At 43.9% G+C, this 135,807-nt stretch overlaps 2 protein-coding genes and 1 long non-coding RNA gene across 3 annotated transcripts; 2 read left to right on the top strand and 1 right to left on the bottom strand.

The window, feature by feature from the left end:
• Positions 1-14,155: 14,155 nt before the first annotated feature.
• SNX3 (sorting nexin 3) lies at positions 14,156-56,380 on the top strand. The gene is made up of 4 exons (XM_001503983.6): positions 14,156-14,918; positions 47,033-47,128; positions 53,898-54,022; positions 55,645-56,380. The coding sequence occupies exons 1-4, from the start codon at positions 14,757-14,759 to the stop codon at positions 55,748-55,750; spliced, it is 489 nt and encodes a 162-aa protein (XP_001504033.1). The 5' UTR covers positions 14,156-14,756; the 3' UTR covers positions 55,751-56,380.
• Positions 56,381-73,958: 17,578 nt separating this feature from the next.
• Positions 73,959-94,541, bottom strand: NR2E1 (nuclear receptor subfamily 2 group E member 1). Its single transcript, XM_070223627.1, has 9 exons — positions 93,761-94,541; positions 88,977-89,122; positions 85,648-85,735; positions 83,897-84,132; positions 82,426-82,572; positions 80,199-80,295; positions 79,662-79,811; positions 79,295-79,400; positions 73,959-75,438 (listed from the first exon to the last, which is right to left on the bottom strand). Exons 1-9 carry the CDS (start codon positions 93,783-93,785, stop codon positions 75,276-75,278), a joined length of 1,158 nt encoding a protein of 385 aa, XP_070079728.1. The 5' UTR covers positions 93,786-94,541; the 3' UTR covers positions 73,959-75,275.
• A 110-nt stretch (positions 94,542-94,651) lies between these two features.
• LOC138915816 (uncharacterized) lies at positions 94,652-130,981 on the top strand. The gene is made up of 5 exons (XR_011422129.1): positions 94,652-94,749; positions 94,860-94,986; positions 126,334-126,416; positions 127,081-127,191; positions 129,802-130,981. It is a non-coding gene; the product is annotated as an uncharacterized lncRNA (long non-coding RNA).
• Positions 130,982-135,807: the final 4,826 nt, after the last annotated feature.

The following is a 135,807-nucleotide window of genomic DNA, read 5'->3' as shown; positions in this document are numbered from 1 at the left end:
AAATCAAGGCTTTGAAACATTCTGTCGACAGATTTAAGCTCAGGTTTCTGGTCAAGAAGATCATCAAACTTTCCACTATTAGATTCATCTAGATACAACATTCTTTCAATATCTTCTGCTCACAAATCTAGCCACATACCACCAGTCACCCCTAATCATGCTGTTCAAGGCCTTATCCTATGATTTGCCATTCACATTTTTTCTTTTCTTTTTTCTTTTTTCTTTTTTTTTTTTTTTTGAGGAACATTAGCCCTGAGCTAACTACGGCCAATCCTCCTCTTTTTGCTGAGGAAGACTGGCCCTGAGCTAACATCCTTGCCCATCTTCCTCTACTTTATATGTGGGACGCCTACCACAGCATGGCTTGCCAAGCAGTGCCATGTCCGCACCCAGGATCCGAACTGGCGAGCCCTGGGCCGCCAAAGTGGAATGTGTGTGCTTAACCACTGCAATACCGGGCCCGCCCCACATTTTTTCTTTCTAGATAAACCCATTTCCTTATTCACTCCTACACAGATTCTGGGTATTTCAGGGTTCACCACGTGGTGCCACTGTTCTAAATGCTTTATATTAACTCTATCGATGCTCATAACCACCTGTGTGGTAGGTACGATTATTGTCCCCATTTTATTAAGAAAGGGAAGAACAGGCAGGTAAAGTAACTTTTCTAGGGTTATGCAGTTATTAAGGATTTTGCCCATCTCCTCTACCAAGCCCTGATTAAATAGAATTGATTTGCTTGTAGTATTGTCTTCAAGTCAGATACATTTATATAAAATAGAAAATTCTAGCCAGGAGATATTTATAACATAAAAACATTATCAGAATGGTAACATGTCAATCATGCTAGTATTAGGCATAATGGATAGGAGAGATTAGAGAAAGCAAGGCAGTATGGAGATCGCTGCATTAACTAAAACTAAGATATAGCAGGGGGTGAAGGACAGATGAGAAAGAAGAGAAAAAAGATGACTCATGGTTATAAGTCCAAGTGATTAGAAAAATAATGATAGTATTTACAGCAAAATGGATGTAAATATTCGGGGTATTGCTCTAAGGTAAATGGGATCAGACTGATATTAGACAAGATGAATTTGATGCAGTCAATGGGACAATAAACAGAAATAACATATGGGTATTTGTGAGAGTGTGTGGTGTGATGGGGAGCAAACATTGTAGTGACATGCTCATACTCCAAGTTGAGGTAATTATAGATTTGAGAGCATTAAACAGCTTAGTGGATCAAGCCTTGGTCCAGCAGGCCCAGTCAAGCTCTCTACCAAACCCAATCCACGGGTTCTACACAAATACACCTCCTTTGAGGATGTGTTCCCAAATGAATAGTTAAAAGAACTTACTTCTTTGCAAATAAAATTAGGAATCGAACCAGGTATGCCAGGGAGTGTATGTCCTGGTGGCTAAGGCTTTTCACTAGAACACTAACACCAATCCACAGTGCTTTGCCAGGCCCTCCACCTCCCAACAGGAGTTGTGGTGCTGTTTGCGTCCTGACATTCTCCTCCCACCTAGCATTTCACAGACTTCTGGTCTGAGCAGTCCCCCCAGGCTCTGTGCTGTACCTTCTTTAGGTCAAACCAGAGAGACAGGGGCAAATATTTCTCAAGTCCATTCACTTCTCTACATTTGTACCGCTATTATCTTAGTTCTGCCAGAGTGATCTTTCTAAACTAAAACTCAAATCCAACCACTCCCATTCAGTGGTTTCTTTTAGAATGTCTTCAGATAATGTCCAGAGCCATAAATCTAGACTGGAATGCCCTTCATGGCCTTGTCCCTCTGGCCTTAGTCCTTGTCATAGTTCCCTTTCATTCCAGGAGTACTGAACTACGTGTCGTTCCCCAGCCGTGCCACGCTCTTTCTTTCCTCTGGGCTTCTGCTTACTTTTATGCCTGTCTCTGAAATGCACCTCCCACACAGACACAACCAAATCACAGGCACTTTGCCTGTCAGACACCAACTTCATGTCTCAGTTTTGTTGTTGCTTCCTTCTGGAATTCTTCCCCCCCTACCCTGAAGACTGGGCTTTGTGGTTCTCATCACGTTCTACTGATATGGCTTGTTTGTTTTTATGTCCCTACGACCAGACTGAAAGATCTTGGAAGCAAAAGCTTTATCCAGTTTACCACTCTTCTTCTTCTCTGTGCTCCCTCCTCCCCCAGTACCCAGCACAGTGCAGGTTTATTGTAGATGCTCAGTGCATATTTGTCATATGATTGGCCAAAAGGCTCTAAGAGTCCTAAGGGGAATGTATCTGTTCAGCTAAAGGGACCACACGATGCCATTGGTTCTAAAATGGGACCCTCTCTTTACCCCACCAACTAATCAATATATCTGGTATACTTGAAATTCTCTAGACCCTTGCTACTCAGTGAGGTCTGGGGACCAGCAACTTTGGCATTACCTGGAACTTGTTTGAAATGCAAAATCTCAGGCCACATCCTAGCACTCCTGGATCAGAATCCACATTTTTACAAGGTCCCTAGGTGACTTGTATGCATATTAATATTTGAGAAACACTGCTCTAGATAACCTTAGTGGTTCTTTACTCAGAAAGTTGGTAATCCATTTTCTTGAGAGAAGAAATGCAAATGCCTGCTTCCCAATGTTCCCACAGCTGAGGACTTGTTTATTTTTACCCTGATCCAGGTTTACAGTAACGTTGCCTGGCCTTACATGTTTGAAATCAGTCACTCTGTGTGGTAGGGGCCCTTCTATCTCAAAATAAATCCTATGCCTATTTTTTTTTCAGAAGTCAGCCATTCGACTAGAAACAGGAATTGCTCCCTGTCGTGGCTGCTTGTGACTCTTCCAGACGTTGGATCCAATGTCATCTATTAGAGGAGTCCCTCCTCTCCCAGGAATTGTTACCTTAAGTTTGGTCTCTGATCCTGATGCCAATCCAAATAATAAGAACAGGGTCTTGGGTGAAAAGGAAAGGCTTGACTTTGCCAGGCATAGGGAGCAAAGCAAGGGCTAGTGCCTCAAAAGTTGCTAGCTTCCCGTTAAGAAATAGGTAGGGGCTTTTATTTGGGGTTTTAGGTAGGGGAGGGGGGCCATGGCCTTCTTGGTCAGCATTTTCCCATTGGCCTGTGTCTGGGGCTGCTTCCAGTGGAGGAGACAAAGGATTTCTCAGATGAGTGTCCTTGGCTGTTTATCAGCATGGTGGAAGGTAGACTCTGATGTCAGGAAGCTGAGGAGTGGGACCTGGGAAGCTTCAGTTTCTTGATATTCTCTGGACATTAGTTTCTCTCTAAAAGAACTTGAAGCTCCTGTGATTGGCCACAACTTTAGTAGGAGCCCAGCTTGAGACCATCTGGGCTTTAACAATTTGTTACTTCTATTTGGTTGTAAAGCTCAGGGAGTCAGACTTTAGAGAAACAAACATTTACATATGACAGTAACTAAATAACCAGGGAATGGGGAATATTGCTTTCAGTTTTAACCCCATACACACTGGGTTCACTGCAGGGGAGCGGATATCACGGCTGATATTAACTAACAGCCAATAACAGAATGGGCTTTATATCCCTAACGTCTGAGCAATCCTCAGCCAATGGCTGGGAGCAGCCCATGGGAAATGTGGCCTCAGAGCAAATGCAGTAATGAATTTCAGAGCACAGCAGCTGAGGTCACAGGTTAATTATGTTTCCTGAGGCTGGAGATCTGAGAGGCACATTCTTATGGCTACCACAAAAAGTAAGGAGAAAATATAGGAAAAAAGGAATAATTGGTGGAGAACTTGAAAAAGCAAGAGAAAGTGGTTCTGATGGTGATACAACCAGCTAGGCACTGCCTGATTTACCAAGATAGAAGAGGCACTAAATCCTAAAAAAATACAACAAATTGTAGAATTGTGTGTGCTTTGGGAGAAATACTTTGCAAAGGATCTCAGGATGGGGAGTAATCTCCCTTAAAGGGCATGCTTAAAACACAACAGATGGTCATTAACCTGCCTACTGTGAGAGAGTCAAGCTACCAGCAGGCTTACTTTGCTGAGTGGGTCATGCAAGCAGGGCCTGGCTTGCTCCAGCTCTAGCTTCCAAGAACACAGCCTCTTCTCTAAATAAAACTGTGGACAAATATACGATGTGTGTGTGTGAAGATGTGTTCAGCTAAAGTATAAACCTCCCAGAGACTCCTAACTCTTCGACTGTGCAGGGAGCGACCATGTGCTGACCTCTCTCTGACTGTGGAAGCATACAAATTAACCCTTGAGACGAGAGAGACTATCTGATATGCTACTAGAGCAGATTAACATCATCTCCAAAGCCTCTGATTCTTCAACACCAACTGGGTGTCCAGTAATTCAATTCAATTTTGACACTAACCACCTGGAATTAGCACAGACCCCATAGGTTAAGGACTCAGTCCCACAAGACTGCCCCCACATCAGACATTAGCCACAAACGGGTGCCTAAGCTATGCACTTCTGCCCGGCAGCTACAAATTTGGGGGATTCTCATGATCCTCTCCCCCTCAGGTTTGATCATTTGACTCACAGAACTCAGAAAAACAGTTTACTTTTGTTTACTAGTTTATTATAAATGATACAGCTCAGGAACAGCCAAATGGAAGAGATGTATAGGGCAAGGAATGGGGAAGGGGTGCGGGGAGCTTCCACCCTCTCCTGCCTGAAACCTTCCTGGAGGTCGGGGCTGAAACTTCCCACCCTCTCTTCACATGTTTGGGCTTTCTGGTGGCCAGCTCCCATCCTGAAGCTATCTAGGGGCCCTACCCTCAGTCACCTCATTAGCATAAACTCAGGTGTGTAGAAGGGGCTCCTTAGGAATAAGAGAAGACACTCCTATTACTCAGAAAATTCCAAGGGTTTTAGGAGCTTGGTGCCAGGATCCTCAGACAAAAACCAATATATTTTTTATTAAACCACATACGGTCACAGGAATATACAGGACTAAATGAGAAATACATTTCAAATGGAATTTCAAGTAGAATAATACAACCATCTCAAGTTGGTGAGTAAAACATAATTTTTTAAAAAATAGATTGTTTCATAAATGGTGTTAGACCAACTAGTTAGTCAAATGGGGGAAAGTTTTAGATCCTTACTTCTCTTATGCCAAAATAAATTCCAGATGTATCAAATATTTTTTTAAACCCTATAAATATCTTAGAAAAAAGTAGATTTTTAAAATAAGAGGTGGAAGGGCTTTCTAAGCATGCCTGGAAACTCAGAAACCACAAAAGAGACATGGCACCGCTTGGGATGCCATGCTGTGATAGGCATCCCACATATAAAGTAGAGGAAGATGGGCATGGATGTTAGCTCAGGGCCAGTCTTCCTCAGCAAAAAGAGGAGGATTGGCAACAGTTAGCTCACGGCTGATCTTCCTCAAAAAAAAAAAAAAAAGCAACCACAAAAGAAAAGACTGATAAATTAAACCACATAAACTACAAAATATGTGGTAAAAATCATCAATGGCAAAGTCAAAAGTTAAACTGAGGAAAATATGGGCAATTTATACCACACAAAGACTTATTCTTTAATATTTAATAAGCTCCAACACATCAAGAAAAAGAGCAACCATCAATAGAAAAATGGGCAAAGGATTTGAACAAATAGGTCACAAAAAAAAGGAAATGTAAATGGCTTGTAAACATATGAAAAGATGCTCAACTGCGCTCATAATAAGGAAAGATTATGGAAATAACTAGGAAAGACTAAAAAGTTTGATAACCCTCGGTGGTGGTGAAGCTATGGACAAACAGGCATTTCTATACATTGCTGAACAGGATGGAAACTGGTAAAACCTATACAGAAGGAGATTTTCCAAAATCTCTTTTAAATGCATGTATCCTTTGGCCCGGTGATTCTATTTACAGGAACTTACCCTACAAATATAATCCCACATGTGTGTGATGATGGCATATTCAAGGTTATATTTTGCAGCATTATAATAGTGAAAGATTGAGATCACCATATATATCTTTGTCAGTAGGAGACAAGTTAAATAAATCATTGCATATCATGTAATGGAATACTCTGCTGCTGTACAAATGTGGAGCAATTTTTAAGATATATTGTTAAGTGAAATAAGGTACAAAAGTGTGTGTATCCTGATGAATAAATGAAAAGCAATAAGATATATTGGAGTATATGAGGAAACCATTTAGTTTGAAACTAATTCAGCCTGACCTTGTTTTTCCAAAAGGGCCTGATGTGGCCTGTTGAGTATGTATTGTACACCTGCTTTAAACATTTATTATGTCCCAAAGACAAGAATGATGCCCTTGAAAATAGGGATGTAACTTCCCCTCATATCGGCATTTCTTTAAGGATAAGCATCTCTTCCTGGAAACTAAGGATTAATTACCGACCTGCTGTGCCAGCTACGAATCTTGTGACACTAGTAAAAGAGATATTCCTATCATGTGTAATGTGTGCTCTTTGTTGCAAGATGGTATATAACCACGCTGTACACCCCACTTCTTTGGTGCCCTTCCTTCCTTGGGGAAGGAAAGCCGTGGACTATAGTCCTCAGACTTGGCTCATAAAAAACTCACTCCAATTTTTTGTGTGTGTGAGGAAGATTATTGCTGAACTAACTTCTGTGCCAATCTTCCTTCATCTTATGTGGGATGCTGCCATAGCATGGCTTGATGGGCTGTGCTAGGTCTGCACCTGCGATCTGGACCTGCAAATCCTGGGCTGCCAAAGTGGAACACATGAACTTAACCACTATGCCACTGGGCCGGCCCCCCCCCCCCCATATTGATTTATAGATTGGTTATGGATTATTTGCATTGACAATCCTATGATGCCATTTCCATATATATATATGTATACACATATACACACACACACAAGCACATACACAGTTTTAGGTTTTAGATGCTAGAATATTTCTGGAAGAATACAAAGATATACAAAAAACTGGTAACAGTGGCTGTCAACAGAAAGGGGAACTAGATGGCTGGAGATAGGGATTGGAGGCAGATTTTTCAATGAACACTCTTCAGTACATTTTGACTTCTGAATCATGTAAATGCTTTATTTAAAATTCACAAATAAACCACATTTATAAATAATTCTCTCAATGCCAATATCAAAAATGCCCACATCCTCCAAAGCTGGAATTGGCCTGGATCTGCCTCATGCTCTGAGAAGCTCTGAGGATGGCTCATGCAGTAAGTAGCCTTCTAGCGGAGGAGATACTGAGCTTCATGGATTTTACTTTGCTTGGTTCTACATGAAGCAGGGTTACCTGCTGAGAGTAAGGAAGAGGGGTGCGAAATGTAAGAAAGGGATATAATAAAGGATTGCTGAGGCGTGTTGGAGAGTCAACTGAAATTGGAAACCATAAATTTGCAAAGGTGCCAGTCGGTCCAGAGTTTTCTTCGGGAATACTCAGCAGCCTGGGAGGAGAGGTTTAAGAGGTGTGTCAGAGCGTGAGAACTGAAATGCTTTGAACTGGAAAAATGATCTAAAAGAGGCCAGGCTGGCCCTTGAAAAGCTTACAGGACTTCATGATGTTTTCCCCAATTCCAGAGTCTGACTTTTTGGCCATCCAGCTACTTGGTTTTGTTATTTCCTTCAGAGGTAATCAGGCTTGGAGGAGGGATGCATTAATCAAGCTCACAAGAGACTAGTTGATAAATCAGAACCTTTATTTACAAATTTAAAGTGAATATATGAACTAACTGCTCCCACAAGGCAGTACCTCCTTTTGCCAGTAAGAAAATCTTCATAGGAAATCAAATTACTATCAGCTGACTGTTTAGTGATCTCTGAATAAAGAGGAATGGATAATCTTAACGACCAGAGCCATTGACGCTGTGATAATCATACACTACTCAAAGGACACAACTCTCACGGTCCCACAGGAACACAGACACCCAGACAAATTATTTTTCTAGAATTAGGCCATTTAGGAAAACATAAAATTGACTACAGATTTCTAATATCTTAACCTGTCCCTAGAGTGTGCTCATGTCTTCCGGACCCTCGTGCCACTGCAATTGCCAATCTCTCGAGAGTTACCAGCATTAACAGCCTGGTTATATATCTTTCCATTCTTTTCCCCATCCACATATAAACGTATATATATACACACTAACAGGGTTTTATTTGTTTACTCGAATGCGATCATACTGGACAGACTATTCCGTGATCCTCACTTACCTACTCGTCATGGATACGCCTCTTCTAGTTCTAATAACTAAAAGATAGGTATATTCTAATATGCTGAGACATCAAAATAGAACTATTTCATTTGCTCTAATTATTATATAATTTCCCACAGTCTGAATACACAGTAATTCAAGCATTTTCTCACTGGCAGGCTTTCAGCCTGTTTCCAGGTTTTGCCACTACAAACAAAGTTGCAATAACATCCCCGGCACTTAGGTCCTTACGTACTGTGGTCTCTTGCAGCAAAAGTTGGATTTGGGGATCAAAGTGTCCTGGATATTTTTAATTTTAATAACATGATCAAATTACTTTTCTCAAAGGTTGTAACAGTTCAGACTCATGTCATCAAAGGTTGAGTGCCTGTTTCCCTATATTCTTCCTAACACTGCATGTTTCTTTTCTTTTCTTTTCTTTTCTTTTCTTTATTTTTGAGGAAGACTGGCCCTGAGCTAACATCCATGTCCATCTTCCTTTACTTTATATGTGGGATGCCTAGTACAGCATGGTTTGATAAGTGGTGTGTAGGTCCGTGCCCAGGATCCAAAGCGGCAAATCGTGGGCCGCTGAAGTGGAGCATGCAAACTTAACCGCTGTGCCACCCGGCCTTCCGCTGTTTCTGTTCTTTTTTATTTTTACCAATCTGATAGACAGAAAACATTATGTATTTCATGTTTGCTTTAATGTTCATTTATTTGATCAGTGAGGCTGAGCATATTTTATAAGCTTATTGTCCATTTGAATTTCTTTTCCTAAGAGGCAGCATGAAATAGTGGGTAAGTATATAAATTCAAGAGCTAGTTTTGCTATTTGGTACTAAATGATCTTCAAGTTATTTAGCCTCTGTGTCTCAGTTTCCCAGTTTGTAAAATGGGAATAATAATGGTACTCAACCATAGGGTTGTTATGAGAATTTGACAAGTTAATTATCTGAAAAAGACACATAACAATACCTAGTCATATTCTTTGCCTATTTTTCTATGGGTTTGTCTTTTTCTTATCAATTTATGTCAGTTCTTTTTATGTTAGGAATATTAGCCTTATACTATCCTACATATATACTTACTTACCTCAATTTCTTTTTATTATAATGCCTTTTGTTATATAACTTTTATTTAAAAATGTATGTACTGGGGCCGGCCTGGTGGCACAGCAGTTAAGTTCGCACGTTATGCTTCGGCATCCCAGGGATCACTGGTTCGGATCCCAGGTGCAGACATGGCACGGCTCGGCAAGCCATGCTGTGGTAGGCGTCCCACATATAAAGTGGAGGAAGATGGGCATGGATGTTAGCTCAGGGCCAGTCTTCCTCAGCAAAAAGAGGAGGATTGGCAGCAGTTAGCTCAGGGCTAATGTTCCTCAAAAAAAAAAAAAAAAAAAAAGTATGTACTTAGGGGCTGGCCCCATGACCTAGTGGTTAAGCTCAGTACACTCTGCTTCAGTGGCCCAGGTTGAGTTCCTGGGCACAGACCTACACCACTCATTAGCAGCCATGCTGTGGTGGCCACCCACACACAAAATAGAGGAAGATTGGCACAGATGTTAGCTCAAGGCAAACCCTCCTCATCAAAAAAAAAAGTATGTACTCAAATGACTACTTTTTCTTTATAGCTGGTTTCCCCTATTGCTTAGGAAGCATTACAACTTTTCTCCTAAATTTCCTCTAAATACATTTGTTTTATTTTTTATATTTAAGTCTATCTTGAATTTTTTCATAAATGGTATAATGCAGGGGACTGGCTCTGGTACTCCTAGTCCCCGGACAACCAACTGTGTCAGCACCAGTCCCCAATGAAATGAAATGCTCCTCTTATTATATATCACGTTTTTTATTAGGATCTATTTCTTTCTTTTTATTTTTAAGATTGGCACCTGAGGTAACATCTGTTGCCAATTTTCTTTTTTTTTTTCCTTCTTCTTCTCCCCAAAGCCCCCCAGTACATAGTTGTATATTCTAGTTGTAGGTCCCTCTGGCTGTGCTGTGTGGGACACTGCCTCAACATGGCCTGATGAGCAGTGCCATGTCCTTGCCCAGGATCCAAACTGGTGAAACCCTGGGCTGCTGAAGTGGAGTGCACGAACTTAACCACTCAGCCATGGGACTGGCTCCTGGGATCTATTTCTATATTCTATTTTATATAGAGCCAAAACCATACTCTCGTTTGTTTTTTTTTTTTTTAAAGATTTTTTTTTGATCATACTCTTGTTTATAGTGGCTTCATAGTGAGTTTTAACATTTGGTGAAGCAAATCCCACTTTAATTTTTTTTTTTCCTGAGAAAGATTTGCCCCAAGCTAACATCTGTGTCAATCTTCCTCTATTTCATTTGTGGGTCACCACTACAACATGGCTGATGAGAAGTGTAGGTCTGTGCCTGGGATCTAAACCCGTGAACCTGGGCTGTCAAAGTGGAGCATGCCAAACTTAACCACTATGCCATGGGACCGGCCCCTAATTTTTTTTCACTTTCATAATCTTCTGGGTTATTCTCCAACAAAAGAATTTTTTAAAAATCGTGTCCAGTACAACTCACCCACCCAAGGCAGGAGGGACAGTGAAATCAATCACATTGGAATTCTGATTATAATTGCATTAAATTATTAATTTTGGAAGAAATGACATTTTTCTGATATTAAGTCCTCCTGTTCAGGAACATGGACTCTTGTTTATTCAGGTTTTGGCTTATGTCTGATAAACAAATGACAAGCAATAGGATAGATTGGATTATACCAGGAAGCCATTTGGTGTAAAACTAATTCAGCCTGACCTTGTTTTTCCAAAGGGCCTGATGTGGCCTGTTGAGTATGCATTGTACATCTGCTTTAAACATTTACTATGTCCCAAACATAAGAATGATACCGTTAAAGTTCGGGATGTAACTTCCCCTCATCTTGGCATTTCTTTAAGGAGAAGCATCTCTTCTTGGAAACTAAGGCTTAATTACCAACTTGCCGTGCTCACATTGTGACCACTGACCTGCTGACCACTGACCTGCTGTGCCAGCTAAACATCTCGTGACAGTAGTACAAGAGATATTCCTGTCACATGTGATGTATGCTCTTTCTTCCAAGACAGTATATAACCACTCTGTACACCCCACTTCTTTAGTGCTCTTTCTTCCTTGGGGAAGGAAGGCCCTGGGCTATCATCTTCAAACTTGGCTTATAATAAACTCACCTCAGTTTTCATTTATAGATTGATTATGGATTATTTGCATCAACATGTCCTTTGATGAAACTTCATAATTTTGTTTGTATAAATCCTGTGCCTTCCTTCGTAGGTTTTTTTTTTTTTTACTTTTGGTCACTATTGTGAATAGGATATTTTTCCTATCCCTGTTCTTTTTTGTGTGTGTGTGAGGAAGATTGGCCCTGAGCTAACATCTGTGCCAATCTTCCTCTGTTTTATGTGGGATGCCACCACAGCATGGCTTGATGAGCAGTGGCAGGTCCGCGCCTGGGATCCAAACCTGCAAACCCCAGGCCACTGAAGAGGAGTGTGCAAACTTAACCACTGTGCTACCGGGCTGGCCCTCCATCTCCATTCTAACTAGACATTGCCTAGAGAGGGAAAAGCTATAAATGAGGTTCTTTACTTTCATTCAGCTACTAAATTTTATTGTTAATTCTAGTAGCTTATTCTTTTTAGATTTTTCTAGGAATACAATCATATCTCCTGAAAACTAAAGATCGTTTTTTTCCTGATGTTTATATTGGGAAGCTCTTCTTTAGCTACATGACTGTGCTATGCTGCGGGCTGCTTGCTGGAGCTGTTCCCCACTGCAGGCAATTGTTGCTGCGGCCCAAGGCTGCTCTGAGTGGCCTCCAAGGAAGGAGACAGAAGCTTTCTATGTGAACATCCCATCACTGCTTTGTTCGGGTGTCATGGATGACAACATAATACAGTGGTTCCTGGTCTCTTAGCTCTCATAAACTCTAACTCAAAGAGTCATCTATATTCATTTCTTGAACTTACTGCCGTGATCATAACTGTCAAGTTCGCATTTAGTTTCTTGCAACAGGAGACAGGCCCATCAGGGAGCCCTCTATGGGCATACTTATTGTGACATTACCCTTACTCTTTTTTTCAGATTAGCCCTGAGCTAACATCTGCCGCCAATTCTCCTCTTTTTGCTGAGGAAGACTGGCCCTGGGCTAACATCCATGCTCACCTTCCTCTACTTTATATGTGGGATGCCTACCACAGCATGGCTTCCCAAGCAGTGCCATGTCCGCACCCGGGATCTGAACTGGCGAACCCCGGGCCGCTGAAGCAGAATGTGTGCACTTAACCACTGCGCCACCAGTCTGGCCCCTACCTTTACTCTTTGAAAGAGAGTTATACTCAGAGAGGACTTCTCTGACCACTCTAATGAGCTTGTCTTAGTCATCCTCTCTCACATTATCCAGTTTTATTTTCTTCATAGCACCAATCATATATTTTTTCTTGGTTTATTATGTCTCCCTAAGATAGAATATATACTAGACTATAAAGTTAATAAGATCAGAGGAATTTCCATGTCTCATTTACCCTTATCTCTCTCGTATCTAGAGTTGAAAACAATAAATATTTGTCAAATCAATGAATGTTGAGTTTTCTGGAAAATAATCTACAATCACGTTGAAGTAATTTCTTTATTCTAACTGTTCTTAGTGTTATTAGGAATCGTTGCTAATGATCTGGACAATTTTTCAGCTTAAGGGACTTTAAACTCTAAAGTGAGTGGGGTTTCTGAAACTCAACATATAAAAAAATGCAGTGATAGTTGTGGGACTACAACATCAAGGAAGATAACTCTCCAGCTAGGGATAGAAAATTATCTTTCTACCTCAATATTCAAAATCTGCATTTGTAGATCTATGATCTACTTAATTGACTTGTCTTTTTTTCAATTCTTATAAAGGCTTACCTGAGTTTCATTTCAAATGCTGTAGAGGTAGGTTTCTCACCTTTTTGCTGTTTAAAACCCAACCGCGGGGGCCACGAGTGGTTAAGTTCGCGTGCTCCGCATCAGCAGCCCAGCCTGGGGGCACACATGGCACCCCTCATTAGGCCATGTTGAGGCCGCGTCCCACATGCCATAACTTGAAGGACCCACAACTAAAATATACAACTATGTACTGGGGGGATTTGGGGAGAAAGAAGCAGGGGGGAAAAAAAAAGATTGGCAACAGATGTTAGCTGAGGTGCCGATCTTTAAAAAGAAAGAAACGAAAAATAAAACCTAACCGGACTTTGTGAGAAATGAAACAAAAAAGTTGCAGGTGAAGGGGAGCAGAATACCCCGCCTAAAAACGGGCCACTTTGGCAAGTGGATTGTTTTGAACTGAAGGCAATCAAGACCCAGCAGATTCAAGAAAAACTTTCACCTCTCCCTTAACTCCCTAAAAGAATTTAAATAGAGGGCCTGGGCCAGGAAGAGAGCTATTCCAGAGATAACTTTTTATCTGAAACACCTATCTGCAAGGCAGGGCAAGCATCTAATTACCAAACATCTGCTCTTCTCACAACTTGTGAATTACTCTCCTCCCCTTAGAAGCCACAGGCCCCTATCCCATTCCTTAGCTCAAGAAGGCACATAAGCCTCAAATGCAGGACTTGCCCTTGAGTCCCATAATCTTTGTGGGGCTCCCATACATGGAATCAAATTTGTTTTTCTCCTGTTAATCTGCCCTATGTCAATTTGATTATTAGACCAGCCAAAGAACCTAGAAAGAGAAAAAGGAAAATTTTCCCTCCTCTACGTGGGTCACTCTAACATAGGGCATTCAAGGCAGGTTTCGGCCTATCCATTATCTGTTGTTCTCTTTTCTAGGACCGACCAGTCTCCAAAACCGGTTTGACCTTAGTACTATGATCTCGCGAGGTTTTTTATTCCACTCTCCTACTTATCAGTTTATCAATCCACACACGTGTATGGTGAAACTCTCCAGATGTCACAATCATCATTTAAAGCATTTGTTAATGGTTATTTAGAAAGGCATTTTCAGCGGTTCACGCTGAGACGGTAGATAGGTTGGCACAGGGATAGCGGAGTCAGTTTTGTTTCGATTGCGGGAAGATCTCGCCGTTTAATTTTCGGCCCCGCAGTTCCCAAAGCAGCGAAGACCGTTTCCGGCGTTCTTCCCACCGCTCCAGACGCAGGCAAACGCAGAAAGACAGGAAGCGACCGCCCCCGGACCCCTGGGTCCTCTCAACACCTCGGCAGGAGTCCGGCGGCGGCGCGCTCGCCCGGTGCATTGTGGGCGCTGTAGTCCGGCCGGAACCTGTTAGCGACTACAAGTCCCGTGAGCTCGCTTCTACTCCGCCGCCTCGCAGACCGCAGTTTCCCTTCACCGCCTCAGCCGGGCCGCCCCGGGGCGCGGCGTTCTGGCGAGTCAGCTGTTTGTCTCTAGGGCACAAGAGGCGGAAGCCGGAGGGGCGCGGGGAGGAGCTTCGCGCACGGGGTGAACGCCGCCCTACGTGCTCGTTCGCCCCGCGACCGCTGCGCGCGAGCCCGGTGTCCCCGCGGCGGGCAGCGGCGGCGGCGGCGGCGGCACGCGGAGGGGGCGGAAGGAGCGGAGGGAGCCCGCGGCGGCTGCAGAGCGAAATGGCGGAGACCGTGGCGGACACCCGGCGGCTGATCACCAAGCCGCAGAACCTGAATGACGCCTACGGGCCGCCCAGCAACTTCCTCGAGATCGATGTGAGCAACCCGCAGACAGTGGGGGTCGGCCGGGGCCGCTTCACCACTTACGAAATCAGGGTCAAGGTGAGGCCGTCTTTCCCCTGTAGAGAGACCCCCTCCCGCCGTCTCTCGTCGCCCCCAGCCCACTCAGGAGCGGAGCCCCTCAGGTGGCCCCAGACGCCCAGGCCAGAAGTCCCCGGCCGACTCGGTCGGGCAGCCCTGTCCACCCACGGGTGGGGTCGTGGGCAGGGCACCCCCTCTTCGTGTAGGGCTTGGATGGGGGCTGCGGGAGTGAGCCGAGCCCCAGCGCTGGCGCTTGGAGAAGGTGCTCGAACAAGAGGGCGTGGGTTGAGCGCCGCTTGCCCCTCAAGCAGCTGATCTGGGAAATGACATTTGAGTTGGGAAGGAGTGGATCTTTCGAGAACACAGCCCTTCCTCCTGGGGAAGGGAGCCAGGTGGGACTGAGAAAGGGGGGTTTGTGCACAAAGTTGAAGGCTTCCCACTTTTCTTTCGCTGGAGACTTTTCCCAGAGGTGGCCGAGCCAAGCCGGTTGCTCCAGGCCCTTCTCCAGCTTTCGAGCTAATCTAGGTTGTCCCCTCTTTTTGAACGGAATCAGGTGGGAGTTCACAAAAGCCGGACACATTGGGGAGGGCCGAGCCGGGCGGGAACCGTGATTGGAAATGACCGACCGTGGCGATCTCGGCCTCCGTCGGGCTCGCGGCTGGGAGGTCGAGTGTCGCCTGCCTCCCAGTCCACAACTACAACTGCTTTCAGAGAAGCCTGTTCGTTGAGGCATCTTGCGCTCTTAATTTCGAGATTTGCACTTCACTGAATGAAGGAATCAGCTGAAGTAGAAACACGCGCCTAATTTCATAACTCGTATTTGTTAGCAATGAGTAATTCACTTGATTTGAAAGATGCTAACTGAGAAATAGTGCTTCACTTTCACTCTGTAGTTCGGGATTAAAAAGCTTGCTCGTGTGCGGAAGTATCTTTAGAAGTTAGTTACGTAAAACGAATCCAGCTGTTAAAGACATAACTACTTTATTAAAAATTAAGCGTAAGAACTTAGCTTTAGAGTAATCAAAATTTACATAACGAGTGACTGGTAACATTTAAGTGGTGTAATTTCTCAATAACTTAGGCTCTTTTTTGTGTGGGGGGTAAAACACAAAAAATTTACCATATTAACTATTTTTAAGTGTACAGTTCAGTAGTGGAAGAACAGTCACATTGTTGTGAAACTTTGGCACTTTTAAAAAATGATTTACTTATCGTGTAGTTAATGTTGCCAAAAAAGTTTAATGATCATCAAACTTGAAGATATGAAACTAGCAGTTAAATGTTACAAGCCACCCTCCTCTGCCTACGGATCTGTAAAACGTGAGCCATAAGCTGTCTTGTTATACTGAAACTACAAAATCCAGGCTCCAGTATACCTAGGGAAGTACATTATCACGTAAACCTAGTGAAAAAGTGAAGCTTTTTGTTTTTTTTTTTAACTTTTGGAATGATTTTGGATTGTCTTAAATATATGGCAGATCGTTCTCTAAAAAGAACTTCCACTTTTACCCTTATTCACCAGCATATTTTCCTTTATTTCTTGTGCTGAAACAAAACTTGGTATTCCTGTTTCTAAACGTCCATAGCTAGTACTTCCTGTCACACAGCTGAAGCAGAATCTCCTGCCTACACTTCCTCTATTTAGTAACTTTGTGTTTACCTTGCTGAGTGCAGATTATTAAATGGACTCTAGCATGATGATTTAGGTGTTTGTTTTTTTTTTTTGATGAGGTTAGCCCTGAGCTAACATCCGTTGCCAATCTTCCTCTTTTTGCTAGAGGAAGATTGCGGCTGAGCTGACATCCATGCCAGTCTTCCTCTGCTTTGTATGTGGGACTCTGCCACAGTGTGGCTTGATGAGCTGTGTGTAGGTCCACGCCCAAGATCGGAACTGCAAACCCCAGGCCGCTGAAGTGGAGTGCATGAACTTAACCACTACATGGACCAGGCTGGCCCCAATTTAACTGTTTTAAAAATACTTTTGATACCTTATTACCAAATAGCTGATGTGACACATAAAAATAGTGTTTATGGTATGATCATTTGCATTTTAAAGAAAATAATCCTTTTTATGAGTAATTGATGACTTAAGGAATTAAAGAAGTCTACACCTACACTGGGTTTGTATTATACAAACCAGTTCATTGTGTGTTAATGACTGTCATAGTCATAAATGAAGGTTCCCTCTAAGAAAATGTGAGTTTTTAATGCTTATGAAATGCCATTGGGGTTTTTCTTAATATGTAATGTGTTAATTTAAAACTCAGGACACCATGTAAGATATTAGGTGTTAAGCAGCATATGATTTTCGAGAGTAATTACTGTCTTGTATTAAGGTAGAATGGCCAGTGAGATGATTAGGTAAACCATTTTGTAATTTTATTTATTGCTACTTTTCTATACTGATGCTGCTCTCCCTAGCCCCTACTGCCTGCCCTTTGCTATTGAACTCACCATGTGGCACACCATTTTATGTTCCAGAGTTTGGGCCCTTAAACTATCTTATAGTTACTCTCTAATTCTGGTCTTGAGAAAAATGTTCAATTTTACAAGATCTGATTGAAATTACTCTAATTCACAGCGTAATTTTATCTGGATGGTGGCACTTTAGAATGTAGGTTTCCCTGCCTCCATTTATCTTTTGATTTGAGGGTAGTGTTTAAGACTGTTAGGATCACTTGATTAGTATCTCTGGGCTTTTGAAAATAATTGGTACACTGTTAATGTTTTTTAAAATTGTTCTAATGGGTAGGTAGGTACAGGAGAGAGCACCATAAATGATTAAAGGTTTAGGAAAGCTCAGGGTCTAGAATTATTTTCGCATATTAAAGAGAAGGCTAAAAGGGAAATTCAGTCACTGTTTATGAAGTTTGTGCTATAATGTAACTTTAATTTTCTGGAGTTCTGAATTAATTAAAATCTGTTGTGCCTAGAGACAACTATTTAAACAGGGGTGAAGTTAAGGATCTTTCTTGAGCTCTGAGTTCAAAGAATAGATTTTATAATTTATTAGCAGAGTCAGGTATAAAATCTAAGCTCCACTTGCCGTCTGTAAAATTGGTATGCTGATAATAATACCTACCGCAGAGAACTAAATGAGATAATGCACATAGATCTCTTTAGCACAGTGACTGGGGCATAATAAGCCCTCAAAAGTTACCTCTTTCTAAATCCAGATATCTTTTAAATTAAAAGTTAGTGATCAACTAACTACATTTTCTGAGTTAATATATAGTTGAGTTGCTAAAATTGTTAGGTTTTTTATCAAGAAACCACTTGCCATGGAGGTGTACTTTCATGGAGACAAATGTGGTATAAAAAGAAGCCATCTTGTTTAGTACTTAACTAAGTAGGCTTTTTTTTTTAATGTTTTAAATTTTTATTTTGTCTGATTTCATGTGGGAAGTTGTTATGGCATTCAGAACATGGTAAATTTCACATTTAAGACGAAAAGTATTGAACAGAATACTCCATATTTTGAGTTAGTCTGTTTCCTTTGTACTAGTATTTTTTCCAGTTTTATTGAGATATAATTGACATATAGTGTTGTATTTGTTTAAGGTGTGTGACATAATGATTTGCTATATGAAATGATTACTACAATAAGTTTAGTCATCACCCATTACCTCACAGAGTTACAAAAGTAGCCTTTTGAAATTGAGGCATATTAAAACATAAAGCTGAGTAGTAAAGTTTGCTAATAGACATTTTGACAAGAAAGATCGTCAGTAAAACTAGCATCTTACAGTGTTAGCAATTCAAAATCTGTATTGGTGGTGGTTCTCTGGGTGAGTCCTCTCATTTTAAATTAGGAGTCAATATCCAGATTGGAAGCTGAGAAATAAATTAATTCTTAGACTTGTTTTTAAGATTTATAACAATGTATTATTAAAGGGCCAAAATAATATTTTAAAGAATCAAAGCATTTTGGTGCCAGAGGACATCTGCAGAGTGTATGTAGCTTTATCAATTGGCCATGAGATATTATCTGATACACATCTTTGCTGCCAGCTACAGCTGACTTCAGAGTCTCCATCAAGGAAAGGCATGTTGCTTGCTTTGAAGATTCTGTTCTTATCTGTCCCACCCCTTAAGATAGGGGAGGAGGGCAGTGGCAATTAAAAAGTAGCCCTGTTATATTGGGTTATTAGGGACTCTGTTCTATATTGTTCATTTTAACAGATATGGGAACCAAGGCACAGAAGGTTGTCTCTCACCCAAAGTAAATGATCTAGCTAGTGTCAGAGCCAGGGATAGATTTGAAGTATTCTGGTCCTGGGTCCGAATTGCTTCACAGCTGCAGTTCATTTAATTTAAAACAATACATTAAAACCTTTGTTATCTACAGCCTAGTGTTGGGGCACCCTCAAGTGTCTGAACCTTTTGAAGGAAATCCCAATCTTGGCACCCTTGAGACCTGGGAATTGACTCTTCAGTAATCTACAGTAGGTAAGATGCACCCAGAAAGAATAAACAGCTGAAAAGAGCGTACTGTTAAATTTTGTGCTGTGATGAGATGACCTGAGAAAAAAAGAGTGTGTGGATTGGCAGTGATGCTTTTAAAAGGCGAGCTTCCTTCTGTGTGTGTTAAAGCTGAAAAGTGAGGGGATTTATCACTTGAGTACCTATTATGTTCAAGGCACTGTGCTATATATATATTTTGATCTTTGAGGTAACTAAGCAGAGTACATAATATCCCTGTTTTGCAGATGTAGGAGCTGAGGTCGCTGTTGATCTCCATTTCGTGTTCTTCCCTCATTCTTATTTTGTGCTCCAGTCCTACTAAACTACTTGTATCTCCCAAATGGGCTGAGTTCTCGTGTATCCAGCCTTTGCACACACTTCCTCCACTGTTAAAAACAGACTTCCTTTAGCAGCCTTGTCTGGCCACCATTGCTTGTCCAGTAGGACTCAGCGTTGCTATCACCTTTTTAGAGATTGTGCTGATCCCTGGAATCTGGACTGGATTTCCTTCTTGTCTGCCCTTGTAGCCTTATTAGGATTAAGATTGTGTGCTGGTCTGCGGCCTCCTTTAGTTTCTGTATCTTCCATTATAAGCTTCTGGAGGACAGGGACGGTCATCATCACCTTTACTCAGTACCTGGCACGGTGCTTGGCACATGGTAGACGCTTGTGAATAAATGAAGTTCAGGAACGTTAAGCAACTTGCCCAAAGTCACAGCTATTAAAATGGAAAAACTGGGATTTGAATCTAGATTACCTGACCTTCAGAGCCCATGCTTTTTCCTCCACCCTTACTGAACATTCAGATCACCTGGAGAGCTTTTGAAACTGTCTGGATTCTCTCTTTATTGGGTTGGAGTGGGATCTGGAAAGTGGTAGTTTAAAAAGCGCCCCAGCAAGGGCACTTTCCTGATACGCAGCAAGGATTATTTCTGGTTGCACCATGCTTTGTCTCCGAGAAATGACTGGCAGCAGAGAAGTATCTGAAAAATGTATGGAGCCACAGTGGTTGGTAGCCTTGATAGGATCAAAAAATGGGCAAATTCTACAATAAATAAAATTTTAAAATATCATATCTTGACAGTAGAGGGGAAAACCAATGACATTTGCCAAAGATTGGAAACTGCTTTAGGACGGGAGGGAATTTAGATACTAGCTGAAAGCAAGCCGACCTATACAGCCAAGCTTTGGGGGAAGAAGAGGAGGCATGGACTATATTCAGCGAAGCCTGGTCTTTTTGCCCCCTCTCTTGCATCATCCATGTCTATATCCCTGTGTAATAATCATGGCAGTAAGTCATAAGAAAAGACAAAATATATATCCATTTAAGAAAGCAGTCTTTGTATCAATATTTCCACTCTACATCTTTAAAGTGTTAATTCTAAAAGTGCTTAACTTTTAGCTATCTTGATGATTCCTTGTAATAGAGATTTCCCCTCCTCACCTTCATAATCATGCTTGCCAAAAAAAGAACAAGTACTGAATTGTTATTTTTAGATACTTTGATGTTTTGTACCATATTATGCTGCTTCTATCTATGTAAGCAGAGCCAGCAATTTTTTTTCTTTTTTTTCTTTCTTTTTTGCTGAGGATGATTTGCTCTGAGCTAACATCTATTGCCAATCTTCCTCTTTTTGTTTGTGAGCTGCTGTGACAGCATGGCCACTGACAGACCAGTGGTGTAGGTCTGCACCTGGAGTCAAACCCAGGCCACCGAAACAGAGCATGCCGAACTTAACCACTAGGCCCCTGGGGCTGGCCCAAGCCAGCATTTTTTGAACATCAGATAAGAAAGTTGATGTCTAAGAAAAGCAATACTATAATCTCGGTACTGCTGTTTACTGATTGCTTAATTAAATAACTTAAAGCTTTCAACCAAAGTCCTACTTATTTAAAGAAATATTTAACTTAGAACCTAGGAATTTGGACATGGTAGTAAAATGTGACATTTGCTTGCCAGAAAAGTTGTATCAATTAGAGTACAGTTTGGGCTGTTCTCACAGAGACATCAAAACTAGAGAGTTTGTGTTTTTTTCATGTGAAGAAGTCTCAAGGGCAGTGTAGGGCTGGTCTTGTGGCTTGACTACCAGCTCCCAACATCACATCCACATTCTAGCAAAGGGGAAGGCATATTCCTGCCCCATTGCCTCATACAGCAACAGAGAAAGCTGGGAAATTTAGTCTAGCTGGGCAGCTGTGAGGAAAGAAAGACCAGACACTGTGCTTTGCTTTGCTGCAGCTGCAAATCAGTGATTGGGGTTGGCCCTTTTAAGTTGTGGTTTTAACAACATTCTGATCATCTCTTAATTGAGTCATTTTTCTTTTGCTGGGAAGAAAGATTTGTTCTGAGCTAACATTTGTTGCCAGTCTGTTCTCTCTCTTCTTTTTCCTCCCCAAAGCCCCAGTACATACTTGTATATTTTAGTTGTGAGTCCTTCTGGTTTTTCTGTGTGAGCCACTGCCACAGCATGGCTGTTGACAGACGAGGGTTGTAGTTCTGCTCCTGGGAAGTGAACCTGGGCTGCTGGAGAGTGCACCAAACTTTAACAATTAGGCCGTCAGGGCTGGCTCAGTTCTTTCCCTTTTTTGCTAATGCCTGAAATTTCAGAGTTTAGAGAAAGTTCGTTTGATTTGTAAGACATAAAATTGGGCTCCTGTTAGTTTTGATAATCTTAAAAGCGAATGAGCTTCATTCCTTCTGAGAATTAATTTTGATGTGTAGAGAAGAGAGGCAGGCATGAAGACATGGCATATCTGATAGGGGTATGCCATGGGATTGAGGTTGGGTTAGAGGTACTGTAAACAGATGCTTAACTTTTTTTTTTTTTTTGCCTTCAATAGCTATTTAAAACTATGTAGGCAGTTTTACTTAGGACCAGCATTTTAGTTGATGACATGGAATGATGGAGTATATAATTTGAGCCACCAAAATAAGTGTGATCAGTCTCTTTTACCATAGAATCATAGGAAGACTCAAAATAATTTTTATAAAATTACTTTGTGTGTAATAATATTAGAATAGTCACTTTCTAATTCCTTGCTCTCTAGATGTTGATTTATCACTGATGTAGCATCTCTGTTTGCTTGACTTTCCTAAAATTATTTCTACATCTGCCACCATAGCTTGTTTGCTTTCTGCTGTTTTACGTTCCTGCCTTTGTGGGATGAGCTTCTCTGTTCTGTAGTAAGTTTGGGAATTTTAATCCATATGGAGGAACAAAGGAGTCTCAGAGCTCCTCTCCCTGTGTCTGCTTCTCGGTATCTCACTCCTCTTTTGCCTTGACATTATTGGTTATCTTCAGGTGGAAACAAAAGTAAATAAAATCTGATTGGCTGGGCATACATCTCTGTGTCATCAGGTCTTGTTTAAATTTACATCCAGAGATTGCCCCATAATATATAACTGAGCACATTCTTAAGACACTAATAGATCTGGAACAGGGATCAGCAAGCTGTGGGCTTCCTTGTTTTTGTAAAGTCTTATTGGAACACAGTACCTCTGTTTGTTTACTTATTATTTATGAACACTTTTGCACTAAAAGAGCAGAGTTGAGTTGTTGGAATAGCCTAAAATATTTACTGTTTTGCCCTTTGAGAAAAAGTGCCAATTTCTGGTCTAGAGCTTATGTAGCATTGAAATAATGGAAACCCAAAGCACTTGGGGAATCTGCATTTCAAAACATGGGACTATGAAAAAAATATTTGACTTAGGATGCCAGTAGTAAATGATTGAGGAAATGATAGTCAAATGTAACATTGCTAGTTAGGTTTTTTTCCCTTACACATTCATCAAATAGCAGTAGGATCTTAAAGCATAGTCCTGTTGCTGGGTGTTGAATGAAATATTAGATGCCTTTTTTTTCCTTCTAAAGGGTCAGTTTTTACAAAGACAAAAATATAACTTTGTGAGTTATTAAATTATATCTACTGTTCGTGTTAAGGCCAACCACAAGGATTTTCAATTTATAAAGCTTATTTTTTCACTTGAAGCCTTTTACAAACTTCTTTGAATGAAAGAAAGTTGGTTGGTGCTGATAAAACTAATAGGCAGCTGTTCCATGGTGGTTTAGGGTCAGTCAGTAAACCAGTGGCAAAACTGATGATGCCTGACAAAACTAACCATAGTCAGTTCTAGCCAGGATCATGGTTTAGATATTTTCCAGCCCCGAAATACTTTCTTGTACCATATCACCATTTAATGTTTTGTGTTCTTACATGTTAACCCTCTATATGGTATGGCAGTATTCCATTATTAAATGATTTTTAATATTTAAATTGGTATTGGTTGAATTATTGACATGGGTAAGTTTAATGTCCAGGTTAAGGGGTTAAGTTGAAAATTGAGAAACTGTGATATTAGCTTTCAAAATGGGACAATATAGTAAATTGATAGAATTCTTATCTTAGTTTAAGAGGGTAGATGATGTTGATGTACTTACGTTGAAATAAATTATAATTGTAGATCTTTTCGCTTAGACATTAGGATATGATTCTTAGCTGTAATCTATGTATTTTCCCGGTTTTGTTCTCTCAAGATTTCTAATCAATTTTTTCCTAACTAAATTTCTTTCTTTCTTTTTATTGCTGAGGAAGATTCACTCTGAGGTAACATCTGTTGCCAGTCTTCCTCTTTTTTATGTGTGGATCACCACCACAGCATGGCCGGTGAGTGGTGTAGGTCTGTGCCCGGGATCCAAACCTGTGAACCCATGCTGTTGAAGTGGAGTGTGCTGAACTTAACCACTACACCACAGGGCCAGCCCCTAAATTTCTTTTTAGGTTTGTTACTTAGCATTTGAGTAGCTCCTGTGGGCCAGTGGCTTTACTGAGTTCTTGGAATGCTAAGTTTAATAAGACATGGTTGCTGTATTCAGCAAGTTCACACCAGCCTTGAAACAGGGCTAGACATTTTTGTTGATCATTTTTCCCAAAAACTGTCCAATAAATGGACATTTATGAACTGCCTACTATACACCAGACATTGTGCTAGATGCTTGGCTGAGAAATGAATAACGTATGCCTTCCCCTTAGAAGCTTACAGACGAGGCGGGGAGAGAGGTAAATTCAATTTAATTTAGTGGTACTTGGTAAAAATATTTATAATGTACAGTAGGAACTCAAGCCTGCCATGAGGGACCAGGAGTGTAAGGGCAGAATGGGCTACTAGTGTTCTAGGCAGTGGGAGCAGCTGTCTTTTCTCTCCTTACACTGCCAGCATCTAATGTTATCAGTGACTTGCTGACGTCACACAATATTAATGCTGGATTCTGACCACTTTATCCCCTGGGACCCCTTGACTCTCTAGGTCAAACATCTTTCTTTTCCTCTTTACTCTATTTATAGTTGGTTTTGTTTTAAGCATGTCTTGGGCAACTGCTGCGTTTCAGGCAGTATGGTAGACTCTTTCTCCTGTGTTTTCTTTGATATGGTTTTAGTTATCTGACTGCCTTTTTTAGAAACTGTAGTGGCTCTTATTTCTAGATCATAAATGTAGACCAGTTGATCATTCTTACTAACAGTAGTCATTTCCTGTTTCAACCTGATCGTGCTTTGTGATACAACCAAGAAAGTTTACCTGCTGTTCTCCTCCCTAACTTAACGCTAATGACCTTCCTTTATTCCTCTTGCCAAAAGTTCATCCCAATATGTGTGCATAGTATAGGCTAGTCTTTCCACTTCCCGGTGTCAGTTAGCTATGCATGACAAACCCTCCCAAAATTGAATGACTTAAATCAGTGATTTGTTTCCCACCATTATGTGGGTTGGCTGGACAGCTTCTTTGCTGGTTTTCGCCTGTGCTCATTTATGTAGCTGTTTTTAGCTGGAGAGTTGGCATGTCTGGCATTTGATAACATGTCTGGCTTCTAGGATGCCTCATTCTCTTCCACATGGCCTCTCATTCTCCAGTAGGCTAGAGTGGCTTCCTTATGTGGCAGTCTTAGAATAGCATTCCAAGAGGATGAAGGTAGAAATTGCAAGACCTCTTGAGTTTTAGGCTCTGAAACTTGCTTGTCACTTCTACCGCGTTCTGTTGGTCAAAGCAATTCCAAATTCAAGGGGTGGGGAAACAGACTCCACCTTTTGGATGGAAGGAGCTTCAAAGAATTTGGCAACATTTATCTACCATGCATTACTCATTAGTTAGGAATCTCCAAGTGCTATAGTTCATGGTGGCATCTTTGACTTGGGTGATTGTGATAGGCAGACTAATGACTCCCCAAAGATAACCACTTTCCAATACCTAGAACCTGTGAATGTTACCTTACATGGCAAGTGTGACTTTACAGGTGTGATTAAGTTAAGGATCCTGAGATGGGAAGATTGTCCTGGATTGTCTGGGTGAGCCTAACATAGCTACAAGGGTCCTTATAAATGAAACACGCAGGAGAGTCAGTCATGGAAGGAGATGTGACAATGGAAGCAGAGATCAGAGTGATGCACTTGCTGACTTTGAAGATGGAAGAAGGGACTACGAGCCAAAGAATGCAGACAGCCTCTAGAACCTAGAAAAGACAGGAAATGAATTGTCCCCTAGATCCTCTAGAACGTATGCAGTCCTGATGACACCTTGATTCAGCCCAGTAAGGCCCATTTAGGACTTCTGATCTCCAAAACTGTAAGGTAATAAATTTGTGGTGGTGTAAGCTACTAAGTTTGTGGTAATTTGTTACAGCAGCAATAGGAAACTAATAAGAATGACCATGCCCTTGTCCTGAAGATGATTTCCAACAGAAGGAGACGCTAGTCTAGACTCACTCCAAGAGAATGAGAATCAGTAGGGAGTGGGGCTCAGCTTGACTCTGAGCCTTGGTCGTAGGCCACAGCCTTATCTTTCTTCTTCCCCATCAGAATCTAGCACCATTGGCTCTCATTATGCCTCTCTTTCTAGTCCGCCAAGATGTTTTACCAAGGGTGTAGAAAAATATTTTCTCTGAAAAAGTTGAATATCTTAAGTTAATAGGCTGTTTGGATTATTTTTCCAAACTAGAGAGAAAATTACTAAAAGACCAAGTCACTTTGTCTATCCAAGTATAGGTCAGTATTAACTATGCTAAATGACCAGTGCACTTTTTAAAAAGACTGAGTATAAGAGAATCACATAATCTCTGGTATGGTTCTTTATCCTTGCTGTTGTGATCTGGCGTCCTTGTATGAGAGAGAGCTGACTTCTGAGACTAGACAAATGTAAAATTATGAGTACTAGGTGGTGAATATTTTAGGTTATTGGCTCTTGATTAAAATTTAACTTAAAAAAGGTTTCATACTTTATTGTGAGACCTTTGACCCTCCATAATACCAAGCAAGTCTTAGAAACAATAGTATCTTCCATTCACTGCACACATTAGGAGAAAAGTGTACTTTGACTTTTACAATTTGTGAGTCTAGGTCTCAGACTCTAAAATATATTTAAGTATTTCAGGCAATAAATGTATAACTGCACAGTTTCTTCTCATGTCACGTGATTTTGTTTGTTTCTATTTTGAGCAGAAACCTGCGCCTTAACTTCAGGTGATCATTTAAACCGAGCAAGAACAATCTGTTTTTTTAAAACATCCACATCCGTTTGTGACAGGATAGATTTTAAAAATCCAACTTAAGAAAGGATTATGAAGTATATAAAAATATGTATCAAATATGTAAGGCCCCAGAGCTTCTGTATTAACAAAGTTCAAGAATGTCAAAGCTAAAGGAGCATTGTAGAAGAATGATTGTAATTATGTAGAATCTGAGAAGACATTCATAAAATTCAGAGAAGCTTTATAGGTTGAAGTAGGCCATCAGTTATGAATATAGTTCAGTGGATTATTTAGAAGGAATATGTTCTTTGATCTGCTTTCTTTTTTTTTTTATGAGGAGGATTGGCCCTGAGCTAACATCTGTTGCCAATCTTCCTCTTTTTCTTTTCTCCCTAAAGCCCCAGTACATAGTTGTATATCCTAGTTGTAAGTCACCCTAGTTCTTCTGTGTGGGGTGTCACCACAGCATGGCTTGATGAGCGGTGTGTAAGTCTGTGCCCAGGATCTGAACTGGCGAACCCTGGGCCGCTGAAGCAGAGCACGTGAACTTAACCACTCAGCCATGGGGCCAGCCCCCGATCTACTTTTATTTGCAACTTTTGATCTGCCTTTCTCTAAAACCACTCTAATACAGTATCCGTTAGCCATATGGGACTAAAGTATTAAGAGTCAAACTACCAGATGTCTTTTTGTCCAGTTTCCTTGAAATTGAAGTGGACTTGTTTGTCTTGTCTTTAGTTGCTTGTAAGTGATACTGGCCTCGAATATACAGGATGGCTCATATATGAAGGCATCTGTGTATACAGGGCTTTTTCTCCTGAGTTTCTTTGACGTTTTGTCTCCATCTCATTGTGTTGCTGGTCAGTGGTCACTCACAGTCTGGTCACTGTTACCCTCGTGCCAAACTCCAGGTGTGCACTGACTTCACCCTCACCCCATTCTCAACTGATGAAGATAGAGAAAATTTCTTGATCCCAACAAACAAAGGTTAGAGACTTATTTTCTTGATAGGATCTTTTAATTACATTAGGAAATTGAGCATAAGTTTATAAACTGTAGTTTACTTAGACTATAGCTTAACTAAAAGTGAGATGATAGGAAATGATGCCTTTCAGAGTGCATAGTATCTTATTCTTTTTTTCTTCAGTCTTGTCCAGGTTAGATGTAAAATCTGTGTGGTCCCAGACCAGATTTCAGTTATATCTGCTTTCCGGTCTGTTGAGAGCCCTGTGCCTTCCCAAAATACTTAGCTCAGGGCCCTTGAAGTAATTTCCTGTTCTGCAGTGGATTTGGATCTATTATAGGTCTTGCTGTGGCCAGTGGAAGAGGAAGTGCTTCCTAAATTCCCTTCCTGCAACGCTTCCTCAAGAGTTCTTTGTAAAGGCCTCAGAAAAAGTCTGTTAGATTAAAACGTTGAAGTCCTATGACTTAAGTTCTCGTGTAGGCAAACTAAGACAACTCACCAGTGGATATTAAATTTAGATTTTAAAGCATACATTAATATATTCTTTTCATAAACACCACAAGCTGGTGAGGAGTCAGGATTGGTCATCTTGAACAAGCTGCAAAGCAAAAACAGCTTCAGCTGTAGCTTCATTGAAATGCCCTAGAGAACTTCCGTTTTTATAACTTCCTAATTTAAATTTTTGGTTGTTGAACAAGTCACCTTGTTACAAAGATTGTTTGAATTGTTGCAACACTTTCTTTGGCAGCTTTTTATGGCTTGCAGTTCTGATTAGAGTTTGTCCTGGTTTCACCTGACTATTGGAAGAGCACAATTTCTTAGCAGTGTCATGTGGTTTCAGAGACATCTTGGCAGGTTTTTTTGGTATCAGTATTGCTAGAAATTCTATATTCTGTGCCAGAATCTGCAGAGGAATTTTGTTCTTTTAATTCATAGTTGCTATTATTTATTACTATTAATTTCTACACTTGTGCTCACATTGCATTTTCTCTCACTCTCCATCAGTCCATATATAGGACTCCCTATTTCTATCCCACCAACAGAATACCTGACCCATATCTCATTTTTTTAAAAACCTGATTTTTGTGTTGTTTTTTTGTGTTGTTTTTGTTTTTTGCATCTTTTTGAGGAAGATTAGCCCTGAGCCAACATCTGCCGCCAATCCTCCTCTTTTTGCTGAGGAAGATTAGCCCTGAGCTAACTTCTCTGCCCATCCTGCTCTACTTTACATGTGGGGACGCCTGCCACAGCATGACTTGACAGGTGGTGGGTAGGTCCACTCCCAAGTTCTGAACCAGCGAACCCTGGACCCCCGAAGCGGAGCACATGAACTTAACCTCCACACCGGTCCGACCCCATGTTTATCATATTGTTCAAATTTCCTTTTCAAGGAAGCTAGACTTCTCTCCCAATTGATCTAAGCATCCAGGACCATCTTTTCTCTTACCCAGTGATGGTAGAAAAGAACTGGAGGTAGAGTTGAGTATTATGTGCGTGTGAGGGAAGGGGAGGTTGTGGCAGAGGAGCAAAACTATTATTATTTGTGTGACATGGACTTCTGTTCTTTTAGAATCTCCACCAAGTATTTGGGAGATAGTGTTTAACATAGTCTAAGAACACTTAAATTATGATGTGAATGCATATCCCAGTTTTGCCCCATCTACTAATTGAGTGCCCATGGGTAGATAACTCGTCTGAAGCTGTTGTCCACCCTAAAGATGAGAGTGTTAGTATCTTCCTCAGACTTACATGAGAATTAAATGATTTGTGTTATGGACTTTAAATACTATCTCATTTATTTAATAGTAGCTGCTGCTGCTATTATCTGAGAGTTGGCTCTAGCTGTTTATTGCACTATCAAAAGAGAGAAGAAAGTGCTGATTTCAGTAAGTGATTAGTTTTCTGACTCATATTACCAGATCTGCATTTCTTCCCCCAAGCTCTCTGATTTATCACTGGAATGTGCTTAAGGAAAGGTCAGAACTCTTCAGTTTCTTACTTATATTCTTATAAAATATATTATTTTAAACATGGAAGTTCTAGTGATGGATGGTAGTGATTGTTGCACAGCAGTGCGAATGTACTTAATGCCACGAAAGCAATGTACACTTAAACGTAGACACACTGTACTCTTAAAAAGGTAACTTTTGTATTATGTATGTTTTACCACAATAGAAAAACATGGAAACAGCAATAATGGGGGAGAAGCAGTTGTTTAAGTTTATGTAATCTTTCCTTTCAAGTTACCAGAGCAGGGGAGGAAAGTAGTTCTTCATGATCTTTTGCCAAGAATCGCAGTCCTTACTTTTTTTATCTTGTCTTAAAGCTTTATTTTATCTGATCTTAATACAGCCGCTCCAGCTTTCTTATGGTTATTTGTAGGCTATATTATTTTCCATCCTTTCACTTTTAACCTATTTTTGGTTTTGAATTTTAAGTGTGTGTTTTGTAGACAAGATATAATGGGATCTTGTTTTTAATCCAGTTTAATCTCTGCCTGTTGATTGGAGTGTTTAATCCATTTATGTTTGATGAAATTATTGGTATAATGGGTTTATTTATGCCATTTTTATTTTCTATATGTCTCGTTTTTGTTTCTCTGTTCCTCTGTTACTGCTTTTTCTGTTAGATAATTTTTAGTGTACCATTTTAATTCCTGAGACCTTTTATACTTCTTTTTAAAAATTAGGGGCCAGCTCTGTGGCCGAGTGGTTAAGTTCACTTGCTCCGCTGCGGTAGCCCAGGGTTCAGATCCTGGGCGCAGACATGGCACCGCTCGTCAGGCCATGTTGAGATGGTGTCCCACATCCCACAACTAGAAGGACATGCAACTAAGGTATACAACTGCGTACAGGGTGGGTTTGGGGAGATAAAGCAGAAAAAAAAAAAAAGGAAGATTGGCAACAGTTGTTGTTAGCCCAGGTGCCAGTGTTTAAGAAAAAAAAAAATTATTATTAGTGTTTGATCTAGGAATGACAATATGCCTCAACTTTTCACAATGTACTTCAGATTAATACTAATTTAATTCTAGTAAAATATAGAAACTTTGTTCCTGTATACCTCCATTTCTTCCCCCTTCCTTTGTGCTATTATTCTCATGTGTGTTACGTCTTTATATGTTACAAGGGCAACAATACTCTTGGTTTTTTTTTCTTCTTCTTCTTCTCCTCAGAGCCCCCCAGTAGATAGTTGTATATTCTAGTTTTAGGTCCTTCTGGCTGTGCTGTGTGGGACACCGCCTCAGCATGGCTTGATGAGCAGTCCCATGTCCGCACCCAGGATGTGAACTGACGAAACCCTGGGCCGTCAAAGCAGAGTGTGTGAACCCAACCACTTGGCCATGGGGCTGGCCCAACAATACAGTTTATAATTGTTTTATACCATTGTCTTTTTAATCAGCTGAGAGAAGCAGAGAGAAAGATATACAGTCTTATATATTGACCTATGTAATTACTTTTACTGCTGCTCTTTCTTTGTTCATATGGATCTCAGTTACTATCCAATGTCATTTCTTTTCAGCCTGAAAGACTTTATTTAATATTTCCTGTATGGAAGATCTGCTTACTCTGAATTCTTGGAGAAGTTGTTCATCCAAGAATATCTTATTTAGTGATTTTTTAGGGATAATTTTGCTGGATATAATAGTTTTCTATTGCTGCATTAAAAGTTATCATAGGGGTCGGCCCCATGGCTGAGTGGTTAAGTTCGCACGCTCTGCTTCGGCGGCCCAGGGTTTCGCCATTCGAATCCTGGGCACGGCCATGGCACCACTCATCAAGCCATGTTGAGGCAACATCCCACATGCCACAACTAGAAGGACCCACAACCAAAAATACACAACTATGTGTTGAGGGGCTTTGGGAGAAAAAGCGAAAAATAAAATCTTTAAAATAAAAAAGTTAGGGGCTGGCCCCATGGCCGAGTGGTTAAGTTTGTGCGCTCTGCTGCAGGCGGCCCAGTGTTTCGTTGGTTCGAATCCTGGGCGCGGACATGGCACTGCTCATCAAACCACGCTGAGGCAGTATCCCACATGCCACAACTAGAAGGACCCACAATGAAGAATATACAGCTGTGTACTGGGGGGCTTTGGGGAGAAAGAGGGAAAAAATAAAAAATCTTTATTAAAAAAAAGTTATCATAAATGTGATACCTTAAAATATTACCTCACCAGTTTTTATAAGCCAGAAGTCTGGGTATGGCTTAGCTGGGCCCTTTGCTGAGGTCTCACAAGGCCTACAGTCAAAGAAGTTGGCCAGGGTTGTAGTCTTTTCTGAGGCTTGGGATTCTTTCCAGGCTCACTTGGTTGCTGGCAGAGTTCATTTTCTTCCTTCCTCTTCAAGGCCAGTGGAGAAAGCTCTTTAATCTCAGGAGGACTAAAGTCCTGTTAGAGGCTCACCTGATTTAAGTCAGGCCTACCCAAAAAAATTCTCCCATTTGATGGACTCAAAGCCAAACTAATTAGGGACTTCCATCTGCAAAACTTCACCTTTGCCATATAACGTAACCTAATCATGGAAGTGATATCCATCATATTCATAGGCCTCACTCACATTCAGGGATGTGTGTAAACCAAGGGGTGGGAATTTCTCTTGCTACTTTCAAGATTTTCTGCTTGTCTTTGGCTTTCAGCAGTTTGACCATGGTCTGTGTAGGTGTGGATCTCTTTGTGTCTCCTACGTGGAATTCATTGAGCTTCTTGGATGTGTAGATTAAAGATTTTAGTTAAATTTGGGAAGTCATCAGCCATTGTTTATTCTTTCTTTCTCTCATTGTGAGATTTCCATTACATGTGTGTTGGTAGACTTGATGGAGTCTCACTGGTCTCTGAGGCTCTGTTCTTTTTCTCTTTCTGTTCTTCAGAACTGATGATTTCTGTTGGTCTGTCTTCAAGTTTGCTGATTTTTTTGTCTGCAGGTCACATCTGCTGTTGAGCCCCTCCAGTGAATTTTTCATTTTAGTTATTGTACTTTTCAACTCCAGAATTCCAATTTGGTTCTTCTCTTTGTTGAGATTCTCTATTCATTGAGTCATTGTCGTCATACTTTCTTTGAATTCTTTAAGCATGGTTTCCTTTAGTTCTTTGGACATATTTATGATAGCTGCTTTGAAATCCTTGTCAGCTAAGTCCAGCAACTGAACTTCCTCAGAGACAGTTTCTGTTGAGTGTTTTTCCCCATATATGGATTATACTTTTTGTTCTTTGCATGTTTCATAATTTTTTATTAAACTGAACATTTTAGATAATACAGTTTAGAGACTCTTGAGTTAGATCACCTCTCACCCCTCCCCCAAGGGGGTCTTGTTGCTATATCTCTATTTTTTTGAGGACTACCTCTGATCACTTTTTTTTCAGTTTTTGTTTTCTTTTCTTTTTTTTGGTGAGGAAGATTGGCTCTTGAACTAACATCCATTGCCAGTCATCCTCTTTTTGCTTGAGGAAGATTGTTGCCAAGCTAACATCTGTGCCAATCTTCCTCTATTTCGTATGTGGGATACCACCCAGCATGGCTTGATAAGCTGTGTGTAGATCTGCACCCAGGATCTGAACCCGTGAACTCTGGACTGCAGAAGCAGAGTTTGTGAACTTAACCACTATGCCACCAGCTGGCACTCCCTCCCTTTTTTTTTGTGGTGAGGAAGATTTGCTCTGAGGTAATATCCATTACCAGTCTTCCTCTTTTTTCACCTGAGGAAGATTAGCCCTGAGCTAACATTTGTGCCAGTGTGCCTCTATTTTGTATGTGGGTCAGTGCCACAGCATGGCTTGATGAGTAGTCTTGGTCTGCATCCAGGATCTGAACCTGTGAACCTAGGCTGCCAAAGCAGAGTGTGCTGGACTTAACCACTATGCCACAGGGCTGGCCCCCTTGTGATTGCTTGCTTGTTCAATCACTGAGCAAACCAGTGATTGCTCAGAGGATGTGCATAAACACCTTGAGTCAGTAAGGCTTCTGCCCTTTGCCAGTGGATTGGTATGTAGGTTGGGGAATGAATTCACAGTATAGTTATGCGTCACTTAACAGTGGGGATACGTTCTGAGAAATGCATCATTGGGCAAGTTTGTCCTTGTGCAAACGTTATAAACTGTACTTACACAAAGCTAGATGGTATAGCCTACTACACACCTAGGCTATATGATACTAAGCTTATGGGACCACCATCACATATGCAGTCTGTTGTTGACTGAAACGTTAGGCAAAGCATGACTATATAGGCAGTTTACAAGTTTGTTTCAGTTTTTACTTTGTGCTAAGTCGTCTCGTGTTCGTGGCTCTTCTGTATCTGTGAAAGACCTCACATTCAGCCAGGTATGCATAGATAACTGGGGTCCTCGCCAGTCTTTCCTGAACTTGCATGCAGCTTTCTGCAAGCACACAGCCTTTCAGACCACCAGGGATAAGTAGGAGCTTGTCAAGGCCCATCATGGCTGTGCCATTCTCAGGATATCCATGCTAAACTTCTGGCAAGTTTATTGTTTTGTTTTTTTGCCCCAATCCGTATTGCAGCCTTGGCTGCTGCAGTATTGTCCTTCCCCAGTTGTTTGCCACGAGATCACTATTGTTCTCAGCAATACCCCTGCATATTGAACTTTTGTGCATTCTACTCTTAATCAGTGATCCCCTCTACCTGCGATGGTACCTGTTTTCACAGCTTGCCCTACACTGGTAAAACTACCGTTGATGGAGCTGATGGGAGATGACTAAAACATTGCAGACTTCTACTGTTTCCTACCTGACATTCAGTAGCTTTTCTTGAATAAATGCTTTTCAGTTTGTTATATGTTTTTGGCCAATTTCCGGAGTCTTCATATGGTTGTTTTTGACAGGTTTGTCTGGTTTTATCATTGGCTTTTTGAGAGCGACTTTTCCAAGCTCCTCATTCCACTGGTCCAGCAGCTTCACCCTTACCTTTTTACATTATACCTTTCTTTTAGGTTCCGTATTTTGAAGAGAAAACGTCTCACTCATGCTTTTAATGTTAACTTATCGGTGCTCAGAAGCACGTTTAATGCAATGGGTAAATGTTTTTAAAAGCCTCTTAGCCAACTGTTACTTAACTCCTTGCACATAGTAGTTGTTGAGACATTTATTAAATGCTTAGTAGAGTTTTATGCTTTATTTTTAATATCTGCTTTGGGTCAGGTACTGTAACCATAGTGTGCCTTAAAAGCATGAACTCTGAACTCAAACATGGGTAAGAATTCTCTCTCTGTCTCTTAGTAGACATGTGACTAACCCTGAGTAGGTTTCCTAACTCCTCTTTTTGAGTTTCCTCAACCTAAAATGAAATTTCAGAGGATTAAATGTGACATGTGGCATAGTATTTGCCCTACACTAAGTATCCAATAAGTGATAATATGTGTAAAGTAATAATAGTTCCTATTTAATTATTGAGGTGAGTGGCAATATCTTCGTTTTAAAGATGATGCAACTCAGATTTAGAGAATGAAAGTAAATTGACATGGTCACACTGTTAATGAGTTCCAGAGGAGGACTTGAACTCCCGGGTCTGCTTGACTAATTTATCTGTTCCCTGCTGTTTCTAGGAATCAGAAATAGTGTCACAAATTTGTGATTAGCTCCTATTATGCTAAATCTACAATCATACGAAGGAAGTAGTGAATGAATATATGTATTCATATATATTTACTTGCATTATTTCCCCAACAATGTAACATGTCAGGAACTTCCACCACTAAAAGTGACATAATTTTTGAACCTTAAGTGTCTCTCTGAGATGCAACCTTAATGACTAAAACGTTGAATATCTTAGGGGAACCGAGGAAAGGAGGACTTTAAACTCTTCATCCAGAAAGTTGAACATCTAAACTTGAAAATTTTTGATATGTAATGGTGTAAGCAGCCAGAAAAGTATACTTAGAAAAATTTTCTATTAGCTTTGAAGCCTCTAAGCTTAAAAGGTTGTACATACATGTCTTTATCGTAATATTGTACTCCCCAGATTGGGTACTGTCATACAGAAACTTCCCGCCATGGTATTCCAGCATCCTTAATTTCTCTCTCCTTACTCTGACCTATCCTGGTCTGTATAATGTCTGCTGAATCAGGGACCACGCCCATATACTTAGTGTTCCTGGTAGATCTCAATTAATGCTTTTTATGCTGTATACTTATTAATATTCTAAGTAACATCAGTTTAATGTGTTATGAGACTTCATAATTAATATTTCTAAGTGTCATGACTGAAAATGTCTTATTTACCATACTTGCAGGTAGGGTTTGGGGGCCAGAGGTGAAGGATCTGGAATGATTTCCTTGTGTTACAAACTTCACAACAAAGAGGAGAGGGCAAGGAAGGGGAAGTATGAGGAGAAAAGAGGCTAGACAGAGTATTCAGGAAGAACTTAAATTATGAGGTAAAGAACCAGAAAACTCTGCTATCCAGCCCCACCTCACACACTGATTTCACCCAACAATTAAGAAGGATATGCTGACCAGAAATTTTTTTTTAATTATGCTGACCTAATTAGTAATGTATTGAAACATTTGATGACAAGTTGCAGCTCCTCTTGTGACCTGTGCTGTTAGCCATGGTTTATTATGAGCAGTCTTAGACAACAGAGAGTTGCTTACTCTTTCTAATAAAAAGATTTTGTGTTAGTGATTTGACTGCTTTCAGGTTATTAGAACAATAGTCACTTTTTGTGGGGCTTTATGAAATGAATTAAGTGTAATGGCACTGTCAATCTAAATTTAAAGCATGCATGCATATAGTGTTTAATATCATTGTCTGGTTGCTCTTATTATAGCTAATCACTCTGACTAGAAGAGAAAGGAATCTATTAATAGAGGTATCACGCATGTCTTAGAGATTTAAGACTCACACTAAACACCCTTTTCCTTGTTTTTTTCCCCTTGTTTTTTATAGTTTTCCAGATAATATTTCATTCTTCTAAAAAACACCTCAGCTTCATTCTTTTATAATATAGGTGGCAAACTGTTTCATACTATCTATTCTTAGAGGTTTATCAAGTTATTACAGGGAAAGCAGCTCAGTTTTAAATCACAATTTTTATTTTAGAAGCTTACCTTCGTTTAGAGTAGAAGAACTTCAGTTCAGCTCATTTTATCAGCCTTTAAGTTATGGAGGAGCACTTCCTTTGCTGAGTAATCCAGAAGCAGTTAACCATTTTGGATGTTCTGGGAACCTCACCTACTTAAAACATAATCAGAAGCTGATAAGGAAGCAAAAAAGTAAACAGCAAAGAGATACAAATTTTAAAAAGTCCATGCGCATTTCAGATACCATGTTTTTATATGTGAAATACTATCCTGTCAATCTGTTTCTTGTTCAGCATAATTCTACCGATGTCAAATTACTTACTCTGTTACCTATTGCTGTGTAACAAGCACCCCCAAAAGTTGGTGCCTTAAAACAGCAACAGTTAATATTCATTTTATCACAGTTCTTCAGTTTGGTCAGGTCTTAGAGGGGACAGGGCACAGTTTATCTCAGTTCTCCTTGATAACTGCTGGAAGCAGCTTGACTGGGGCTGGAGGATTTATTTCCAAGATGACTCAATTATATGGCTGGCTGGCAAGTTGGTGATGGTTACCATCTGGGAGCTCAGCTGGGGCTGTTGATCAGGTCCTGAGTTTTCCTCCATGTGGATAGCTAGAATTCTAACAGAGTGATGGTGGCTGGGTTCCAAGAGAGAATGTCTTTGTGAATAAATGTTCCAAGAGGACAAGCCCCAGTTCACAATATTTGCTAATATAGTATTGATCAACGGCAGTCACATGGCCGGACAACATGGGAAAGGAGACAGAAAGATACTGAGAAGCATGGTCTGTTGTAGGCCACCAAAGTCATAGCCTTCTCCAGTTATGTACCTCCTCAATAGATGGTGGAGTAGCTCCTCTGGAGGACATTTTGAATCCTTAACGTTTATAGCCTTTGGCCCAGTAATTTCACTTTTAGGGGTTTGTCCTAAGGCAAATGTATTCCCTGGATCTATATCAAGTCTTCCTCTAGCTCTCATCCATAGCATTTTGCCCAGGGTCAGATAGCTGGTTAATGTAGGAATTCAGATTAAAACCAGATTGTCTGGTTCCAGAGCTGTGTGCTTAACCATTGTAATACACCACCTCTCACAGAGATGATGTCTGTATACAATCATGTTAACAATATTAAGTGAGAAGCTAATAATATAAGTATATTTAATAAAAATAAAGTTTGTATATATAAAAAAGCCTGAAAGAATACATATCAAAATGAAATATCGACAGATGAACGTATACTATTCTGTTTTTTAATTGTAAGGATACTTTTTTATAAGTCTGCCATGCAGACTTAACCTAATATATTTATATCTATATGTTTTGGATCTATTTTATTTCTACCCTGATTTCTCTAGTACAGGTTTCCACCCTTATCTAAGCAGTAAAGGTCTATGATGAATTATGGTTGTAACTGCTACCTGTAATAAATCTTGGAAGACTTCTTTGCTTCCCCCTTCCTCACTCCCCAGCCCCCCACCCTGATTTCCTGCTGTAAATCTCTCTTTAGGAGGATGTCTTTTTTAGATCCCTGTAGTCCATATGTGCCTGATACTGCATATTTAGAAGTTCAGAATACACTTACTGAATTAGAACTTCTTAACTAATTCTTTTATTGGGTTTCCACATCATAGTTTTAATAATGACTTTCTGTCCCATTTCCAGTCCAATATTTTCACAGTGTTAGTTCCGAAACACTGTTCTTGAGAAGGTAAGGTATTATTTCCCATATCTGTGCCATCTAAACTGGAATCGCTTGGTGATCATACAGATTCCTGAGCTTCCCTATTCTGTTCCACCTTTAGCAGGTCTAGGGCAGTGGTTCTCAACTCTGGCTGCACCTTAGAATCACCTAAAAATACTGATGTTCGGATTCCACCCCAGACTAATTCTGAGATTGTCTAGGTGGTGGCACTTGGGGTGTGTGGGAGTGGCTGTATGTTTAAAACTATTGAGACGATTCTTATGATTAGGCAAGGTGGGAAGATAGCGAAAATAGTTTTGCACTTTTAAAATTGTTCAGAAAAGGTCTTACACTATTAATAGGCAGTTTTCTTTCAGCAGAACCCTGTAGGATTACGTAAATGTTCTGTTACTGCACAGTTCCATTAAAGGTTGCTCATTGAGAACTTGGCGTGAGCTTGCAAGTGAGTCTTGTTGCCAGTTCACAAATGAAGAATATGGATAAAGTAGGAAAAGTGTATGGAATGACTTGGTATATGCATTAAACAAGTCTAGATAATTTCTTCTCTACTGTTTTGGAAATTATACCATAAAGGATACTTCTTTTAAAATAATGAGAAATTGTATCACTGGAAGGCCATGTCCTTACTTTTTTTTAAAAAATAAAGAAACTAAACTAAATACCTTGGCTTAGTGACAATCTACATTTCAAAGGTTCTCCAGACTGAAAGCTTATTCTTCACTTTAGTGACTTCTTCCCAGCCATATTTAGAGTTCATCTAGGTTATAAACCATATCTCCAGTTATTCATGCTGTTCCAGATTGGGTAAAACAAGTATCAAAAGTACTGAAGGGCGAGGTAATAGCTTAAGCACTTCTCAGCTTATCCTTTATCTCTAGATGTAGATATTTGGAGAAATGCAGCCGTTTAATGAGAACTGTAGTGGGGCATCCATTTACATCTCTTAGGATTGGTTGAATAGAGTATGGTCTATTGAGTATACTTTTGATGTCGTTGCCAGTCTCTTTTTTCAAATGTACATGTGACACTATCTGAAGAAATACTAGAAACACCTAGTAAACATTTTTCTAATATCTATTGTTAAGCTACTTTCAGGTGATCACATTTTGAGGCTTGGTTTTCTGCTTGGCTATCAGTGATAATCAGGTTACTTGTAGAGTATCTGTGAGCTGCTGCTGACTTTAATAGGTCAGCCTATGTAAGTGTGTAAGACCCAGCTTTTTGGAGACCAATAATGTGGCGGTTTCCTCTGCTTAAACGTGAAGGGAGCACTTGTTTTAGAGCTCTCTACCATGGTTTCAAAAGTCTCTTCTTTAGTATATAGTGTCCGTTTGGATTCCTGATGATTTTACCCTATGTGATTAGTAAATCCTTGTGGGAAATGACTGGTTTGTCTTTTATGTAAATAGCAGTTTAAGAGTCTCAGGCATACAGACATCTCTTATAACATTTCAGCCCTTTGGAGTTTTGTTTCTGGTATATTATTAGAACAAATAAGCAGCAACCAAATAATTTGAACAGTTCTCTTCAGGTTTTTAGTCTTGTTCTTTTCTAGTTTTCTGAATATCTGTCCCAGGTGTCTTATGTTATTAGTCCATCACCTTTTCATGAGCTACCCAGAGTACTCTCCTCTTGGAAAAGAAAAGGCAAGATGCACAGGAGCTTGAGAATTGCCCTGAATTTCTCCTAGGGCAGGTACAAATATCCATGGCTTCATTCTAGCAAGGAGAATATAAATCTTCTTCTTAATCTGTTTACCAAATCAGCAAATTGTGAACGTAATGTGCTTATACATCTGCATGTTCACACTGTATTTAGCAGAGAGTAGTAGGGCTTTCCTGCAATAAGCCAGTCTCTCTCCTAATGGTTAAAGTCAGGCAGATCATTGCACCTAAAAATTCTGCAAGAAGCAGAATTCATTATGTGCTCTGACAGTTCTGTAAGTTTTAAGTTTGAGTAAATTCCAACCAGCGCTACATTTTATTATGAAGGGCAAGTGCAAGAATAAGAAAAAACTTACTATAAAAAGGAAAAAGGTAACTTGACGTTGGAGAAATCTGGCTAACCTCACCTTAACCAAGTGATCCAGTAACAGGGCAGACTGACGTCATGTGCCTTCTGATGTGATGCACTGAGAAGGCTTCATCATTTTTGCCATTAGGAACATTCCTGCCAAAAATGCATGACATGAAACTGGTCATGAGGAAACAGACAAACTCAAGTGTGTAGTGTATCTCAGATACCTGGCCTTCACGCTTTAAAATTATCAACATCTTGAATGGCAAAAAGGCAGGAGGACTGTTCTAGATTGAAGGAGCCTAAAGAGAAAACGAGGCAGTGTTTGAGTGTTAATTGGATTCTGGTTTTTAAAAAGTTATAAACAATACTATTGGGACAGCTGGTAAAATTTGAATATGGACTGTATTATCAGTGTTAAATGTCCTGTATTTGCTCCTTGTTCCATGGTTATATAAGAGAACGTCCTTCTTAGGAAGTGCACACTGAATTACTTAGGAGTAAGGGTTATGGTGTCTGCAATTTACTCTCAAATGATTCAGCAAAAATAACTGTGTGTAAAAGATTTACAAAGCAAATGTAACAGTAATAACAATTGGTTAAAGGTATAGGAGAGTATTGTAGCCAGCCTTCGTGGTCTAGTGGTTAAGGTTCATTGCTCTCATTGCCATGGCCCGGGTTCATTTCCCCGGTCAGGGAACCACACCTACCAACAGGTTACCCATGGTGGACAGGTTTCAGTGGAGCTTCCAGCTGAGAGAGCCTAGGAAGAAGGACCTGGCCCACCCACTTCGAAAAAATTGGCCATGAAAACCCTGTGAATAGCAGCAGAGCATTGTCTGATATGACGCCAGAAGGTGAGAGGATGGTGTAAAAAGACGGGGTAGGGTTCTGCTCCGTACGGGGTTGCTTGGAGTTGCAGTTAACTCAGCGGCACTAACAACAAATAAGAGAGTATTATAATATTAGAAGTTTTTGCTAAGTTTAAAAAAGACATGGGGTAGTGGAAGAAAAAGAAATAACTTAGACTTACTGTACAATTATTGTGTGCTAAGTACAGCTCTAAGCATGTTTATATGTGTTACCTCATTTAATCACTACACCAACTGTATGAGATGGGATTACAAGAACATGGCCTTCCAGCTTTACAAATCTAATTTATTTCAAAGTAATTATCCTTTGTCTGATTTCACAAGTATTAGAAAAGGAATCATCTAGGTTAGTTTAACTTCTAAACCATGTGTTTCAATATACTTTCACACTATTATCCCAAGTTTATAGATGATCAAATTGAGAAACAGATTAACTTGCCCGAGTCACATAGCTAAGTCGCATTGCTGGAATTTGAACCTAGACAGAGACTGAGCTGTTAACTACGTTGTAATATAGAACACTAGAGAATGCGTACTTTTATATGGAATGAATCTCTGAGATTGGAAGGGGGAAAATATAAATGTCAGGATGAGAGAATACTAAATCCTGTTTAAGTTTCAAAAGTTTTAGTCATCTTAAAGTAAGTTAACCATATTTGGTCTGATTTACATTTAATTTCAGAATTCAGCACTTTATTTCTCTCTGGACAATTCTAAAGCATTTTAAATGAGATCCAAAGTAAAACCTTTAAGGAATTTTTCCTATAATTTGCCTCCATAGTGTGACTCTTGTCCGTATTCTTCAAGCAGAACGAGCCAGAGCCAACTGTTTTTAGTTTTTGGGGTATGATTGACAAGCAACATTGTATTAGTTTCAGGTGTACAGCATAATGATTCGATATTTGTACACATTGCAAGATGATCACCACAATAAGTCTAGTTAACATCCATCACCATACATAGTTAGAAAAAAAATTTTTTTCTTGTGATGAGAATAAAACCAACTGTTCTTAGTGCTGCCCCATACATATACATGTAGCTAATCTGTCATAATCTGTAGCTTCTACTTCTGTGGTAACTTCTCTGTTCCATTTTCTGTTTCAAAGATATTTTCCTGTTGAGATGTTATTAACTCCTGGTGCTCACAGGTAGATACCTTAGCCAGATGTTTAGGGCATGGTTTAACCTTTTCACTTCTATTTCCAGTCATCTCCTATGTTCTAGAATGTACATGAATTACTTCCTAAATATACGTGTTACTTTTTTGTGTGTGGTTCACACTATTTTCACCATTCTCAACTGTTTTCCTCTAGAATGGCTGACTCCATTTGTTAAAGGAATACTGGCCAAATCAATTGTCAATTTCTTTATTCTTTTTTAAATCATATAAATGGTTCATACTTTATATACTGTTCTGAAACTTATTGTATTTAACACATCTCAGTTTGGCTTCTTTACCGGTCTATGGCCAAGTTATATGTTGTAAAAGCTGTGTAATATTTCGTTTTATGTTTGTTGTTGTTGTTTGCTATTCCATAAACAAGGCTAAAGTAAAGTTCTATGCCACAATATCTTTTTGTATGTATGGAAATATTTGTAGGATTAATTCCTAGTGGAATCGTTGGCTCAAAAGATAAATGCGTTTAAAAGAGTGATAGATGTCACCAAAATGCCTTCCCTAAAGCTTGTACCAGTTTTCACTCCCGTCACTGGAGTTTTTAGCACCCCTCTCTCTCTCCCCTCACTCACTGGGTTTTAAAATTTAATACCTGCTGGTGTTGTAAATGAAAATTGAGGCGGGGCCAGCCCTGTGGCCGAGTGGTTAAGTTCTCGAGCTCCGCTTTGGCGGCCCAGGGTTTTGCTGGTTTGGATCCTGGGTGCAGACATGACACTGCTCATTAAGCCATGCTGAGGCGGCGTCCCACATAGCAGAGCTAGAATATACTACTATGTCCTGGGGGGTTTTGGGGAAAAGAAGAACGAGAAAAAAAAAAAAAAGAAGATTGGCAACAGATGTTAGCTCAGGTGCCAGTCTTTAAAAAAAAGAAAATGGGATCTTACTGTTTTAACTAGCATTTCTTGTGTGAGTGAAGTTGAACATTATTGGCCACTAGTTTTTCTGTGTTTTGCCTATTTTATTTGTCAGGTTATTCATCTTTATCTTTCATTGGTTTTTAATTCTTTACATTTTAATAAGGTTATCCTTTTGTTTTATGTTGCAAATATTTGTCTACAGTTTATTCTTGGTCTTTCAGCTTTGTTTTTGTTTACAGTGTTTTTTTGGTTTTGGTTTTGTTTTTTGTTGAGGAAGATTGGCCCTGAGCTAACATCTGTTGCCAGTATTCCTCTTTTTGCTTGAGGAAAATTGTTGGCTGAGCTAACATCTGTGCCAGTCTTCTTCTACTTTGCATGTGGGATGCCACCACAGCATGGCTTGATGAGCAGTGTGTAGGTCCATGCCTGGGATCTGAACGTGTGAACCCAAGGCCACCAAAGTGCAATGCTCAAACTTAACCACTACGCCACTGGTCCGGCCCCCATAGTACGATATTTTTAACCACGTAAATTTAACTTTTTATACGCTTATCTTCTAACCTCCGTAATGTATTATCAGCTTCATAAGGGTCAGGATTACATCTTATTCATCATCATATTCCCCTCCTTATCCAGCTCTATGCCCTTTTATAGATGCTCCCAAACTGTCATTATAGTTGAATCCTCCCAAAACTCTAAGAAAAAAATAATCCTTACTCTTCTATCTTTAGAAAACTGAAATAGAACATTTTTTAAGGGTTAAATAAGTTGAAAGTGACCAGTCATAAGAGTTTGTAGTCAACAGTGATAGTTCAGTGGCTTAAACAAAAAAACCTTGGCGTTTTTCATTTGTATTTTGATCAAGTTGAGTTTAAACTCCTTGTGATGACCAGGAAGAAGTTAACAGGCAAACTTACCACTCTCTAAATGTAGTGGGCAGATAATATTAAGAATTACTTGACGTGACTTATCAGAACTCTAAAGCAGTCCTCATATGGAGAAATCATAGCTAGCTGAGAAAACTGAATAAAAGAATTTTCTTAAACTAACCATGCCTTTTTTGCTAATCTATCAAACTGTTAGCTAATCACAGAAAAGAATGGACTTTTTCTCCCTCCCACTCCCCTTCTATTAAAGTGAATCAGATATAATCACGATTGTGTCAAAAGTTCAAAAGGGAAAATGGAAGGTAAGTTGAGCTGAATTGGCACTCTTCCCTCAACATTGTACCTGTAAGCTTGATATGTTGTTTCAGAGATTAACTTTAGAGACTTCCGTGCCCAGAAGTATGAAAATTCTTAGGGAACTCTTTTCACAGGCTTGATCTTAACATATTGAATAAAGAGAGCAGCTAATCCCTTTTGTAAAGTAATTTGAGAGGAGGGAATTCGAAATGTAAAATCTCACCTGCAGAAAACACTCAATTCTGTAAAGGCCTTTCTATCTTTAGACACTTACAAAGACTTAATATTTTAATGCGGAAGGGTGAACTTGGTTAAGAAGCCAATGGATGAAATTAGAGAGAAATAATCCAGTGCTTTCTTTCTGGGAATTATCATCCTGCTCTCCAGGGGACTTGATTGTATTCCCTGTGGGGAATGAGAATACCCCTCTGTACAGCAAGCCGGCGTCTCTCAATATAAGCTTGACTTTTAGTATAATAAGAGTCTTGTTAGGTGCAATTCTGCTTTTAGTCATTAATACAATGAACAAATGTTGTGGTTACCTGGGAAAGAAAATTCAAGTGCTTTTAAACCTCTTGTGAGATTTGGTTTCATGCTTGAAATGTATACAGTGTTATGCCCAATAGTGTTTGTAGAAGATTCGAAGCTGTAAGGTATACACATAGAGAAGTTAATACACTTTGGAAAAAATTGAGACCACTACAAAATGGATTAAAAGTCCTGAATAAAAAGCTTTTCTTTTGCGGAATGACAATTACTTACCAGTGCCATTAAGTTTAAATGATTGGAATTTTCTTAGGAGTGAATTTTACATGATGATGATGATGATGTCCCTGTATACAAAGTAAGAAGCCAGTTTTTCCTTCTGGTGCCACTTAACTTTTTTCTTTTCAGCTGAAAACAGTTTGCAGTTCTAAGAGTACAAGGACTGAATTAAGGACAAAATATAATCTAAGAGTATATAGTGTTAAATAGCATTTCAGTATGGTATGGCATTAATTGTGTTAGATCATTTCTGTCCCCTGTAAACCTTATGACATTAGATGCATTTTAAAATCTTCTAAAACATTTTTTTTAATTCGTTTTTTTTTTTTGTGAATGTGGGATGCCACCACAGCATCATTTGATGAGCAGTGTGTATGTCTGCGCCCAAGATCCGAACCCTGTGCTGGCAAAACAGAGTGTGCAAACGTAACCAATATGCCACCGGGCTGGCCCCTAAAATCTGTTCTTGATGATAAAATCATGGAGGTATACAGCTTTGGCTAATAGTCCTTAGTCATAAACCATTTTAAATTGGATTTGGTGGTATAATTTCTCATTTTATAGGGATCAGTAAAAGATAACAGAAATCTTTCCTGCTACTTTAAGTTTAGAAGTTGACAGAAGTAGTCTTCACAGTCTGGTAATAAACAGTCTTCCATTCCAGTGTCACCTCAAAGCGCTGGGCATATGTTTTCAGTTCTTTTTTTTTTTTTTTGAGGAAGATTAGCACTGAGCTAACATCTGCTGCCAATCCTCCTCTTTTTGCCGAGGAAGACTGGCCCTGAGCTAACATCTGTGCCCATCTTCCTCTACTTTATAAATGGGACGCCTACCACAGCATGGCTTGCCAAGTGGTGCAGTGTCTGCACCTGGGATCAGAACCAGCGAACCCTGGGCCGCCAAAGCAGAACGTGCAAACTTAACCGCTGTGCCACCGGCCTGGCCTCCATGTTTTCAGTTCTTAAACTGCCCCCAGCCTGTAACGCTTTGGATCTATGAACCTGATCTAATGTGCATGACTCCTGGTTTCCTACAACTTGTAAGAATGCAACATTGCACTCCTTCACTCCTCTTTTCTGGCATTTTTTAAAAGACCATGAAGACTAACCCTTTATTCATTTCTTTAGTTGTGAAACATCTGATCTAGTCGTAATAAAATATTTTGTATTTCGTTTCAAAGTAGTGAGATCTCTTCCCCCGTGAGCATTGCATACTAAGTACTTTTTAAATGGGATAGCAATCAGAGCTAGTTTTATCTCACCCCTTTTCTATAGGACATTTTTATTACTCGCTGAAATAGAAAAAAAATGACCTGTATTTGTGTAACTAGCCTCCTTCAGAATGACATCCAAAAGCACGTGTGCATTTTAAAAGTTGCTCTCTAGTGTAAATATCATACTTTTTAACAGTTAGCCAAGTTGTATTTTGTTAGAGGTAAAATTTCATATTAATAACTCTATGATTTTCTTATCTTAAGGTAACTGGGCTTGCCGTGCTAGCACTTTGACGAACAGATCCTCCCCCACCCCCCCCGCCCTGTTTTGGAATCCCTGTAACATGCTTCAACTTAGGAAGGATTTTGTTGTTGTTTCAGACAAATCTGCCTATTTTCAAGCTGAAAGAATCTACTGTTAGAAGAAGATACAGTGACTTTGAATGGCTGCGAAGTGAATTAGAAAGAGAGAGCAAGGTAAGAATTATTTGTAAGGCGACTTTAAAGCAAAACATTCCAAATTTTAATATTTAAGACCTCTCAGGAAACTTACCTTGAATAAAGTGGGTAAAAGCAAACTTCTTTTTTTCAAATAGTTTAATTTCACCTTATTTCATAGGAGATGGGGGAAGTCTGTAGCTTTTCCTAGAACTCTCTTCCTTCTCTTGTCTACGTTAATGGCCCAATTGAGACCTTTGCTGACTCATACTGGATAACACTTCTTAGAACTTTCTTGCTATTCCTTCCTTTTCCTCATCTTTCTATTCTACATTGCCCACTCTGCACGCTTTGCCAAGTTTCTCTTCCTCAGTACATCTCATATGTCAGTGTATTTCAAGTTTTTTTACTGACTTATCATAAATACATTTTTTCATCATCACACATGTGCATATAAAAAGTTTCATAAAGGAGTACTTACTGTGTGATATGTGCTGATATTCTTCAGCTTTTTTGATACTGATTGGTTGCTACCTACAATTTTTAAACAGTGTTATATACCTTGGTGTAAGAATTGTTTTCTCTTGGAAGAAAATTTGGTGGCTTTAGCTACAAAGCAAATTAGAGCAAGGTTTCATCCTAGTGTTCCCTATTTCAGCGCTACGTCAGAATGACATCAGAGGTGTGGAGTCATGAAAGGGCATGGTATGCTTAGAATGATGGAAATTTATTTTTTGACTAGAGTGTAGTAGAAAAGAAGTGGGTATGGTAGGAGCCCTGAAGTAGGGTAAGACTAGCTTGTGCTCGTTTCTGAAGCATTATAAGCTAGAAATGGAAGAAGAAGTTTCTTAACCTGATAAATGTGGCTGGATACAAGAGCAACATAAGCGAATCATAGCATTCCATCAAAAATGTAAAGGAAAAACAGTTTTACTCAAAAGAAGATCTTGTACATAGAACTAGAAATCTAAAAACCATGTAAAGAAAACTTTAAAACTTCACTGAAAGACAAAGACCTTAATAATTAGAAATACTACATTCCTGGTTTGGAATATTCACTTTTGAAGATTCATTTACTCTATGAACATTTGAGAGCTCATTCTATGTCTTCTATGAGTTACAGTTAGAGCTGTGAACAAATTAAGGTCCCTACTTTTAGGGTGCTTACATTCTATTGGGTAAGTTGGGGAGTGGTGGAGGGAAAGCAGAAAATATAGTAAGATATATAGTATTTCAGATGGTGATATGCTGTAAGAAAAAGAAAATTAAACTAAGGGAAATAGGGAGTGTCAGGAGAGCTACTCCTAATAGGATGGTCAAGGGAAGGCCTTACTCAGGTGACATTTTAGCAGTAGACCTGAAGGAAGTAAGGCAATGTCTCTTATTTGTAAGCTCATAACATTCTGGTAGAAATCTTAGTGGGGTTCGTTATAAACTTGCAGATTTATATATGAGCTTTAGAATCAGAGAAAGCTTAAGAATAGCCAAAAAATCTTTTCAACATGTGTTGAGCACCTGCACACATCAGAGTGTATCTTAAAGCTATAGCAATTAAAACAACGTGGTATTGCTTTAGGGGTGGGCAAATAGGTTAGCGTAATGTAATAGAATTTAGAAGCTGACCCATGTGTTTATTGGAAATTTAGTTCATAACAAAAATACTATTGTCAGTCAGCAGGGAAAGGAATTTATATTCAGTAAATGGGGTTGAAGCATTTGGCTATTATTATTTGGGAGTAAAGGTTTATAACTCACTGTATATAAATTCCAGATGGTTTGTAGATGTAAATATACAAAACAGGGGCCAGCTTCATGGCCAAGTGGTTAAGTACATGACCTCCACTTCAGCAGCCCAGCATTTCTCCAGTTCGGATCCTGGGTGCAGACATCGCACCGCTCATCAAGCCATGCTGAGATGGCATCCTACATAGCACAACTAGAAGGACCTACAGCTAGAATATACAACTATGTACTGGGGGGCTTTGGGGAGAAGAAGATATAAATAAACAAACAAACAAAACAAGTTAGGAAAGTTTTGAGGAACAAAGAAGAAACTTTTTATGGCCATAGGGAAGATATAATTGACAAATAACATAGTGTAAGTTTAAGGTGTACATCATGATGATTTGATGTATGTATTGTAAAATGATTACCCCAGTAAGGTTAGTTAATACATCTGTCATCTCAGTTCCCTTTTTTTTTTGGTGTTGAGAACATTTCAGATCTCTCTTATCAACTTTTAAGTATACAATATAGGGTTAACTGTAGTTCCCCAGAACTTACTCATCTTATAACTGGAAGTTTGTACCAAACATCTCCCATTTCCGCCAAGCCTCAGCCCCTGGCAACCACTGCTTTACTACTCTCTGTTTCTGTGAGTTCAACTTTTTTTTATTATTATTGATTTATTTGTTTATTGATTGATTGATTCATTCATTCATCTAGTTATCCATTCATTCATTCATTCATTGATTTTGCTGAGGAAGATTCACCCTGAGCTAACACCTGCTGCCAATCTTCCTCTTTTTCTATGTGAGCTGCCGCCACAGCTTGGCTACTGACAGAGGAATGGTGTAGGTCGGTGCCTGGGACCAAACCTGGGCTGCTGACGTGGAGCGCTAGCCCACTGGGGCTGGCCCGAGTTCAACTTTTTTAGATTGTACATATAAATGAGATCATACACTATTTGTCTTTCTCTGTCTGACTTACAGGAAGAAGTGTCTTGCTAGGATTTAGGCTTTGCTTAACATAGCACAGGTACACTGGAGTGTTTAATAAACATTTGATGAATGTATATATCACTTTTTTTAATAACAGCTTTATTGACGTACAATTCACCCATTTAAAGTGTACCATTCACTGATTCTTAGTATATTCACAAAGTTGTGCAACCATTACTACAGTCAATTTTAGAACTTTTAAATCACTCCATAAAAGAAACCCCATATCCATTAGTAGTCACTCCCAGTTTCTCCCCAACTCTCCTCACCCAGCCCTAGACAACCACTAATTTCCTTTCTCTGTGTATTTGCCTATTTTGGGACATTTTATATAAATAGAAACATAGAATATATAGTCTTTTGTGTCTGGCTTCCTCCACTGAGTGTATTTTCAAGGTTCATCCTGCTGTAACATTAATTACCACTTCATTTCTTTTTATTGCCAAATAATATTCTGTGGTATGGGTATACCACATTTTATTTATCCATTCATCAGTTAGTGTACATTTGGGTTGTTTCTGCTTTTTTTTTTTAAGATTTTATTTTTCCTTTTTCTCCCCAAAGCCCCCCAGTACATAGTTGTGTATTTTTAGTTGTAGGTTCTTCTAGTTGTGGCATGTGGGACGCCACCTCAGCATGGCCTAATGAGCGGTGCCATGTCCACACCCGGAATCTGAACTGGTGAAACCCTGGGCCGCCAAAGAGGAGCACGCGAACTTAACTACTTGGCCATGGGGCTTGGCCTCACTATTTTTTGACTATTGTGAATAATGCTGCTGTGAATGTTCATGTACAGGTTTTTGTCTGGACATGTTTTCCGTTCTCTTTGGTATATACCTAGGAGTGGATTTACTGGGTCATGTAATAACTCTGTTTAACCTTTTCAGGAACTCCCAGACTGTTTTCCAAAGCAGCTGTACCATGTCTGCATTCCCACCAACACTGTATGAGGGTTTCACTTTTCTCCACATCCTCATCAACATTTACTATTATCTGTCATCTTTGTTGTAGCCATCCTAGAGTATGTGTGAAGTGGCATCTCAATATGGTTTTGATTTTCATTTCCTTAATGACTAATGATGTTGATGATCTTTTCATGTATTTATCGGCCATTTATATATCTTTTGTGGAGACATATTTTTCAGATCCTTTGCCCATTTAATTGAGTTTTTTGTCTTTATTATTGAGTTGTAACTAGAATATAGAAAAAAACTCTTACAAGTCCTTTCTCAGATATATGATTTGCAAGAATTTTCTCCCATTCTGTGGATTGTTTTTCACTTGATGGTGTCCTTTGAAGCACAGTACTTCACTTTTAACATTAGACCAGTTAAATATCTTGGGGGTTTATGTGAAAGTTGTACTTATATTACAGTATTGCTAAAAACAATCGGTTATTATTTATATATTAGTGCTTTTAACTAAGATCAATTATGGTAGGCTAGGAAGTAGGTGACACTTATTGTGTTTACTGGTCATTATGGTTAAATCTTTTGGCTTTTATTTCAGTATGCTTTCACTAGATTATCCAGACCAAACAGCCTCCTGTCTACTTCTCTCCCTGCAGGCACACTCACATATCTGACTTTTAAATTGGTGTGAGAAGTCTAACTAGATTTTTTCAGACTGCTGAAGCAAAAATAATTTGATGTTGAAGAGGATGTTTGGAATCTTAGCTGGACAGGCCACTCATGGCTTTTGTAGATTGTTAATCCTATTGCCTACAACCTCACCATCCGTTTCAATGACTGTTTTTGTTTTTGTTTTTGTTTGTTTGAGGAAGATTAGCCCTGACCTAACATCTGCTGCCAATCCTCCTCTTTTTGTTGAGGAAGACTGGCCCTGAGCTAACATCTGTGCCCATCTTCCTCTGCTTTATATGTGGGAGGCCTTCCACAGCATGGCGTGCCAAGTGGTGCCATGTCCGCACCTGGATCCAAACTGGCGAACCCCGGGCCGCCGAGGCGGAACGTGCAAACCTAACTGCTAAGCGCCACCCAGCCGGCCCCTCAATGACTATTTTGAATGTTATGTTAGGAAGAATGTATCTCTACAGATGATAATAATAGTAATCTTTAAATCTTCAATTTCATGCTAAATTCTGCCCTGAATTAATGGTGGTCATTTATTTAATGCACTCGTTCTAGATTCCTTTTTTTATAATAGCTTTATAGATACAGATATTTTTACCTACCCATCAGATAGCCATTCTACTGGAGCTCAGTTGGTGGTCCTGATCCCTGATCTCAGTTGTAAGGTCCCTATAGGTTTTAACTCTCAACTTGACAAATGCTAAACAGGAGAGAGAATCAAGAATGCTAAAGCAGACTTCTGGAGATAAATCTGTAGGTCTTCATCATTAGTCATCTGGGGAGAGTAGATCTAGGAAAGAATTATAAAGTTTTGGTTGGGCATTTGGTTTCGTGTCTCTTTTTTGCCCTTTGTTTTTTCCTAATCTGTATGAAGTCGTGTTGATCTCTCTCTTTTTTACCCTGTTTGGGAGAGAAACTCTGTACTGAGAGTTTGAAGTTTTACTTCTTTTAGAATGTGTATAGTTTGTATTACTGGTGTTTACTGTTTATCTTTCTCCTGTGTGAATTGTTTGCTTACACCTTTCCTCTGTTTTAGTGTAAGATAAAGATTCAGCTAAGTGGTTAGTTGTTTCACAGATATTTGAGCTTCGGTATATGCTCACCTTTTCTTAAAATAACCATAAGAAGCCTGAGACAGGGTCCTTGATTTGAAGGCATTAATGGGATAGATTGGTGGTTTTCCACCAGGGGCGTTTTGTCCCCCATGAGACATTGGACAATGTCTAGAGAAGGTTTTCATTGTCACAACCAGGGGTGCTACTGGCAGCGTCTGGTGGGTAGAGGCCTGGGATGCTGTTAAGTATTCTACAGTGCACAAGAAACCCTCCTCACCCCATAAAAAGAATTATCTGGTTCAAAATGTTAACAGCACCGTGTTGAGAAACCCTAAGATAGAGAAACCAAACTACCTTGTGAAATAAGTAGCTAGGTGCTATTTAATTCAAACAAATATTTGAGCTCCAAGTAATTTCTGGAGAGAGATCAGTATAAGTTGACCCTAGAGGATGGGTTAGGCTTTGAAGGAGAATATTTGGGGTGTTCCTTTAGCTTGGGAAGAAAGGAATGACAGGTCTTTGGGGAAAGATAGGATAGCAGATGTGGGAGAAAGTTGACATGCTTCTTAGCCTATGAGATGGAAGAGTGGCAACAAGTAGAGTTATCGATTATTTTGTCATCACCTCAAACAAGTAGGAAAGACTATATGCAGATGGTATGAGATGGAAAAAACTGACCACAGAATTCGTAGCTGCCTGTGCCAGAAAGAACATTGTTACTATTTTATTTCTTCACTTAATCGAGTTGATTTTGATCTCTGCAGTTACAATAAAGCATTGTCTTCCCCAGATGGCATCAAAACTGAAGGGCATGGTAACCTTTATTTCAGTATTGCTTGAGTATTCTTTTTGTATACTTGTGCTTTGGTAAATCCAGGAAAAATGAAAATTAAGCTATGGACTCCACCACTGTGGAGCTTTGGTCTGATGGGCTGTTCTGCATTTGGTTATCATGCCTTCAAAACATTGAATCTTTTTTCAGTGTGTTCTTACTGATTCCCTTTTATATATATATATATACACACACACACACACATATATATATTATTATTGTTATTAATTTTAAATTTTTTTTGAGGAAGATTAGCCCTGAGCTAACTGCTGCCAATCCTCCTCTTTTTGCTGAAGAAGACTGGCCCTGAGCTAACATCTGTGCCCATCTTCCTCTACTTTATCTGTGGGACGCCTACCACAGTGTGGCATGTCAAGTGGTGCCATGTCCGCACCCGGGATCCAAACCAGAGAACCCCTAGGCTGCCAAAGTAGAACGTGTGAACTTAACCGCTTCACCACCAGGCTGGCCCCAATTCCCTTTTCATGTTTGACGTAATTTAAGAGTGTGGTGCTCTCATAAGTGAAGATATACTTTGTCTTCATGTCGTGCTTGTAATTTTCACAGCCCAGTCAGCATGTTCAAGAACTTTCTTTCCTTATATTTCAGGTTGTAGTTCCCCCACTCCCTGGGAAAGCATTTTTGCGTCAACTTCCTTTTAGAGGAGATGATGGAATATTTGATGACAATTTTATTGAAGAAAGGAAGCAAGGGCTGGAGCAGTTTATAAACAAGTAAGTGCTTTCTGTTCCTCGAGGTGTAAGAGTAAATAGTGTTCTGAGACGACTTTAGGTGACTACTAGTAATTTAGATATTAAGCTAAACCATAATATAGCTTTTCCTCTTGGCCATTTGCTAACTGACTTTTATATCATTTAAACAAAGTAAAAGTATCTAAGAAGTTGAACATCATGTGATAAATATTAACACACTTGAATGATTGAAATGAGTATCTTTGTGTTGACCTAAGTTTTGTATTTGTTTTTCTTCGTTAATTTATGCAAATTACACTTAAAATTACAGCATTTAAAAAACACAGTTGTACTTATGATTCTTTCTGATTTAAGATATGTTCTAGCATAAACAATAAAACTTACAATGCACTCGCAGTCATTTTGTTTGATTGCAGATGGAGGTGTTATCAGCATGTCTTGTGTAAAGGTGTTCATGGCAAAATGTATTCCTTTGAAAATGTGAGAACACTTGGGATCATTTATCTTTTGCTTTAGAAACTCTTAATAAACTCAACCCAAAACTTCTAGCTTTTAATTTTATTCCTATGTGAAATAGAACCATTTTTTTAAAAGCCAAAGTAATAAGAGTTATGCCAGGAGGGAGCTCACTGTAATTGTGCATTGGCCTGAATTTAACCAAATAAAGTCAAATCCTAATGAAATAGTTATGTGAACTTACTTATTAGCAACACTTTAATTTTATCTAGTAATTTGAAGATCCGTGACTGGTAAACACAAGGGAAAGTTGTACAAAGCCTTTAACTTTTACTTATCTACTGTAGCACACAACCTTTGTTGTCTTTTTATGAACATACTATCCTTTTGGAGAAGGCAGTGCTGGCTTAGATGTTTTTCAATTCTGAGAAGTCTGGTTGCCCAGTCTGATCTTGTGTTCAGTCTGTGATGGAAACCTTTAAAAGCAACCAAAGAAAACAAAAACAAAACTGGACATTTGTGCCTGTTTCTTAGGTTTTTTTGGCTTTTGTTAAACTTCAGTGTATTTCTATCTCTAATCTTATGTTTTCCTTCTTTAAAATGGATTCTTAGAATCAAGGACATGTTTCTCTTGTTATTTTTTGGTGAGGTTAGCCCTAAGCTGACATCTGTTGCCAGTCTTCCTCTTTTTTGCTTGAGGAAGATTGTTGCTGAGCTAACATCTGTGCCAGTCTTCCTCTGTTTTGTATGTGGGATGTCGCCACAGCATGGCTTGATGAGTGGTGTGTAGGTCCGCACCTGGGATCAGAACCCACGAACTCCGGGCCTCCAAAGCAGAGTGTGCGAACTTAACCACTGTGCCACTGAGCCGGCCCTATGTGTTTCATTTTTAACATTAAAATTTATTTAGGTTTCTTGTTAATATACCAACTAATATTTAAAGAAGCTAATTGGATACATATGCCAGAAGCAGTGCTAAATTAGTGATTAAATGTTTTCTAAATTACTGTGGTGAACCAAGGGAGAGAAAATATACTATTAGTTGACAGAGCATGGCTTTATGGGCAGTCCAGAATAACACTTACTGTTACTAAATTGTACATGCTTCCTACCCTTAATATATGTGTTTGATCCTCCTCTCCCACTTTTATAAAATATCGGACTAAATTTGTGTGTTTTATTTCTAGGGTCGCTGGTCATCCTCTGGCACAAAATGAACGTTGTCTTCACATGTTTTTACAGGATGAAATAATAGATAAAAGCTATACTCCATCTAAAATAAGACATGCCTGAAATTTGGTGAGAAGGGGCAAAAAAACCTTTCCGTGACTATTAATGATTCATATGCACCAGTGAAGAAGTTCTAACTAGCTGTAAGCATGCTGCACAGAAACTGGTATAACATGCCTTCAGTATACTAACACTCATATGCTCAGTTTTGTTTTGTTTTGTTTTGGCAGTTGACAAGAAGTTAATTTGCTTTAGTGAAAATCCCTCATTCTGGCCTTTCTGTAGAAATAGCTCTCTGTGCTGTTTGAATGTGGTGCACACTATAGCCTCACAAACCTGTTATTCCAGTATAACCTGCAGTGTCCTAACTAAAGTTACTGGCTTGGTCTTATCTGCACAGTTTTTGTGTCATGTTTGCTTCTTGAATCTGATTAACTAGAATATTTCTCTTATCCCCTTTTTAATATGTGATGTCACATGACCTGATTTATGTGTAGGAGCACTACACCATTGGTTCCCTACCCTACATGTAAGAGACACACTCGTGTGCAGAGTAGCTCCCTTCATCTGGAAGATCAAGGAGGGAAATCTTTATATTCTGTATAAAACAAAATCAAATTTATATACTAAAATCATTTGTCTAAAAATTTAAGTTGTTTTCAGATAAAAATAAAAATGCATTTCTGATATGCAGATCGTGTTGCCTCCGGCTTTTCTTTTTTCCCTTTATGGCTTTCCAACTTAACTGCTTATTGAGAAGGATTATTTCCTAATTATATACTTCTCATTCCTGTAACTCCAGTCCTCTTTAAACAGTGGTGATATCAAATATGCCACCACCCTTTGAATGTGGTATTTTCTTTTAAACAACAAAAAAAGTGATGTACTAAATAAAGCATTCCTTAAAGCTTATTGAGTCTTTATGAAGCACTTTGTGCATCTCAAGTCATTCTTTTTAAAGGGCCTTTTAAGTCAATACCATGCCTCTTACTTTTCAGAAGAATTTTTTTCCCAGTTCATTTGAGTGACTTGTTTAAACAAACTCAGCAAAGGTGAAATAAGCCTTTTCTTAGTCAGCAGATTCGTGTTTTCTCTTTCATTTGGCTTGGGATAGTGGCACACTTTATCCTCTTTAACCAAGGGAGAAGGGCACAGTGTTCTAGCCTGACTTGTATAAATGATAAGAAACCAGAAAATCCGTGACTCCTTGCAGCCTAACTTGTGTTGTCAGCAGACCTTTGCAGCCAGTATGTGGTCTCTAGTTTGAATCTGCACAACCTCTGGTGATTTGGGGCCTCATTGTGACCTAGAGGTAAAGCCCAGGCTAAGGAAAGTTTGTCTTCCCACTCCAGAGGCATCGCCTCGAGTCAGTCCATTGAGAGGAAACCAGCTTAGGTCTTGGCCAAAGTACGAAGTCCACCAAGCAGATTGGAAATCATAGGAAGAAGTCAGAGCTGCCCTATAAGGCCTTTTGTTGTTACACAGTATTTCACATTTCCATAATACTGAACTTTTTAGTTAATATAAATTAGGAAGGCACAAAGCTAAACATTTGGATTTTATTTCAGTGAGCTAGAGAAGTATAATCAGAGGCCGTCAGTTTTTGGTATGCAGAGTGGAGTAATGGTAACTCTGCTAAACAGAATAATTTCTCTAATGCAGTGGGTCTCAACCAGGGACGATTTTGCCTGCTGGGGACATTTGGCAATGTCCCGAAACATTTTTGGTTGTCACAACTGGGGAAAGCCCCTAGAATCTAGTGGGTAGAAGTTAGAGATGCCGTGAAACCTCCCAGAATGCACATAACAGCCCCTACTATAGCAAATGCCAGCAGTGCCGAGGTTTCCACTCACTGTGGAATGCTTTTAAGTTGAATCACTTACAGACAAGGGAATCATGTGGTTTAGGATGGTGGTACTGGCCAGCTTCCTTTTAACCTCTGCAGTTTCCTAAGGGCAGACATGCTCTCAGAAAGTTGAAGATTTTAATTTAGGCAAAAAGTTGCCTATTCCAGGTAACATGTTTTTGCCTAATGTAGGAGGGTACTTTTCGGGGTCATCTCTCACAGAATTGAAAACATGGTCTATGTTAAAACTACACTTTTAATCCTGTAAAGTAAAATGCAAGTGCTGTTAACTCAAGCCACATAGGAGGAGGTTCTAGAAGCCCTTAAGAGTCTTCCTAAAAGAGTAGATGTTAATTTGGCAGTGAGTTATGCAGCCAGAGTTGCAGGCTCTGTGTCCTCTCAGTAAGTAAGTCCTTTGTCTCAAGTCCTGCCAGTGGTAAAGGGTCAACATCAGTGATACCTTCAGTAACTTAGAGTTGTTGAGGACTAAATCTGAAATCCATAGAACAGCAGTGTCTGGGACATGTAATAGCTTATTAATAGTTATCTGATGGCAGCGGTAATCATAGATACAGTAGTGAAACAGCAAATGGTACTAAACCCATGACAGCTCCCAGATAGGTTTCTCTGCTGTTTGGTTTCCTGCTTGGAGGTTCTGCCACCATGACCCTTAGTAATGATGTGACCTCTCTAGGGAGTGGTGCAGGGGAGCATCTCCTCCTTATTACATCCCCTGAGTTTGCACCTCAGCCCTCTTGTTATAGGCCACTCTAGATTAGAAGTTCTTGTCCTGTTGTTTCAGTTTGCCTGTTTGGAGTGAATATGCCAATGAAAGAAGGAGGCTGCTGGGCCCTAGGCCTTTACAGATGAAATTTCAGGTATGGATGGACAGACAGAGAACTTAACTTAGCACACTGCCCGGCGTATAGGATAACTGCTCAGTGCGTGCTAGCAGTGATTAGTACAGTAAGTGTTTGGACTGGGAAACAAGTGAGAAACTGTTGTAGGAGAATAGAGAGTAGAAGTCATCTTAGTAGTAGTTCTGTGATCTCTGTCACAGAACGTCCCTCAGAAATAGGTAATCTCATCCTCTATAGGTGAGAAGACTGAGGCTCTGCAAGCTTAAGAAGCATGCTCAAGGTTCCCGGATGCGGTGGCTCTGGAGTTAGACCATGAGGATGTCTGACTCTGGAGGCCGTGCTCGGGTGCACTTCCTTCTTGTGGTCAGGGCCTGCGGCTTGATATTCAGCCCTTACTTCATGCTCAAAACTTTATTGAATGAATGAAAGGGTGAATTTTCAGTAACCTTTCCTATGTCTTCTAGGCTGAACACAAGTGAATGAATGGATAATGTTTTTTGGGTTGATTTTAAATGTGGTTATAAAAAGCACTTTTGGTCGTGAAGTGCTTGCTGATCAGAAGTATCTTATTTTCCTCAACTTAGCTGTGTACCACAATTACTCTCTCAAGACTGAGTCCAGGATTTTTTTTAAAGCTTCCCAGATAATTCTGAAACAGCTAGATTTGGGCACTTAGCTAGGAGGCCCTTTGACTTCCTGGAATTTGGTCAGATTTGATCTTAACGTGGCTACTTAAGTCATTACAAAAAGAGATAAGGAAATCATGAAAAAGGGCTTAATCAGATATCAAGAAATTACTTTTGTAAATCTTGATTTATAGTAAGTGAAGTTTGCCTTAGTCCAACCTTGCTAACAAAATAAGACCTTGATTTGGAGACCAGGAAAATTAATTAAAAAGCACAAAAGGAAATTTGGAGGATGCTGGGTAATATGTCACCACAGATGCTTTTTACTGTCAAAATGAGTGCTGTAAAGGGATATAAACCAGCAACACTAAGTATTTGTTATGTGCAAAGTGTTAAAATCGACCAAAGGTTAAACATGGGCCATTTTCTGAAGACACTCAGTCTTGTTAGTACACTGTCATGATGACTAACTGATAGTACAGCCCGATAGGAGCCATGGCAAGTGTGAGGACGAGAACGGGCATGGCAGTGCAGATGGAGGGAAGGAATGGCCATTCAAAATAAAGGGGACTCTGGTTTCAGCTCTGACATGTCAAGAAACTTAAAAGTTGGCACCCTTATCCTTAGAACAAGAAAAAGCTGGACAAACTAAATATCAGTGACTTTTCTTGGATCCACCTATCAGAGAATTGAGGTTGCAGGGCAAACCACCGTCCCACAATCTGGAGAGAGAGAGAGAGACTCATCTTGAGAGAGACAGCCAAAATCTGTTTACCTGGTGCACAAGCTACTGGAGCCATAAACTGGTAGGGATACTTAGATGTTAAGGTTGATGAATTGCTGGAGGTTGAGTGTGGTATCACATGACAGAAACTTGGAGACCACAGTCTTAGAGGGGCCCCCACACTTTCCTGGTCCAGGAACCCCACCAGACTCCCACAGTGAAGATCGAGAAAGATCCCCATGTGGCTCTGACAGGGAGAGGAGAAGACTAATTATTGTGAAACACACCCAGAACCTTCTTTATTACAATAGGCCTTCTCTCCAGGGTAAAAGACTTTGCCAGAGCCTTATTCCAGCTAGGGGGAGGGCATTCTTCCCACACCAGCCCCCTCCAGCCTTCCTGTCTCACCTAAGGGAGAAAAAGACCCACATAGTCCACAGGAGTCAAGACTTAAGAAAATAGATTGGCAATGCTGCAGCCAGAGAAGGGAGGAAGGGGCAGAGGGAGAAAGCTGTACCACTGGGGAAACACTTATGAAGGTCACAGACCCACTGAACCCCTGAGATTTAATCTGGAGATGATAGAATGCCCTCCCCACTTTATCACACCACACGGCTCCAGTACAGCCATAACGGATTACAGCTGCAGGACAGACTCTGAGGAGGAGTAATTAGGGAAACCCAAACTTCAGAGAGAGGCAAAAACAAAGGCAGTAGAGGAATTTGAAGCACCTGGTACTGTATCTTTAGCAAACATTGATCACATCTACTCCCTAGCCAGAGTACCATAAATCTTCACACACAAAGCCTGTTTACCTCAGTTTCTGTTATCCAATGCAACATTTCTGACTTTGAACAAAAAATTACAAGGCATGCCAAAAGGCGAGAAACAGTCTTCAAGGATAAAGCGATCATCAGGAACCAGTCAGAAATGGCACAGATGTTGGAATTGTGAAATAGAATTTAAAATAACTATGATTAATATGTTAAAAGTTTTAATGGATAAAAACATACAAGAACAGAAGGGTAATGTGATCAGAGAAATGGAAATGCTATGAATCAAAAGGAAATGCAAAAAATCAAAATCACTGTAATTGAAATGAAGCATGCCTTCCACAGGCTTCTCCGTAGACATGACAATTTAGGAAAGAATCAGTCGATCTGAAGATAAGTCAGTAGACACTTCCCAAACTGAAATGCAGAGAGAAAACAATAGAAAAAACAGAACATTGAGAAACCGTGGGATTCGAAAGGTATAACGTGTGTAATCGGGATAGCAGAAGGAAAAAAGCAAAAGAAATACTTCAAGCAATAATGGCTGAGAACTTTCCAAAATGAAAGACACCAAACCACAGACCCAGGAAGCTGAGAAAACACCAAGCAGGATAAACTCAAAACAAAACAAAACAACACAACACTTAGGCAGAGCATAGTCTAACTGCAGAAAACCAAAGACCAAAAGAAAATCTTGAAAGAAGCCAGAGGGAAAGAATAAAATAAAGGAGTGCTGGTGTGACAGTTTTTAAATGGCTTTTATCAGTAGTTTTGGGGCAGGAGGTGGTGATATTTTATAACACCTGTGTTCTTAACCTGGCGTCTGAACTTGGATGGGAAAAAGTTGCCTGTTTATATTTAGTATCCCCTAGCTGAAATTTAGCATTTCTTCCATTATGAATGTAGGAGCAAACTATAGCAGTAGTATAAGCAGAACTCATGACTGTTACCAGTTAAAACATGCAAATATATTGAATTTGTTGTTGCAGATCTTGAAACACACTGATCATTACTTGAAAATTATTGTAATTGGACCTGCCCCCCAAATCTTGTTTAATGTGTTAAAGAGCAGCACATATATCATTTTATCACAAGTTCTTAAAAATGCTTAATAAATAGTCAACAAATTGGTTTCCTTTGTAATCCTATGTGTTTTATTTTATACTTTTATAAACATCTGAGTAGGGATCTTTGGTACAAAAAAGGTTAGGAACCCCTGATGTGACAAATTCTGAGCCCTCTGGCACAGGGCACAACTTTGATGTGCCCTGAGTCTGCATGAGGTGGGGCAGGTTTGCTTGGAGCTCCCCAGGTGTGCGGGAGGAGGGGGTAGCGGGAGAGACTGGAAACACCGGGCCTGCCATCTCTTGAGTGCTTTGGTTTCAGCCTGGGCTCTTTACATGTATTCTCATTTAATTCGAAAAACAGCCCTATCGGGTAGATATTATCCCCATTTTACAGAGAGAAACTAAGAGCGCAGGTCATTTGCCCAAGGTCACACAGCCAGTAAAAAGTGAAACCGGGATACAAACCAGGTCTTTGTGATTCTAAAATCTGCCTGTGCGATGCTGCCTCCAATATGGATTGCACTGACTGTTGGCGCTTGGGCCAGGCCCGCGTGGGGACATCACCCTGCCAGCCCGGGCCTCCGGCCTCCTGGGCATCAGTGTCCCCAGTGATTGCACAGTTGCCCTGACACCGGTGTTGTTATCAACGAGGCCAACGACAACAGACTCATGATCTTGGTCTAAAGGAAAGTTAAACATTGAAGAAAATTTAATTATAAAACTGGAGTGGCCGTCCCTGCTTGGCCCATGTAAACACCGCAGCTTTGTCATTACATAGCTTTCTCGGTACATTTCCTCTCCTTTCTAGCCAGATTATACTTTAATCCAGTTGTTTTCATGTTCAGTAAATCCAAACCATGTTTAACCGGTTTATTCATCGGAGACTCTCCGAGGTGAAGAAAGTTTTGTCCTTTCAACTGCACTGGGGATTTGCTGTCTTCTTTCTGCAAAGGGATTTTCCTGGACCTGTAATCTGAACACTTTGACCTATGGGTTTTTTCCCCCACTATGAGCAAATTTGTGAGGCTTGACCCTTTGTGTGCTGTGTTGCAGAGACAATGCCCTTCTGTGAAATTCTCCCGAGGACAGTAGTAATTGATGTTAGGAATTTTCATCACATGGCTGTCACTTCTTCACAGCCTCGCTGCCCCTGGCTACCGCAACCGCCCCCACTTGCTTCGGCTGTGTGCTTCAGAATGGGCCCGCCGTTCTGTGACAGCATTCTAGAGAGGTTTGTCCATGAGCATGTTGAGAGTTGACAGTCTGACTTAAGCTGAAGTGAATTGATGTCTCAGACAACAGTCTGTTGGTGAAATGACAGGTCCTCGTACACATTGTCTTGTGCAAGGATAAGTTGGCACAAATTCCCTGGAAGGCACTTTGGCAATAACAAAACTATAAGCCCAGGATCCACGTCTAGGAATTTATCTCACAGACATACTTTCTGTTTTGAGAAATGATATTTATACATTACAGATATTTTTTCTGACAATTAATTGGATATCTCTGAAAGATTATATAAGAAACAGGTAACATTGGTGGCCTGGTTGAGTGCATTGGGTGGCCCAAGGACAGAGATGAGAGGAAAACATTTCACTGTATATTCTCAAAAAAAGACTTTATTTTAGAATAATTTTAGATTTACAGAAAAGTTGTCAAGATAATACAAAGATTTCCTATATACCCTCTCACCCAGTTTCCACTCATGTTGACGTCTTATTTGACCACGGTGTTTTTGTCAAAACTAAGCAACCAGCATTGATACATTACTGTGAACTGAACTCCAAACTTTGACTTTCACCAGCTTCCCTACTGAGATCCTTTTCTGTCCCAGGATCCAATCCAGGAGACACAGTCATTTAGACATCACGTCTCTTTAGTCTCCCCTGCTCTGAGACGGGTACACCTTTTGGAACTTTTTGAATTTTGTATCATGTGACTATTAACTATTCAAAAATAAATTTTTAAAAGGAAATTACTTAAAGTGTCATAGGATAGAACTATAGGGAATCTTAGAAGCAATCCAATCCACGCCTCTCATTTTTGAGACACGGGAAAGGACTTGTTCAAGGCCTCCCCAACAGCAGACCCAGAGCCCAGACTAGTAGAAAGAGGAGCTTTGAAGTCACCCAGGCTCAGGTTCAAATCCCAGCCCTGGGTGCTTGGCCAGTAGATACTCTTTTTTTTTGGCCTAGATTCTTTTGCTCAATATAATGTTTTAAGATTCAACCATATTGCATATATCAGTAATTTGCTTGAAAGACCAAACAAAAAAAAAACAGTTCTTTGTGCTTTCCCAAGGTCACAGGGATTTTAAATTATAGAGACATGATCCAAACCCAGTTTTAATGGTCACCAAATCCTTCGCAGGTCACCAGGGCACCTCCAAGGACTCACACCACCCCTTCCATGAATCTTCCAACAGAATTAACTAGACCTTATTGTGGCCCTAGAGAACTCTGGCCCCGGGTTTTAACCCGCACTAGGGCCTGCCTGGTACTTTAGATACTTGCATCCATGTTTTCTCCCTCACGAGACGGCGATCCCCAGCAGGGACCAAGTGCTTTGCACCTCGAAACCTCATAGCCCATAACCTCAGCCTTTGCATGCTCTTAGATGCTGCATTGAACTTGGAATACAAATGACATTAAGCCCTACTCCCCCCACCCCCACCCCCCCCCACCCCCGCAAATACCAAACAGCTCTTTGAGGAAGTAGTCATGATTTCTAAGAATTTGTTGAGAAAAGAAAGTGTCTTTTTGCATCCTTCATCTCTGCTTCTTGGACAGAAATGCAACACCATTGACCAGACTGCGCTTCCCCTCCTGGGAACACTGAAGCATGGAGCTCTCGGGCCCCCATACTGCTGCTGGGGCGGGGAGCAAGAGGAAGGAGCAGTGTGAGATGAAAGCCTGCAGAGACAGCCTCATTCCTCAGCGAGAGGGAGTGGGAAGAAAAGCAAGCCTCTAGTATAGGCACTGAGTGGACACATCCATATTAAGAAGCAGGGGCTTGGGCTTCTACATGGACTGCAAAATTCCGTTGTAGAAGCTGGGGAAATTGCTGAGCTCCAGGTTCAGAGCAGCCATGGGACGTTGGAGATGTCACTCATCTGCCTGGGCCTCCAAGGTAAAATGAAGGGAGTGGACAGCCCACCTCTAAATTCTCTCGTGTTCCTCACTGTCATTTCTCTTCACCATTCGTGCTCATACCTCTCAGAGATCCCCTCTCTTCAGTGTCTATGCCCTTGTTTTTCCTGTAGGTATTAATGACACACCATGGATAGAAAGATTTTTCCTGAACTTGCATAGGCATTCCCAAGAAGGCAGGTCACCTCCTTATTACCTTCCAGGCTGCGTGTGTCTCCACAGACCTGCCAGCACCTGTAAATTCCCTGCAGTCAAGACTAAATCAGTCAATGCTCCAGCTTTGGAAATTTTAAATAAATTTGTGGCCTATAAATATAAATAAAATAATGTAAGTAATAAAAACTAATATAAGTAGAATAAATATGTCAAACTATTAAAAAATAATAAAATCACCTGATAGATTGCTTGGAAAATAGTTGAAAAAATAACTTACCCATAATCCCACCATCTTTTGCCATGCAAATTTTCATGAGATAATACCTCCACATAATCTTGCAGATATAACAATAAATGAGGAGGGTATACAAGTGTGTTTGTGCTATTTTCTTTTATTTGACGCTTTTGTTATTTCCAATTTTTAATGTTATAAATAACACTATGGTGAGCATCTCTATGCATAAAGCCCTTGCTGGGGGAGGAGTTCCAGAAGTACATCTAAAGATGTGAATGAATGCCTTGGGCTTGTGATTCAAGTTGCTAAATTGTCTTTCACAAGAGTTGTGTGCTGTCACAAGCATTTTGTGGAAAGGTCTAATTCACTGAGGCACCTCCTATTCTGGAGAAGACACCTCATCGTAGGCGTGTCTTTCAGCTGGGAGGTGAGGTTGGCGTTCCAACTCCTCTGCTGGCTTCCTCCCTGGAAGAGAGATACTATTTCCAGGCCTTGGCCAGCTGTGTGGGCACGATAGCCTGCTGACCTTGTCCCCTCTGGTGTTGACTGCTTCGGTTTCCACACTGCCCTGGAGGCGGTGTTATGCAATGGACTGCTACCGTTTTCGTTCTTCAGCAGTGTCAGTTTCACTTGCAGGTGAGATGATTTTTAAAAAAAAATAAGGTAAAGTGCTTTGGGACAGAACAGTATAAAAGGGGATCCATGAACAGATGGATCAGATACTGAGTTATGCTGGAGGTTTTGATAGAAAACACAGGAGTTAGTAATTCCTAAAGGGATTCGATGGGACAACAGAATTTTACTGACCAAATGAAAGTCCCTAAACCCCCCATTGCTTTGGTCTTGACCCTTGTCAAATGGATTAACAGAACCTATCTCCCAGCCCAATTGACCCCATACACTCTACAGAAACACAGTTAACTCTTTATTCATCAGATTCTTACGGACTGCTTTCTACGTGCACTGCTTACCACAGGGTGAGGCAGTCTAGTAGGCGACTGGGGGTGGGTATGTAACAACTCAAGGTAGAAAGTGGTGCATAGAGAAAGATGTACACACCTTCAGAATCTGATCTCAGTCTCGTTTCCATCATCATCTGCTACCGCTCCCCCAACCCTTCAGCCCCTAACAACATACCCTCCAGCCTCTGAAGCTTGGACCTAAAAATGCCACTCTGATAGGCATTTGACATGCTGTTCCACCTAAACTGCTGTTCCCAACTGTTCAGCACCTGGCTCACCTCACTCGTCAAGAGCCAGCCTAACTGTCACCAGCCCAGTGAAAGCTTCCCGAAGGTCCCAGGGAAGAGAGAAGATTCTTTCTCTCTGGTGTTCCCTGAGCAAAGTGTCCAAGTCTCCAGTTATGATGGCCCACATCACTGTGTCATACTTCTTTGTATATCTGTTTCCCTTACTAGACCATGAATAAGCTCCTCGAGGACTTTATCATTCCTCTGTGTCCTGGCCATGGAGCTCAGGCCGGGTGCACAGTAGGCTCTCAACGAGCATTACTGGGTGAAGAAATGAATGAAGGATGAATAACATAACCCATGGGGCTATGGCATCTTATTTCCCTCCCCAGTCAATATTCTTATTTTGGATTATGGCACTGGAATGCCAGAGCTAGACAGGAGTTTGGCGATCTCTCCACTTTAGCCCATCATTTCACAGTTCAAACGACTGGCCCAGCCCCTTCAAGCTGATGTAGGAGAGCCCACACGAAACTCTCACTACAATTCAAATTGCACAGATGCCTGATTTCTTTAGTTTATCCGCAGTTCGCCCGGTCTTCTTCACAAACTCACACCTACTGCTTAGAGACAAAAATTAATTTCTCATCCTATCTTGTGGGAGTGGTTTACACAGACTTTTAGGTAGTTTGCAGTCTCCCAGAGAGTGACCCCTTCCCCCGGCTTTTCTCCCTAAGAAGGTGTCCCTGTGTAATGGGAGCTAGTGCAGCAGAAACGTGCTCCTGGCTGTAGGAAGAGCTGAGGTCGTCAGGCACAGTGCCCCCACCCCGCTGGGCTCTGGAAAGATGTCCTTGTCGGCCGGGTGCTGCCCACCAGCAGGCGTTGTGCTGGGCTTCCCAACAGCTAAGTTGTGGTCTGAGCCTGTGGTGGTCCCCGGATGACAGGGCCCCACTTCAGCCCTTGCTGGCTGCTGAGCCCTGAATCTCTGCCAAGTTCTCCAGACTGTCGTAGACCCAGGGGTCCACCCCTACTGCGTGCTGAGAGGTCTGTCACCTTGCTTCAAGAGAACCTGTTGATACTATCCACAGAGCCCAGGCTCCAGCAGGCCAGCCACAGTGGAGAGATCAAGAGTGGCCTCACCTAGCACAGCTTCACCCTACCAGGGAGTACTTGCATTTTAAAAGAGAACTTTGTTCATTCAAAGGAGCCTCTCATTGACAAAATGCTGGAGCAGGGCGAGTGTGTGGAACCCTTCCTATGTAGTTTTTAAGTGGAGAGGAGAGAGCTGGGTTGATCCTAGAAAGAATTTGAACTGGCCAAACCACTTGTCTTTGGGCTTGCTGGCCTCTTGGAGGCTGCCGGGTGAGCCATTGCCCGGCAAATTCCCGTGAAGAGCCAGATGGGGCTGAAGCTCCAATGTGGCCCACACTCTTGAGGAGACATTAACTCCAGACTTGGGCCCGACCTTGGTGCTGACTGAAGAGCTCAAGATGAAAGTTTCTCTTGGTGTCTCTGTGGTGGAGTAGTGACCAAACCTCCATCCTTGGTGGCTCCTAAAGAAACTCGAAGCAAGCCTCAAGCCTGTGTTTCCAGAAGTATGGAGCTGGGAGCACCTCCATCAGGATTTTTTAAATGCAGATTCCCAGGCCCCGTCTCACACTTGCTGAATCCCAGTCTCAGGAAGCAGGAACCAGGAATCTAAATTTTTAACAATCTCCATGGGTAAGTCTTACGCATGCTGTTCCATACAATGTGAATTTATTTTATTAAACATTTTTGTTAGTAATTATCCAAAACAGTGAACAGCAGGTAAATTATGGCACACACCAAGTAACAGATTTATTGTGCAACCACAAAAAGGAATTCTGAGGCTTCACAACTACTAACAAAAAATGTTAGTGGTAAAACGTTAAGAGCGATATCACAATCCAAAACACGTTCACTATGATTACAATTATGTTAAAATATATAGGTGCATGTGTAAGAACTAGAAAAAACAGGCAAAAGTGAAAACAGTTGTGATAGGGAGGTGGCATTACAGATGATTTTTTCCTCTCTAGATTTTCCTGTCTTATTATCTAATGAAAGAAAGTCACTTTTAATGTTGTTATAATGTTTTATTTGAAATTAAAATAAACCCCCTCACCTCTGGGCCATCACCCACCTACTATGTATGTGTGAGATATTCCACTAGGCACTGTGTGTGTTAGAAACTGAATCAACCACCGCAACTCTCCTAGGAGGGAAAACTCAGCTGTAGGCCCAGGGCCCCTCTGATCACAAGCTCCCTGCATGCGGAAGGAAGCCTGGAGTCATGCTGGGCTAGGGGAGGGGCGGAGAGGGGGCGCATCACTCCAGGCTCAGCTGCTGTTTAGGGATTCCAAGGGGGTTGGGGAGGAATGTGTCGCTCCCTTGAGCCTGACAGCCTCAACCCCACTTCTGAATTACAAATAATCTGGACCTACTGCCCCTCCCCCACAAGACTCAAGCTGCCCAGTGTGTAAAGAATCCACTGATCTTCTGGACTCGGGGTTCTGAAGACCTTCCTTTCCACGGCAGAGAGCTTGTGCGGGGGGGTGGGGGGGGGTGGGGGGGGGTGGGGGGGGGCAAGGGGTTGCCAGAAGCGCTGTTGGCAAGAACCGGTTTCCTCCTTTCGACATTCAGGGCAGATGAAGCTGGAGCTTGCTGGTCTCAGTGGGAGCAGGCCACAAAGAGGCCGCAGAGTCAGTTCAAGGAGGCCCTCCCCTCCTGCAGCCTCCCCACAGCCCCTGGATGCCTGGCTCCGAATCTCAGGCTGCTGCCAATTACAAAAGGACTCTTAACTCTGTTTCACAGCCCCTTGATTGATAGCACTGGTGAGTGAAATTATAAGGCTTAATGATCACGTTAATTTCTGGGGAAAGGGAAGCGGTCAGAAGAGGTTCTCAATCATAAGCGCCTCAATCAGCTGGGTGAGTTCAATGACAGGCCAGAGCAGGGGGAAGAGGGGAAGAAATTAACTTTCTTAAAGGTCATCAGAGAGTAGGCGGAGAGCAGCCAGGCATGAAGGGTGAGGGGCACAAACGATCCTGGAGCCTGAGCACGAACCCATGTTCCCGGGCTCCTGGTCAAAGGCTGGCATCTGTGCTTCTCAGCCTTAGCCACACAGTGGACTCATCTAGGAGCTTTCCAATGCTAATGCCAGGGCCCCGCCTCAGAGACTCTGGTGTAATTGCTCTGGGATGCAGCTTGGGCACCGAGAGTTTCCAAGGCTCCTCAGGTGATTCTGTGTGCAGCCAAAATTGAGAATGACTTGCCTAAATGGAAGGATTTGGGAGGCAAGTAACCAAGGTTGGGCACATTTGGAAATGTGCTTAATCTGATTAGTTCTTGCCACCAAGGAGAATTTCTTCTGGGGCCATCTCCTGGCCCTACTTAAAGATAATGATGGTGAGAACAGAAGGAGGGAAATTAGGCATCATTGAGCCTCATGTTCCTTGGTACAGATGAAGACGCTGAGGTGCAGAGAGGTTAAATGACATGCCCAAGATCACCTTGGTCATAACAAGAGCCCCAGCCTCTTTACCCTGGCCAGTGCTCCTTCCACTAGGCTCATCGCTGGGCCAGTGTGAAGAAGGTGCCCTGGATGGCACCCAGTGGGACAGGCCTTCATGGTAGAGGTGCCCAGGGCTTTGCTGCTCCTGGCTCAGTGTCCTGTGATGTGACCATTGACAAATATTAGAGAGTCCAGGGCCTTGGAGAAAAAAGGCCACCTGGCTTCCCTGAAGATCAAACCTATGACCTTGGCCTCCTCAAAACAGTGACCCTACTCACAGTTTCCCAGCAGAGCATTGCAACACTTTGGCACATCAGAAAGATGCCCAGGCTATGTGGCAACATCCTGGTTTCTTCATCAGAAGTACTGGCCTCCACACATTGCTGAGCCCAGCTCAGTGGGCAGCTGAAAGCTCTGATGACCCTCCTTACTGGTCTGTATGCACATCAGCAATATTTGGAGGAAAAAAAGCCACTTCGAGTTCCAAAGTGAGCTTCAAAAATCTAAAAACATTTAAAATACAGTCTACATAAAAAAAATAAATGCATTTCATTTGGGGTAAAGGTGCTGGAGTTCTTCAGTTAAAGAGAGTTATTGTTCTTCAATTTCCATAAATGATAATGAAAAATTTTATTGTAAAATGAGTGGCTTGAGATTCTTAGAGCAGCATCTTAGCAGCAGAAAGTGTCTGCCAAGCTCCATCGATATTTTCACTTATCCACTTCTCTCCACCTGTATCATGACATGGGTACTCCCAAAAGTTCACAAAAGTGGCCCGAACTGAAAAATTTGGGGAACCAAGATCTAACCACGGGTACAGGGTGAGACCTATCTAATCAGTCAGTAAGCATTGTAGCCGAGGCATATTCATGATAGAAACATATGCATTCTCTGTATTTTTCTAACAGCTTCTGAAGTGTTCATCAAGCCTGTGTCTGATTAAGCACTTTTAAATTCTAAGCAATGAAATGGGCCCTCTCATACCCTCTTGGCAGGAGTGCAAATTGATACAACCCTTTTGGAGAGCCATTTGGCTCTATGTATCAAAATTAAAAATGCATATAATCTTTGACCCAGAATGCCACTTCTAAGAATTAATCCTACAGTAATACCTCCACAAGTCCACAGAAGTGTACCTAGATGGATGGTTCCTTGCAGCTTAATTTATTATAGTGAAAATCTACAAGCAACCCAAATCCATCAATAAGGAATTAGTTGAATAAAATATAGTCCATGCACAAATTGAAAGACTAGGCAGATGTTAGAAAGAATGACATAGAGCCATATGTACCACCAGGGGAGAGGGACATACACACAAAAATAACTTGTAGAAAAGTAGAGGGTTTCCATTTTTACACAAACGATTAAGGACAGCCACCTCAGTGCAGGTCTGTGATCAATCAGCTCAGTTCTTGGGCTCCAAAATTTGACTGAAAACCTTGAACTATCAGTGAAATAATTCGGGAGTCTCAATTCAGTTTCTGAATTCATCCCTTGCTCTCTCTCTTCCCTAGCATCAAAAAACAACTGAAAGTAATTCAAACACAAACAGAAGACTCCATCATGGTATGTAAATGACACTTTTGACAAGTGGCCCTCCCAGATGTAGAAAAACTATTTGTCAAAGGAGAGGCACTGAAGACAGGATTTCGACTGCAGTAGTCACTTGGCTGGGTTCATCTTCTCTGGTTTGTGTATTCAAATTGCACATATTGGAATAGTATATCTCGAATTGTATCTTCAAAGACCACTGTGGCACCGTCCCCACAACACCAGCCTTAAAACTCCAGCCAGGGGGCTGGCCCCGTGGCCGAGTGGTTAAGTTCGCGCGCTCCGCTGCAGGCGTCCCAGTGTTTCGTTGGTTCGAATCCTGGGCGCGGACATGGCACTGCTCGTCAGACCACGCTGAGGCGGCGTCCCACATACCACAACTAGAAGAACCCACAACGAGAAATATACAACTATGTACCGGGGGGCTTTGGGGAGAAAAAGGAAAAAATAAAATCTTTAAAAAAAAAAAAAAAAAAAAAAAAAAACTCCAGCCAGGAAGGGAGGTTTTTATTTATTTATTTATTTTTAAGGTTTATTATTTTTTTTTTTTTTGAGGAAGATTAGCCCTGAGCTAACATCTGCTGCCACTCCTCCACTTTTTGCTGAGGAAGACTGGCCCTGAGCTAATATCCATGGCCATCTTCCTCTACTTTATACGTGGGACACCTACCACAGCATGGCGTGCCAAGCGGTGCCATGTTCACACCCGGGATCCGAACCAGCGAACCCCGGGCCTCTAAAGTGGAACGTGTGCACTTAACTGCTGCGCCACCGGGCTGGCTCCAGGGAGGTTTTTAAAGTACCCAGCTGCATCCAGGAGAAAGCCCAAAGTGCCAGAAGAGACTGCTACCGGGTTTTTAATGCTGGGCATTTTCCAATGTTGAAAGCCAGGTTTGATTCTTGTTTGTAATGGCAGAGATGCCCAAAACAAAGGCAGTTCCAGTGGGAATCAGTATTCCCGTGGCGTGTCACCAGACACTTACTTCCTTGTAATTTTACTAAGAACATTTTAAATAGATTAGCCTATGATTGTGCTAGATTTTATTATAGGTCGGTGATACCTTTCCCTCCCCCGCCTCTCTGCCCCCTTGAGGTAGAGTTTGGCCACATGTCTGGCTTTGGCCAGTGGAAAGGGAACAAATGTGACGTGAGCAGCAGCTGTAAATGTACTTGCATGGTTTGGCTCAGTCTCTTGCACTTCTGCCCTCTGCGCCTCAAAGAAGTTGCATTAGAGAAACTGCTCGTCCAGAAGGAGGAAGCCCTGGAGCAGCTTGAGCCCAAACTACAGCCTGGACCCAGGCCCAGCTGGGCCTCCAGGGACCGTGGTCCCGAGAGCAAGAAATCCAGTTTGTTGTGGTAAGCTTTGGGGGTGGTTTGTTACTCAGCATTGCCGAAGCAAACTTGACTGATACATGGAGGAACAGCCTCCAACCCATTGCTCAGCTTTGCCAAATCTTGTCATTGATCTCATATTTGTTTCTGATTCTTTTTTGTCGTATGAAATAAATCATTTTAGAAACATTTGCAGGGCCTCTTCGGGTCCTTCACCAATCCTGTCCATTCCCAAAAGCAACCACTATCATGCAGGCAGTGCTTATCATACCACGTTTGTTTTAAGCATCTCCCATACATTTATATATCTATAAACATATATAGTATTGTTCCGTAGGTTGTAAAATTTTATATAAATACCGAACTGTGTGTAACCTCTGTGATTCACTTCCCTCCCACCCTCAACACTGTATTTCAGATTTGTCCATGTTGATACATTGGTTCTAGTCCATTCACCTTACCTACTGTAACACTGTCTGTATATACCACAATGTATCTATTCTCTGTTGGTGCATGTTTTAGTTGTTAAATATGAACAGCACTGCAAGGAACATTCTTGCTTTTCTTTAAGACCTACTTCTCCTTTGCAGAGTCAGTAGACAAGTAGTGCATGGCTGACTCAACTTCCACACACGCAATCTGCAAGGTCAGTTTAGCCAAGAGTTGCTAGGGCTTCTGCTCCAGACTCTTGCTGGAGCTGCTGCCCAGGAGAAGCCCACAGTGCCCACGGCCTTGGGCACCTCTGATTCCCACCACTGGCCTCTGGCCAAGGGGCCAGTGTCCTAAGATTTGCTGGGAACATCTGAACGCACTTCCCACTGCTCCCTCCACATCTTACTCACCAATATAGTTCTTCACCCTCTATCTTTGTGATCATTGAATGATTTCAAGTTCCTGGTCAGGACTGAAATGTTGGCAAGGGAGTGAGAAACAGAAGAGTGAGTGAATGAAGACTCTGTTAATCGGCCTCTTTCTTTCTCACACAGCAATTTTTCTAACAGATGCAATTTCATTTGAGAGCTGCAAGAATGGAATCTTGCGTTTTATTTCTTTATTCATCATTTTACAAATGGGACTCACTGTAAAAAGGAAATTGCCTTTGTGGTTCAGTTCTTCAGACTGGAGCACTCGGGAGAGCTTCAGTTTTTACACCAGCTGCTGCCACCACCTTGGATCTGGTGGGTGTGAACCAGCCCCGGGGGGAGGCTAAGAAATCAGGCAGAGTTCATTTAAATTCAATATATTTTTATTCTTTGTAAATACAATGAGTACAACCTGTAACTTCACAAATCAGTTAATTCACTTTGTACAAGAAAAGTTTGACTCACCCTATGATAGGCCAAGTGCTGGATATTTTTCCTCAGTGCTAGTACCTAATAAATCAAAACGTGAAAAGTACAGCAGCTATTTTAAAATGTTTGTTTCTACATTTCCATAAGTATAGATTCATACCAAAGGAGCAGCGTATAGTATAGGACGATGTGTGTGTGTGTGTGTGTGTGTGCACATGCGTGTGTACGCATTCAAGGCTTTACTAGAAACCGGTTTTCTGAAAGGCATTGAAGAGTCTCAGGCTGTTAGCAATGGATCAGTCACGAAACCTTTCGCATCCGTCTCCTTGAAGTTCCTTCTGGCATCATATCTCTATTCATTTACTGTCTGGTGTGACTCGCTGAAACACGAGTGTCGACCCCCATTGCCTTTGGTTTCAGCACTATGTTAATGGGACAGCAATCTGCCTCCCTCCATCACTCATCTCCACTTTATTTGGTTTTGCTGTCTTTATTCACCCTCCCTCGACTTGTGTTCCTTTAGTAAAGCTCTTCTATTTTTGAGATGTTATCCAACCTAAAGTCCTGGTGAGAATCTCATTTTCGTCCACCAATTCCTTTGACAAGGTTGCCTGGCCTATGGTATTAAAAAGAAGAAGAACGAAAGAGAAGGGAAAGAAAAAAGAGAGAGGAAAAGCAAATCTCATGGCATCAGCTACCTTTCACTTATTAACTCAGTTCTGAAGGCCACTTCATGATGTATTACAATAGAAGGGGAACTTTTGATAAAACTTTTGATTGAAGACCTAACCATTATTTGTAAAATAAATCCTCCAACATAAGATAGTTCTGAAGGCTGCTGTCTGATGTTATACACAGAGAACTATATTTGGTTACCCAACTTTGTAAGCTAAAAAGGAAAAGAAAGTTCTACTCGTGTTTCGGCTTTTGATAATTCAGCCGGATCTTCCAGGAAGAGGCAGAACGGCAGGCCTGTGACAGCCCCCGATTCCGCCCCCCTCCCAGGGCATGGCAGCAGTGAGCGCTCTGCTCAGGGGTCCTGTGACTCCCCCTTTCCTTCCAGGCTGCCCTACCCTGGGTGAGGCAGCAGGTCAAAGCTACTGGAACTGTTCTGTGCCAATTGACATTTTTTCCTGCAGGCTGCACATCCCCAGGTTTATGCCCCCTGAAGCGTTTGTTAGTTGAGGCTTGTTCTCCGTGGGTAGAAGTTCATCAGAGACTGTCCCATCCTGAAAAGTGGGGACCTCGAGAGCTTAGATGTCGCTGGATTTGTACATATCTGAAAGCAGTCTTGTAATTGGCACGTTGCCAATGGTCTTTTTGAAAAACACTTCTTCTATGGTTGATGGACTAATAGAACGTAAAGCTGGCAAAAGCAACAGGAGTTTTCCAAAGCGACACGGCTGAGTGGGATATCTGGAATAGGAGAAGCCATGAAAGCAATAAGATCCATTACTGATGGCAATTAATATCTTATACTGGAACACACACCATCTTCAGCATGATCTCCTGATTGGGCCTCTTTAATAACATACTATCCTTGCAACAGAGTCCTAGACAGGCACTACCGTCCCAGTTTATCAGGTAGACCAAGCAAGGCATGGTAAGCATAAACGATGCTGCCAACATCACACTGCAACTGTCTCTACATTAGCAAAGGGGATGCATTTTGTTTGGAGAAAAAAAATAATTTTAACAAACATGGTACTAAGTGTAGGTCAAATAATAAACTTAAGGTTTCCAGGGTAGAAAACACCGCTGGTATGGACGACAAGGCTAGCCATAGCACCCACGTTTTCCAATTCTCAAGGCTTCTCCACCAGGCTATTTCTCTAAAATAAAATGAGTCCTTTTCTAAGCAATTCTCCAAATCATTATTCAGGCATTATACTTAGTCACTCTCAGGAATAATTCCATCCTTATTACACTGCAAATTAAAGACTAAGTTCTGTTGGGTGGCACTGCCACCCAACTTTCATGTCAATGAAATTGGCATATAATTAAAGATGTGAGAAATTGCTTAACAATTTCCTCTCTTGATGTCCAACATACATCTGGGCTCAGATATGCAAGTTCCGTTTTCTGCTGCCTTCAGATGCCTATAAACCATCTCCTCATGGCAGCCCCAATGATTCTTCAGTCAGTAGCCTGGAATCAGGTATCCATCCCCTCCACAAGGAGGGCTCCCTCCACTGAAACTGACCGCCTAAAAGACTGAGCTCCAGGACACCTACCTACAACCAAGCCAGGTTCAACCCGTGGCCATAAGGTGCCAGAAAAACTGACAGATATCAAAATTCCTTCACAGGAGTTGGATAGCTGAACACTGAGTTGAACTGCCTGATAACTCTCCCCTGCAAATAGAGGCCAGGGGAGCAGTTTTCATGACTGTCTCTTCGCTGGAGCACACGACAGTCCCTCTCTTCAACCTGATAATGGTCTGATAATACATCCTTGGCCTCTGAGGACCTCATTTGGCTCTTTCGCTTCACGACCACCCATGGACAGGGACCTCTAGACCACCTTCAATGATGTGGTATGGAAATAGCATAGCCTTTCTACATTTTAAAAAACACCCAAACCCCACCACTTGCTCTCCTTGATGAAAGTATCTCCTATGTTTCCTGGAAAGTAATCCCAAGACCCACCCCTCCCTTTCACCTTGGTCACTCACTCCCTTCAACAGCTCTGTTTCCCTTCCCAGGATCAGGCAGAGGAGAGAGAAGCCTGCAGTGGGTGGGAGGTAGTGGCTGTCTAGACAAGCCCCCATCGTGTCTGCAGCATCCACCCAACGTGCTGGAAGTTTCCCAAGGTGAGAAACCACTGTGGGAAATAATTGCTTTCAGAAAGGATGGATTTGGGACAATCCATAGACTGTTAACTCTTGATTTTCTATGAGTAGACTATCCACTAACCCACTCACCCACTTCTTTTATTCTCTAGTTTGGAAGGGGCTGGTTAGTCAGTCAACAAGAACTAATTGTCTATTATATGTGAAGTACTGTGCTACCCAGGGACAATAACATTGTGTGTGTATGTGTGTGTGAGAGAGAGAGAGAGACAGAGAGAGAGTGTCTCTGACTACTCAAAATTATTTTTTAGAATATCTATGCCCCTGACTTCATCCATCAGCAGCATAAATAACTGGAAGTTTTCTCTCCAGGTGTAAGTGTTCTGGGTCTGTCACAGATCTGAATATTTGACCCTTAGTTATAACATATAGTTTGTGTGACATGCCAATTCCTTCTCCTTATGTCCTAAAGAATTACAGAAATAGCTTACAGAGCTGTAACAACTGGCTCAGTTCTCAATTTTAACAATTAATGTACAATTAGCTCAATTGGCAACATTAACTTTTCAATTTCAGATTTTGTTTTTCTAGACAGGAAAGTGCTAGAGGAGAATGTTCACTGATTTGAAGAAGCTAAGGAATAAGGCATCATCAGTTTTGTCACATGTAGACTCTAGATATTAATATTAAATTATAGCTGTAGCTGATATCATGAAATCAAAATTGCACGTCAAAGCAAATGTGTTCCTTCCGTGAATAACTTCCCTGTTTTGAGGGTGGGGGAGAAATGGTCTATTCGCTTTTCTCTAAGACAGAGTTTTGTCAGTTTGTGGTTTCACCCCCTCTACTCTCCCCATAAGCTGCTCCTGGCAGGCCAGCTCACTTAGATTCTCCTTGCTCACCTCTCCAGCACCTCCCACAGCGCCTCTACCAGCCCCTCTACTGGCTCTCGTTGCGCCCCTCTCCCCTGCTGAGATCCTCCCAGTCAAGGACCAGCTCACATGTGCTCTCCTCCATCCATCAGTCTTTCCAGACTTTCCCTCACCCCGTCTAAACAGAACGTGTCTCTCCCACTCTCCATTTTTCTTTCCCCTCTCCTCTGGTCTGAATTGGAGTAACACTTTTTCCTGCTTCATGCAAAGATAAGGGGCAGTGTCTGGTTCTTTCTGGGGTCCCACAATGCTCACCAGGAGCCCTGCACAGAGTGAGTATTCAGTAAAGCCTGACTGAATCACTTTCCAGATATCACATTCTCCTTGGCGTAATGTTCTTTATGCCTTAAAGACTCTAAGTGTCAAAGGTCACTTATGATATCCAAGTTAGTTTTTAGTAGGGAAAAAGTGCCCAAATTATGCACTGCTCCATTTCATGATTTTGAACAAATATTAAGTGCTTACTACATACATTCTGAAATTTAACATGGATTTAAATTTAAAACCCATCTCACTTTAATTTGGAAAAACATATACACATGCACTGTCACAACACAGTTCCAGTGATGTTCCATGGACAGGGGACAGTTTTATTCATTAGTATTCAAAAGAGGATTTACAACAGAATAGGGAGATCCTAGCAGAAGTGTTATCACCCCCAATGAATACAGCTGACTTGGGGTTTCTCTGACCCCTTAGGTGAGGGGGGCATTAACCACCTCTACCCGTTTGATTTAGTTACTTCCACGTTGAGATGATAGAGACAGGCTTCCATGGGTTTCCCTCAATATCAATCTAGAGAATAAAAAGAACAGCAACTTGATTCTAACCTCACCTCTACCACAGTCCTAACTTAGGAAGCTGCTCACCACTCTTGAAAAGCCTTGCTTTTTTTCACGTGAAAATGGAGTCAGAAACTCTATACCTCCGGGTAGACCTCCCCATCAGTGGTGGGCCAGGAAGAGCATCGCTGGATCCCCAGCAGGTGAGAGTTTCTACAAATAGCCAAGAACAGCCTCTGCCAGTAGGCACTGCTTGGCCAGAAGAAACCCGGTGGGGGCTATGACTCAACCACTCAACAGATACTAATCAGCAAAGTCAAACAGCAGTCATGACGGGGGAAAGATGGCCTCTTTAGAAAGTTCTCTGGTCCTTCTCTTTGGGATGGGCATCCAAAGAAAGGCACTTGACTTTTTTAAAGGATGATGGGCCCGCTCTCTACTATATCAACCATAACACTTTAGCCTTCATTTTTGGCTTTTCCCATATCTGGGTCCATTCATCAAAATGTGTTCAACTGTTTTGACAGATCAACTTGTTCCGCCAGGACGGCTGTAAGGCGTCTGTTGTGTTTCCCTCCAATAATCTACTTTGGTTTACTCCTCTCACCCACCCTGCCAGATAGGTGAGGACATATACTGTAACTAAATTAACTTGCTGGCAACAGGATAATTAGTCACAATGTTTGAACTGGCTTATTACCGTCTGCTTACACATTCACAATGGAAGCAATTTTCTTAAGTACACCTTCAAGGGAAACAAAAGTCACCTGGTGTGGATGTAGCTGTTGAGAGTTAGCTGAGCTTCATCTTGAAGAGCTGCGATGGCGGCAGCATTCCGGAAACTTCTCAGTTCAGAACCACTGTGTGTTGGAACTAGAAATGAAGACCAGGAAACTGTGACAGGCAGCACAGGAAACGCAGATGGGGAAAGCTCCTCTCTGGAAGTGGATGGCCAGCACAACATGCAGACCCCTACGGCTATCAAAAGCGGGGGCCTCCCCTCATCAAACTGAGAGTATCGGCTCCCTTGAAAAACAATCACCTCTTTTTACAAGGGTCTGTCTTTGAGGTGGCTGAATTATTGAGGGGGCAAAACTGGGGAAAGAGAAGAGACATGGATTTGAGTCTGCTTACCAGCTTTGAAAGTGACAATGCATTTTAGACAGGCAAATTCAGTAGCATCTAACCGGAGTTGTCTAAACCGAGCCACCACCTCTTGTAAAGCCTGTATTTCAGATATAATCTTGTTCAGCTTCTGGGAATCTGTGTTGTCACCATTCATGCCTAGAATAAAAATATGGAATAAATGCTCTAATATGAAGGCATTTTCATGATTTAATATTGATTTTTGACAAAATCCTGCATATTAATATCTATTCAATTGTCACTCTGAGATATCTGATTCCATGTAAACCGGCTATATTGTATGAAAGTTAATATAAAATCTTCTCTTGGATGATAACAAACACAGTAATTTGCATTTAAATAACAATGCAAGCAGTCATGAATACAACAAAACAACATTATTTGCATTTAAATATAGATTTATAAATGACAGGTATACGCTATTGTTCAGCAGGAATTTGTTATTCTTTACATGTTGTTCTTTTTTCAGTAATGTATTTTTATGGTAATTTCTACAACAAAGTCATTAAATTGTGCAATTCTTACCAGATACAGCCAGTAGAGTGTTAGCATCAACCGGAATGGCCCATTGTGCTATTCCTAGAACAAACAGTTCTCTCCAAGCATCTTCCAAAAGCATCAGCTGTCATACAATAGACGTATAATATAATATAGTGTGTAATTTATAAATTTATAAACAATTGCAATATGTAAATTTCCATTATTTTAAAAAGTGTTTTAAATGCCTGTCTTGGTCATTTTTCCTCTGAATATTTTAGCTTTCCCTTATTTTCCTGGATTTTCCTTTTTGAAAAGGTGCCTATGGATAAGCACATGCAATTGAAAGTCAGCAATCCCAATTCCCCCAACTTTGCTTCCCCTGGTAAAGGGTTTATCCTTCTTGTCCTTGCATCCATTCCTTCTTAACCACCTAGAAGCTTCTGAGATCCAAGATCTACGAAATGTCACCAGCAGCTCAGCAGGTGAATTTCCCTCATATAAAATGCTGATTTTATCCGAGTTGAGGATTCTAGACTAAGTGGGCAGATTTGGGCCCCCGTCTTCCTGGAGGGTTGAGGGGGCTGAGCCGAGAGAGAGAGAGAGAGAGACAGACAGACAGACAGACAGACAGACAGAGAAAGAGGGATCACTAATTCCCAAGAGGCATGCAGGGAAATCAGGGTGTAATTATGTTAATCGGGTTTTGCTGAGTTTACCTCATCTCACTGCCTGATTTTTCCGAGGCTCATAAGTGGACAGCATCAAGGTGCTTGTCATTTTCATTCTAATAAAATGTGCTACTGAATATTTAAAATGAAACTCCGGCTCCTATTCCAGATTAATATACTGGATTCTACTTCACCACAGTTTGCTTGTTGTTGAAGGGTTTGCACCGAAGGGCTAAGTGGCGGACAGTAAGTAAATTTTGTTTGGATTAAAGAGTCTACAAATACTTGTTTTGAGAAAAAATAGCCAATTTACTCATACACCACAGACACAGAGCAAATGGTTAGAGTGAATGAGTAAACCTGGTTGAAGATAGAACCCAGCCATCTTGAAAAATCTGTTTTTGAAAAATCTCTCAGAAACCAGCCAGTTCTGGATGATTTATGTGAAAGGATTTCCTTTTGGGAGCTAAAAACTGAAATGTGACGGCCTGTAACCAAAATCACAATTAGACCAAAAGGTTTAATTTTCAAAATGCTTTATTTTTAGTTTATTGCATTAAGTACAGAAAATAATACTTTAAAAATGGAAGGTAAACAATGTCTAATTCTGGCCATGTCTGAGCATCCAAACCATGAAAAAAACAACATCCCAGGCTGGAATATTCAATGTTTTGAGCACATTGCCAAGTCTCTCTGTAGGAGATGTACTTCATATTAAAGGGCACTATTATGCTTTAATTAGGTATAAAATGAATTAAGGAAATAAACCCTTTACCTTTAGAACCACTTATTAGCCTTTTGGGAAATTTGTCACTGATTTTCGTGAATGCACTAGTGACAGCCAATGGTTGTGAACGCTTCATTTTCTTTCTTTCCCTTAAGGTTAGAAAAATTCTGGTAGAGGCTATTTCTGATATTCCTAACGATAACATTTCTGTGTTTTGGTACCATGCAATTTTTAGCAGCACATACTTTTTCTCCCTCTGAATGTCATTTACAACCACAGAATTATGCACAATGCCTATTTGTTTACAAAATCTCTGAAAACACTTAAAGAATCAAGGGAGACCCTCCCTGCAGGAGGTGTGCAATGTACCCTTCACTCCTGCATGCTGATAAATCAGTGGCCAAAACTGAGCATCACAGTGGAAAATATAATGCTGTGAATATAAAATGATGAGACTAGTTCCAAAAACCTTACAGGAGAATACTTTCATCTCCTTCTATTTCTCTCAGTACCAGTGTGCTTAAGAAAACATTGTTTTATTAATAATTTTAGAGGTCATTAAGATATTTAAAAATTTGTGATTAAATTTAATACTTCAATTAAACTTAAAAAAAGAGATAATGTTCTTGTAGGTTTGTTTTGCATAGACCAGATCCATCTTTACTGAAATAACATAATTACATTTCTTGCTAAGGATTCCATAACTAGATATTTCGAACCCATAGAAAGAAGCTAGTAAAAATAGGTTCCTCGGTGCTGTTAAGAATGGATGCCTGTCCTTGGCGATTTATCTGGGTAACCTCCGGCTTCATAATGATGACTGTTGCTTCTTTCCCGACCGCCCTCCCCCAAGACCTCAGGGCCCTCCTGGCCATACCTGGTCTTGCAAAGAGAGTGTGGAGAAAGCTGGCACACTCTTAGCCCACTTGATGCTCATAAACAGAAGCCTGGCAGCTGACTCGCACACTGACTCGGTGGCCACTTCATAGAGATACATTGGAGTCCCATTCACTTCGTGGGGGTACTGGGTGGGGAAGAGAGACACCAGAGAGTGAGGAGACCACAGCTTTGCCAGAGGAGCCAACTTTTTAACTTTATGATTAGAACAGGGAAGGAGATAGGAATTTGGATGTTCTACTTAAATGGGCTGTTGCCATAGGGGGATAAAAACCAAACATCTACATCCACAGAACTTGGGAAATAACAATTTTTGGAGACGCCCATTTCCACTCTTTAGAGGCCTGTTCCTTCCAGAGGGGGCATCTGGCTTTTCTATCTTGTGCAGCAAATTTTCCTTGGGCTGAGCCAAGTGCCAGGCCTGTCTCCCAATTTAGACAAGAGCTGCTTGCATTTGTGTAAATAAAAATAGATGTGAAAAAAGTATAAATTAATAGGCATCCCAAACACAAATATGCATATGAGTATTTTTAGAAAGGATTAGTATATTATGGAAATATTTCAATTAGACATCTTAATCATTCACAGAGCATTCCCATTCATAACTGACAACATATTCATAACACTACTTTCCCAAGCTTATTATACACATCAAGGGTAAGAAAGCAATATTAAATATTGTGCGTGTGCATGTGCCCAGGTGTTTGGCTTCCTGCAGCGTGGGGCTGCAGCTGGCCCTCCTCTGGGGGAGGCCCCGAGCCCTGCTCCACTTGGAGTGGGGGCTTTGGGTAGGTACCAGCTGGAAGCCTGGAGGGTAATCCCTAGGTGGCAGCCTTTTGAGGTTGTTCTGGCTCTGGCCCTTCTAGTAGAGGCTCAGTCTTGGTGTAAATCCACGTATGTCAGAAGAGAGAGTGGGGAGTGTGGGAAAGGACGCCAGGTTCCTCAAACTGTCTTGGCGGGTGAATTCCACATTTGTCTCCTGCATTAGGGAGCCATAGCTTTGCCCAAGAACACACATCCCTGAGGTTTGCAACTCGGGCTCTTCTGTCAGCTGCAGGCAACTCCTTTCTTCTAAAAACAGACGTCTGCTCTTCTAGCCTCAGGGAACTCCTAGGCTGCCCGCTCAGTTCAGGCAGGTTCACATCTGGGTTTTCTAAAGGAGCGGGTTCCTGAGCCCGACCTCAAACTTGCAGAAAGGGACTCTGGGGGGCATGGGCCTGGAGTCCACATTTGTAGCCAGCTCAGAGTGACTTTACCTCACGCTAAAGTTTGAGCACCTCTGGCTCCACAGGGAAGAGCAGGAGGTCTAGAGTGCCCTGCAGAGGCCGGCCGAGCACCCCGCGAGGGCTCTCCATTTTTTGCTCAACCCCACCCCACCTCAGAATGAGTGGGTGCGCCCCTCTCCGCCCTGCACTTGGCGCGATCTCCTTGGGCCCAGCAAAGCCACTGACCTTGGGCGTGGGCTGAGCCAGGCTCACGAGGGTCTGCCGCTCGGGGGTGGCGGACACGGCGGCCAGCTCCAGGCCGTGTGGCTCCAGCTGCGTGACAGCGGTGAAGAAGGCGGGCGCTGGCAGCGCGGCGGAGGGGAAGTGCGCGGCCGCCCCGTTCTCCTCCTTGTGCCCACGGAAGTAGAGGGCCACTTGCTTGCGGATGGTGGACGTCCGAGGCCCCCGCTCGTGCTGCACGGCTGCAGAGACAGACAGACGCGTGCCTGGGATCAGAGACTCGGCGACACTTGGCCGCTGCCCGCGCTCCCGGGCCAAACGCCACATCTGGACAGGCAAAGTCACCCCAGAGGCGAAGAGAGCGAGGGAGAGGGGACGTGAGGGCGGAGGGTGCTCTGAGACCGTCTAAGTCTTACATCGAATGCATTAGGAAGCTGAGGCCAAGGAGAGGTCACGACACCGGCCGAGCTTCAAGCAAGACTAGATGACTTCTCTATCCATTGAAGGCTCCTCCCCACCCAAGGGAGGTCGCAAGGAAACCGAGAGCCTTGGGACGGAGCAGCTAGGTATCCTCGTCCGCAACCAAGGGGAGAGGGAGCATTGCGCACAGCCAGGCACCACATCTGTGCACGGAATTTTCCCGCTCCGCCCAGGGGCGACTCCCCCCACCTCCACCCCCCGCCCCCGAGGAAATGTCGTTTGGCCTCGGAGGGCCCCAGGAGAAAAGGACCCGAGCCCTGAAGACTCTGGGAGATGGGACGAGGGAGAGCCTGTCTCGGAGAGTGCTGGAGGAAGGCAGGGGAGATGTGACAATTACCACCAACGGTTTAAACAAACAAATTAATTCAGGGCAATCTTCCGCTCGCCGAGCTTGACAACTTGTCAATACACAAGTTCAACAGGTTGGACGCTCCCTCCTGCTTCCTGCGCTGCGGAGGAAGGAGCACTCCCCAGCGGGCACGGTGCCTCCTGGAGCTGTCACCCGGCCCGCCGCCACGGCAAAGCCCCCTCCGCACCCTGTCCTGAGGCCCCATTCTTCCCTCCTGACCCCTACCCCCGCCCCGCCCCGGCCTGGGGCGCCCTCGCCAGGCCACCGCGCGGCGCGCACTGGGACGGCGCTCTGTGTGCAGCCAGCATCCTGACGTCCTAGTTCTTTCTTCACGTTTAAGAGCCTTCTGGGAGCTGGGTGTCCGAGGCACCCAAGGTGTCACCCTGCCTGTCCAGCCCTTTCCTGGAGAACCGAGAGAAGGCCTTGAAAAAGCCCAGCTCTCTATAATGGCCTTCCTGATTTTGGAATCTTGATGAATTTGCAAACAAGGGCTCGAAATTCCCAGTGTTCCTGTCTCTGCCCTCCCTCCTCCTGCACACCGTCTCCAAGTCCCCGTGATTTCCTTCCTGGCAGACTATCCGGACTGCGAGATCCTGCGGGAGGCTAACAGGCTTAAGGGTGGCCACAAAAAGGGCTGCAAGGAGAGGCGAGAAGAGGAATTAGGAAGCGAGGCAGGAAATATCCGTAGCAGAGTGGGGTCCCTGGCAACGACGCCTTTGTGGGGGCTCAAATTTGCTAGGTGGGCATGGGCCTTGCCTAGGGAGTTCAATGAGGAAGGATACACCTGAAAGCCCGAGGCCAATTCTCAGCATCTGGAAAGAAGTGTTAGGGAGATGATTTGCATGCATGGGGGGCCATGTATTTTCTGTACATATAATTTACTTACTACTCAATCGACATTAGACCAATAAAAAGATGTATTGATTACCATCTTTGTTCATGTTGACTTCCAAACACTTCTTGAGCCGACACGCCCTGCACTGGTTTCTGTGCGTCTTGTCCACCGGGCAGCCTCCCTGGAACAGAGCGCAGGCGGTCAAGCGGCCCCCAGGGCCTTCAGGCTGGGGATGCGAGGCCGGCACCGGGTAAACGAAAATGTCGTGGAGGTGAGAACTGACCCCGCCACCGACCCCGGAGCGCCAAGCCTGGGTCCGCGAAACTCCAGGGCCTTGGGCACCAGCAGGGACAGGTAGAGAAAGAGCTAGGATTCCCGGGGCTGCTTCAAGAGGACCAAGCCCTGATCCTATGAAAGCGGACAAGGAGGAAAAGTCCTTCTCCAAGCAGGTGAAGGGGCGCAGCGCCCGGCCGGCCAGACTCTGCAGCGCTGGGAAGAGAAGCTGACGAGGGGAACTTCGGCCAGGCGCGGAGGTGGTGGAGCAGGGGCGAAACTTTTCAGGACCGAAGACAGCGACCTGGTGCCGGAGGAGGAGGCCTCAGAGCAGTCGGGAGTGCGCTGGCCTGCCGGCATCCCCGCCGCCGCCCCTCTCGCCAGCTATGCTTTCCTTCTGCTTCAGGTCCGGTTTACCTCTTTCGGTCATTTTCTGGGTGAGCCCATTTATCTATCAGATAAATATCTGCTATTTATCCCTCACTTTCTTGTTTCCTCACTTTTGCCTTGGTACTTGAAATAATCCTTATAACCAGCCTGTCAAGAGTTCTCTTAAAGACTAGCCTCAGCCCAGATTCATGGAAACACAGCCATTCCTAGAAGGTGAGGCAGAAGCCAGTGAGGTTAGGAGGGCTTCGTCTACAGAGGTGTGGGTGGGAAAGGAAGAGCCCAAAGCCTGGGCAAAATCTAGAAATGCCTCCTATGTAAATATGACAAGGAAGCTAATGTGATGGACTATCCGACAAAACGATAATATGGACTGAGAGCGACAGCCCGATAACTGAAAAAAAGAGGTAATTGCTGCCTTAGAAATATTTATCTAAGATGCGTGAGAAAATAAATATTTTATCTAATGCAATTTTCTGGAAAAATATTGGCCACTAAAAGGAAATTGACAGAGAAAATTTCTTATGGAATTTATTCAGCGTTAGGTGTCATTACTGAGGGAACATATGCATAGATACATAAAGAGTCAAATCTACATACGTATTTTATACACAGAAAATACATAAGAGGTTTGGTGCTCTCCTATGTTTATATGACTTGCTACTGTTACATTTGCAGTGGGAAGGAAGAGAATAAAATAAATGCATGTTTATTTTGCTTCATGATCTCAAAAATTCATATACTCTGAATTTGGAGTAAGCACATTTGCTCAAATATCCCTTAGGGAAAAATTACACACTTGAATACACAATTTTATGAGATCACACCTCTCCAATTTAAAATATGTTGACTTATTTAAAATAAAGGTAGGGCAGAGGTTTTGTAACAATTTCTAAATGTCCTCATTACTGTTAATAATAATTTGGAGTATTATTTACCTAATTTTAGAATAAAAGAGAGAATGGAAATAATTTTGGGTTCCTAAGTGAATTCTTCAGGGCATCTTTGCTGGCCAGTGTAACAGTTCAACGTAAAGAGGTTTAAAGAACTTATTGAATGCAATCATATGTCTATCCTCAGATGTTATCCTCCTAGTATTCTGATAAACATGCTAATGCAAAATAGAAGTCTTCATTAGTTCTTAAGAGTGTCTTCAAATCAAATGATGTGTATGTAAATATCAGGAGCTTGAGAGAAAGAAGAGCGCCTCAGCTCAGTCCATTTATTCTGTCTGCAAGGAGAGACCACCAAGCCTGATGAGTCTATTATCACTCCTTTACAAGTACTTGGACTGACATCAATATGTTTGAATTGATAGCCAACCCCTTTGAAAATATCAAGCATAACATCTGAGATTTTGATTCCCCAATTCTGTGCATTGCATAAAAGCAAAAGATAATTTAAGTAGAAGTCTGCTCAAATTTGATGACCCACAGTAATCCCCATATTTCTGTGGAGCTATTAGGATACAGTCCTGTGTGTGTATAATGTGATGGGTCCCTATGGCAGAGCTAAAACTTGATACAGAGCTGTGTACCAAATTAAACAGGTAACAGAGCTAGAGAGTTCAAAATAACTTATCCAAATGCAAATGTCTTCTTCTTTTTGTGGATAACTCAAATCTATCAGAAATTTATATGAGCAGACATGGCTTCAGAAAAAGATGGACTAATTCACTAGCACCAAACAATATATATGTAGGTATATACATGTATCATATGTATTAATTAGTGAGAATGTTTTCACCATTTTGGTTACCAAAGGATGACCTCTGACTAATACACTCTCCAGGATCTTCTCGGGAGTTAAGGTGGTAGCTCTGAGCTGAGGGTCTGTGTGCCTGGCTAAGAAGAAGGCAAAATATGGGACCAAAAGACTGATATCCTAGGTTGAAATAAATCTACTACTGAGCTAGAAACTGAGTCGGGGGTTCTACTCTCTCTTTCTGGAAGCTTTGACTCACATTCAGCCCATGCCCTGACTCCCCATTCTCTTTGAGACCCCTTCTGCCTGCTCAAGACCAAAACACAACCAACCAGGCACGTCTTCTAAGCAGAGAAAGAGGAGACATGGGAAGCTTGGAGAGGGTCCCAGTTAGCCCTTCCTTGGGAGCCTTCTCGCTCACTCGGCCCTTTTCTGACCAGGCCCAGTTAAAGTCACATGGGTGCTGAAGCTCCTTTGCCCTTCTCAAAGTTGAAAGGGCACAGTCCCTCACAAAGCACATCGTCTCTGTCCCAAGCGGCCAACTCTCACTTTGGGCCTCAACTTTGACTGTGATGCCCTGTGCCTTTTACTCCTGCCAATCAGGCGAGTGGTCAGTGCACTGAGCTTGGGTGCTGGGGGTGGGGTGGGCAGGCAACACAACATAGCCTTTTCTCCTGCTTGCACTTGTGGTTTATATTCTAAACTTCTTTAGGTCCTTTGGGCTGGCCTTATAGCCACTGGGTGTAGGCCTTACCCAGTGTAAAAATCTATCAGAAGATTAAAAGGGCAGGGGAGGGGGGCGCAGGGGGGGCGCAGGGTGTAGGGAGGCTGGGGGCATTCAAACTTCCCCTTGCAAACTCTTGTCTTCTCTTACCTCTTCCCGCCTCTCCCAAGCGAAAGGGCCTCTGAGAGTGGAGGCAGTAAGGAGGGGAGAGGAAGGGCGAGGTCAGGGCCTGGTCTCTCCTCTGTAGCTTGGAAACTCAGAGGCGGCCTTGGCACAAACAAAGGAGGGGGAGGCAGCGGAGGGGAGCCAGGCAGTGCAGCCCTGGCTAAGGTACCTGGTTTCCAGATTTGCAGACATACGTCCTATTCCTTCGGATGCTCCGTTTGAAAAAACCCGAGCAGCCGTCGCAGGCGTAGACCCCGTAGTGTTTCCCCGAGCTGCGGTCGCCACACACTTTACAGGGAATATCTAAAATGCGGCCTGAAATCGCAGGAAAGACCGGGAAGGGGGGATGGGGCGAGAAGGAGAGGAGGGCGGAGGAGAGGGAGGAAAGGAGAGAGAGAGAGATGCTAAGCAATCTGACCTCTGAAGGGATTAGCACCGAAGCTGCGGTAAAAGCAAATAATGAAGTGATTTTATAGCCAAACTTTTTTTCCTTGAGCAAGTGTCAGTTTCCTACAATGAGCATTATTCATGCACCGCTACATGTATTTGGGTCTCCTCTAATCGCCGAGGCCCATTTTGGAATAAAAGATTACAGCAGGCCGGGGCGGCAGCGCAGCCCGCCGCTGCCTTTCTGCTCCGCGCAAAGTTTGGCCGCCTCCCTCCCCGGCTCTTGCATTTAACAGAGAAAAGTTGTTAGTGAGCGCGCGAGGAGACAAACTTGAAATGTAAAAGGGAAAAGAAGAAAAACAAACACGGCTGGAACCAGGGATGGCAGCTGGAAGGCAATCGAGTTTTCTCTGAGCTGCCGGGCGGTTGTTATTATTAGGATTATTATTGTAATGCTAATACTAGGATTATTAATGATAATAAGGGTAGTGGTAATTGCCCAACTTTCGCTTTACCTATTTAAAAAAATGCTGGGTGGATCGCTTTTGAGAAATTATTTCTTTTAGGGAAAAAAAAATTTCTTCCCAAAGTAACTAGCACCGGCCTAGGCAAGCGGGAGGGACGTGATGCAAGTCGATTCGCTAGCAGGTCAAGTGGGACCTGTTACAGCCCCTCGCCTTCCCTCGACTCCCCGAGTTCTTCCTTCTTAGAGACCTGCCTCCTCACGCTGGACCCTGTGCGGGTCTCTCCCTTCCTGTTTTTCCACCACTGTCAGAGGCTAGTTTTGTAAAGGATTCGACTGGTTTCTCTAGATTGCCCCCCACCCCGACTGGCCTCGACAGTCGCCTGGCTTAAGAGAACTTTCCTCGGGATCCCGTCAAGCCTGGGGTGGCCGCCGGCCCTGGAGGAATGTCAGGAAGGGGGTAATATTCCAAAATTCAGTAGGGAGGGAACTACTTTTCTCGAAGGTTCAAGAGTCCAACCAGTTTGAAGAGGTTTATAGGGACTTAGAAATCCTTCTTCCTGCAAACAATGGGGGTATTAAATAAAGTGGTAACTTAACGCTTTAATAATAATGATGATGATAGTTAATAATACTAGTTAATAATAACTAACTTCTTAACATGTAGTTTTCCCGTCGCTGCCCGTTCGAAGGCCTCCAGTCTGGGCCCGGCGTCCTCGGGCCTGGGTGAAACTCGACAGCTGCTCCCCAGAGCGCCCCGGATGGGGACGCGATTAGGCGGGGTGAGGAGAAGCAAGGGTGACAAGGATGTGGCGAGGGGACCAGGGGAGGCGAGGGCGCGGCGTGCGGAGGGCCCTCGAGGAGGCCGAGGTGGAAACTTGCTGATGGATTCTCAGGCGTCCGGGGGGGGCTGGAGCACACCCTGGGCTGCCGCCTTGGAGGAGGGGTGGGGGGGAGCGGGGGAGAAGCGCGGGGGGGTGGGGTTCGGTAACCACCAGGCTCGGCTGGGGTAATTACAACCCCTCCATAGCACCTGCCTATAGAGCCACCAGTGACCCGTCAAAAAGAGTAGCATGGGAATTCGGATGGCGACAAAGGGCGGCGGGGGAGACGCGCGGCTCGGCCACCATCTCCTCGGTTCCCCCACTCTCTGAGGGTGGGAGGAGAGGTTGTGCTGGAGGGAGGGAGGGGCTGGAGAGAGCCAGGCGAGGCCACAGCGGGTCTTGTCCCTCGCCCCCTCGGGCCTGTCCCTGCGCCCCAAGGAACTCACGGGCCTGCCAGTAGCCTGGCCGCCAGGCCAGCTCGGCCTCACCGCACTCACTCTGGAGGCAGTAAACTTGGTTGTCATATTTTGCAATCATACTGCTCTGCAGAACACACACCCCTCTGGCTGAGATGGGGTCCGTGTTTGGGGTCCAACCATTCTGTCGCCCCAGCTGTCCTCCTCTTCCCAGTGGCACTTTTGAGGATGCCAAGACGAGCACGCGGGAGGCGCAGTGGTAGGGGCTCTTTTCCCCCGCTGCCCATCCAGACAGGAGGCCAGGGACACCATCCTCTGGAGAACCCCGCGGGGGTGCAGGGAGGACCAGGGCGGGGTGGACGACCCTCCTCGGGCTCGGCGCAGACCTCGGAGCCGCGGCTCCCGGGGCAGATTAGAGACGGCAGACCCGCCTGGGGCGGGGCACAGGAGGGAGGGACGCAAACATTCCGGGGCATAGCGGGTCTGCGCCTCAGACTCCGCCACCCAGCCACGTTAAGGTGACTTGGGGTCACGAGACAAGCTGGTTGACCCCGTTGCAAAGCTCCTCTCATTTAGCAAGCCGAGCGAGCTCCGACGTGAGGCGAGCGGGAGTTTCCCGAGGCTGGAAAACCGTTCTTAACTTCCCTCGCCAGGGGGTCCCCTTGGGGCTTTTTGTGTGTCATAATTGCCTAAAGATATATGGCAGCTTCGATTACTGTAATTACCATCAGAGACTGTTGAAAGAAGTTAGTCTGGGCTGCAGGGGTGACTGGCCGGGGTCTTGTTACCACCCAGGCGGGGCTCCCGGGTGACAGCGCTCTGCTCTCCAGCCGGGCGAAGCCGAGCCAGGCGGGGGCTGCAGACCTCGCGGCCCGGCTCGGCCCTGACCTCGCCCGCTGCGCGCCGACCTCCCCGCCGCCCGGGGCCGAGGGCCGCGGCTTTCGGGCCAGGCTGCCGCCGCCGGTCTGGAGAAGGCCTGGACGCGCCGGCGCCGCGGGCGGGGCTGCTGTCCCCGCGGGCCGGGGACCCCTCTGCAGCGGCGTCGGGACCCGCGCCGGGGCTCCGGGCTGCCGAGGCCAATCTCTGGCTCTCGGGACGTTGGAAAGCTCCAAAGTTTGCCCAGTACGTCACTCCGCCGTTCCTCCTAAAAGTCCTGAGGGTCCCCTGCGTCCTCGTGCACAACAGGCGGGCGCAGCCCCCCGCGACCCTGCTTGGCGCCGGCCGCTTCCCTCGCCTCCCAGGCCTCGCTTTTCACACCCCCGCCCCTAGCCCGGCGGCTCCACACCCGAAGTGGGCGCGAGAGTCCGAGCCCCCTTACTTCCAGGCAAGGAAGCCAGGGCCTGGCACAGGGCGAGCGAGCCAGGAGGCTGCCGAGCGAGGCCTGCGGGCTTCGGTTTTTGCCATGGAAGCTCGGAATGCAACAGGAAAGGGTCACTTCGGCGCCTCCTGCGAAGGCCCCTCACACGCGGGAACGTGGGCCGCAAAAGGCGAGCTGGCCTCCCTTCCCAGAGACTGCGCAGGGAGGCCGGGGTAGGCCTGAGGCTCGCTGCGGACGCTGGTCCTTCTCCAGGGTGGGCTCCAAGGCGGGACGCGGCTAGAGTTCCTTCTCTCTTCCCCAGATCTAGACATTTCTCATTTTCTCATTTTGTTCGCGTTCATTTTACTCTAATTTTTAAAACGTCAGCACCCAAACCAAAACAAACGGGCAAAGTGAAAACACCACGCACTTCGGGAAGGGGGGTAGAGCTGGAATTGCATGCCACTTAAGTGGACCTCAGAAGTATCTCGAACGCTCCCAACTTTCAAAGACTCAGGACAATGTGGGCGAGCGAGGAGAGGGGGACTGAGGAAAGCACAGAGCGTCAAAAATGCCACAGGCGGGTGCAGAAAATCTCAAGGCCGGAGGGAGAACTCGAGACGTGGGGACGGCGGCAGCGGCCACCCCCGGCCTTGGACCCCGGAGGCGGCAGCCCCGGGCCCCCGGAAGGCGGGAACTGAAATGCCCTGGGGAGATCCGAGCACTGCGGCCGCGCCGCCCAACCCCAGCTCGGGCCTGCACGTCTCGGTTCCACAGGCACGGTGTACACAGATGCCCTCGCACACACTCAGCCCTGCACGGCGGCGTCTAGGGGAAGTTAGAGACCAGCCTCGGCTTGTCGTTCCGAGGGAGAGCCACCGGTAAGCAAGTCTGAGGAAGGAGAGGAGCGCGCGAAGGGAACAGGCCGCACACTCCTGCCTCTGCCGAGCTCCCGCTCGAAAAGTACTTGGGATTAGGGATTTGGTCCTCTCTTTGCTAGAGCGGTTCGCCATACTTTAAATTCCCCAGTTATGACCTACGCGGATTTAGGATTAAGGAAAATGTGACTTTTAAATTGTTTCTGCTTCCCGGTTTGCAGGATTATTTGAAACAGCTAGAAACGGGGTGCAAAGCATTCCATTCAAATCCGCTTTGCGCAGAGTTGCTTTTGCGCCTTGGAGCTCGGAGTTTGGAGCGAGCGTGTTATTGTGCTGCCGCCTGGAGCTGCGGCCTAGTTCCCGCCCCCGTCGCCCCCCTCCTCCCCGCACCTGGCGGCTAAGTGGAGGCAACTCGCCGGACTGGTGGGCTGCATGGGTCGCAACCTTCCCACCGCACCAGAGAGAGGGGGGAACCAAGCAATCCAGAGGTAACGAAATTGCTCTTCCCTCGCCAGGAAACGCTCCGACTCACAGTCTGGAAGGAGCTGGGCCAAAGCGCGCACGCCGCCGGAGTACCGCTGCCGGGCTCGGAGCCGCAGCGCTCGGGGCAGGACCTCCCAGGCCTCCCCGCCCGCCCGCCCCAGGCTGCGCGCCGCCGGAGCCCCGCGGCGGCCGGAAAGGTACCCACTTGTTGATCCGGCGGGCTTGCTCATGCTGGCGGTCCCGGGGCGGAGCGGTTGGTGGGCGCTGCCCGAGTCCCGGCCGGCAGCGCCCGCCTCGCCGCCGGGCGCCGCCGCTCTCCAGCCGCCCTCCAGCCTGCGAGGCTTCCGGGCCGGACAGGTGGGTATCAGTCGCGCGCTGCGCTGCTCCCCGAGGGCTCAGAATTCGTTCCACAGTGGAAATTTAAGCATCCTTAAGTTTCTTCCCGGCTCTTGCAAAACCGCAGCTGCTGGGAATGTTGCTTGATATGGACACACGCATGGACAGACGAATGGAGAGACGGACAGGCAGATCGAGGAAGAAGGGAGGAGGACAGCGAGAGAGGGGTATTGAAGGACAGAGATGGAGACACGAAAATGGTCTTCCTACGGAGCAAAAAGGGTGAAATCCCTCTCTTTCCCCATTCCGGTCTCTCAGTCTTCAATTTCTCCCTCTACATTAGGCATGCAGAGTATGCATAGATCTCTACAGGCCGCTGGTCTTCTAAGGAGAGAAGGAAAACACAACTGCAGGCTCAGGCAGATGCGCTCGGCGCTGCCCAAACCCGAGCGCGGGGTGCGAAAACTAGATTGCTGGGAAGTCTTCCGAGGAAACAGGCGGCCAGGTCCGGGTTTCCGGGGAGAGCCGCGCACGCAGCGGCAAAGGGTCCCCGAAGTTCATTACCCCGTGACTTTGTGCCTGTCGCTGCGGGCTGGGTCCCCTGTAATATCTCCAGAAGCGCTCTGACAGGCAGCCGCGGGGAGGGGAATAGGGCGTCCCTGGCCCACTTAGCTTTTCCCCCAACTCCTGGCGGGGTCTGACGTCAGCCATGTGCAGGGAGGGGATGGGAAGAGGGAGGGGGTTAAATGCTAATGATATTAATGAACCTCCAAGCGGCTCCCAAAGAAAATGCAGGCGCTCTCGGAGCTGACGAGTTGCAGAGTGAATATGGGAGTGTGGCTCTGTGCGTGCGCGATGGTGAGCACGGTACTGCTCTTGCAATAAAAATGAATTACTCTATTTCATGGCAAGAGGGGAAGGGGAGGGGAGATGGAGCTTTCTCAAAACGCTTTCCCCCTTCTCTCCAGAGTGCCAGACAGGTTCGTGGAAGAAACTGGGTGGCTGTGTGATTGTGTGTGATTGTGCGCGCCGGCTATGACCGTATGAGTTCGTTCCGTGCCCCTTCTGTTGAGTAAAACTTGGATCTGGTCCGAGGTGAGTAATTATTCATTTTGCAACTATCTACGGAAAGTTAGAGTTGAGGACGCTGTGTGCAGACTTGGGGTCTGGGATGGGGTCTGCGGAGGCTCCGAGTTCCTGCGGCCTTCACGCGGTCCTCTTGGGCACCAGCCGCGGGGAGGGTGCTGCTTGCTTCCCAAAGCAAAGCCCGACCGGAGCACAGCGAAGCTCCTGCCGCCTCCATTATCTGCGCTGGAGCGGCTGCAGGGCAGAGCTTCCCACCCCACCCCCCAACCCCCGCCACCCGCCGCCTCCTGCCACTCGCAGCTCGTTCCCAGTGGGCTTCGCTGACCTCCCTTCTCCAGGCCAAGGGATTCTGGAGAGCCCACCCCGCCTCAGCACCTCGCTCCCCGGCCTCCACCGCCTTCCCGCGACTCCACTGCTCTTTCGCGCCCTGGTTGCTGCGTCGCGCTGAGAGAGCGCACGCCGAGGGAGCGGTGATCCCCGATCTCTAAGAGATTAATTCTTATTTAAGCTCTCCCAGCAGCTTGAACTTGTCGAACAAGAGCTTGCCAGCCTCTCCTCGGGGCATGGGCTCGGCCAGAGGTCAGAGGTCACACCTCCTGCTCCCCCGCCCTCCGCGGCGCGTTTGCGGGAAGGAGAACCCAGGCGGGCACTGCACAATTCTGCCCGCCCACCCCTGGTCCCACTTTCCCCAGACTGGGTGTCAACTCGGGCTTTCGATCAGAGAAAGTGTGTGCAAGTAACTGCTTGCGTTCCCCGAGCCCTCGGAGGGTGCAGCATCTCGTCGGCCCGGCGTCTCAGGGGCGCGGGCTGTGCGCCACTGTCGGCGGCCGAGGCACGTGACTGTAACTTTCCCCGGCAGCCTCGGCTCCGCCTGGAGCCCGGGGCCGCGCCCGCCCCACACAGCAGAGCCCGCGGTCTCTCTGGTGCCGCGCAGCGACCAGGGCTGCGGGCTGGGGACGCCCGGAAAAGGCAAGAAGTGGGACAACTATCTCCCAAGTTACCCCTCCTCCGTTTTTCGAATTGGGACGAGATTGGGGAATTGTGGGAAGAAACCATAAACTTGAGGGGTTTTTTTAGGCGACAGGACAAGAAATCAACATTTTTTACAGACAAGTTGAGCAGACCCGTGCGCCACCAGCCCTGCCCGCGACGTAGTGCAAACTCGAACTCCGCACCCAGAAAGGAAAGTGACTTCCAGGCAGAGTTTGGGAAGCACAGTTACTGCGCCAGGCTCGGTTTTGGGGCTTGGGGTTCTGGCTCCCGCCAGAAATCCATTTGTGGCAGCCACCACCACCACAACCACAACGACCACCACCATCACCCCTACCATCATGTGGACGCAGAGAGGGGCGCTTGGTTAAGGACAAAGAACTTCAAGAATCCAAGTAATTTATCTCGGGCGAAGATGAGGGCAGGTGGCGAAGACTAGACCTGGGCCTGCCTCCCGAGGAAAAGTTTAGGAATCTGTAGTGAGAAGACCCACAAGCCGATTCGCGGGTTCCAGGGCTTGGAGGTAGGAGGATGATAGTTCTGGAGGGGCCCAAACCACCTCTGCCCCAACTCCCCGACATCCTCGCCCTGCTGGCTCATTTGTAGGCACCAGAATTTTTGGAAAATACTCCCAAGGCTCCCTGAATTGTCTCAAAATCAAAATGGGAATGTTCCTTCTTTCTCCTGTCACCAGTCCCTAATCAAGCAGGTGTCAAGAAGTCCGCTGAATAGAAACACACACACACACACACACACACACACACACAGCATCCAACCCTGGCAAAAGGCACAACACGCTCACACACATCCGCAGCATGTTCGTCCTGCGTTCTGGGCGCCCGGCTGTAATTATCTGCGCGCTTTGCATAAATCACAATGCAGTTCTGAAATCATCGTGATGACTTTCTGGCATGATTGGTTCGGTGGCAACGGCAGCAACAAGATCCAGGGTAGGCAGGAGGGGCTGGGGCCCGGCGCCCACCAGCTCCAGGAGGAGCCTGGAGCCGAGCACCCGTGCCTTCTGCTCGCCAGAAACAGTTGTAGGCCAGAGGGAACGCGCATCTAAGGTGTAGAAATTTAGGGCTCTTGATGGCCGAAGGTCAGAGAAGAAAGCTTCTACAGGGCAGGGACTCTTACTTTTCATCTTCCTATCCACAGGCTCCAGCATGCTGCCTGATTCATAGTAGGTGCTGCATAAATGTTGGTAGAATAAATGAAGGAGGAGAGTCACCTGAAGATTTCCCAAGGGGCCACTGGAGGCACAGCAAGGCTAATCATGGAAGCCAGAAGGTGGGGATTCAGGCTCCATCCCAACTAGCTGTGTAACCTTGGGCAAGTGACTAGATCTCTCTGGGCTCCAGGTCATTATATGTAAAACAACTATGCCCTGTTCAACCTCAACTTTCAAAGATTTTTCCTGTGAGTCCACCAAGGGAAATGACTGATAAGGGGCAAATGCCATCTATCTCAGAAATACCTTTTAACAGAGACAAGATCTTAAATTCAAGGCTGAGTTCATAGTCTTGGCTTGGAACCGGGCAGAGCCACACCCCAGAGGTTCTGAAGCCCTCTGACCAGGTCCAAACATAGCCCCCAACTTTCTCTTTAGTCTTTTGTGAGTACCCAGCTCTCAACCAAAACCAAAGCCAAAAACACAGAGAAGGCATCTTTTAGCACAGGATGTCTACATTTTGGTCCAGGAAAAAGACCACAAGAAGGACCATGGAATCTAGAGGTCTCTCTGTCCATCCATTAATCCACCCCATTCAAATGCTGATCACCCACTATGTGCCAGAGATTAATGACATGAGCCCTTTCTCAAGGAGTCCGCAGGGAGAGCAGACACATAAAAGGTGATAAGTGCTTCAGATTGGACTAAAACCCAGGGCAGTCTGGAAAAGAAAAAATACAAGGGACCCTAATCAGTGTGGAGTGGGGTAGGCTGTCAGGGAATGCCCTGGAAAGCTGGCCTTGTGTTAGGGGACTTTAGTGCCTCTGAAAACTGTCCTGTATCATAACTCACTCTCCTGCGAACACCGTTCCCATCCATTTAAGAAGGTAAGCCGACCCCTGTGAACTCATTGTAGGAGAGGCCGGGATGCCTCCTCAGCATGCGATTATCTGAGTCTGACCCTTAGCTCTCTATTTACTAGCTTCTCGAAAAATGATGCCATTTTCTCCATTAACTGTCCCCACTTTTCTTCTAAATTAAAACAGCAAAGGAGAAAGGAAAAGCTTTCTCATCAGCAAGCAGAGCTGAAAAAGTTGGTGTGGAACAGACCCCCCCCCCCTTCCCTGACCAGCGATCAGCCCCCTCTCCGAGGCCGTTCTACTTCTGGAGATTCACTCCTTTAAAAGGCCCTTCACTTCACTGACGAAATACGGAGACCCAGAGAACGGCCGGGAAAACCTACCAGTTGAGCTCGCCTCAGGTTTGACGTTCAGTTTCCAAAAGACACTGATGCAAGTTTTTTATTTGTTTGCTTGTTTACCAGAAGGAGAAAGTTGATTTTCACTTACTTCCAAGTCATAATTCAACCTCTGGTTGGTTGTTGCTTCTCCAGCGGATGGTGAGAGAGAGAGAAGGTGGGTCATGGAGCAGGGGCTGAGCGAGGGCTTGGGAAGTGATGGGATGAAAGAAACAGTCTCTTCAGGCTTGCTCCTGATTCTGCTGTGGACCTTTCAACAAACTGTTTGGCTCCTATCTAACTCTACTCAGAAAAGAAACATCAAGAACAATCCAGAAAAGAGACCCAGCTGCTCTAGAACCCATGGATACTGAGTTGCACAGTTTTTCCTTGACACTTTCCAGGACTGTGTCGGCTAAGAGTTGTTGTTACTCCTCACCAGTGGGAAGATGAACACTGTTAAGAGCAACCGCAATATGACAATGCTGTGTGGGAGAGTTCCTTTTTTTTTTCCTTAACAAATGACAAATCGTGTCTCTGCATTTATTCACACCCTCCCTCGGGCCACATCAGCAGAAGTTCAGGTCTGGGGGCTGGCTGAGGATTAGAGGCTTCTAGGGTCTCATGGCACTTTGATTTTCTTCTAGCCCCCAAAATAATCAAATAGAAACACCTTTCCCCCATCTCTTACTTTATTTCCTACATAAACTATTTTATTTATTTATATCCTGCCTTGTTCCAGGAAGAATTTTTCATGTTTCTCATGTCAAATTGCTTTACTTTGGGACCTGGGCTCCTTCCCTGTAAGATGACTCCCTGAAATGTATTTTAAACAGAAACAACTAGATATGTTACCAGGAAGAGAGGAGCAAGAAAATAATGTAGTCTCTTCTCCCAGGAAGATAGGTCAACAGAAACAAGGCTGCCTGCTTCTTATTTCCTTAATAGGAAGAATAAAAAGTTCAGAGGTGACATAAGGGATACCAGCTCTCCAACTAGACAGGGAGCTCCTTGAGGGCAGAGACGCTCGGATGCATCTTTGGGTCGCCAGCCTCAGCACTCTGGCACAGAGCGGTGCTTTATAAATGTGGACCGTATGAGTGGCCCTGCCTGATGGTACTCACAATCAAAGCTGAGGCTTGAGGTGGGAGGGGCTCGCCTTTGCTCTGCCCCAGCAACCGGGAGGGTAGAGAGCAGGGACAGGTCATCTAGATCTCCAAACCTCGGGAAGCGATGCAGGCCATTTTTGGCGTTTTAAAACAAAAGGATGGCTAAAGAAACAAGAAAGCAGACTATAGCCAGGGAGAGATTAGCTACCAAGTCTTCTTCAATGCTTTAATTTCCTGTGAATTACATGGTCCGACTTGGCTTCCATTTGGCCCAGAAGCACAGAGCACACGGGTCAGAAGGGAGCTCAGGGCTCAGTAGCCTCTAATTCCATCATTTCCAGATAAGGAATCTGAGACCCTTAGAGACAAAGCTTGTCCTAGGTCACTCATCTAGAGACAGAGTCCGTTCCCAGGACCAAGATCCCTTGGTGCTGAGTCTAATGCTCTTTGAAATACGAATTCCACTGCTTTGAGCTACCTCCCATTTCCCAGAAGGGCTTCTAGAAGCTCCAATTAAGGCAATTTCACTCACTTGCTAGTGAAGTTATCAGAATTAAGAAAAGTGTTTTGTGCATCTTGAAGCCATAGTATTTCTGGAACTTCAGACTCCTCCACATCACAGATTTTTCTTCACATTTCCTCTCTGCCAGCACTTAAAATTTCCTGTGTCCCAAGGAAGAGAAAACCTGTGAGGTCTCTCTTTTTTTTTTTCGCAGAGGGGATGGTGTGAGCTAAAGAACTACTTAGAGACACTAATAGTAAATGCGGAGAAAAAGTCAATGATTAGATTGAACAATTAGTCACTGAATTTGATCAGTGTGGATTGCCAACCTGGGACTTTCAGATTTTAAAAACATCCCTCTGTTCCTTCCACAGCAGGTTTAGGACCTGCTTTATCCAGATTACTGTTTCAACACTAGTAGAAACAATTGTTATGTAAAACAGGGTAGCCCAGTTTAAATGTGGCTAACATATTTGAGAATAAGCTAATGATTCTTTCTTCCGTGAATAAATATATCAGGATCACATATTTGATCTCTACCAACGCAGTGAAAAACATCATACATTCTAGTATGCTTTGTTCCAAATGGTCTAGTTCACACAGTACTCTGTTGTCCTCCTATTCTAGTAAGTAATTTCAGAATTCACATCACTTACAAAGATGCCGAGTGTCTATTTAGGGAAGTCTGATTCAAAAAAAAAAAAAAAAACCCTCCAAAACAAAACAAACCTCCCCCTCTCTTCTCCCTCCCCCAAACCCCACGTGCTTTGTGCAAGACGGAGTCAACCAGTGGGATTCACAGGAGGTCCCCAAGTCAAATGCTGCAGCTGCGTTTTAAAAAAGGGTTGGATAAACTACAGCCGTTAATAACATCTGTATCTATGCAAGCTAAGATGATGATAGGGGTAATCAGATCTCATGCTTCAGGGCATAAGATGATTGCCTGCTGGGAGGAGGAGGATTTGGCTTTTCAGGTAGAGCAGTTCACGGCTCAGGAGGTAGGTTGCAGGCTTTCTCCCAGGCTCTAAAATTTCAGGTGTAATTGACATGATTTTGAAGTAGATGAAACAGTGATTTGAAACCTGTTTCTATCAGATCAGGACATTGAATGAGCTATTTCAAATACATACACGCACCACATACAACATATGTATTTCTCTATAGATAAGATACAAATATTTAGATGGCTTTTTTTGAAGGCTGAGGTTCTTTGACATGTTTTGACCATCTTTTAGTGCAAAGTGGATGCTTAATAAATGCTAAACAACAACAAAAGCAGTGGAGGTGATTCAACTTTGGTCTATGCATTTATGATTAGCTAAAATAATGTATAACTACCTAAGTATTCATAACTGCACATATTTGGATCCCTAAATCTATGTATTTCTAGTTGCACTAGCTAAATAATGATTGGATTGCCTGTTTGGAGTGTACCAGTAATGCATTCATTTTAATGTCCTGATCACTAAAGTAATTTTTTAAAACTTAATATTTGTCTAGAAGTGAGAAAGGAATAATAACCTTACCTTCTCTTTTGATTTCTTTAATATTTTCCAATCCCTGGAGGGGTACACTTTAGTTCAGTTGCACAATTGAATCCATTTTTGAAAACACTTGTGCAAGTATGAGTAGGATTAAAGAGCTCCATTTATTTAGACACGTTAACCCATACCGCAGAGCATACAGCATCAGAGAGCTGTCCACATTTCAGAGAGATGTGGAATCTTTTGAAGGAGTTGATTTCTAGTAGAATAGAATCCTTTTGTCGTGAAAAACATTCTTGCTACTGGCTTCATCACTGTTACTAGATCAGTCACTTCTGTTCCACACAGAGGGACCATACGGAATGATATGGCTGTTAAATGCAATTTTTTAAATGATGCACATAAACATTTTTAAAGGGGGGGAATCCTGCAGCTGTTTGGCTGCAGAGAGGCATGGGAAATTAGTCAGAAGCCCAAAGCATCATAGTTAATAACCATTATTCTGTTGTCTGGGATGTTTGTTTAAATACTATTGACACTGTGTATGTATTGTCATCGTCTCTAAATTGTAGCTGTTAACCACTGAAATCTCGTTAAAGACCACCTAGGGTTTCCTCTGTAGGATGCTGAAGGATGTATTCACCTGATGGATAAACAAAAAACAGATTTCTTTTTTGTTTCAATTTTTCTCTCATGTGCACCTAGCAGGAAATTTTCTAGCCTAAAGAAAGAGACTGCCTGGGTACAGTAAAAACAGATGCCGTGGAGACCCAACCTTTGTATTTTCTCCTCTAGTGACAGAAAATGAACAAACCCATCAACTGATTAATACAATTCAGTTCTGCTTAAAATTCACAGATCTGTTTGGTATGAGACTGTATTTTAAAAGACTCATACTTGCCATTAAGTGTGAAGAAATCAGTAACTATTCTTTTCATCAACAGCATGTTGGGTTTTTTTCCCCCCATTTAGATTTTGCTTATTAAGTGAGGTCATTTCGGAGAAGAGCGGCTCTGGTGAATGGGAAAAAAAAAAAAAAATCTAACAGTCTGACTCCCAAGTTGAGATCTCCAGACCAGGGGCCTTTCAGCACAAAGCGTTTTATATCTTGACTTATGAGAGGACAATAGCCGGTCTTACAAAGGCACCACCTGTGATTCGGCACGGTTGACATCTCTGTTAAGGAGGAGCCGGAGGGCACGAGAGAAACAGCACGAGCACAATCCGGAACTTGTCACCGTGACCCACCTTCAAGGCTATTTCACGTGGTCGCTGAGGCCTCGCCAGCTTTTTTGCTTACAGTTTTTAAAAAGGACGGGGGGAGAGAGAAAGGAAATGAACGGCGTCCACGCGAATTGACCCAAAGCCCTGGACTTACGGCTTGCAAGCTCCCAGCTGTCCCATTTCACAGATGGGTAAACGGAGGTCGGGTCCGCGGAGTGTCTGGCCCTGCAGGTGCCGAGAGCGGGGACCCCCGCGGGGCTGGGGCCGTCGGGCTGCGGGGGCGCAGGGCCGGGTGGCCGAGGGTGGACGGCCAGGCCCCCTCTCCGGCCCAACCTTCAGGCCGGTGGCTTTTTGCTTCCTTCCCGAAGGTCGCTTCTGACAAATCTATCTATTTGGGGCAAATTGTCAGTGAGAAACTTCCGCTCGAACTGCCCTGGACAAAACCGGCTGTTTGAAAAGGGTAAATCCCGCGGCCCGGCGCGGCCGAACAATGGGCCGCTGGTGCTGCTGCGGCGGGGGCGGCCGCGCGGGCCGCACAAAGGGCGGATTAATTGGGGCCGCGGCTGAGCGGTTCGCGCTAGCTCCACTCAGCCCGCGCCGCGGGGCGCCCCATTGACTGGGCCCCGAGCCCCACTTTTCACAAACTCCAAACAAAAGTCAATTTCTTTTTTATAAGGCGGGGGAGGGGGCCGCCAAGATTCTCCACTTGCTCCCTCGCCTCAACCTTGCTGCTTGGTGGGGGGTGGAGGGAGAAGGGCTGGAGGGAGAGGGGTGTAGGGGAGCCCGCGAGTGGAGAGGGATGAGGGTGTGGCTGCCGCGTCCCGCCTCCGCTGCACCCGCCTGGTGTCACCCACCTTCCAGGCAGGAGCTTAGTTCCCTGCCCGAGGTCTGTAGCCGCAGATAAAGGCGATGGGGTGATGGGGTGACGGCAAGGACCGAGGTGAGGGTTGGGTGCACCGGGATGGGAGAAGTATAGGCAGGTGATTTAGGAGGAAGGGGAAGATACACCCCCTTGAAATTCTAGCCCTCGGAGGTGTGACCATGCATCAGACGTTTATTGAGCAACTATTTGTTCCTGATAGGAGGGAGACAAAAGTGAGTTTGCCTTCGGTTTACAGACAAGTTGGGAAGGTTGACACCTAAATCATCCAGCAGGTGGGGAAGAGGAGGTGCCAAGACAGTGGGCTCAAAGGAAGGCGTCATCATTCCTCTATAAAGTCACAAGATGGATTTGTTCATGAAATGCGTGGGAAAAAATATCTAATTACTTTGTAGATGCACCGTACTATGAGAACCAAGTAGCAGTAATTTTTTTTTAAAAAAAAAGAAACTGTAAGATTAATATTGTCACTAGTCTGAAAACCACATCCAGAGGGACCAGGAGTTCATCTCCTCTTGTTTCTCTCCTTTCAAAATGGGAGAATGAATGCAGAGGGCTCTTCAACTGACACGAGAGGGGCAGGAAATTCCTTTCACAATAATACTGGATACAAGCCTCTGTTGTAAGCTGGGTTGGCAGTGGTTGCATACAAGACACCCTCGTCCTTGTGGTTAGTGCAAAGGCCACATTCTTTTTCGAGGACTGGCTTCCCAAGGGAGTCAACAGGGCGGAGGGACCGCGTGCTGGTGTAAGGGAGGCCATTTGCTGGGTGGAGGGCTTGAGCAGGTGCTCACAGCTGATATCCCAAGGTTTTTATTTTGTGGGGGTGCTTCTGCTCTTGGATCTGGAGGCACTTTGTGCTCTAAGGCTGGCGAATTGAAGTCTCCAATAGCTAGGCTTTAGTATGAAGACCCTCCGAAGGCATCAGGCCAGGGTATTTTGGCAACCCTCTAGGCCGCCACAGTGAAGGTGGAGCTCTGATGGCAGGTCCTGAATCTGTGGCAGGCTCAGGAGGAGAGGTGAAGAAAGTCTTCAAGGACAGGCTGAAATAGGGCTGGAGGCAGAGAGACCCAAACACTGACATCAGGAGGCTACAGCCGCAGACGGACCTGCTGGCAGACTCCAACCTGGGCTCCTTTTCAACCACAGTTTAAAGCTGTAGATTTAAAATGATATTCTCTGGGCCAGACTGTTGAAGCCTTCCAGACTTCTGTTGAATCAGAGCCTGTGAAAATCAAGGGCAAATATTTATCTAAAGATGTCACAACTTTGAATTTCAATAATAACTTATCTGCTAATCTCTGATGGAAATCTAGAGCAGCTGTTACTCCATTGTGTATTTTGAATTCCCAAAAGATAAATTTGGGAAGCAACATTTTTCTTCCATCAGTTCTCAGTATGCTTTCTTCTTAGCTTATTGATGCCTTTGCAAGTTCAAATCAAACAAATGACAGGACCTTTTGCTTATCATGAAAGTTATTAAAGTCTACCAAAAAATATATAGTAGTTGACCTTTATTGGCAAGTGTGATAATGCCATGTGTCCATGCCGGCAAAGGTTGACTGAGGGCATAAAGACTGAGATATTGCATTATCGGGAAGAAAAAGAAAATACAAGGCATCATTTGACAGCAATGTGTAGGTTAGACAGAATTGATGACAGGGTCTACAGCCTATTGATAGAAATCTCATGAGCACAGCTTCTAAGAACACCCAGCACAATTGCTGATCATTTTTATTTTGCAGATGAAGGTCTTCAGAGAGGGAGGACTAGGTGGTTTTGATATGATCTACCCGTGAAAGGGCTGACATACTGGCATCAGGCCTTTCCACCACTCGCTCTGGTTAGCTTTCAAGGCCTTGAATTACTCTCTGTCTGTTAGGAGGAATTATTTTGGAGTCACTCAATGTGAACATCATTAGAGGAAGTTTCTGGAGATCTCATTATAATTTAACTCCATTTATTTCTCTTACACTTGCTGGCTGAGCAAACACTGCTGGAAGGGGAGGAGGATGATTTTGGTACCCCCAGGCTTAGACTGCCAGCAAAGTACAGAAATCTGACTTCTGATCATGGCAGGGCAGGGGCAAATACAGCACTGCAACTAGACTGTGGTAGTCACGAGCCAAAAAGAAAGAGCTCTGAGGGGCTGCCCTGTGGCTGAGTGGTTAAGTTTGTGCGCTCCGCTTTGGCGGCCCAGGGTGCACAGGTTTGGATCCTGGGTTCGGACCTATGCACCTCTCATCAAGCTGTGGCGTGGCGGTATCCCGCATAGAAGAAGTAGAATGATTTACAAGTAGGATACATGATTGTGTACTGGGGCTTTGGAGAGAAAAAAAAAGAGGGAGATTGGCCACAGATGTTAGCTCAGGGCCAATTTTCTTCACCAAAAAAAAAAAAAAAACAACGCTGGATCCAGGGATGGACTCAATAAGAGAATGGCATTTTCTAATGGCTTTTCCTTGAAGAGGGAAAACAGGAGACATAGGCTGAGCCTCGGTATGATAGCTAAGATCCTACAAATAACGTATCTAACATTTGATGGTGATATGAATCATAAATATAAGACTATAGGAATGTATCTGTACAATCTAAAGAATGAAATAAAATAAATGCTTGTATCCTAGCAGCTATGTTAAAAAAAAAAAATAGAATCTCAGTCGTATCTATAAGGAGACTCCTCTGTGCCCTCTTGGATTGCATCTCTTCTCCCCAGGGCACACGCCGGAGGTAACCACCACCCTGAATTGTGTTTTACTCATTTGCTTGCTCTCTTTATGATTTTACTACTTATGTGTGTATCCCTAAATGATATAGTGTGAAGTTTGCTTTTTTCAAACTTTACATAAGCAGAAGCATACATTATATAGTCTTCAGTGATTTGTTTTTTTCTCCCAACACTGTTTAATGTTGGTATTAAATTAACTGTGGCACATTCACACAATGTCTTTCTTCATTCTCATTGTTGTGTAGTATTCTGCTGTGTGAGCATGCCCAACTGGTTGGTCCTCACTGTTGTGAATGGATATTGGTTTCTTCCCTTCCCTTTCTCTCTCTCTCCCTCTCTCTCCTTTCTTTTGTAATTATCATAAGTGCTGCTATGAGCATCTTTTGTGCATGCCTCCTGGTACACATGTGTAAGAGTTTCTCTAGTATGGAAACCCAGTAATACCATTGCTGTCTGATCCATTTTCACTAGGTACTATCAGACTGTTTCACTCAGTGGTTGTATTAATTTACACTCGCACCAGGAGGTATGAGTTATTGTGGCTGCCCATCCTGTCAACACTTATTATTGACTTGTTTTACAATTTTTATTATTCATATGGGAGAAATATCTCTTTGTAGTTTTAATTTGCATTTCTCTGTTTACTAACAGGACTGAGTGTTTATCAGGTGTCTGTGGGCCATTTTAATTTTCTCTTTTATGAAACACGTCTTTGTGCTTTTGCCATTTTCCTGTTGGGTTGTTTTTCTTTTGATCGACAGGAGCTTTAAAAATAGCATTTTGGATACTAATCCTTTATTTCAATTATATGTATGGAAAATATTTTCTCCCGTTTAGTGATTGTCTTTTCACTCTCCTTCTAATGTGTTTTGATGAACCAAAGTTTTAATTTTGTGTGGTAGAATTTATCAATATTTTCCTTCATGAGTTGATATTTTTGTGTCTTGTTTTAGAAACATTTCCCTATTGTGAGGTTGTAATAGTGTTCTCTTAAATTGTTTTCTAAAAGTTTTATAGTTTTGCCTTCCACATCTAAGTCTTTAGTCCAAATGGAATTGATTTTTGTGTATGGTGTGAGGTAGGGTTCCAATTTAGTTTTCTCACAGTTGTTTAATAAATTTTCCCAGTACCATGATTGAATCTTTTCTCTATCTCTAGTGCCCACTATGTTATAAAAAGCAAGTCTCTATATATACACTAATTTGTTCCCAGGTTCCCTATCATAATCCTTTGGTCTTTTTGTCTAGCCCTCTGCCAGTATCCCATTGTCTTACTTACTATAGCTTATATACTGTCTTGATATCTGGGAGGGAAATCCTCCTTTCCTTGTGCTTTTTCTAGGGAGACTTGGCTATTTTTGACCCTTTGCTCTTCCATTCCAATTTTAGAATTAGCTTGTCAAGTTCCATGAAAAATATTGTTGGGATTTTCATTGGAATTGGATTTAATCAATATAGGGAGAATTGACATCTTCATGCTATTGAAGCTTCCTACTAACAATTTGATATTTCTCCATTTATTTGTCTTCTTCAGTGTTTTTTCAATAAGGTATAATTTTTCTGTATAAATGAGGTACATACTTTTATTAGATTTATACCTAAATTTATTACATTTTTTTGCTATTATAATGGCATTTTTAAAGAATTATATTTTCTTATTGATTGTTTTTGCTGCACACAAGGGTATGTTGATTGAAAAACTCTTATTAACTCTAATGATTTATCTATAGTTTTTCTTGAGTTTCTATGTGGCCAATAATATAATGTACAAATATGACAGTTTTTTATCTTTTTTAGTCCTAAATCTTTAATTTATTTTCTGCTTTTGTCATACTTATAAAGGTTAGGATTTTTTTTTTTTTTTTTTTTTTTTTGCTGAGGAAGATTTTCCCTGAGCTAACACCTGTTTCCAATCTTCCTCTTTTTGCTTGAGGAAGATTCTCCTTGAGCTAACATCTGCACCAGTCTTCCTCTATTTTGTATGTGGGATGCCTCCACAGCATGGCCACTGACAAGTGGTGTAGGTCCATGCCTGGTAACTGAACTCTGCCACCAAAGCAGAGTGCACCAAACCTAACCAGTAGGCCATGTGGCCAGCCCTGAATACACTATTAAATAGCTGTGGTGATGGCAGTAACTTTGCATTGCATTTTCTCTGATATTAAAGGGAAGTATATGATTGTGGGTGCACATGTGTGTAGAACTGGCATATCTTCTTGGTGAATTAGGTAGCAACAATTTTCATTCCTAGTAATGCTTTGGCTGTAGTCTGTTTTCTCTGATGTTAATTTAGCCACACTAGCTTTCTTCTGTTAATATTTGGTTTTCCATTCTTTGACTTTCAATCTTTCTATGACCTTATGTTTTAAGAATCTCTTGTAACCAGTATGTAGCTGTTTTTTTAAAGAAATTCAGTCTGACAATCCTTGTCATTTAACTGGAGTTTTTAGTACATTTACGTTATTGTAACTAGTCATATACTTGGATTTATTACTACCATCTTTTTGCTTTTGATTCTTATGCATTCATTGAGGAATTCCCCCCCCAGTCCAGTTTCCCCCTGCTCTTGTTTGGAAGTTGTCTTCTTTGTGTGTCTATTCTTTTGGTGATTACCTAGGTATTTTAATTTCACTTAAAGTTAATCAATATCTTTCTTACTCCTGAACAATATGAGGACCTTATAATCTTTTCAGCTTATCCTTTTCTACTTCTGAGATCCACTTCTGACTTAATCCCTTCCCCCCTACAGATTAGATACCATTGTTAATACAATCAAATTTATTTAGATTTATCCATATAATTACCTATATCTTTGCTGATTCTTTCTTTCTTTCTGAAGTACATCCTTTATAATTTTCTTTAGTGAGGGTCTGCCAGTGTTAAAGGCTCTCAATTTTAAGTTGACTGAAAATAGCTGTATTTTACACTGATTCTTGAAAGATATTTCACTGGGGATATAATTCTTGACATGTAGTTATTTCCTCTCAGGACACTGACGACATGCCACTGTCTTTTGTTTTTTTGTTGTTGCTGCTGTGGAAAAGTCAGTATTTGGTCTAAAGCTCCACATTTACAGGTGATCTGTCTTTCTTCTCTGTCTATTTTTAAAGTTTTCCTTCCCCCTTGGAGTTCTGCACTTTTACAGTCGTAGGAATACATGTGGATTTCTTTTATTTATCCTACTTGGGACGCACTTGGCTTCCTGGATCTGGGCCCTGTTGTCTTTAACAATAGTGGAAAATTCTCAACTATTGTCTCTGTGGAAATTGTCTTCTCTCTACTCTATTAGTTCCTTCATGAACTCTGATTAGGAGTTATAAAACTCTTAACATCTCTTCCATTTTTTTTTTTTAGGAAGATTAGCCCTGAGCTATCTGCTGCCAATCCTCCTCTTTTTGCTGAGGAAGACTGGCCCTGAGCTAACATCCATGCCCATCTTCCTCCACTTTATATGTGGGACGCCTACCACAGCATGGCTTGCCAAGTGGTGCTGTGTCTGCACCCAGGATCTGAACTGGCAAACCCCAGGCCGCCGAAGAGGAATGTGCACACTTAACTGCTGTGCCACCAGGCTGGCCTCACATCTCTTCCATATTTTCTGTCTCTTTATTTCTGCACTGTATTCTGGAAAATGTCTTTTAATCTATTTTCCAGTTCACTGATTCTCTTTTCTGTTGGGTCTAACCAGTTGTTTAATCACCCCCCTTCATTTAAAAAATCAATCATTTTATTTTTCATTTCTGTACCGTTTGGTTCCATTTCAGTTCTACTTGGATGTTCCTTACAGTCTCTTGTTCCTTGCTGATGTTTTCAAGCTTCTCTTTTATTTCATTGGTGTCAGTTGCCTGCTTCTTCTGGTCTTCACTTCATGGTGCCATGTTTCCTGCTAGGCTTTGTGATGTTTTCCTTCTGCGAGCTTCTCATTTGTCTTGGCACTTTATCTCTGGAGATTCTTAGAGGCCAGCATTGAAGATGAATTTGTTCAAGAAAGATTTGCGTTTTCTCTTTCTAGTCAAGTCACCTGGTTGTACTACCAGCTTGGATCCTTTTATATTGAAATACTCTATCATTAGGGTTTAAAATTTTTGGGACCACCTAGGTGGTATGAATCCAGAGAGAATATCTGCTTGAGACCTAGTTGTGCTTCCAAATTCTTAGGGAAGTTTTTTTCCATCTGCTCTTCCAGCGTCAACATTAAGATAGGCAAATGTCCTTGTTGTGGCACCAGTTTTTCGGGCTGGGTTTATTTTTAAAATTTATCTTTACACCGAGGATGTAGCCCTTTGTGTTTTCAGCTTTACGCAAGGATTCTCCTAACAGGTTCCCCACCTTGGGCAATCCCTGAGCATTATCTCAGGTTGAGATTCAGAGTCCCCAGAGTCTGATAAAACTCCCAGGGCGAAAGCTGGCTTTGAAACTGGCTTAACTACCAGGGTTCCTGCGTTCACTTACTTTTTGGGATCTGAAAAATCTCTCCCTTTTGTGCCAGCTCAGTGATGCATTTAAAAAGATGTTTTAAAATTATTTTATGAAGCATTTTAGTTATTTTAGTTGAGATTGTCATTCAGGCTATCTGTAGTAGTCAGGGATCTCCAAAGAAATATATATACATATGAGAGTGAGAGAGAGAGAGAGAGACAGGAACAGAGACAGCGAGAGGGAAATTTTAAGGAACTGACCCATGAGATTGTAGGGGCTGGCAAGTTCAAAATCCACAGGGCAGTCTGGCAGGCTGGCAATTCCAGCAAGAGTTGATGTTGCAATCTTAGTTCAAAGGCAGGTCTGGAGGCAGAATTCCTTCCTCCTAAGGAGAGCTCAGTCTTTTCTCTCAAGGCCTTCAACTGAGTGGACGAAGTGCACCCACATTGTGGAGGGTAATCTGCTTCACTCAAAATCTGCTTTGCCCACATCTAAGAAATACCTTCCCAGCAACATCTGGATGTGTTTGACCAAACACTGGGCAACACAGCCTACCCAAGTTGCCACATAAAATTCACCATCACAGCACCTAGTCCACTAAAGTGCTGGAAGCAGAGGCCAGAGCTACAATTTCTCTTGACGAAATGATAGCACAATCAAGGGGCACAATAATGTCATGCTTAGAGGCTTCACTGAAAATAGGTCTCAGGAGACACTGAGCATCCTCTGAGGAGGCTGACAGACTGTTCTGGTTTCTCAGTCTATGCTTCCTACAGGCTTTTAGTGCTTACTATAGGTACTATAGGTTGTGACAAATGTGCTCTTCCATTGACAATTACAGGAAAAGGAGGATACACTCAATTGCCTTAAGTTCTAGGCCATAATGATGCAAAGCTAGAAAACCTGTATTATTTACTCAAACTTGCCAAAATTCAGTAAGTATCTTAAACTAAAAATTTAAAAAGAGCCGGACTGAGGAGAGTAACGACTATGTTGCAGGAGAGTCAGAATAATGGTCATCCCCATTTTAGAATCTAAAGGGTGTTTTCAACGATGAAAAAGATTCTTTTTCTCCTTCTTTTTCTTCCTCTTCTTTTTTTTCCAGATATTCATACCGTCTTAGAAGCCTGGAAACAGATGATGATAGAAATGCAAAAATTCACAAATTGCCCAGCTATCCCCATACAGAATGAGGATATTTTCTTCACAGTGAAAAGCAGTAGGCTCACTTACCATGCTTTTCAGGAGTGGAAAAGCCTTTTTGTTCTATTTGAGGATTTATGGGGATGCCTCCGGGGAAGGAAGGTGTAAGGAAGCAGTGTCAACAGTCAGGAGGAAAGGAGGCAAGAGAATCCGGTAGCCTCCCTGTTCTTTCTTGGTTTCTCTCTGTTTTTCTTCCCTGTCATGAAAACTCGAGCCAAGCCTCAGCATGAAGCATTATTGCTTAAAACAGAACAACGAAAGTCTAAAAAAGGAATTTCAAAATATATGCATAGTCAAGAGACTGGAAGAAAATATGAATAGTGGTTATCTGAATGGTGGAATTATCAATTATTTTCTTCTTTATATTCTTCTGTGTTTTTTCAAAGTTTCTACAATAAACACAAATAACCTTGTACCTAGATTTTGTAGCATATTTTAAAAATCTGCTTTATTAAAACCAAAATATTTTTTCAGCTTCTAATTTAAGCTGGTGTTTTGTTTGTGAAATATATGGCTTAAAAAGCTGCAGTCCCTAACACTGGTTACTGCTTTCCAATCTCTGTAGTCTGCATACAGATTAACTGTAGTTAGAGCTCCTAGAATTCCCAACTCGGGGGGCAAGTTCATGTGTAAAAATCTATGATTCTTTGTACTGCATAGACATGGGGAGGCCAGAAAGGTCAGTTTAGCGGCAAAGAGGCTCATGGTGCTTCCTTCTGGGAGTAATCATATAAACCAGGAAATGTACAAATCTGTGAACACAGGCACATTCAGACATTTCTCTGCAGAGGGTAACTGCTGACTGAGCCAGAGAAATTCCTATCAGTGATGAGACCTCCTAGGACCTGTCTATCTTTTCTTGAAAAGAAAAAAAAATACTAAAAGTTAGGTAATAAAAAAATGGTTCTGCACTGGCATTCCATTGTTCTTCTCTGGAGGGTTGTAAGGATGGTGCTCAGTGACCTCTCTGAAATGTCACAAAGAGCAGTGGCATCTGGATTAGCAGAGAAATTAACATGCAGAAGAGACTTCAAAGGCCCCTACACAGATCCAGAAAATTCTTTAATGTATATGTATACATAAATTGCATGTATACTGAATTAAGCTCTACCAAATATCTCTCGATAGATATGTGACCTCCTTGTTTGGTGGATGGATATAAGAAAAGATGCTGGACCACCTGTGGTTCTTCATGTTAAACTGATCTTTCGTCCGGCAAAGCAAAATTCAAAATCAAGACTTTAGAATTTCAGAATCAGGACTTTGTTGAGACACTTTAAATACACTACTAAAGATGGATGTGATAAAAGAGAAGGGAAGGAGAATTCAGAGGAATAAATGGAGGTGCAAAATAGGAAGCGAGAAGAGGAATAAGAAAAGATAAAGGGGAAGGAAAAGAAAATGTGAATTGAACGAAGGAATTATATTGGGGGGTATGGGGGATAACCCGTCTCCATAGGGCCCCTCGCCCCATGAACTTTTAGATAGCGAATCCAGCCCATAAACAAGATGTGGCTTTTCAGCAGAGAAAATATCCAACTTTCTTAGTTATTAGGAAGTCTCTTCACACTGGGAGGAAATTTTGTGAGTGGGTCTTACTGATATAGAGAACAAAGAAAAAGGAATTAATTCTAGGGATGGTGTGCAATGGTGAGGTTGCCATCCATTATTTCTGACCCAGTTTGGTGATATCAAACCTTGTTAATGCCTGGTATTAGAAGACTCTCTTCTTTCTTTCTTTCTTCTCTTTGAAGATTGGCCCTGAGCTAACATCTATTGCCAATCATCCTCTTTTTTTTTCCTCCTGAAAGCTCCCCAGTACATAGTTGTATATCCAAGCTGTAGGTGCTTCTAGTTCCTCTATGCAGGACACCGCCTCAGCATGGCTTGATGAGCGGGGCTAGGTCCATGCCCAGGATCCGAACCAGCGAACCCAGGGCTGCCACAGTGGAGCGTGCGAACTTAACCCCTCGGCCTCAGGTTGGCCCCCAGACTCTCTTATTTCTATCCTACCCTCTGTTCTCTCTATTTTTGTGGGGTGAAGTGAGGTATAGTTAGAGGGTTGTTGTGAATACACTGAATTGCTTCTAACAGAGATTTTCTAATCCCTTCAAAAATCACTTACTTGCTCATCTCTTTCCCACTTTTCTCTAGACATTGTATCTTTCTTGCAAGAACGAACAGGAAGGGTGATGAGGCATATTGATCTAATGGAAACTTGTAATATGTGTAGTTCAGCTGGACATGCTGACACTAAGACACAGATGTAGACACTGCCTCATGAAGTTTACAGTCTACCGGGGAATAGAATCTCCACCCATTTTGGCTGAATTAACGGAAAAATGCAGATCGAATTAGAGAAAAATAGACTTTTTTAAAATAATTGGTCATGTATTTTTGAAGGTTGACTCTTAGTTGTATGGTGATTCTGGGATCTTTTAAAACAATTATAATTATGGAAGGCATTTATTTTTTGAATTTTTCATAACAGCTTTATTGAGATATAACTGACATACCATAAAGTTCACCTTTTTTTTTTTTCTGAGGAAGATTCACCTTGAGCTGACATTGCTGCCAATCGTCCTCTGTTTTGTATGTGGGTCACTGCCACAGCATGGCCACTGACGAGTGTGTATGTCCACGCCCAGGAACCAAACCTGGGTGGCTGAAGTGGAGCACATTGAGCTTAACCACTAGGCAACAGGGCCAGCCCCTAAAGGAACCCTTTTGTTTTTTTTGAGGAAGATTAGCCCTGAGCTAACATCTGCCAGCAATCCTCCTCTTTTTGCTGAGGAAGACTGGTCCTGAGCTAACATCTGTGCCCATCTTCCTCTACTTTATATGTGGGATGCCTGCCACAGCATGGCTTGACAAGCGGTGTGTATGTCCACACCTGGGATCCGAACCAGCGAACCCCGGGCCACTGAAGCAAAACGTGCGAACTTAACTGCTGCGCCACTGGGCCAGCCCTAGATGTCACCCTTTTAAAGTGCACAATCCAATAGTTTTTAATATACTCACAGAGTTGTACATCCACCAACACTCTCAAATTGCAGAACATTTTTATCACCCCAAAAAAGAAACTCCACTTCCATTAGCAGTTGCTTCCCATTTCCCCCTGCTGCCAGCCCCTGGAAACCACTAATTTACTTTCTGTCTGTGGATTTGCCTATTCTGGACATTTCATGCAAGTGAAATCATATACTTGGTAGCCTTTTGTGTCTGGCTTCTTTCACTTAGCATAATGTTTTCAAGGTTCATCCTGTTGTAGCTTGTGTCAGTACGTCAGTTCTTTTTATTGCCACATAATATTCCATTGTATGGATATGCTACAATTTATTTATCCATTCATCAGTTGATAGACATTTGCATTGTTTCTACTTTTTTGGCTATTGTGAATAACACTGCTATGAACATTCCTGTGTCAGTTTTTGTGTGAGCGTATGTTTTCAATTCTCTTGGATATATATGTAGGAGTAGAATTGCTGGGTTATATGGTAACTCTATGTTTAACTTTTGAGGAACTGCCGAACTGTTTCCTAAGGTGGCTGCACCATTTTATATTCTCATCAGCAATGCACGAGGGTTCCAATTTCTCCACATCATCCTCAACAGTGGTTATGGGCCATCTTTTTGATTATAGCCATTCTAATGGGTGTGAAGTGGTATCTCATTGTGGTTTTCATTTGCATTTCCCTAGTGACTAAAGATGTTGAGGAGGCATTTATTTTTATCATTTAAAATAATCTTGACTACAGGAGCACAGCAGAACTACTTGAGGAGCTTTACAAGATACTACCTGGGCTTCGCACCACTTCAAGTGGTGAAAATATTTGCCAGGATGGTCTATTGATATTTGGAATGTAATGGGAAGCCAATTCAAAATGGCTTAAACAATAAGGAAAATTATTATTTCACATAACAAGTACAAGGCCAGGGGATTACAGAGTTGTTTGATACAACCACTCAGTACGATCATGGAGCTCTAACTTCCTTTTTTCGACTGTGCCACCCCACATGCCCATTTTGTCTGCGCGCATGCTGCCTTTGTGGAGCAAGATGGCAGCTGGAATGCTGGGCGGTCCATCTGAACCTGAAAATGTCCACTGGAAGAGAAATCTTCCTGAGAAGCCTCTAGCTGTCTTTTCTTATATCTCATTGGCCTAGAATTGTATCACATGCCCAGATTGAAACCAATCACAGGCAAAAAGAAATGGGAATTCCATGTATATGGTTGATTCGAAGTGAGATTTACTGCCTTCCTAAATGGGAACTAAATGGGAGTTCTGCTAACAGGGAAGAATGGAGAAGTGGATGGTAGACAGGCAGCTAACCGTCTCTGTTGTGTAGCCACCGGCTACAACATTATGAGGATGAAAAAATTAGGTTGAATCTTGACATTGCTGCTATTGGATCATTGACGCAACACCAATTTCATCTGGTTCAACCGAATAATTTCCAGTGCCATTTTGACAGACTGGGCTGAGGAGTGGGGAGGGGATCATATTGGCTCCAGGTTTTAGTTCAATCACTTCCTATAGCTCATAGGATGGGAACCACTTAACTTGATTGACACCAGTAAATCAGACCCTTACCAGTGAGAGGAATTTGAGTAAGACACGATCTCATTTGATTTCTTTCTCTCTTTCTTGGCACATCTCAAATGTTAGGAAATGTTTCCACAATTCCGAGGCCCAAAGCATTTGTCCCCGTGCACAGGCTGATGAAGCCTGTGTTTTATTTGTACAGACTTAACAGTTTGTTGAATTTTAATTTTGAACAATTAAATCACAGACTGCATTAGTCTGTTTTCATTTAAAAACATTTAAAGATTTCAAAGACAGAGTGACTTTGTACCTTCTGTTTTAGGGGTCTTTTAATCTAGACAGACTTTGAGAAGTCTGAAATAAGCCATTTAGTATGCGGATATGAACAGGACGGTTTTAAGACTGGGCCGCCCTTGAATTATACAGAGCTATGCACAGAGCACATTGGAAGATGTTAACCTTTCTCTTTTTTTAGTTTTAAATTTGCGTATTTTTAAAATAGGTAATGTATTCACATAGTACAAATTCAGAAGATACAAAAGTTATAGTGAAGTCTCCTCCTACAGCTGTTCCTCAGCCACCCAGTTCTCTGCTCCCAGGACAACTGCTGCTAGAAGAAAATTTTTATGCATATTCAAACCATGCCTTTCCCTGCAAATGTTAGCATACTTTACACACTCTTCTGCTCTTTTTGTTTGTTTGTTTTTTACCTAACAGGCTATTTTTGAGACCATTCCAAATTGGTATATAGTGCACATCTTCATCCATATTTTTATGGCTGCGTAATATTCCACTGGATGGATGTACCACATTTCTTTAACCAGTCCCCTATGGATGAACATTTAGGTTGTTTTTATGGACCCTATTTGATCTGTTACGGCCAGTGCAGTAAAGAATAACTTTATACATAGGTCCTCACACATGTGTAAGCATATCCCGAGGGCAAATTCCCAGAGAAGAATTGCTGCATCAAAGGGTGAATATTTTCATAATTTTGATAAATAATGCCAAATTGCCCTCTATTACAGAGAGGTTGCAGCAATGTAAACTTTCACAGCAATGCATGAGAGCACTTGCCTCCTCACAAGTGGCAGCTTTCCAGCAGAAAGATGCCTAAGGCTGCCTGCCCCCTGCACTTTCCATCTGGGTGCGCGGGCAGGACATCGAAAGGAGCAGGACAGTGCTCATGAAGTGGTATTAAAGGAACAAAAAGAAGGATACAAATCCAAACTGTGTAAAAATTTTGGGGTGCATAGAAAAAATGGAAAGACATAATTAAAATATTAACAGTACTTATTTAAAGTCTTTATACTTTTCTACAATTAGCTCTGGTTCTGTTTATAATCAGAAGACAGTATTAAAGTCACTGCTGCTGCTGTTGTCCTTGGGTTAGGAATCTCTTTCCCTTGGAAGAGATTCTCAGAGGAGCTCGCTCTCTGCAAAGCCCTCCTTAAAGGGAGCCCCCACCTCGGTTCCATTTTAGGCTGAGCACCTGCTCTTTCCTGTGTCTCCTTTGCTTGGTCAGAGATGTCAAGAAGCTGGAGCAGCAGCCCCAACTCATCCGCATAGTCTGGCAAATGTACCCAAACTGAAATTCCAGTGGGAATATCCCTTACTTTTTTTTCTTTTAATTGTTCTGGTTTATCAATTTCACTGATCACAGTGGGGTTTCGTCTTGCTTTCTAGCTTTTCCACCATTGTGGTTTCTGTTTTTCACTAAGACCATTAAAATATTTCTGAACACCAAAAGACCACTCTATCCAGAAAAAGACCTGCTCATCAGCTAACAGTCGTTGGGTGCCCCAGGCCGTTCATCCCCAGCCTGGGCGAGGGCAGTATATTGGGAGCTTTTTCTCTGGGAGGTGACTGAGCCCCTGGCCCTGTCCGCACTCACTCTGCATAAAGGCTGATAGCTGTTGCAATTTTCTCTCTGAATCCCACTCCTTTTGTTGACTTTCAGAGGCTTAGATTCCAAAAAAGGGAATTTGAAAGTGCTGCTGAATTTAGATGCATTTTACTAATTTGTTTTTATTATGCATAGAAATATTGGTATAAAAGGTGTTTCAATTATTTTCTAAGGGAGGGACCTATGCATTCTCCGCGGCCACAAAGCTTTTAAATGGAGTTATTTTTCTCGGCCTATAATCGTTCCCCTTTTAAGTACCCCAGCAGAAAAAGTAAGTTTACTGCTCCTCGCACAATGGGCCTCTTCACTTTTTGGGTTTGGGAGACCTGGGTGACCTACGAAAGTTAATTAGAAGGTTAACAAAGACGAAGACAGAGTCGAATCCATCGCCTCTCCTTCAGCCAAAGATGTCATCCATTAATTAGGGAAATCGTTAAGGTGGCCTTTACAGAATCCATAGAAAGTCTGCCGTTGGCGGTCGACAGTTTTGATCAGATTTTCCTCTTCCCCAATAATGCTATCCTTAATAGTACGACAAGCAGAGGGCCGGGGTGGGGAGGGGAGGGGGCCGGAGCGGGGAGGGTGTGTTTCAGCAACATTACAGTTAACCAGCCGCTGATTGTGACGGCTTTGATTCTCAGGCTGCCCCGCATACTTGCTCCATGATGTAATCCTTATTGAACCTGGAAGCCGGGCGAGCGGGAGGGAGGCGGCGAAGCCTGCTCCCGCCTCGCAGCCACAGGAGGCCCTGGGAGCGAGGCGCGCGGCCCCCGGGGTGGGCTGCGCCGGCCGGGGGGACGCCCTCTCCGCCCGCGGGTCCGCGGCTCCGGCCGCCGAGGGCGAGGGCAGCCGGGCGCGGGGCTGCGCGGGGCGGCGGTCCGCAGGGGTGGGCGCCCGGCCCGTTTTCGCTGCTTTGAGGAGGAAGATTTCTCGCTTCCCGTTGATTCTCTGCCGCCAAAACAGCAGCTCAACTAAGGAAAAACTTCAGTCTGACCAGCTCTTTGCCATCTTGAGAACCACATGGCTGATGGAAAGATTTGGTGGTGATGGCATAGACACGACCTCTCCGCCATCCCGTTTCTTGCCTCTTCTCATACGTGTTTGAACCTAGAATTGCTGATTTAGGCAGTTAGTAAAGCCTTCAGGGTTTCAGTTTTGGTATTATATATTTAAAGGTGCTGTTAATTCTGCATATGGAATGCCTTTATTTTTTAACGGGAAACTTTTTATTTTGCGCCATTTAAACCATTTTTAAGTGTGAGGTTCAGTGGCATTAAGTACATTCACATTGCTGTGCAACCATCACCACGGTCCATCTTCTCAAACTGAAACTCTGTTGGCAGGGTGGGACTTGTTTCTGAAACTATGTTGCAGAGTTGGATCCACGGTTTTTTAAGGTTATCAGTAAATTCTCTTTAAGGAATGAGCATCTTTGAAGGCGTTGGCAGCTTTTGCAAAGTTCTCCTTCATGGCAAAAGCTGGAACAATAGAATGTGGCTCTTGTTTACCATGGAAAACATTTCTATGTGCTTTTGCCTCTGGTTGGACTGATACTGAGCAAATACTGCACAAAACCCACACAGACTGTAAATTACCATTTTAGTTCGCCTTATTTACCCTATGCCAGAGTGGGTGAGAGTTGCTGTCCCTCAGAAAAAACGGTCACTCTCAGCTCTTAGCATCACCATGGAAAGGACTAGAACTACTATCCTAAGTATGCAAAGTCCTATCTGGTGACCCCACCCACACCCAGGCGCTGGTTTCTTCCTCAGCTAGGGTGGAGAGGAGTTTCTCTCCCCCTCATCCTCTCAGCCTCCTCCTTCTCCCCACCCCACAGGGAAGCCCAACTCCATGGCCCAGGCCAGAGGCCCTCCCTGCAGCCCCTTTAGCCGAGTCATCCCTTTTTTCCTGGCTGTGGGCATAGCACTGGGCAAAATGAGGGAGTGACATGCCCCCAACTTCCCAGAAGAAAAAAGTAGCAACTACAAAAAATCAGCTAAATGATTAAAAGTGCATGGAATCAAAAGTACCTAAATTATGAAACATAAACCATAGTTCTATTTGCCACCAACACCGAAGTTTAAAACCTCACCATTCCCATATCCAAAGGATCTCTGTTTCCCCCAAAAGCTTTGTGTCTTTGATTTCAGTTTTATCGTATGTGCACTTGGCACCTACATTGTTAAATTGCATGATATTTGCTTGCTGTTACAGCCGGCAGTGCATTTAGGGCCCTCAACTAATTAAGAGACTCTCAGTGGTTAGTTGGTGCTGGCCTTGGTCTGGGTCATAAAGCACTCCCATGTGGCTTCTCTGCCCAGCTAAGTTTGCTGGCTGAGGTACCTCATCTGTCCACCTTGACTGCATATCAGAGTCACCCCAGGAGCTTTTAAAACTCCCAAGAGAAGCTGCACTTCCGACCAATGACATAAGAATTTCTGGGGGTGGGACTAGAGTGTGGTATGTTTTGAAAGTTTCCCAGGGGCACTAATAAGGTGATTTATGAGGATGAGAACTGTGATCATTTATTTTATGTGTCAACTTGACTGGGCCATGGGGTGCCCAGATATTTGTTCAAACATTATTCTGGATGTGTCTGTGGGGGTGTTTATTGGATGAGGTGAGCATTTGAATCATAGACTGAGTAAAGCAAATGGTCCTCCCTAATGTGGGTGGGCCTCATCCAATCAGTTGAAGGCCTGAATAGAACAAAAAGGCTGAGTAAGAGAGAACTCCTCCTGCATGACTGCCCTTGAGGTGGGACATCAGTTTTTTCCTGCCTTCGGACTTGAACTGACACATGGCTCTTCTTCCCAACATCTGGTGAGATCTTGAGCCACCAGTCTTTGGACTGGAACTACATCGTTGGCTCTCCTGGGTCCAGCTTGCTGACTGCAGATCCCTGGGACTTGTCAGCCTCCATAATCACAGGAGCCAATTCCTTATAATAAATCTCTTTCTATATAGATATACATCCTATTGGTTCCGATTCTCTAGAGAAGTCTGACAAATACAGATTTTGGTACCATGAACTGGGATGCTGCTGTATCAAGTACCTAAGAAGGTGGAAGTGGCTTTGGAACTGGGAAATGGGTGGAGGCTGGAGAGGTTTTGAGGTGCATGCTATAAAGTCTATAGTGCCAGGAAGGGACTGTTGTTAGAAATGCGGGTGTTAAAGCCAATTCTGGTGAGGGCTCAGAAAGAAAAAAGGAGAGCTGGAGAGAAAGCTTCCATCTTCTTCGAGAACACATAAATAATCACGAGCAGAATGTTGGTGGAGACATGGATGTTGAAGGCCATTCTGGTGAGATCTCAAGTAGACATGAGGAACAGTTTATGGGAAACTGGAGGAAAGGGGATCCTTGTTGTAAATCAGCAAAGAATTTGGCTGAACTCTGTTCTACTGTTTTGTGGAAGGACAAGCTTTCAAGCAATGAAATTGGCTATTTTGCAGAGGAGATTTCTAAGCAAATTATTGAAGGTGCAGCTTTATTCTGCTTATCGTAAAATGCAATAGGAGAGAGATGAGTGGAAGAAGGAATCCTTAAGCAGAAAGGAACCAGAATTTAAAGATTTGGAAAATTTCCAGCCTAACCATATTGCAGAGAATGAGGAAGGTGTTCTGAAGAGAACACTAAGGGTGTGGCTGAATAGCCCTTTGATAAGGAGATTAACGTGGGTGTGAACCATGGGCTCAATCAGCCATCTCAGCAGAAGCCAGAAATAGAGATGGGATTATACCATCAGAAAGACTGCCAACTTCAAGAAAATGGGACAAATGAAGAAAAGCTGCTAACATGGGTTATCCTTCAAGAAAAAGGAAGAATGACCCCAAGGTGATGCAGAGATCACTAGGGCTGGCACTCCTACCACAGGCCCAGGGGGCAAGACTGTTTCCCCCTTGATTTCAGAGGGCGGGCTCTTGAAGACAGCCATGGTGGGGGCCCCAGCAGACAGCTGAAGGAGTGGGGCTGCCTGCAGAGCCTTGAGGGTGACACTGCCAGCCCCGTGGTCCTGGAGGTCAGTGAATCAAACCAAAGAGGATTGTTCTCGAACCTTAAGCTCGAATGGAATTTGCCTTGCTAGGTTTTGGACTTGCTTGGGACCCATCGTCCTTTCCTGCTTCTTCCTTTTGGAATGAGAATGTCTGTTCTCTGCCTGTCCCACCATTGTGTTTCGCAAGCACAGAAGTTGTCTGGTTTCATAGGTTCACAGGGGAGAGGAATTTTGCCTCAGGATGAATCGCACCTTGAGTCTCACCTGTATCTGACTTGGATGCTATTTAGATGAAACTTTGGACTTTAGACTTTAGAGTTGATGATGGAGTGAATTAAGATTTTCTGGGCCGTTGGGATGGAGTGCATGTGTCTGCGTGTGAGAACAAGAATTTTGGGGGGACAGGGGTGGAATGTCATGGACTGAATGTTCGTGTCCCCCCTCTCTCCCCAAGTCCATATGTTGAAGCTCTAACTCCCAATGTGACTATATTTGGAGATGGGGCCTGTGAGCAGGTGATAAAGGTTAAGTGAGGTCACAAGGGTGGGGCCCTAATCCTATAGGGCTGCTGCCCTTATAAGATGAAAAACTGCCGTCAGAGCTCTCTCTTCCACATGTGAGGACGCAGAGGGAAGGCAGCCACCTATAAGCCAGGAGGAGAGCTCTCAGAAGAAACCAAATGCACCAGCACCTTGATCTCAGGCTTCCCAGCTTCCAGAACTGTGAGAAAATAAATTTCTGTTGTTCAAGCCACACAGTCTATGGCATTTTGTTATGGCAGCCTGAGCAGACTAATACAAGAGCCATATAAGGGAGATGCCCATCACTGCCCCCACCTGACCCCCTCTAAATAATACGCCCTGGCCTGCCCCGTGGGCCACATGCTCCTGTGTCCTCAGCTTATTGGTCAGGGGTGAGCACCTGACCCAGGAGACTCCATTCATGGGCCCCTGAAACATTTCTGGCATAAACCCCACAAATGAGAGCTTCATTTAGGTTCAGAAGATCTTCTTTTGAATTGTAGGTCTCTGGGGATCACTCATGTTAGGATGAGTTAGCTGGTCGGGAAATGTTAATACCTACCTGAAAAGCACTTTCCAAAAAGGAAAGAAGAGGCCTAAAAAGACTGTAGCGGTTCGGACCTTTCAGAAGCAGGGTCAGGGTGGGAATGCAGGACACCCGTGGGGAGGGGTAGGAAGCAGGTGAGGGTGGAGAGACGGACGGGTACAAGACAGACTCGGTTGGCAGGGCAGTTTCCCCAGGACTTCTGATCATACAGACTCTACCCGCTTTCCCATCCACTTCATCCTGAGGGTGGCCTGTGTCATAATTGTCTTAATCAAAGCCAATTTGATGGTTAGGATGAAAGACCCATTCAAACCTACTTATGTACTGGGGGAGAGGGTGGTGGTTATTGGATGGGTACAGGGGAAGTGTAGCTAGACTTCTTGGGAAAGTACAGCCCATTTCCTCCTCTCCCTCTCTCTCTGAGGCCCTTGTGGTAGTTCACCTTGTGCTGGTCCACAAGGTAGGATGGGCCTGGCAGGGGGTTTAGGTCATCAAGCATCTACTGAGGAAACGCATGCTGAAAATTTCTATTCAGATTGTTAGAGATGTCCAAAAATACCTTTTTTTCTATTTTAAATCCTAAATAATTGGATCTAAATTTGGATTAATGGGTACACTGGGGAGTGAAGTATTCTGACTCATTTTCTGATAAAAATCTTTGTGTTAACCAGAATTATTTTATTTATTTATTTATTTTTTTGGTGAGGAAGATTGGCCTTGAGCTAACATCTGTTGCCAGTCTTCCTCTATTTTGTATGTGGGTTGCTGCCACAGTGTGGCTTGATGAGCAGTGTGTAGGTCTGTGCCTGGGATCCAAACCTGTGGACCCCGCGCCACTGAAGCAGAGCGTGAAATTAACCACTATGCCACCAGGCTGGCCCAGAAAATACTTTTATTTAAAAAAAAAAAGACTTCATCGGAAAATGTTTCTAAAATGTTTACTTTCCTCTCTTTGTAAGATACTGACAATATGTGCTCCCTCTTGGCGACATGTGAGTCATGAGTTTCAGGAGCAGTTCCCGTGGAAGAGGTCCAGGGAGCAGTGGAGAAGGAGCTGGGTTTTGGGAGTTGGAACACCCCCTTCATCCCAGCTGTATGGTCAGAGGAACCTCTGGCACGTCACTGGGCCTCGAGCCCTACTTTCCTCATATGAGAAAGAGGAAGTGGACGTGGCAATTCTTGTCTTTTCTTTGTATCTCAGGGGTAATTGCTTTAAATTTATATGTGAAATTAATTAGTAAATTGAAAGTGTAAGTTATTATTTCAGCCCTTGGCATATGGGACTTGCTCTATAAATGTTTGCTGAATGACTTCTATGTTGCGAACTCTCCATGTACAAGGTGTAGGAAATTGGGCTGAATCTGTGCAAATTCCAGGCCATGTTCTGAAAAACTGAAGTTAGTTTTACTTTATACTAAATTCCTCATAGGAGCTAGTTCTGTTGGTTTCTTCTTTAACAAAGTGAGATTTAGGGGTAAAAGTCAGGTAAATTGAGGGTTCCATCCACTGAGTTCAGGTTTAACCGGGCTGCTACTATACAAGGAAGTCATTAATAATGTATTCGTTTTTTTAAACTCATTCAACAAATATTTGCCAAGGGCCCTGGGGATGTGTGTTGAACAGAAACAGACATGATCCCCGCCCTCCTGGAGCTGACAGTCTGGTACTCGAAACACCCTCACACAGCCAAGAGGCCCTGGGGAGGTGCTCCACCTTCTGACCAGTTTTCTCAGTCCATGCAAATGCCATTTTTGACCAGGGCCTGGGAGCAGGTGGGAGAAGGAGCACAAACACCAAGATCGTCAAGATCCAGCAGTCCAGAAGAAGGCTGGGGCCTGAGTCTAAATCCCACATAGAGATTCGGAAATCTCCGCCCTTGGCCGGGGTGGGGAAGTTTTTGTTCACTGAGGCTGGAGCACGCTCAGTGACTCTGTATATGACACTATCCAAGCGCCATGTCCTGGCTTAGCTTCAACCTGACAAGCGCTGACACTTTTTGAGAGCCTGTTAAGGGTCAGGCACTGTGTTGGATACTGGCCATGTTTCGTCTTTAATCCTCATACCAACCTTGCAAGGTAGACACTATTATCATGCTCAGTCTGCAGACGAGGAGACCGCGGCTGCAGAGAACAGGGCCACAGTCACAAGAGATGCTTACACCTGAACTAAACCTGTTCTGTCCTACTTGAGTGCCCCCCCCTTCCTGCCAAGCCACACAGGGCCTTTGCTCTTTCCCAGACAGAACAGTGGGGGCCTTGTGTTTCTATCTCCTGCCACAATGGGGGGAAAGTACACATTTTTCACCATATCAAAGGATAATGATAACATCTAATATTAATTGAGCAATTACTATGTGCCAGACAATAATCTAAGCTCTTTACATGTATTAATTCATTTAATCCTCACATACCTACGAAGTGGTTACTCTTATTATTTAATATTATTTATCTATTATTTTACAGATGAGGAATTGAGACACAGAGAGGTTAAGCAATTTGTCCAAGGCAGCTCAGCTAGTATATGGCAGAGGCAGAGTTTAGAACCAATTTGTCTGGGTCCAGAGCTTAAAATTTGTCATTCTGTCCAAAAGAAATACACTATTTTCAATATCTATTGCAGTTTTCTTAAATTGGTGAAATAAAGATCGCCAGAATGGGAGTGACCTCTCTGTCCTCAATCCCCCATCCCCGTGAGCAGAAGATCCAATTCCATCCATAGATTGATTGCACGCTTCTATCATTGTGCAGTGTACAACCCATACAACTGTATGCAACAGCCCTGAATTCCATCCACTGTGAAATGGCACATGACCAAAAAAATGTACCACGTATTCTAAATCTGAGACTTCTGCCTAATTTAGTTTCTGTTCCCAAACGCATATTTTTTCTCATAGATTTGAGAGTTCTCTCAGAGTTAACAGCACTCCGTGAGAAGAGGAATTGAAGGAACCTAGGAGCATTTTCTTTACCAGCTCAGGCAAGTAACTAAAAAATCAAAAATTAATTTTGAAAAACATTAGGTTTCAGATCTCCCCTCCCACTGACTGGCTATTTGGGTAAATTGGGCAGTGGCCTCACTGATCGGGCACCAACCTCCGTGGCTCAGTTAGGGGCAAGGCGGGGGCAGAAGGCAGCAGGAAAGTGGGGCATCAGACTGGCAGATTCTAGCTTCAGCCCTGGAGGAACAGCCTCCTTCTTTCTGCCTCACAGAGACACAGGAGAGATGGCTGAAGCAGACTGACGTCCTCAGATAGAGACCTAGCTTGTGGCCAGGAACCATTAAGGATGCTTGATAACTACTAATCAAATGAATTAGGTGCACAATATATAATTACCAATGTTCTACTTTCCCCCTGTCTTTGCTGTACTACTGGAAAAAGTTTCCATGGCAGTTGGTTTGTATAAGCAAAAACCAAAATTAAATTAAGAGGTCACACGCCAGTAGCAAAGACAAAATCAGGAAAACATTTTCTCATCAGAAACGGCGAAGAAATCGGGGCTTTTATATAATAGCGAAATTAGGGTTTGGATGGTGGTATTCTTCCAACCAACTTTTCACAAATATTTCCTGGAACAGGCCCAAAGACTGAATCCTAATTTAGCCTATTCTTTCTCAGATGTAATTGAATTCACTTGTTTAGGTTTCTGTCTCCCCCACCTTCCATCGGGTGGCAGGGGGAGAGCTGCTTGGCTCTCAGCGGCACCGGCACCGGCACTGGTGAGGACGTCTCTTCTCCAAGGATCCCCCAGAGGTACCCCGGGCTCTAAGTCCTTTCTCCTCCCATCCCAGGAAAATTCCTGGGTACCCTTCCCTCCCTCCTGCCACTCACCAACTCCCCCCAGTCCCTAAAGTTACCCTCCTATGAAAATGAACGATCCCATCAGCTGGAGAGGAGAGTATCTGAAAAATATCTTCTGGGAGGAATCCAGTGTGAGAAAATATGAAGAAAGGTCTAGAATCCTTCAGTGAAATCACTTAACGATTGCAAGAGCTGACCCTGAGCTCAAGCAACAGGCATTCCTTGCAGAGGAGGGATTCACGCATCAGTAGAAGGAGGAGAGATAGCTTTTGTTGTTGTTTGGGGCCGGGGGAGAGGGTTTAGCAGGGCACACATCAGGTTGGAGTGAAAATCTCCAAGGACGCACTGGTTCCCACGTTACCCTCGACGACAATGGCAGGCCTTCGGTTTGGCATCTCCTTAGCCTGAAGACACGAAAGCCATCTCTACAGGGAGGATGTGACTTGCCAAACAATTCCCCCAACCCGCCTGGACACCCCTCATGCTCCCGGAGTGCTCCCTGGCAGGTTGGCTGGCTGACCTGGCTTCAGAGTTTAACAAATGTTAGCTTCCATGCCTGCTCCCTGAGGCTAAAAAAATATTCAGATGAAGGCACAGCAGGGAAAGGTAAGAAACCATGTTTCTCACCTTTCTCTTCTTGGATGGAAGTTAAGAAGTTAGTTTTTGAAAAGGAATTTGATTTGGATGCAGAAACATAAATAAAAAGACTTCCCCTTCTGCCTTTGGGGATTCTTTTCCACTATCTTTGTCAGAGGCTAACCAAGGTGGTTTGGAGCATGCACACACACTCACACACACACACACACATACGCACACATGCAAGCATGCACACCCCAGCACGCAGCAGTCTCTGCTCTTGTACTCACATTTCATCCCCGAGGACGTGCAGGCCTCCAGGACAAGAACCCCACAGTCACTGGGCAGGAGAGTTTGGTGGGCAGCCAGGGGGCGGGTGGGCCCCCGTCTGCTCTCCATGAGTGGTTCTTTAGCCTGAGTTAGCAGGAACCAGAGTCTGTGTGATTTCGGCCCTGGCGTCCCAGAATCTCGTTGTCTCCTCTCCAAGTGCAGCCTCCTACGTGCAAGGAGGGAATGCAGGCTTCTTTGAAACAGGCTTCTCAGAGCAGGAGCACAGGGAGCCAAGTGTGAAGGGTGTCAGCAGCAGTGACACGCCCTGGGGGAAGATGTGGGACCAGCTGGGCTCCGAGCCAACAGCAAGAGAGGCTACTGGCTGCTGCAAGACAGAGGCATTCTCCCAAGAGCCTGCTTTTTCTGGGACCATCTTTTGTCATTTTAAAGTGGTGCCTTCACCACTGGTCTTGCCCTGGCCCCAGAGCCTGCATTAATTTTCCTTCATTAAGGTATTCCTTCATAATCAAGTCATTCTCATACAAATGGTATTATTTAGGCCTCATATCCCATAAATTAAGTGTCATTGTCCCCATTTTATTGATGAAGAAACCAAGGTTTCAGAGTGGTTTCAGTAAGGTGTCCCCCAAGGTCAGGCTGTTAGACAAGAAGATGAGAAGTTGCAGCCTCGCGATCTTCAGTTCTTTCCCTGGCACATCTTTAGTGAATGGACAAATGTGTGCTGTACTCCCAGCATGGAACTAGTATCAATTAGGTTCTGCAGAGAATCCAAAGACACTGGGACTTGGTTCCTGCCGACCTGGCACCTACAACCTGGTTAGCCGGAATTAAGAGAGAAGGACGCGCTGGATGGCACCCGGGCAGTGAGTTATTGGTTCGCTTATGCACTCAGCGAAGGGTTCTTGAGCAGTACGTGCCAAACACTGGGATAGGAGTAGAGGACACAAAGGTGAAGAGGACACAGTCTCTATTCTCAAGAAGTTCAATCTAGAGAAGGGATTTTCACTGGCCAAAACTGTTCCGTGGCTTCCAGGGTAAAATCCAAAATCCTTGACGCGGCCCACATGGCTGTAGGAGATCTGACCTTTGCCCCTCTCTCCAGCCTCACTTTGCTCCACCGACACTGGCATTTGCTGAGCTGCTCCAACAGGCTAAGCCTCCTTCCTTCCTTGGGGTCTTTGCACAATGGGATGGCTTCACAGAAGCGTCATTTGAGCAGGGTCTTGAAGGATGCATAGGAGATTTCCAGGCAGAAAGGGATGGGGGAGGGGGTGAAATTCCAGGTGGAAGAGTTTGAGTGGGGAGGAGACTTAGTGAGCAAGAGACTGGGGCAAGTTTCATAGAAAAGGCAAAACGTTCTTGGTACATAACTGATATTCCATAACTATCTGTTGAATGGAGCAGGGCTGGGAAGCCTGGGGATGGGCAGAGCTGGCAGGACCACATAAGCAGAGGCTGGGGAGGGAGTTGGGAGCACCTGAGCATGGGAGGGGCAGAGAAGCCATCTAAGAGGCAGGTTGAGGAGGTGGGGTGAGGAGCTGTGGGAGGGTGGGTGCTCAGTAGGAGGGGATGGGAGATCTGAACCCATCAAGCAAGCTCAGCTACTTGCTCTGTGACCTTGGACAAGTCACTTCTCTGGGCCTCAGCACTTGTGAGGAAGATGGCATAGGTAATCTCTAAACCTCTCCTTTCCAGGTGAAGTGTGCTCTTTAAAGATCGAGTGATGACACGGAGCTGCAGAAGCCAGGATGGATGCCAGACACTGGAAAAGAGAAGGAAATCCCAGGAGGAAAGAGGGAGCCTCTGCAGCAGGCAGGGCTGTGGAGAAGGACTTGAGGCTGGAGGGGAAGCCAGGGCCGAGGGCCCTGCCCAGGGAGGGGTGAGGGTGGGGGGAAGGCTGCAGCCTGTGACCCAGGGGGTCCCGCCAGGACCAGATCCAACCCCAACGGCATTTTCTAAGACAATCTGACTTTTCCTCACTCCTACCCTCATCTCGAGTCTAAAATGGGGGCACCAGGCCCCCCATCATGGGGGGAAGGCTGCTGTGGCCAGTAGAAGTGAGGGCCAGGTTGAAAGAGTAAGGAAGGACGGAAAGTACTGGAGGGGCTTTTGGGACAGTCCAAATGACAGGACAAGCCCCTCACCCGCGTTTTCTTCTCTAGTGACCCCATTCTGCTCTATGGATGTCACTTGTTTCTCTCTCTTTTTCTTTTTTGGAGCTTTTGGGGAGGGGGAGCAAGGCGAGGGAGGTGGGAAGAGACTTTTTTTCACATGAGTCCTCAGAATTACAGTTCACAAACTATTCAGTAAACTGACCGGCCTCAACCTCCCTTCAACGGCCTAATCTAAGGGGTGGATCTATGTGTTTTGTTGCTTGTCAGGAACAATCGCTGCGCGGCCCATTACATTTACAGCACGTCGCCCTTTAATTGGTGTAACACGCTGAGGCCTGAAAGGAGGAGAGGCCCACAAAAGCGCCCGTGAATGAGCCTTGACTCGCACAAAAACACCCTGCAGAAGTTCAGAGCTGGCCACTAACAAGGAGGTAGGGAGTTAGTTTGAAAAGGGGGTGAAGTTCAGAAATGTGTCACCTTGAGGAGCCTCCCATCAAAGCAATGGTCGCATTGACAAGCTGCGAAGAAAAAAAGTTAAACCTTCACGGCCGAGGACTTTGCCTGCTGGATTCATTCTTTTTAAACTGGACGGGGGTAGGAGAAGGGAGAGTCTTTTTTTTTTCTTCTTCTCTTCCCCACCCTTGTCTCTCTGTTCCCCCTATTTACTCCAGAGAGCCTTAAGAGAAATCGGCTTGAAAACACATACCTCCTACCCCCCTACTAAGATACACTATTAAAAAAAATAAATGTATAAAAAGTCAGGCTGGAGGAGACCGCCTCAGGCCGCGGCGGCTGATTGCAGCCTCTGTGGGAACAGCGTTTCGTCTCTGCCCTCTGCTCCTCCTCCCCCCACTTTCCAAGGCGACTCCCCGCGTCCTGGAGCCGGGGGCGCCGCGGCCTAGGTCCGGGGCGACACGGCGCGGGCTGGACACTGTGCGCAGGATCCTGTGCGGGCGAGGGCACGCGCTTGGGTTCCCTGGTGGCAGAGGGGTCTGGGGCGAACCACACCAAAGCATGTGGGAGCAGGGCTGTGTGCCCGCGCCGACGCAGCTCAGCGGGTCCTGCTCGCGGCCGCCCTGCCCCCGCCCAGGGGAGGGGACCCAGCTTTCCCTCCTCCTGCCTGTCACACCTGGAGGAGAGCCTCCCCAGGCCAAGCGGGCTTCCACGCGTCGATTCCAGTTTGCAAAATAAGGCGTCTCTAGAAGAAGATTCTAGCGTGCTCAGGTCAGGGGTGGGGGTGGGGAACCAGGTCGCACCTTAGGTTCTCCAGCCCTCCACGGGCACCTGCTGGGTCCCTCTCGGGCACCTTCCTTGCTCCAGATGCCCGGAATTTACCCAGTGGTGGCGGTGGTGGGGTGACCTCTCTCAGCCCCCTCCCCTGCATCCTGCCCCTCGCCTTCCTCGGTTCGGGGCTCCCCGCCACACCTGCGCCGGGTGGACCACACCTCGTCCAGTTCCTCAGCGCCTCCTCGGCTCGCCCCCTCCCGCCTTTGTCTGGCGACGGGACCCCCGCCCCTGGCGCTGCTCCTGTGAACCCGCTGCCCCGTGCGGAGGCGGGGGCGCTTTTCAATGCGGCGCCGCAGCCCCCTCCAGATTTGTAATCCGCCAAAAAGCCGCTGATTGCTGCAATCGTTACTTTTCATTAAAAAAACTTAGAAGCAATTTGGGAGAACCCTTCTCAATGAATACATTTACCCCCGAACGGTCTTTATTCTCCGCCTCCACTTGATGAGTTTCTCTGGCACGAATCCGTTCTTACAGGCACAGAATGGGCAATCCCTTGATCCCCGTCAATTGTCATCCCGAGTCGGGGCCACTTTGACCGCCAATAGTGGGGAAGTCAGAGCTAATCCTCAGAAGGAATCACGGGAAAAGAAAAGCAACAATAACCAAGTCAAGCGTAAAAAATGAAAGAGAAATCTCTATTATCACTCACTACATTTCCCAGCTATGTACTGAAAAAATCAGCTCGCTTGTCATTCGAGTCAGACACCCGCACAAGAATATGGGGTCGTGGTGGGTTGGTAGACTCACACGACGTAAGGCGCGATGTTTGAGAGCGAAAGGCCTCTCTTCTGCCTCTGCCAAATCCCCCTCACATCCGCCATAACCATTAAATACAGACTGACTTTATTCTGTATGGGGAGGCCCGGGGGTGGGTGGTGAGGGAGCCCCCAGCTGCTCAGGGATACAAAAAAGGCCCCGGAGAGAGGGATGGGGGCGGGGTGGCAACGCTAAAGAAACGCGCCCCTCGCGGGCATCTCCCGCTCGGGGCCCCGCCGGCGCCTCGGCCTCGCCCACCCGGGTCCAGCCGCCGCCCTGGGCGCCCCCTCCGCCCTTTGCCCACAGCCCCCAGGGCCCTGCGGGCGCGCGGCCTCGGCGCTCCGGTCCCCGCGCGGGCACAGGGGTGCGGCGCACGCGCGCACGGGGTCCGGGGGCCGCCGGCGCCGCGCAGCCCCGCGTCTCCCGCCCGGAAGCCGCGGCCCGGGAGCTGGGGCGGGGGTTGGGGTGTGAGAGGCCCGCGGAGCCGCGGGAGCAGACGCAGCGAGCCCCGTGAGAGTGTGCAAACACTGCCACTTTCCACGCTGACACCTGCAATTATCTGACAGCGGCCTTGATTCCTTTATGCCGCAGCCAAGTGAGGGGCAAAGTTAGTTCTGATGAGGCCGATGCAAAGCGGGACGCGGGGCCCGATTCCAGGCGCGGCCGCGGCCCGTCCGGGAGGGGTGGCCCCAGCATCCGCGCGCTCTCTCTCCCTCCCTCCGAGGAAGCACTTCGAGGTCTGGGGCTGCTCTGGCGCCCGCCGACGCGGGGTCCACAGCCCGAGTGTCCCCAGCAGCGGATTCGGGAGGGCCGCGGGGGACCCGAATCCCACACTCCCTCGGGCAGAGAAAGGGCCGGGCCGGGTGTGGACGCGCAGTCGGCGCCCCTCCCGCGGCCTTTCCGCGTCCGCTGCTCTCAGTATGTTACGAAGCTGGTCTTGGGATGCCTTTTTCTCTACTTTCATTTTCTCTGGGTGGGTAGAGAGGGCCTCCCATGGCCGAGAGGCGAGGCTCTTCTCCTGGTCGCTCCGGGGGCGGTGAGGGAGGGCCACGTGCGCACGAAGGCGTTTTCTCCCCCGCCTCCCGCCCCAGCCCCGGCCGGGTCTCCCGCGGCTCCCCGCTCCTGCCTCGCCCCTGGCACCCAAACCCGTGAAGCCTGTTGCCCTTATCTCTGGGGGAACCTCTCCAGGCTGCCACTTCCCCCCACTCCGCGCCACGCGTATCACACACTACACACACATCACATGTGTACACACGACATACACTGCATACCATTTGCACGAACGTTATCACACTTGTGTATACACAAGCAGAAAAAACGTTCACGCAGCTTACGAAACATATTCACATTTACACAAGACGTGGACTCACCCGCATACACAGTCACACAGACAGGCACACGTTCTTGCACACCCAGGCACACACGGCACAAGCACGCACTCCCCAGCGCTCTCGCAGTGCACACGCACGCTCCCTTGGGAGCCCACGGACTGCCTCCGTCAGGAATGGTAGGTCAGGCAGGGGGCATTAGAGGCAGCCAGCCGGGTAGGGGTCACGGACTTTGGCCCTAAGACCCGGGCCTCCTTGGGGGATCTTCGCCGCCCAGGCAGATACCCCCGAGCTCCCGGCGGGGCGTGCGCGCTGGGCCTGTGCAGCGCTCGCACCCCTCACCCCGCAGGCGCTGCACCAGAGCTGGGGCCTCCCCAGCCCGCCACACCGACCAGGCCAGAGCCCGCGGCGAAGAATGGACAGCGGGACTCGCTCACTGCGGCACCAGACACAAGCCCACGAGCCTCCTTAAGGGCGTGGGCGAGCTGCCCTCCGGTGGCCACGGGGGTGGGGAGTGAGATGCAGGGAAAGAGAGGGTGAGACCCTACTGACCCGCATCCCCACCCAGGTCGGGCAGCCCGGCCTGGAAAGATAGTGTAGAGGGGGAATGGGGGTCGTGATAATCGCCATCTATAAAGTGAGCGAGCCCTCTGCCCACCTCCGGATTGACGTAAACGTGGATCTCCGCTTCGTCCGCGATCTGGAAAGGGTGCTTGCAGAGAGGGCGACATTCTGCAGTCCTAATTAGTGATTTTTGTCCCCTTGTTACTGGGCTCAGCATCTCATGCAAATGAACTCTTCATTTCAGCCACATTACCCCAGCTCTAGAATTAACTGACTCTTATCTTTAATGATATGCCGCTGAAGTTCTCGGAGCCCGGCTAGCTTTTTATCTTGATTACTCTAATCAATAAGAAATGATAGAGTAGAATTATAAACTCTATTGGCTTTTAAATGTTACTGACAAGCCCTCTAGATGCCATTCCCGGTCATTGTTATTTATTAAAATGATCCTCATCCTAACAGGGATGCAAATAGAGAGGTGAACTAGAATAGCTTTGGGACGCGTCTTAGTCCCTGACACCTTTGTCCCCCGGTCCCCAGGGAAGATCCATCGCTGTTTGGTCTTGAGGATGTGGAAACGTTTTTTTTTTTTTAAACCTCTAAAAGAAAATTTCTCTTTTGGAGCTGCAAAAAACAAATTAAGAAACACCAGATTCCCCACCCCATCCAGATAGATAGCCTTAAAGATAGAAGCTTTGAAAAAGGCACTTTGAGACACAGAGCCTCTTGCTCTGGAAATTAATCAAATCTGTAACACAAACGCACACGCACACACACATATACATCCTCCACCTTACTGATACCTACCTCCAGCTCACAACTTTTGCATATCAAGATCGATAGACTTTTTGTATATGGTATGCATGTATAATTTCAGACAGAACTCGGGAAATGCAATTTCCCCCATTTAGTTCTCTTGGGAGAAAAATTGGGCTTGAAACTCCTCCTGTTTGCAGACGATTGCTTCAGCCCCAGCTGGATGGCGGTGGTAGTTGGCCAAGGCGTCAAAGCACTTGGAATGGGAAATTTTTGAGTTCCTAGACGTCCAGCACTGGGTGGGCTGAGACCAGGAGCCTATCCCTCCCGCCTCAGGAGCCCCTCGCCTATACCCGGCCAAGGTCCAGGACCCCACGACTCTCCGGGTCGCACCTCCTTCCCAGGCCCCATCTGCGCAGCACTCTTTCCCAAGAAGCCAAAAAGAGGGCGTGGGGGCATTTCTTCTTTCCTTCTGGCTCGCTGAGAGTGAAAAGTGTTTATGTTGTACGTGAGACACATCCCTTCTCACCCTCGACCAGCATATTAACCCACCCCTCACGCCCAACTTTGGCTCTAAGTTTGGTCCCGGGTGCGGTGGGAGATTTCTGGGTACCTCAGGAGGGCCAGGGGTGGCTGAGAACACCGGGCGTCAACACGCATCAGAATCACGTACAAATTTACTAGCTTTCGTTTAGATCCAATAAAACGCTGTTAAGAGCCCGCTCCGCACCAGGCACTGTGTCAGGAGCGCGACCCAGGCTCCGAGGCGCGGGGAACCTTCTCCTAGCTCGCTGGACCGTCCGCCTCCTCGGCGCTTTGGATGGTTCTCGACATCTGTGGCGTCCAAAGCTCTGAAAGCGCGCGAGCGGGAGGTGCACACACACACACGCGCCACA

This window comes from Equus caballus, chromosome 10, assembly GCF_041296265.1.
Source record: "Equus caballus isolate H_3958 breed thoroughbred chromosome 10, TB-T2T, whole genome shotgun sequence".
Taxonomy (NCBI): domain Eukaryota; kingdom Metazoa; phylum Chordata; class Mammalia; order Perissodactyla; family Equidae; genus Equus; species Equus caballus.
Note: the sequence above shows the minus strand (reverse complement) of the source record. Positions and strands in the feature narration are given on the sequence as shown.

What these genes read in the sequence shown, in the direction of transcription:
- SNX3 (XM_001503983.6), top strand. Translation starts at nt 14,757, where the DNA reads ATGGCGGAGACCGTGGCGGACACCCGGCGGCTGATCACCAAGCCGCAG. An exon ending in AATTAGAAAGAGAGAGCAAG is followed by an intron (nt 47,129 to 53,897) that starts GTAAGAATTATT and finishes CTTATATTTCAG; the next exon opens with GTTGTAGTTCCCCCACTCCC. An exon ending in CTGGAGCAGTTTATAAACAA is followed by an intron (nt 54,023 to 55,644) that starts GTAAGTGCTTTC and finishes TTTTATTTCTAG; the next exon opens with GGTCGCTGGTCATCCTCTGG.
- NR2E1 (XM_070223627.1), bottom strand. Translation starts at nt 93,785, where the DNA reads ATGAGCAAGCCCGCCGGATCAACAA. An exon ending in CAAGCCCGCCGGATCAACAA is followed by an intron (nt 89,123 to 93,760) that starts GTGGGTACCTTT and finishes CTGCGATTTCAG; the next exon opens with GCCGCATTTTAGATATTCCC. An exon ending in CACTCTACTGGCTGTATCTG is followed by an intron (nt 79,812 to 80,198) that starts GTAAGAATTGCA and finishes TTTTTATTCTAG; the next exon opens with GCATGAATGGTGACAACACA.